Source organism: Pleurodeles waltl, chromosome 3_1 (assembly GCF_031143425.1).
Source record: "Pleurodeles waltl isolate 20211129_DDA chromosome 3_1, aPleWal1.hap1.20221129, whole genome shotgun sequence".
In the NCBI taxonomy this organism is placed as follows: Eukaryota; Metazoa; Chordata; class Amphibia; order Caudata; family Salamandridae; genus Pleurodeles; species Pleurodeles waltl.
The window spans coordinates 1,162,100,956-1,162,245,134 of record NC_090440.1 but is presented as its reverse complement, the minus strand read 5'-3'; positions in this window follow the sequence as shown (position 1 = coordinate 1,162,245,134).

Genomic DNA, 144,179 nt, shown 5'->3' with positions numbered 1-144,179 from the left:
GAGACACCAAACTCCATATTTCTATTTTTTTCTAATTGGAAATTGCACTTAAAAGATGTGTTGAGGTAACCCCAATGTAAGCCTGTGGGAGAGATAGTCCTTGCAATAGTGAAAAATGAATTTAAGAGTTTTTCACTATCTGGACATGGCAAACCTAAAAGTACCTCTCCAGCTTTTTAAATATACTGCACCCTGCCTTTGGGACTAACTAGGGACTACCTTAGGAGTGACTTACATGTAATAAAAAAGAAAGTTTGGGCCTGGTAAGTGGGCACACTAGCTAGTTCAAAATGTTAGTTTTAAAACTGCACACGTGGGCCCTGCAGTTGCAGGTCCTACACATGTTTGGAAGGCTACTGTAGTGGGTGGCACAATCAGTGCAGCAGGCCCACTAGTAGCATTTAATTTTCAGTCACTGTGCACACCTAGTGCACTTTACTAGGGACTTATCAGTAAACCAAATATGCCAATCATGGAGAGACCTAATGTATCACATTTTAGACACAGGGCAAATGCACTTTAACACTACACAGCATTGAGAAAGAGCACAGAGTCCTAAAGCCAGCAAAAACGAAGTTCAGCACACAGTCAAAACAGCAGGTCCAAAAACAAAAATACAGGGGAAACTACATCAAAAGATGCTCGTTCTTACAGGAAGATTAAAATGATCAAACTGCCTTCTGGAGAGGCAGGAGGTGGTCTTTTTTCCACTTTTTGGACATTCTGCTTTTCCAGTGTTCATTTTTCAAGGGAAAAGCAATAGGGTGGGACTGACTGGACTGGCAGGGAAGGGCACACAATCTCCTCTGTAGCAGCCTGAAAATGTCTGCAAGACCCACAGATTTGAGATTACAGTTTTGCAAAGGAAAGAGACCAACGAGACAACCTTACCTTCTAGTGGAACAAGAAAGGAAGGAAATGGGACTATCTTGAGTGGAACTAGGGAGAGCTGAGTCTCTAAATCTTCGTCTGAAGATCCTGAAGGCCTGAATTCTAAAGGGAAAGAAGGCTGGAAAATGGGAGTCGCTTAGCTTTTATCAATTTGCCCTTTCAATGTTTTAACCTGTTTATGCTTGAGTGGGGTAAGTCTGTGTTATAATATTGTACACAAAAAGTGAATGTAACACTGCAAGCGTAGCAATTAATTGATAAACCATTTGAAGGACTAACAAGAATATCTATGTCAGCTACCAGTGCAGTACAATTGCATAAGGTTTTAGTGTGAGTATATTGATTGAAATTCTGTCTTGTAAAGCTTCCTATGCTGCAGTACAATCAGCAGAATACTTCTGGTTAGTGTTCCCTGAAGGATGGGCCAAGCTATCCATGCAGAAAATACTTTTATACTCATGCATGAGTAGTGAATAAGGAATTTATGGAATTGACCATTGATATTATAAGATTCCCTAAGTTCTCAGTGTAGGATCATGTTTAAATTATATATTAGTTGATGTCTACATTGCAGTCCAATACACACAGCAAAGGTGTAGTGCACAATCTTTAGGGATGCCTGCTTTAGTAGCAGCACAGGTAATGTGGAAATAACTGCAATCTTTTTACCCAGCACAAGGATTCCCTCCTTCAAATAGTCAACTGTCCTCCAATGAAAGTTTTATCTGTCTAAGTGAATCTCTTATTTGCAGTGGAGTATAAATGTGATATATATGCTATGGGACTAGTTTAACCCTCACCAGGAGTGGCTCGCTGCAAGGTAAAAGGCGGGGAATTAAGCTAAAATTAGAAATTTTAAAAAAAACTTACCTCGTCACCGTGCGTTGCTCCTATGACCCTTGTCGACTGCAGGCATAGGCTCCCAGACTGCCCTACGGTCAATCCTGACACTGCTCAGGCAGGCTGGGAGCCTGTGCAGGATCTCTCCAGCCCAGAGAAAGCCTACAGTGCATATGTGTTCAGACGGCCCGAGACGGCCGGTCAAACACACATACGCTTTGTGGGGAAGTGCTGAGCACTCCCCCTCACTTCTTGTCACCCCAGTGACCCCAACCTTTTACCAAGCAACGATAATAAATATAATTTATTATTGTTGTTTGGTAAAAGTTTTGCAGCTGTCGCTGCTGGCGGGTGGCAACTCTCCTCTGCCCTCAAGGAGGGGCCGCCACTGACCCTCTCTGTAGCACATATATGAAGTCTGAAGTGCTTGGTACTACACAAACTAGGTTTCATTATCTCTTGTCTGTAGATATTTCATCTTTGATGTCTATTTGTATCTTCTGAAATGTCTGTATGAGCATCGGTATAATTATTTTCAAAGAAGGTGGGTCTCTCATTCCACTGGGAGACCAAAGGGCAAGGAGGACATAGTCGAGGAGGTTAGGTTTATTTTTCTTAACTGTCCCTGTGTCCCTCCTACTATGGCTCTACAAATGGGGCCAAGTACAACCCTTTCACCACTTGATTCATAGATAGCAATGCTGAGCTGTCACAGGGTTCTTAGGGAGAATAGAGTGGTTACACACAGGCTCAGCCCTCAACACCACATTCAGCATCCCAAGAAGAAAAGTGTCCAGCCCGGTGGGTCTCTTGGGAAAAAGACAAGTACTTTATTTTGCACTAAGGCACAATACTACAGATTACAATAATGTACTAGATGCCCGATATTCGGGTGTGAGTTCCATGTGGTTCAAGGTGGGGTCTCAGGCTAGACACCCCCTCCTCTTTCCACCACTTTATCGGTTTGAGGTTCCGGTGGTGTAGCCTCTAGCTCAGGTGCAGTGCTCCATTCCCTCTCTTAGCATATTGTCAGTTATTGGGGATAGATTGTCCGTATAGTCTGTCACCCGTTCCTTCCTCTGGTGACATAGGGATGCAATGGACTTCCAGCGGCTGAATTCACTAAGACTATCTCAGTGTCAACAGGCCTTGCAGGTCTCATAAATCAAGGGTGGGGCTAGGCCAAAATCTAAAAACCATCATACCAGATACTTTCAGTCCGGCATGCAGGGCAAAGGCCTAGACTGTAAACCATGCTGGGAACTTTTCTGTCCCAACAGTGGCCATTACCAATTTATAGAATTGCTCAACATGGGGTAGTTGCACCAATGCAAAATTCTGAAACACCATTAAGGGTTTGTAATTGTCATGACATATTTGAAGGCTGTAGGCTGGCACATTTATGTAGAAATTCTGGAGCAACTCTTTGCCTCAAATGGATAATTCACATCATAAAAACATTATAGCAAGGAAAGCGATCTTTGGTTTCCTAAAATTAATTGCGTATCCATTTTTAGCTGCAATATTCACTATTTTGTCTTCTCTTTCTAAATGATCATGTACGCCATTTGTAATATAACTATCATCAATGTTTGATAATAAGTCAGTATCGTCCAGTGACAGTTCCATTTCTCTCGCAGAGTATAAACTAGAACTGTTTTTATACCTTAATAATATTTTTATGCATGCTGAATAACCCCAAATCTGAACGTTTTCAAGTCTTGTGATTCAGGCACTAAATTAGACCAATGATTCCATTCACCGTGTCTAAAGTTATTTTCTACTTTTCTATGTACTAGCTTCGCCATTAGTACTGTGCCATGAGTGTTTCGCACTGCATAGGTGCAAATTCAAAGTTCTGTGGTCCAGTAGTGGACTGTATGAATTACCTGTTTTACCCACGAAAAATAATGGAGAATTCATAGTTGATAGAATACTATCACTCTCTGAATTTGTAACTCTGTCACATTCACTTGTATATTGTGCTTAGCTGCCTGCCTCAATGGATATTGAGCTTGAACCTTTGGTTCACTGAACAGGGGAATTGCATGTAGTACTGAGCCCATATCCCACAAAATTTTATCCTTATACAATATAAGAGCCTGCTCTAAAGTTCATTTTCATGCATCTTTTTCCTCACATTCCTCAGGTATTAAATAGATCCTTTCCACGGTACATATTGCTAAAAGGGTGGTGGCCAGTCATCCAAAACTACTATAAGCTTTTGATAAATTTGACTAAAACACTTTTAACATGCACAATGTGTGCTCTTCTACCCTTATATATTCTTTCAGGAACATTTGCATGTCCATGGTGTCTCTTTTTGAATATACTAATCAAATTGGGTGGAAGGAGAGAGAAATTAGAGTTCGACCTGTCAACCACCCTTCCCACTGAACGGGATGAATGGCAGACAGGTATAGCAAATTTGTACAAAGGCATGTAAAAAGTGGTATGCTAAGTTGGCATGATAAGAATCATTTGGAGGATTCTCTTTTAAAAGGGAAAAAACCATTTACCAGCTGAATTTGCATGCTTCATCAATGTGTTCTTGCTCCTCATCCCAGATGGAGATTGTGACTAGGATAACCTGCAACCAGTCGGGAGGTCCTTAAAGGATCTTTTGGTCCCTCTATATTTTAGAAACCCTGATATCTAGGGTTTTGTTTGTTGAATAGCGGTTATGTGCGAAATACAAATCTTCAAACTTTATATGTGACATCCTCCCAGTTTACAGGGTGCAGACCGAAAATCACTAGTGTTGTATTAACTTCCAGTGTAGGCTCTGTCATTGATTTTGTGGAAGCTAGTACTTCCTTCCAGTATATAATAATAATTGTGTCATGTTTACAATAGGTGAATAGGAGTTCCTACTTTCCCCACAAGCTCTTCAACATCTGTCTGGTGTGTTCTAAAACATTTTGTGTAGTTTGTTGGTGGTTAAGGACCATTCAGTAATTATTATCATGGCATGTGTCACCGACCTGTTAGTTGCCTCCCTAAAATCTGGTTGTATTACCCAGTGTTGGATTCTGTCACATTCCACCAAGTTCAATAGTGCTTACAATCCTCAATCAATCGTACTAGTCCCTTAAAAAGTATAGCAGATATCATTCTACTGTTGGCATTTCGCCAGAACTGGAAAGATGGCCCTGTGACAGCCGGATGAAAACCCAGATTGTCATGTATAGATATCAGCAGCTAAGGAAACTTGATCTTACATTTGTAATGGACTTTGGGTCAATGGATCTTGGATAACCCATATCAGCACCAATACCTACATTCGCCTTGCCCATATGTGCCCAGTGTTTTTCCAATTCTATCCTGGATCATTCCCGGACAACTCTGAAATGGCTGATCTATAATACTCTGCTGCACTGGGGAATCCTAGACCATCTTTGTCCATCACAGCCTTCTAATATTTACTGGAGACCCTGGGGTTTCCCCTTCCAAATAAAGTCTAAGAGGCTTAAATGGAAATCTTCCAGGGCTCTCTTCCCTATTGTGACTTGGAGGGCCTATATAGAGTATGAAAGCCTAAGTATTTCTAACATTTTATTAACTGTGATGTCATCCAACCAGAAAACATATGTTTTACCATTATGTCATATCTACATTAATGCAGTTAGATAGGCCAGCTTTGTTTACTGCACATGACCCAGGTAGCGACTGGATAAAGATGATGCCCAAATAACTGATTCCTTAATGTGATAGCTTTCTGGAGCCTTCAAGTTCTAATTCACTTTTCATATCTCCTGTGTAAATAATGAAAATAATTTCCCATTTATCTTCATTAATTTTATATACTGATGCTGAGCCATACTCCTCGTGCACCTCCATCAAGAGTGAGATGGATATCAGTGGGTCTTTCACAGATACCAAGATTTAGATTGTGAATCTGGTTATTTTAAGCTTTTAAACCCCAAGGAGTATTACCATGCTGTTTTTTTTGTATGGACTGCCATGATAGGGATCTATCAATAGCACAAAAAGCATGAGAGAAAGGGACACACCTCCGGGGTGCTTATTCGCAATTCACGAGTTCTTGCCATGAAATTGGACCTAAGAATGTTGGCATTCTGTAACCTGCTAGTTACATTTTTACAGAGGCTGTCTTCAAACCAAATTGCTGCATTACTCCCACCAAAAAAGACCAGCTTAATCAGTCAAATGCTTTTTGGACAACCAGCAGCAGCAGTACCAATTTAACCTTTTAATGTTTTGCCAGACTCTGAATATTATGAATGGTCTATCATTCTTGGACACATCTGATTTTCTGTTCCTGAACATTAGGAGCATGGGTGTCTGTTTGCTAGGACTTTCATGTATATTTTCATGTTTACATTGAGGAACATAATTGGTCTGATTGCTGATCATTTTAAGTGATGTTTCCAAGGCTTGGGTTTTACTACTACATGTTCTTCCTTCATCAATGTCATTACTGGAACATTCCCTTTGTGATACAGGCTAGTTTGGTTGCCAATGTTTTATAACATTCTAGGTATTTTGGTATTTCATACTTTTAGGTGCCACATATTTCCCCCTCCTTCCTATGGACTCATGCAACTCCAATAGACTCTCCATTCTTGAGCTGAAGAACATCACTGAATAGAGACTTAAGACATTCTTGAGTGATGCAACCTTCTGCATCCTCCATAATGTTTTGGATTATTTTATTATCTCCATGTACACCATTCTCCAAGTCTTCACACATCAGTTGTAGAGCCTCAACTTGGGTGTTAAGAGCCTCGATCTTTGAATCCAAGCCTGCTGTTGTGTTAGACATTTCTTTCACAGTGTCCTCTATTTCTATCACTCTTGTGTCCAGTTGTTTAACATTTCCACCAACAGATTGTATCTTTTTATTCAGGCTTCTTTTAATTCCCCCCAATCATTCAATCATCCCACTAATTCACTCCACAGCTCTTGTAAGCAGGACCTGAGGTCACCTTTAGTGATCTCTGATTCAGCCTTTTTTGTGATTTTTGCATATGATTCATGTCTCGCATTGTTTTTGTTTGCTTGTGCATGGACCAGTATGAGTCTATTTTCCTCCTCCTGCGATGAAGCTTTCAGTACTGCATGCATTGTTCAGGAGTTTCTGTTAAATAATGTGGTCATGCTTCACAATTTCTCTTTTACTAATGTATAGGTTATCTATGTGGCAGCTGACTTTGTAGGCCTTCTATTCACTCCTAGGTGTGGATTCACCTTTGGGCATAATTTTTCTATTAGCCACGCCTACTCTCACGAAGACACCAAAATAAGACAACTCAGAAAAAACAGTTTAGGAGACAAGGCCGGGATAAAATACGGGAGGTGTTCCGGGCATATTACGAGGGATTGTACTGGGAGAAAGGGCAGGGCTGTGGGGATAGTGGGCAATTGGAGGAGACCCTTCCTTTGAATAAATTAGGTAGTGAGGAACAGGATTTACTGGATGCAGACTAAAGAGGAAAATTTCACCACTCTTAAAAGTCTGGCACCTGAGAAGGCGTTTGGCCCTGCCTGATAAAATTCAGCATTTTTTTCAAGAAACTTGACTTAGACTTGGTCGCTCTTTTCATGACAGTACAAAATGGTGAAGTGGTACCAGAATCATAGTCTTCAGCAAACATAGTGGTCTTTTAAAGACGGGGAAATCTCAGCAGGAGCCAGAGTCTTACAATCCAATTACTTTGATAAACAGTGACACCAAATGATATTACAAGGTGTTGACCTCTAGGCTCAGTCAAAATATAAGTAAGATTGTCTCCCATGGCAACATGGATTATCTCTGGAAGTGGGATCACGGCCCATACCCACTGAGTGAGTACTCTTTTTGACGCAGCAGCTGATTCCGGAGGCCCTATGTCTTTGATATTGCTAGATGCCATCGAAGCATTTGATGGTGTCTCCTGGAGGTATCTGTGGCAGGAAATGAGCCTGGTCAAGACTGGGCAGTGTTTTATTAAGGTGATGCGAGCAGTATATTGTAGGCCCACTGCAAGGGTATAGTTGATGGGTGGTCAGTCTGACCTGATCCAGATCCAGCACAGCACTAGGAAGAGGTGCCCATTTTCTCCACTTCTTTTTGCCCTCTACATCGACCCTCTGTTGAAATTAGAGTCTAATGAATTAATTATCTCTATGCATTTCCAAGGTGGGGACACAAAGGTGCTTGCAAATGCAGATGATGTGGTTATTGTTACGTCAAACCCTGGGAGTGGGGGGCGGCATGGCGAAGACTGAACAGCAGGCAGCAACTTTGGGTAATGTTTTTGATATCTGTTAAACTGAAATAAGACTCAGGTAGTGATTATCAGATATACTCGATTTAAGGGTAATTGAAAGAGCTGTATATCTGGGAGTCACTATTACAGAAGACGTAGACCAAATAAAGGAGGGTGATTTGGAACCTCTGGAGAATAGATCTGTGTTACAAATGGGGTCTAGTTGGCAGTGATTGGCACTCTATCCAAGTAGGGACCCTCCCTTCAGTCAGGGTATAGGGAGCCACACAGTTAAGCTAGCCCCTGCTCACCCTCTTTGTACCTTGGCACAAACATTGAGGCTTATCTCAGGGGCAATGTGGAAAGTATTAGTACACACAGACACACACACAGGGTCATAGGTGGTGCGGGGAGTCAGATCCAGGTGACAAGGACGTTGATGAGATGGCGCTCTGGCCTCACACTGTGGCAGGACTTTGGAGCGCTGTGGCGGCATCGAGTCTGCAGGGTTGATCACTGCACTCAACAGGGACCCCGGCTCCAGTGCAGGCAGCAGTGTGGATTCAGACACTGGTGCCCGTTTCCAAAGTCGCTCTGGAGTTGATGGGCTTGGTTGTTTCTTGGTAGCCCCAGAACTCACTCCCAAGAGCCCAGCAACTGGATTTGGCACCACTTGGCAAGTCAGGACTCTCAGCAGCAGAGCCCAGGTGCTGGCTGATGAAGTATTTGATGTGCCTGAGACTTCTTAACAGGAGGCAAGCTCAGTCTACACCCTTGGAGAATCTTTGTAAGCAGGATGTAGAAAGCAGAGTCCAGTCCTTTTACTCTCAGGGCATAAGTAGCAAGCAGCAGGCCAGCACAACAAAGCAACAGGCAGAGTGGCAGTCCATCCTGTAGCAAAGAGCTCTTCCTCCTGGCAGAATGTCTTCAATCCAGAAGAATTCTAACTATATTTTATCAGACGTTCAGTACTCATACCTATTTCTCTCCTTTGAAGTAGGCGAACTTCAAAGAGAAGTCTTTGTGATGCACAGGACCCTGCCTTTCAGTGTCCTAACCCCAGACATATTAAAAGGAGTTGGAGAGTGCTTTGTGTGATGACAGACACAGCCCTATTCAAGTATAAGTGTCAGCCCCTCTCACCACTCTAGCTCAGCAAGACCCATCAGCCTGGTGGTAGGCCTTCAGGATATGCAGGGCCCACCTCAGCAAATTTTGTGTGACTGTCTAGAGTGAATACACAAACAGCCCAACTGTCATACTGACCCAGACAGGCATTCAGCAGACAGGCAGTGGGACAGAATGGTAAAGCAGGAAAATATCCACTTTCTAAAAGTGGCATTTTTAAACTTACAATTCTGGAACCAACTTCACCAAAAGTTGTATTTTTAAATTATGAGTTCAGAGACCCCATTTCTCTATCTGCTCCCAATGGGAAATTTTACTTAAACAATATTATTTCAAGGCAATCCCCAATTTACCCCATAGGAGAGACAGGCCTTGCAATAGTGAAAACCGAATTTAGCAGTATTTCACTATCAGGGAATGGAAAAAACACCAGTTCATGCCCTACCTTTTAAATACATTGCACCCTGGAGCTACCTTGCTACTACTTTAGGGGTGACTTTCATGTAGTAAAAGGGAACGCTTGGGCCTGGCAAGTTAGGTGACCTTGCCAGGTCGAAATGGCAGTTTAAAAGTGCACACATAGACACTGCAGTGGCAGGCCTGAGACATGTTTCTCACGGTTACTCATGTGGATGGCACAATCAGTGCTGCAGGCCCATTAGTAGCATTTGATTTACAGGCCCTGGACATGCAAGGTGCTCTTTACTAGGGACTTACTAGTAAACCAGATATGCCGATCATCAAGAAACCAATCACTAATACATTTTAAACTGAGAGTATATGCACTTTAGGACTGGTTAACAGTAGTAAAGTGCGCAGAGCCCTAAAGCTAATGCAAACAGGTGAGAAAAAATAGGAGGAAGAAGGCAAAATGCTTGGGGATAACCATGCAAAGAGGGCCAGGTCCAACAATCTGTCTATTGTGGTTCAGTGCAATATCTTCTTGATATTACTTTTGTCCAAAGGTTTATACTTTTTCTGTGCCATCCCACTGAAATTTGAGGGCTGGTTGTTTAAGATATTAGATGAGCTGGTATGTAGATTCATCTGGGCTTATGCCAAGACCAGAATGGCTCTCAAGTGTCTGATATTACCTTGGAAGAGGGGAGGCTGGCCTGTGCTGAATTTTAAATTGTATTACTGGACAGCAGGTCTCAATATATGTGCTCTTTGATAGAGGGTCATAGCAAGGAGTAGCGCACCTATTATATAGTTCCCCCGCTTACGTTTTGTTGATTGGGGAGGATCCTATGGGTGTTTTTGGAGACAAGTCGAACCGAGCTACTTTAAGAAGGTCCGGTTTAAGACACTGCGGGCTGCTGGTAAGATTTGGATTGCTCTCCGGAAGGAATTAGGACTGGGACAACTAAATCATTACACTCCGCTTCGGAGAAACCTGATACTCCAAGAAATATTTAATGATCACTATGTTCAAGGCTGGGACAATCAGGGGCTGAGGACGGTGGGAGACATTTACAGTGTGGATGAGATTATCTAATTTGCAGATCTGTTAGTAATTATGGAAGTTCACAATGAGCTCGCCCCTGGGTCTTGTCAGTTCTTCATCCTTATAGCTATGGCAGCGTTCCGGCTATGGATTGCTTCGATCTGGCTGGATTCTGGTCCTCCGACCTTTTCACAATGGTTGCACCGCTTGCTGGCATTATTTAATCTAGACAGGTTTTTGTATGCCCAGAAGAGCTCAAAAGCCAGGAAGAAAAGTGAACGGATTTGGCCATCGCTACAGGACTTCGTTGATTTGTATACGGCTTCTAAATTGAGGTGGTAGAAACTTGGCTGCTTGTATGGATTCCTCCTCTCAGGTTTTCTTGTTAATATCATAGTCATATTTTTTTTTATTATTATTTTTTTATGAAGCGACTGGTATGGCACCTTATAGATTCTGTGTTATAGATTACGAACCCTTTATGGAGCTATATTAATTGGGGGGGGCAGAGGGGGTTTAGGTCAAGCACGAAATGCACTTTAAGGATTGCATTATTACTGTGTTTTACACTTTTGCTACTCTGTCTCACTGGTGTCTGGGTTATTTGTTGTTTATGGAAATATAAGGTATGGATGCATTTTGGTGATATCATGCTGGAACTCGTGGTTAGAGTTGAATTTATGACATACTTCCCTTCTCTTGTGTTTTTAAAATCAATAAAATATAACTAAAATAAAAAAGAAGACAAGTCTGGAAGGCTTGGAACATCGGTCTATGGATGCTTTAGCTGAGAAGGAGGAAAGGGTCTTCCAGGGCAAAATCAGAGTTAGGCCATTTATATGCCCGATCCTGGAACCTGGTACTTCTGCGGCAGCATTAGAAGCGTCAGTATTAGAACTATGCTGCCTTAAAACCTTCTTGGGTGCATGGTTTCGATTACATTTAGGTAATTCACTGTCCTATCCATTGTATCATTCTTTTTTTCCTCCTCCCCCGCGGGTGTTTTCCTTTCTTTTTAGTTGCCCACTGTACCTCCAGCGAGTGAATTGCTCCCTGAAAGGGGCACAACACCACCATTGTAAATGCAGAGAACAGCTGTGTGACCCGTACCTTTCTCTCTCTCTCTCCCCACTCACCCCCCGCTCATCCGAACACTATTTTCCCAAATTGTGTTCACTGTGCCTGGTTAATAACACAAGCCCTGCTCATCAGCCTGATTAGAGGAGTAATTATTAACGGAGATCCTCTCGCCATTTTCCTCCACCTTGTCAGCGGCATAAACACAACCCAAGTTTTTATCTCCACTCCTGTGGACATTGATAAGGGCAGCAGTTACGGCTGACTAAGTGCACAATGGGAGACAGAGGACAGCGGCGGTTCCTCTGTGGGAGTGGAGTAGCATCCCTCCTGCACATGATTTTCTTACCATTTTATTTTTGATGCTTTCTGCCAGCAACCAGTGTGAAGGCAGGGCCAGTGCATCCCTGCTGCCAAAAACTGGCAGCAGTGACGAGTGCCCACTTCATTTTGAAGTGCGTATGTAGGGTTAGTCGGCTACCTTGCAATGGCCAAACAGAAATGGGCAACTCAAAACTCTCCAACCTGGGAATGTGGGTTGGAGAGAAGGCACAGGCCTACAGTGCCTTTTGGAGCGTTGAGCCAGCCCCCTCGAGCCAATCAATGCACTTTTTTCATCCTGCATAACAGCATGAAAAGAGCGCCTTGATTGGATGGGATGGTTGGCTGTGGGCTTTGTGCCTAGAGGATGTGCTGTAGAAGAACGGGGAAATGCTGCAGAACACTGAGTAAGGTAAGTGTTTTGTTTTAAAATAGTTATATTGGTGTGCATGTTATGTCTTGTTTCTGTGTGTTTTATGCACCTCCAATGTAATTTGCAATCAACCGGCACTGCATGAGGATCCCTTCTTAGATGTGATGGCCTTAAGGCCACCCTTTCCGTGATATGTCCGGTAACACCCAGTGGTGTGCCCTACTTATCATCATGTGCCAGTGTCTCTATTGGGTAACTGCTTTATCAGTGACTCCTTCTTACTTTTCTGCTGTTGCAGTCTTTTGTGATTGGAATAGAAGAAGACCGGCAATTTGATCACTGTGCCACCAACCTGTCAGTGAAACAATGTGGTTATCAGGACCTCGGCCTGTTCCGACTGCTGATCTGCTCAAGTCCAATGCAGTGGTGCACCAGTGTTCCTGATGAAGCAGAAAATGAAGGTTTTACATTTATTAGCGCATAAACGTAGTGTGAAATAATCATGTGTGACTTTAACCGAACTAATAAAGATTGTACGGGGACAAAATGTGCCCTCAGAGTAGTTTGCCAAAATTTATAAGCGTGCTTTATATAACGTGGTGTATTAGAATTGCACTAATCCGACATAATCGTAAACGTGTGCTATGATTTGCTTGTTTGAAATGTTTTAGCTTAGCATTACTTTAGTGCAGGCTTCGGCCTAGTTGCCTGCTCTCACGGTTTAGATGCTCGTATTTTTCCAATGTGCTATTAAACGTGTATTTCTGCTTGAAGCTGTACTTTTCCACTGAGATCGTTCACATGCTTATCTTAAGGTTTCGTGCCAGCCTGGCATATTTTCTCTTTACTCCAAGGTCGATCTGCAGGTGCGGACAATGGAAGCTCTGAAAGTGAGTTAATTGGTATAAAATGTTGCAACTTGCGTACCCATCTCCAAGGATAATGTATGCTTAAGTAAAAGCTTGAGAACTGTTGTTTTTGATTGGACAATTTGAAGCTAACCTATGAACCCTCCAATGGAAGACCCTACTGGATTTGAACTGTTGTCTATAAAAACCAGGTGCACAAGAGGAAAGCAGCCATTTTTTTTTGGACATCGCCCATACCCGCCATTTTGCAGGACATTGCAGCTATTATGGCCCACTTTGCTGCGACGCCATTTTGAAAGAGACTTTGATGCTTTCTCTAATCGAGAGAAAGAGACTTTAATGATTCTTGCCCTAGAGACTTTAACTTTGATCCCTTGCATGAAGTAGTAGTTTTACCTTGCCGCCGTGAGGCAATTGCCCCGTCCACCCCCGCCCCTTTGCCCCGTCCCATGCTGATCGAGAAACGGTACCTGTGAGACGAAGACTTCCTTGAATGCTGATCGTAATTGGTAAATATGAAAAGAAATTGTAAAATTGCATTGTGTTTCCTTTAGGTAACCAACTGCTGATTTTGATAAGAACCCTAGTTAGGAGTTTTTCTAAATTAATGTTGCTAAATTGTTTTTGCATGAAGTCCCACATGCCGATGCTAATTTGAGGTTAGACGAGGATTCCTTATGTCGCACGATGCAATTTGAGATCTTGTTATGCTGACTAAATGTATGCAATTAGTTCGTTACAGATTATAGTTTTAGTGATTTGCATTGCCATTATCGAATGCCTTGTGATTCAAATGCTTCATAGATTGCACTTGTTTCGCCGTTATGGACAGCTATTAATGTTCATATATGTTTATCATTTGGTGCTGAGACACATCTATATTGTGCTAGCTTTGTTAATATAGGGAAATAAAATTCACTAACTTTGAATAAACTGGTGTGGTTATTCCTGGCTGAAAGGTCAGGGTTCGCCGAAATGTATTCTGGATTAATTGTTAAGTGTTATGTTGATCAAGGTATTGCTTATGTTCGTTATTGATTATTGATTTGATTAAATTGACCGATATAGAGTACGGAGAGTCCCACTTAGTCAAAAGATTCATCGGCCTAAAGAGCGTCCAAAGTACCGGTAAATTCCTAGTACGGACCGCTCTATCAGTAGATGGTAGCAGAGGATGGTTTCGTCTTTTGGGACCCTGTACTCTTAGAGTACATGGTGTTGAATTAACGGTTACACATTTTGAGACCCCACACGAGAAGTTGAATTAGATTTTTCTTGGGTAAAACAGATTGACAGAATGATGATGGGCTAGGTCCACCGCAACTTTCCCGGGATCTCGGAGCTTGCGAATGGAGAGAATGGAGGTGTGGAATCGGCGTTGGCGGTACTAGTGATGGTATGGGTGAAGTTAGGGTTTTGCGCTTGCACAGCTTATTGCCGCAGATTGTGTGAGATGGTCGCGAGGAATTTTTTTCTTTTTAGAGGATAGCGGAGGTGCGACTCCGAGGGTGAGAGTAGGGAAGTCGTCGAACTTCATGTGCGTGTGGCGCTTCGTGCAAAAAAAGGTCCACGTGGTTGTTGTTGTTGAGACGGGCCCTGCGAGGTCAAGAGACTCCGGAGTATGTTGTTTTATGTTGTGGTCTGGGCGGTTTAGTAGGTTGATCGGGCGTGGTCAACAAGTCGGTACGTGTGTTAGGGAGTGAAAGAAACTTCGACTTCGGGCTTTGACAAGATTCTAAGTGCACTAGAATAGATCATTGACAAGTTGAGAGTAGGTCTGCGGGTCAGATTTGCTTGCGAACGTGGGGACCGAGAAAGATGGAATAACTGCCGAGGCTAGTGAAAAATCCCTAAGGTCCTGAAGCGATTGTGTTACCTTTCCTGTAGTAAACCGACAGATCTGTTTTATTTTTTTGGTAGCTCGCGATACATGCAAGAAGTTGTTACGAGAGGAGCTGAGTGAAGGAGGACTAGCCGCGAAGCTTTGTCAGCTGCAGTGTGTGTGAGTGTGACGTCACTAGGAGCCGCGCTGGGATAGGTTGATTGCAGAGAAGGGTCGCGCACGGATTGGACGCAGTCCGTGGGGCTCGATTGGAAGGGGAAAGGCAAGCGAAGAGTATTCCGGGAATTAAAGTCACCTATTGATTACAAACTTAGTGAAATAAAAAGGCGAGAAAATGAAATTCTTTAAAGCATTTAGGAGTGCGATGAAGGGGGAGGCTTACATTAAAGCGAGCGTAGGAGAGGAGACGCCGCCCGAAGGCACACCAGCTTACATTGTAATGGAAGAGAAGGGGGTAGCTCCGTGTCTTTGGCTAAAGCAATGGCACAAACTGACAGAGAAACATGGGAGCGTAGCGTTCCCGATACATGGGACATTCAATATAAGGATTCTAGAGAATTTGAGATTCACAATGTACGACATGAAGGTGCCTCGAAAGCCAGCACAGTTTGAGGCTCTAGCAATTTGGGAACTAATGGCCAGACAGCAGCAGCAGAAGAAGTTCGAGACCAGAATGAGAAAGGTAGAAAAGACACTAGCGGACGCTATGTGGGATAATGCACAGAAGGTGTGGAGGTCAGATGTATTGCAGGGGATAAAATTGTTTCCCGCAATTACTAAGGAAGAAGAGGAGACAGGTAAGAAAGCTACCTGTAAGACAGACAGGAAGTGTTCCAAGGATAGAGAGGATGAGGAAAAGTTGAAAAGAGAAGAGGAGTTAGAGGATGAGGAGCTAATAATGCAATTGCTGAACGACCGTCCACCACCTTATGCGGAGAGTGGACAAGGTCCAAGTACCAGTTCTGCCCCTCCGGCACCGGTACAGAACAGTGAAACTCAGAGTTCAGGAGCATCATTGGGATCTAAGGACCCGAGTCTGCCGTTCACCCCGCAGATACCGCAGGTTAGGAGAATATACCCAGATGTGCCCATGTTGAAACCAGCAGAAAATTATCAGCCGCAGATGCCAGGGTACTACAGCAGTGACAACAGTGCAGGAATGATTCTAGAACAAACCGCAAGGGGAGGACAGAGTGGTCACAACCCAACCATGGCACAAGCTGAATCAACTCAGTTTTTGATGCCTCAAAAGCAGATGCAGGGGGGAACAGCACATGCTCAGATGACGGGGAGTCAGATGGGCATGCCGGCAATGATGACCCATGGTGTGGGAATGAACATGCCTCAGAACATGGGAAATGGACAAAACCCAGATGCGATATCACTACCCATTACTGTAGGTCCACCGGTACCTCTGTACAGTCAGCCTAACTTAGGTATGAGCGGTCAGGGATCAATGCTGCAGAACGGGACAGAAAGGAGGTGCATAGAAAACACTCCAGGGATAACTCCGATAGCGGCTCAGCCAACTGGGTCTGGGTCCTTGATGGAGTTTAGTCCCATATGTGCTCAGTCAACACTGGTGAGGTCGAGCCCCCCACTGATAATACCTCTAACATCGAACACTGAAAAGTTGCCGCAACCATCAATGGCAGTCGATGTAAATGCTACACTTATGGGGTTGAATGCGCAACAGCTGACACAGTGGTTCAACAGTCTGAATTCCACACAAAGCTCAGCCAGTGGGAAGGGAGAAGATTATATGAATAGGATGAGGCTGAACATGGAAGCACAAGAATTGGTGGAAGGGACTATGGGTGTGAATAGGTTAGAGTCCTACTCGGAAGAAGAACTGAGGTATCTATGTCCCAGGATTACGAAGGAAGTGAACAAGGTACATAAGAGCTTGCAGGAAATAGCCGACAAAAACGGGGTTGACATAGACAAGACAAAACACTTGAGCAGGAGCTACAGGTTGGATTTTGGGGCCACAGATTTTGAACACATGAGGTCAGCAGGCATGAAGGCGCACCTTAGAGAACTGCTACAGAGTGCACAAGTGTGGAGGTGCTTAGACAAGTGGGAAAGCAGGTGGGTAAAGAGAAAGGAAAAGAGGAGGGACAGTGCTACAGAGCATAATGAGAAACGACCACAGAGCAGCGAGACAGTAACCATGTTACCAATGAGGGAAACAGCAGGGGGAAAATTAATACATGTACCATGGCACAGAAGCGATATTCAGTCTTTTACGGACGATTTTCCCAAACTGAGAGAGAAGCCGATTGAATGGTATCAACAGACTGATAGGTTTGTGAAGCTTGCAAAATGTCTCTGGGAAGACCTGAACACTCTATTTGAGATTGTGGTTCCAGCAGATTTGTGGGAGGATTGCAAAAGAGCGGTAGGTTGGCCGACAAGTGAACCAGAGAGAGACAGGGAGACGGGTGCACCATCACCTATGGTGATGAGCCTGTACTATAAGGTGATTGAGCATTTGAAGACGAAGGTGGCCGCGAAAAATGTGGATTGGCAGAAGATCGATCGAACTGCCCAAGAGGCTAAAGAGTCGATTCATAGTTACTATGAGAGGTTGCTGAAGGCGTTCAAGAACTACAGTGGCACGGAAGCAATAGAGGCGAAGGACATGCTTCATTTTGTGTTTAGATTTGTGGAAGGGCTGAGACCAGAGATAAGTCAGATGATAAAGTCGCATTTGATTTGTTGGCAGTCAAAACCTATTGATGAGGTGTTGAATTATGCGAAATACTGTAGCGACGAAATTGAGGTGAAACAGAAAAAGCTGAAAGAGAAGGTGATGATGATGCAGCTTAAGGCAGCTCAGACAGGTTTGCAAGGTCTGCAAGGGTTGCAAGGGTTCCAACAACAGGTACCACAACCGCAGCCGCAGTTGCAGGGAAACATGGCGTTTCAGTCACAGGCGAGAGGCAGAGGCAGAGGAGGTTTTGTGAATAATGGTCCGGATTTAAACACTGTTGTGACGGGTGTGCAGGCAATGAAGAAGGTGATGCCGTGTCACGTGTGCGGAATTGTCGGTCATTGGAAACGCGAGTGCCCGATGGTGGTGCAGGAAGGTGCAGGTGCAGGTGTTGGTCAGCAAAACAATGATGTCAATGCATTTCAGACAATGAGAGGACCGAAAATGAGAGGTCCAAACCCCAATTTTCAGGCCGTAAATCAGTTGCAGGGATTACAACCTATGCAGCCGCAGCAGATGCAGATGCCTCGTATGCAGATGACGCAAATGCAGCCAATGCAACAGCAGTTACCCATGGTACCTAATCAGCAAATGCAAATACCCTTGGCACCAATGAGTCAGCAGCAAGTGATGGTTCCTCCACAGGTCTCGGGTCAGGTAATGAGTACAAATGGCACCGTACAACAGTTTCCATTACACAGTGAGAGTGGAATAAACAATGTATGGGAGAGTGAAAGTTCAGGAGAAGAAGGAGATTGTGTGCTTGCAGCATCCTTGGAAGTTGATCAAAAGGGTCCGTACGTAGAGGGAAGAGTAATGGGTCATCGTGTCTCATTCCTGGTTGACACGGGAGCCACACGTTCAACAGTTAAGAGCAGCGAAGTACCAAATTTTCCACTCTCAGGGAGTACAGTTCAAGTGGTGGGAGTAGCAAACAGGCACCTGACAAACCTGATTACAGATCCGGTACCAGTCAGCATTGGTAACTATCAAGGGTTACACAAATTTGTGGTATGTGACTCAAGCCCGATAGCACTGTTAGGGAGAGACCTATTGTGTAAGTTGGGTTGTTCGATTATGTGTTCGAACGAGGGAATCAAAATTCAGACGAGCAGTGATGGGGAAGAAGAGGACAGTGTAGAGGGGGATGAGATGGAAACTGTCGATGAAGATTACCCTCTGATTTGTCTGTTCCCAATGATGACTGAAGAAGATATCCCAGCTGAATTACGGGAGACAGTCGGAAAGGAAGTGTGGGATATGACAGGGAAAGAGGTGGGATTGATGAAAGGAGTGGAACCAGTGAAAGTGACTGTAAAGCCCAATGCAATCTTTCCCCAGACCCCACAATACCACATGGCACAAGACACCCTCATGAAAGTTGCCCAACTCATTGACGAATTTGTAAAACAGGGAGTACTGAAAGAAGTGTTAAGCAGTCCATGTAATTCACCAATAATGGGACTAATAAAGACGAGTGGAAAGGTCCGACTCGTGCAGGACTTGAGGAAAATAAATGACATCATAGTCAAATGCTGCCCTGTGGTACCGAATCCAGCTGTGATAATGTTCCAGGTCCCTTGCGATGCCGAGTGGTTCTCAGTCATCGATTTGTCACAAGCATTCTTCTCGGTGCCTCTTCATGAGGACAGCCAATTTCTCTTTTGTTTCAAATTCTTAGACAGAGTGTACAGTTGGTGTTGAATTCCTCAAGGGTTTTCTGAGTCACCGTCGATATTCAATCAGATTCTAAAGAAAGACTTGGAAGCATTAGAATTGCCATTCGAGTCAACTCTAGTACAGTACATTGATGACTTATTGATTGCATCAAAGACAGAAAGTGGCTGCACAGCCGATACCATTGCTCTGTTGAACCATTTGGGAAGGAATGGACATAAGGTGTCTCCTTCCAAATTACAGTTCTGTCAGAAGAAAGTGAAATACTTGGGTCACCAGATAGAGAAAGGGTCACGGAGAATAATGAAGGAAAGAATAACGAGTGTACTTCAAATGAGTCCACCAAAGACAAGGAGGGAGGTGAGGAAGTTTTTGGGAATGGTGGGTTATTGTCGCCAGTGGATTCCCAACTTCTCGACTCTAGCAAAGCCTTTACTGAAGTTGACCCAGAAGGATGCCTTGGATCAAATTGAGCTGAGAGGAGACGAGATGGATGCTTTTGTTGAATTGAAGGAATGCATGTGTAGGGCTCCAGCTTTAGGTATGCCTGATTACACAAAGCCTTTCACATTGTTTTGTCATGAACGTGATGCATGTTCTTTGTCTGTCTTGACCCAAGCCCATGGTGGCGTAAACAGACCAGTAGCATATTTTTCAGCTACTTTGGATCCGGTCGCAGCAGCACTTCCAGGGTGTTTGCGCGCCGCAGCAGCAGTTGGTATCAGCCTCACTCAGAGTGAAGGAATAGTGATGGGACACCCAGTAACAGTCATGGTCCCTCACTCAGTTGAGATACTTTTGACCCGCTCCCGAACGCAGCACATGACTGGAGCAAGACTCACAAGGTATGAAACGATAATTCTGTGCTCACCGAATGTGCAGCTGAAAAGGTGCACTACGCTGAATCCAGCAACCTTGCTTCCTGGAGAAAATGCTGAAGTTGAGAACGCTGAAGACGTCGAGCATGACTGCCTTCAGGTGACTGAATTTTGCACAAAACCTCGACCTGACATTAAGGATACTAAGCTTGATGAAAATGACCAAATTGTTTTTGTTGATGGTTCATGTCTAAGAGATGGGATGGGAATTTTAAAAGCAGGATATGCTGTATGCACTGTAACAGGTGTCTTGGAAGCGGGTTGGCTTCAAGGAGTCTATTCTGCACAAGTAGCAGAACTTGTAGCCCTCACAAGAGCATGTCAACTGTCTGCATTGATGAAAGTTACCATTTACACTGATAGTCAGTACGGGTTTGGGATTGTGCATGACTTTGGACAACTGTGGTCACAGAGAGGTTTCCTGACTTCTTCAGGATCCCCAGTGAAAAATGGGGAAAGGATAAGGGAATTGTTACATGCCATTCAAATGCCAGCCGAAGTTGCAGTGGTAAAGTGTAGTGCTCATACGAAAGGACAAGACTATGTTTCTCTGGGAAATGCATATGCGGATCAAGTCGCAAGATTTTGTGCCTTGAATTGTATATTACTCAGAGATGAATGGAATTCGATAAGTGAACCAGAACTCAAACCAGCTGAAGCATTTGCCTTGAAGGTCGTAGATACAATAGATGAACTAAAAGCATTACAGAATAATGTCAGGGAGGATAAAAGAGATTCCTGGATTAAATCACAATGTATAAAAAGACCAGATGAGTTATGGGTTTCAAATGAGGGAAAATTTGTTTTGCCAAATAGTCTCTTATCACAGCTTGCGCGGTTCTATCATGGGCAAGCTCACCTAGGGAGAGATGCCATGATAAGATTGTTCAAAACTGATTGGTTTAACCCCAGATTTCGTCAAGCTGCAGAAGCAGTTTGCCATCGATGTGTCACTTGCCAGCAGATGAACCCAGGAAAAGGAACAGTTGTGAACGCGAGCCACATTGGCAGAGCCAGTGGACCATTTAGTCGAATGCAGGTGGACTTCATTGAAATGCCTGTGCATGGAGGTCTGAAGTATGTGTTGGTGATTGTGTGCATTTTTAGTCACTGTATTGAGGCATACCCCACGCGTAGAAATGACAGCCTTACAGTTGCAAAGCTATTGTTGAGGGAGTTAATACCACGTTTCGGATTCCCGATCTCTTTAGAATCAGATAGGGGAAGTCACTTCAATAACGAGGTGATAAAGTTACTTTGCGAAGCGCTGAACATTGAGCAAAAACTGCATTGTAGCTATCGCCCTGAAGCCTCAGGACTGGTGGAGCAAATGAATGGTACACTGAAATCAAGAATGGCGAAAATATGTGCATCGACAAATTTGAAATGGCCTGACGCATTGCCCTTGGTGGTAATGTCAATGAGAAACACCCCTGATAGAAAGACTGGATTGTCTCCGCACGAAATTCTCACGGGCAGGGCTATGAGACTTCCTGCAGTTCCCGTAAACGCGCTTTTGAATATTACAGATGATATGGTGTTAGACTACTGCAAGGGTCTAGCTGATGTGGTTCGCTCTTTCTCTCACCAGGTGGAAGCGACCACCTTGCCACCGATCCAAGGTCCAGGACACGCACTGAAAGCAGGTGACTGGGTCGTGGTAAAGAAGCACGTGAGAAAGTCGTGTCTGGAACCCCGTTGGAAAGGCCCTTTCCAAGTGATCCTGACGACAACTACCGCTGTGAAGTGTGCGGGGGTTCCCAACTGGATTCACGCCAGTCACACAAAGAAGGTGTTGTGTCCCACAGATGAGGAAGTTGAAGCGCTGAAACTGCCAGTGCCTGACAAAACAGTGCTGAGTGCTGAGACAGAGCAAAACCGAACTGAAAGCGAACAGGCAGAAACGGGAGAGAGAGAGATATTCTCTGAGGACGAAGAGACCAACTCGCTTGGGGGAGACCAAGGAGAAAGTTCAGACAGCGACAAAGCAGCTGAAGGGGACAAAGAACCTGAAGCAGCTGAAGGTAGCAAAGAGCCTGAAGCAGCTGAAGGTGACAAAGAACCTGAAGCAGCTGAAAGTGATAAAGAGCCTGACGAAAGTAACGGTGACGAAGGGCTCGAAAAAGGTGAAAAAGCAGGAGAGCCTGATCAGAGGAGGGCTTTCCCAGAAGCAGACGATAGAGAAAAAGAAAAGGAGAACGTGATTGATTCCCCAGAAGGAGGGGACAAGGCAGAACAGAACGAAACAGTTCAAGCTTCCACAGAAAAGATCGCAGGTCCATCAAATGGACACGGTGCAAAGAGGAGACTAAGTATATCACCAATAAAAGAAAGGACTAAAGAAAGTTTGAACGACGGAGAAAGGCCAAAAGTGAAAGAGAAAAGAAAGGAAGTGTCTGTTGTGGAACAATCCTCAAGTGAAGGAAAAGACTTGGCCAAAGAGGAAAGTACCAGCGAGGCAGAATCGAAAAGAGAGGCAAAATTGAAAAGGAAAAGGATACCGAACAGAAGGTATTCCGGTCCTGAATGGGCATATGTAGTTCATGACGATTGGACTGACGAGTTTGTATCTCTTAGCCTTGAGAACGAAGAAGAAGAGATACCAATAGAAAAGAAAAGTTTCATGGACTCTGTTGATTGAAAGGGTGATAAATGACATTGCTTGCTACAATCTAACGTGATACAAACAACCAGCTGAGACATTGCTAAACCGGATGAGACACTTGCTGAACTGATGAAAGACTGAGTTATTGCCGAATTGAGACAAATGCTGCTAACCGATAAGTGACTGGCCTCTTGAAGAAAACAGTGTGAACATTGCGCTCGCTCAGCTTTGTAACTGAATTGCTAAATAGTTTCTTTTACAGGTGCTTCCAGCTCTCTGATTCTATACAGATCATGACTGGGTACGCTACACAAAACAGTAGAAATAAATATTGTAAATATGTGTGTATAGGCTTGGTAACTGCATGTGTACTAATAATAATGGCAATAGTGCTTACAATGCATGGAAAGGGTGAGAATGAGAAAATTGATGCTTCTACCTTTGCTCCTGTTACTGTCACTGAACTAACCGCATTAAAAAGATTAGAATTAGATGAGAGGCTCTTGCATGATAAGAAAGAGCTTTCGTACAATGTTTTCTATCGCTTGCTAACAGAATATGTTGAGACTATGGATGCGAAGGATTGTTATGTGTGTACACAGATACCGACATCAGTAAAGGAAGGGGTGACATATCACCACATGCCTCTTACATACGGAATTACATGTAGTATAGTGATGTCTAGGTTTTATGGTCAGACTAACATACAGTATTTTTACTCAAATTATGATGTTACCTTTGCATATGTTCCTATAATAGCGCAGCTAAGTCAGATTGCTAAAGATTGGGATGCTGAAATAATGAGGGAATTTTTCGAGCCAATGCAACCTTTTGAAACGGCTCACGCTCATAGGGAAAACCTTACCTGCTCGCTCTCTGCAATAGAAATAAGCTTTTTAGATCGCACAGATGATAGAAGAGCACAAATGAATGCGAAATTAGAAAAAGAGCTACATAAGAGGACTTCAGTAGATAATTATGATTTTGCCGCAATAAAGACACAAGGGAAAATAGCTTTAGATGCTTGGTATGTAGGGAAATTTTGTATATATCGGGGTGAATCTTATTATGACAATATTTTTGTAGGAGCGAGTGAGTGTAAACATACGTTTATTTTTAAGGCCAAATGGACATTCGTGATGAACGGACTTGACCCTGTCATTCCAGGTGTATATTACATTTGTGGGTATAATGCCTATTATCGTCTTCCAAAGGGATGGTGGGGAAGATGTTATTTGGGTATAGTGTTCCCAAAGGTTTATCAACTGGATGACCTATCGATGATTCAAAAGACATCTGGATCCCATCGTATCCAGAAAAGAGAGACCGCAGCTGCTGTGGTAGGAGATATATTTGGAGCCATGATTCCTTCGTTGGGAGTCGTGTTGAATTCCATCAAAATAAGAAAGTTGGCTACTACAGTGGATAACATGTTGACAAAGTTTTCAGGTGCTATAATCCTGATAGATGCTGAACTTGCAGCGGAAAGAGCTATGACTCTTCAAAATAGGCTTGCTTTAGACATTCTTTTAGCAAAGGATGGCGGCGTTTGCAAAATGCTTGGTGCACGACACTGTTGTACATATATTCCTGACAATAGTGTGAAAATTAAAACTATGCTTGCTAATCTAACAAAAGAGAGTGCAGATTTGAAGGAACTGAAAGAACCAGGAGTGTGGGAGAAGGTTGGAAAAGGACTTGCTTCAGTGGGACATTGGATTGGGTGAATTTGGAATGGAATATTATTGAAAATAATACAAGGAATATTAATAGTACTAATTTGCATATTTGGAATTTGGGGAATAAAAAGGGGAATAATAATGATTATGGAAAGAATTAGAAGAAGGAAGGAAGAGAAAATAATGAAGAGAATGGCAGAAGAATACAAAGCGAAAACTAGGGGAACTAAAAGGAAAAGAGAACTGACAGAATTTTAATGGAATAAAATTTGTGGGCATGATTTGGTGTGATGACAAGTAGTCATCAGAGGAGGGATTGATGAAGCAGAAAATGAAGGTTTTACATTTATTAGCGCATAAACGTAGTGTGAAATAATCATGTGTGACTTTAACCGAACTAATAAAGATTGTACGGGGACAAAATGTGCCCTCAGAGTAGTTTGCCAACATTTATAAGCGTGCTTTATATAACGTGGTGTATTAGAATTGCACTAATCCGACATAATCGTAAACGTGTGCTATGATTTGCTTGTTTGAAATGTTTTAGCTTAGCATTACTTTAGTGCAGGCTTCGGCCTAGTTGCCTGCTCTCACGGTTTAGATGCTCATATTTTTCCAATGTGCTATTAAACGTGTATTTCTGCTTGAAGCTGTACTTTTCCACTGAGATCGTTCACATGCTTATCTTAAGGTTTCGTGCCAGCCTGGCATATTTTCTCTTTACTCCAAGGTCGATCTGCAGGTGCGGACAATGGAAGCTCTGAAAGTGAGTTAATTGGTATAAAATGTTGCAACTTGCGTACCCATCTCCAAGGATAATGTATGCTTAAGTAAAAGCTGGAGAACTGTTGTTTTTGATTGGACAATTTGAAGCTAACCTATGAACCCTCCAATGGAAGACCCTACTGGATTTGAACTGTTGTCTATAAAAACCAGGTGCACGAGAGGAAAGCAGCCATTTTTTTGGACATCGCCCATACCCGCCATTTTGCAGGACATTGCAGCTATTATGGCCCACTTTGCTGCGACGCCATTTTGAAAGAGACTTTGATGCTTTCTCTAATCGAGAGAAAGAGACTTTAATGATTCTTGCCCTAGAGACTTTAACTTTGATCCCTTGCATGAAGTAGTAGTTTTACCTTGCCGCCGTGAGGCAATTGCCCCGTCCACCCCCGCCCCTTTGCCCCGTCCCATGCTGATCGAGAAACGGTACCTGTGAGACGAAGACTTCCTTGAATGCTGATCGTAATTGGTAAATATGAAAATAAATTGTAAAATTGCATTGTGTTTCCTTTAGGTAACCAACTGCTGATTTTGATAAGAACCCTAGTTAGGAGTTTTTCTAAATTAATGTTGCTAAATTGTTTTTGCATGAAGTCCCACATGCCGATGCTAATTTGAGGTTAGACGAGGATTCCTTATGTCGCACGATGCAATTTGAGATCTTGTTATGCTGACTAAATGTATGCAATTAGTTCGTTACAGATTATAGTTTTAGTGATTTGCATTGCCATTATCGAATGCCTTGTGATTCAAATGCTTCATAGATTGCACTTGTTTCGCCGTTATGGACAGCTATTAATGTTCATATATGTTTATCATTTGGTGCTGAGACACATCTATATTGTGCTAGCTTTGTTAATATAGGGAAATAAAATTCACTAACTTTGAATAAACTGGTGTGGTTATTCCTGGCTGAAAGGTCAGGGTTCGCCGAAATGTATTCTGGATTAATTGTTAAGTGTTATGTTGATCAAGGTATTGCTTATGTTCGTTATTGATTATTGATTTGATTAAATTGACCGATATAGAGTACGGAGAGTCCCACTTAGTCAAAAGATTCATCGGCCTAAAGAGCGTCCAAAGTACCGGTAAATTCCTAGTACGGACCGCTCTATCATTCCCACCTCTCACTTTGAGATATCAGGCCTGGTCCCGAGTCCATTGTAGTTCTATTTCATGTGCTGCTGTCAGTGTCTCCTTGTTGTGCTACTTTCCCCACTGGTGTACCACTACAGCATCAGCTGCTGCCCTGGTGCCACTCTTCAGAAGCATGGCGACACCATTTTAGCATTTGCTTAGAGGGTCAGCTTTCATTGCATTGGGGGGCACACTGACTATTAAGAGTTTCTTTTGTTCTGCAGCTCAGTAGCTGAAAGACCCATTGGTGCAATCCTCACCGATTCCCTTGCTAGTAACAAGCTTCCAGTCAGCATTTAGATTTGTTGCTCCATCGTTCACTAGGCTTGATTAGAGCTGCAGCATGCCGACTTAAGGGCTAGCTACTGCATGTTTGTAGTCCAATCCATGCCCCTTGAAGTGCACTTTTGAGTGTAAACTTTCCTCTTTGTTCTGTATAATTCACTCAGTATCTTGTTTCTGTCTCTGCACCTCTACAGCTTTCGCAAGAGCTTACTTGCCACTTCCATGATACTAAGCTTGGCCACTCCTCCCTTCCTCAAAATGACTCTCGTAGCATCTGCTGTTAGAAATTGGGTTGCTGTTTGACTGGGGTGTGAACCTTGGTAAAGCAACAACTACTATCCTAGTCAGGGTAAGGCACAAGCAAACCCCAAATGAACCTCTGCTCAACCCCCTGGTAGCTTGGCACAGAGCAGTCAGTCTTAACTTGAATGCAATGAGTAAATTATTTGTGCATCCCTTCAAACAGTTAAATATTGAAGATACCACAGAAAAAGGACCCCACATCAAGTTAGAAAAATATAACTTGATTTATTAAACACAATCAGACCAAAACGAAAACGATCCAATAATTAGAACTTGAGCTATTAATTTTTAAAGAATAAATTGTAAAACGGCTCTTAGAAGCAATGGGGGTATCTTTGCGTACCAGACTGGGAAAAAGTCAAGAGTTAAGGCTGGCTGCAAAGGAGTGTGGGCTGGCTCGATGGTCCCAGTTGGGCCCTCTAAACCAAAGTACCTTAAATCCTGGTTGAGAAGTGCTGCATGGGTTCCAAACACACAGTAGATGCGATGCATCGGTTCAGCTCAATGCTGCAACAGTGATGCTTTGTTTCCGAAATACGATGAAGCTTCAGTGCAGGTTCTTGCTGCATCAATTTTGAGGCTCCAGGTGCTGGGGCTGGTAATGCGAAGGCTGGTGTCAAGGATGCGTTGTGCAGTCGAAGTGGTGTTTCATTTCTGAGGAGCATAGAGGCTGCGATCTGGAGTTTCAACGTTGTTGGGGCTGCTGGCGGTGGGGATGCGAGGACCCTGCGCTGGGAAAAGCATTGTAGTGGTGGTTCTGAAGGTGATGCACCGGTCCTAAGATGTGTGGTGCAGAGGTGATGCAAGTCAGGTGGCATTGGTTCTGACCCACGCAATAGTGGCGATGTGCTGGTTCTGTTGCAGGCAACAGCATTGACGCATCTTTTCTGCTATTGCAGTAGAGGATACGTCAGTTCTAAGGAGCACAATACCTCAGGCCCTCTTCCAGTGGTCCAGGACTGGAGTGGCACTACTGAGCAGGGCAGACTCACAGTGAGCAGAGTCCATGTGCAGGAGCAGGGTGGTTGGACGTCTTTTATGTCCCTCAGACTTCAGATCAGGAGGCCAGCCAACTAGTCCCTGGAGTCACTCTGAGTTCTAGGGTGGAGAGAAGCAGGTCCAGTCCTTCTCATTTCCAGGCAAGAGGGCAGAAAGAACAGATCATCACAACAAAGCAGGAGCCCCGCAAATGAGCAGTCGAGTGAGTGGCAGACCTTCAGCAGCACAGAAGTCCTTCTTCCTGGCAGAGTAGTCACAGGTTCAGAAGTGTACTGAAGTGGGAGTGCCTGAGGTCCAATGTTTGTAATTTGATGCCCTGGTTCTGGAAGGTGGGAGAAGCTTGTAAACAGTGGCTTTGAATTGCAAGGAACCCCCCCGACCTGGCTCCATTCTGACTGGGGTGACAATACAGGGCAGGTAAGCCCTTTGTCTGTGGACCGGACACAGCCTGTACTGGTGTAGGTAAGGCTGTGCCCAACTCCTCCCTCCCATCCTTCCCAGGATGAACCATTAAGTCACACCTAAACTCCCATTGTGTGTTGCAGTCTCTAAGGAATACACACAAAGTCCAACTGCCAACTACACTGAAGCATTTGACCAGAGAAAGACTGCAGGCACCAAATGGCTAAGGGAAGAAAATGACAACTTAAAATCTGATTTCACCGTAAGTTAGGATTTTAAATTGTGATTTTAGAGACATTAAACAGGAAGGGGTCATCACTTCCCATTTGGAAGTTAGGCTTATAAGATGTAATGAGACAACTCCAATGTTATCCTATGGGAGAGATAGGCCTTGCAATAGTGAAAAATTAATGAAAGAGTTTTTCACTACAAGGACACACAAAACTAAAAAGTACGTCTTACTCTTTGAACACATTGCTCCCTGCCATCTAGACTGTTCAGAGATTACCATAGGGGTGACTTATATGTATTAAAGAGGAAGGTCTGGGCCTGCAAAAGGTTTGTTTTGCCGGGTCGACATGACAGTGTAAATTGCACACATAGGCTCTGCAGTGGTAGGCTTGGTGGATGGCACAATCCTTGCTACAGGCCTACAAGGGCATTTCATTTACAGGCACATGTCCACTTTACTAGGGATATATCAGTAAATTAAATATGCCAGTTGGGGAATGAGCAAATATGACCATGTTTTAAGGATTGAGCACATGCATTTTAGCACTGGTTAGCAGTGGTAAAGTGCTCAGAGTCCTAAGACCAACACCCTGCCTGGCTGCCCAAAGGACTCACCTGACTTCTTTCGGAGAAGGACTGCTGCCTTGCTGTTGCCCTGCTGTCTTGCTGCTCTCTTGCTGTGTTGCAGAAGTGCTCTCCAATGGCTTGGATAGAGCTTGCCTCCTCTTCTCTGAAGTCACAGGACCAAAAAGACTTCTCTCCTGCATCAGAAATCCCTGTGCGGCAAAAATTCAACGCACCGCCTGCCAAAATCAATGTACAGCCTGCTCGCGCTGAAAAATTCACCGCACGCTGAGACCGGAACGACGCACCCTGACGTCGCGACAGAAGATCAACGCAGCGGAAGTGAACGCAGAACGACGACGCCCGGCTTCCTGAGAGGTATCAACGCAGAGCCTGCCATGCAGAAGAAAATTCCACGCATTGCCCACCGGAATCGACGCAGTGCCTGTGACTTCGCTCCTTAAGCCCAGGATTCCACTCAGCGTTCCCAAGGGCGTCCGAAAAATCCGCTACCTGAAGAGAATCCAAGTCTGTGACCCAGAAATCAATGCAACGTCTTCCCCGAGAGGAAAATAATGACACAAGTCCGTGTGTGAAGGGGCGAAACCGATGCACACCTACCCTTTTTCCTTGCACCTCCTCCTCTGTGGTCTCTTGCGAGGATTTTTTAATGCAAATGAGGTACTTTGCCCTGCAAGACACCCTTGTTGTTTTTAGGAGAACTTAAGACACTTGGGCCCTCATTACAACCCTGGCGGTCGGTGATAAAGCGGTGGTAATGCCACCAACAGGCCGGTGGTAAAAAAATTGGGACCATGGCAGAAACCACCAACACAAACAGCCACTTTAACACTCTGACCGCCACACCGGTAGCAACAAACACTGTGGCGATTACAACACGCCCATCTGCCAGCTTTTCTGGGGCGGTAACAACGCCATCAAAAGTACAGTGGAAACAGAACACTGAAGGGAAACGACTCACCTCTCGACACTCAAGGAAGAACCAGGACGCCATGGAGCCCGAACTGCAGGTGTTCCCCATGCTGGTCTACCTTTTCATACACCAGAAGCATGAATGCCGGCAAAGACTACCACGGTGAGTACCGCACCTAGCACACAGGGGAGGTAGGGAGAAAAAAGAGAGTGACAGACACATGCAACACCCCCACCCCCACCCTCACCCCAACACCATACACACAAACATTTGCAACAACATTAAATATACACTCCGTAACCCTCAGGAATAACGTAAGGACAAAAGAAATGGAGTAAAATGAGTGTAATATTAGAAATGTTGAGAAATTCGTTCATAAACAAATAAACAGTATGTACAATATATACAATATATATAAAAGGAGGGACAATGCCCACTCCAAAATGTCCGCCGCACACTGGGCCAAAACACATAGGCCAAGGACACACTTGAGTCCTGCCTCAATACGGAGAGAACACTGCGGGGGCATCAGGTCAAAAACACGCATGCACCCCAGGGGGAGAGGGAATGGGGGGCACCTCAGCCGGAAGATGGTATAACGCCACTGGCCTGGAGGGGGCTCCATGCCCACTACTTGGACCTGGGGGGTGCAAAGCCACAGTCTCTCAAGTGGGTGGTTTGCCAATGCTTGGTCCTGGGGAGTGCAAGGCCACAGTCTCTCAAGTGGGTGGTTTGCCCACTGCTTGGTCCTGGGGAGTGCAATGCCACAGCCTCTCAAGTGGGTGGTTTGCCCACTGCTTGTTCCTGGGGAGTGCAAAGCAACAGTCTCTTAAGTGGGTGGTTTGCCCACTGCTTGGTCCTGGGGAGTGCAAGGCCACAGTCTCTCAAGTGGGTGGTTTGCCCACTGCTTGGTCCTGGGGAGTGCAATGCCACAGCCTCTCAAGTGGGTGGTTTGCCCACTGCTTGCTCCTGGGGAGTGCAAAGCCACAGCCTCTCAAGTGGGTGGTTTGTCCACTGCTTGCCCCTGGGGAGTGCAAAGCCACAGTCTCTTAAGTGGGTGGTTTGCCCACTGCTTGGTCCTGGGAAATGCAAGGCCACAGTCTCTCAAGTGGGTGGTTTGCCCACTGGGTGCTCCTGGGGAGTGCAAAGCCACAGTCTCACAGAACACTGGTTCTGGGGGGGCCTTGTGCCCAGTGTGCTTCATCCTGGAAAGGAGGGGGTGAGTGGATGCCTTCTTCCACCGGTTCTGGAGGAGGCCTTGTGCCCAGTGTGCTTCATCCTGGCAAGGAGGGGGTGAGTGGATGCCTTCTTCCACTGGTTCTGGAGGGGACCCTGTGCCCAGTGTGGTTCATCCTGGCAAGGAGGGGCTGAGTGGATGGCTTCTTTCACGTGTTCTGGAGGGGCCCCTGTGCCCAGTGTGCTTCATCCTGGCAAGGAGGGGCTGAGTGGATGGCTTCTTCCACTGGTTCTGGAGGGGACCCTGTGCCCAGTGTGCTTCATCCTGGATGGTGCAAGGTCACATTCTCTCACCTGTGTGTCACACCGACAGGAGTTGCAGGGTCCAGGATGCACTGCAGCCCATGTAGTCACCACTACACAATGCTCTCTGGTGGTGACGGCTGCTCAGTGGATGCCAGTTGCGCTGCTGGTGGTGGTGCAGGCAGTGGTGGTGGTAGCCTCCAGGTCATCACCTGCAGCCTGGGACGGCTGCCCACTGGGGCTGCTGCTGCTGGCAGTAGTGCTGCTGGCAGCAGTTCAGGTGGTGGTGCTGGCTGCGGTGCAGGTGGCAGTGCTGGCCGCGGTGCAGGTGGTGGTGCTGGCTGCGGTGGTGGTAGCCTCCAGGCCTTCACCTGCAGCCTCGGACAGCTGCCCACTGGGGTTGCTGCTGCTGGCAGTGGTGATGCTGGCCGCAGTTCAGGTGGCAGTGCTGGCTGAGGTGCAGGTAGCGTTTATGCCAGTTGTGATGGTAGCCTCCAGGCCTTCACCTGCAGCCTCGGACGGCTGAAGTGCCATGGCTGGTGTTCTGTGCCCCTTCCTGCCCTTGGCAGAAGGTGGCGTCTCCTTGCTTCTGCCTCCTGGAGTCTTTGTCTTCCCCTTGCTGGCTGGTTATTCCTCCTTACACTTGGTGGCTGGTGTCCTCTTCTTGCCCTTCCCAGGTGGCGGATTCTTCTTGGCTTTGGCCAGGTGGTGCTGGCACACTGGCTGGGCTGACGGGTGCCTCCTTGGAGCTTCTCACAGCTGCAGAAACCACAGTGGCCGTGGACTGGGTGGCTGAGTTCTAGCCATCCTGACCCGAGGTGAAGGACAGGGTGGGGGGAGGGGTAGGGAATAGGTCAATGTTGGTGAGGAAAGGTTTCTTAGGGATACTGGGGTGGGAAGAGGGTGAAGGTTTGGGAGTGGAGGAAGAGAGAGTGGTTGTGGGAGGTATCAGTCTGCTGTGTTTGGGTGTAGGTGCATGGGCTAGATGCTGTTGTGAGGTGGATGGCTGTTGGGTGTGTGTTCTTGTGTTTGTGTACCTTGGGAGGAGGGGTCACAGACACAGTGGGAGAGGGCACAGGGGACATGTGAATGGATATGGGGGTGGTGACTGCCAGTTAGGGGCCTGTAGTGATAGGCGTGCAGGTGATGGAGGTAGGGGATGAGGATGTAGTGCATGCAGGTGTGAATGGAGATGCTACTGGGAGGGAGGTGGACGAGGAGGAGGAGGGGACGCGGTGGAGGCAGTGGATGTTGGTGTGTCTGCATGGGGATGGTGCTTGTGTGACTTCTGTGTGTTGATTTGGGTGATTGCTGGCCTGAAGGTGTGCTTGTGATAGGCTGGGGTTGAGGGGATTGGGACTGGGTAGAGGAAGTTGGAGGGGGAAGGCTGGACACAGGGACAATGGCTGCCAGCAGTGCGGAAGCCAGAGCCTGGAATGCTCTCTGTTGCGCTGCCACGCCAGAGTTAATGCCCTTTGGGTATGCATTTGTTTGTTGCAAATGCCCTGCTACACCCTTGATGGCATTCAGTATGGTTGACTGCCCAACAGAGAGGGATCTCAGGAGGTCAATAGCCTCCTCACTGAGGGCAGCAGGGCTGACTGGGGCAAGGCCTGAGGTGCCTGGGGTGAAGGAGATGCCCACCCTCCTGGATGAGCAGGCATGGGAAACACGCTCAGGGGCTGCTGGGAGGGTGGTGCTGGTACGGGGGTGGCAGCTGTACCTGTTGTTAGGGTGGGCACAGAGGTGTTCACCACCACCAGGGAGCTTCCATCTGCGCCCTCTCCAAACACGTTACTTCTATAGTGCTTGGCACAATCCACCCCGCGGGCCTCTCTAGCACAACGGTCCCGCGGTTCCAATACTGATGGCCCAATTCAACGATCGGGCGGCGTATTAAAGCATTTCACACCGGCACAGCCCCCGAGGGGGTGCGGCCGGATCCAGGGCGTGGTCCCGTAACTAGGACGCCCGATACACCTGATGATTTTTTCTTAATTAGATTCCGCCCGGAGCCCCCCGCCGATTGGCTCTTGGTCCACATATATTCTAGACCAACCATGCAGTCAGTATCAGAGCGGCCTGGCACCGGCATGTAGGTAACCCCCCTTGGTATTCCCTTTGGAGTGGTAAGTGTGGCCCCCTTGGGGGCCATTTTTTTCTATTTTTCCTTTTATTTCCCTGTTTCCCCTCCCTGTAGCAGCCCTTTGTTCCCCTTCTTACCCCTTCTTTTTCTCTTTCTTTCCCCCCTTTTTTTCTTTTTTTCTTTTTTCATTTCTTCTCCCCCTTTTCTTTCCTCTTTTTCTTTTTCCTTTTCCTTCCCTTCCTTCTTTCTTCTTTCTTTTCTCCTTTTTACCCCTTTTTCTCTTTCCCCTCCCTTCCTTCTTCCTTTCCTCTCTTTTCCCACTTGCCTTTCCCCTGGCTTAAGCTTCGTTCTCTTCTATATTTCCCACTCGTGGTTTATATTTCCCACTCGTGGTTTATTTTTCCCTTTAGTCTTGCGCTTTCTTTCTTTATTCTCTTCATTTTATGACCCTTCACCTGTATCCTTCCTAAACACTTTATCTCCCCAGAGTGTGACTACAAGGGAAACCCTCCCCCCCCCGGCACTAGCCAGACCAGAGGTAGATTGCCCCTTACCCTGGGGTAAGTCACACTTGCATGTGTGTGTGAGTGCCTGACACGAATTGTTCACATTGTGCTGTGTGCTTTGCAGTGGTTTGCCACGTTTTTCACCTCTTATATCTTCTGAACTAATAGTGGCGGATCTATTGATGCATTTATTCTTATCTACTACAGGCCTACCCCACTGTGAACTACCCGTTCAGGTAGGCCATATACATTTTTATAAATTTTTCACTTTTTGAGCACCCCACGTACTGTGTGTGCTCCGACCCTGACGAATGCCCCTGACCTACCAGCACTGAGTGAGGGCAGAAACATGTTGGTCATCCACTTTTTCTTTTAGACTCCAAGAGACATTACTCTCCAACGAGCCTTTCCCCTTTAGTTTTAGGTTTACCAGCATGCACCTTCATTAAAATTAGCAGAAGCTATTGGCGACATGCTTGGTAATTTTAGTATTCACCCCTTCTGGATCAATGTAACTATCCAGCCAGTTTAATTTCAGCACTCCCTCGGGTTCTTTTAACCACGAGGTTGAGTCCGCCCAAGTAGTATCATCTTACTTGGGTGGGGCTAGGTGGTCATATGATGAAGCAAGACACTATTATGTGTATGAGACCACCTAGTCCGTAAGGGAAATCCCCCATCCCCCTGTAGGCAACACAGCACCCCTTAGCTTGGACATTTTTCCAGCAATGACTTCCCGACCTGAGGATCTACAGTGACCTTATCAACACCACTGAAAAAAGACTGACCTAGTCTGACCTTCAGTTCCTACTACCCCACACCATTAGTGATGATATAATCTCTATAGGGAGGCGGTGTGGGCTAGCAAACACTCCCATTGCTCTCTTTTTGTGTACATGTAGATGTGGTGGGGGCAGGGATCGGAGGGGGATCCAGAGTGGATGGAGTTCATAGTTGTTTCTGTTCTGGGGCCCATGTGGTAAGTAGGCTGGGGGGGGTGAGGGAGGTCTGTGTTGGATGGGTTGGGGGTGTGAGTGGTGGGTGTGTGTGTTGTGAAACTATTGTGTATGTCTAGGATTTTGCGGTGGAAGTGGTTTGAGAGGGAGTCACACAGGAGTTGTGTGTGTGTGGGGTCTATGTTGCTGGCTTTGGGATTGGAGAGCTCTTTGATGATGGTAAAGAGTTCTTTGCTGTTGTGGGAGTTGCTATCTATGCGTTCCTTGTAGCGTGCTCTTTTGGTGGTGCGTATGAGTTGTTGGTGAGTGCGAATGGTGGTTTTGAGGGTGGAGAAGTTAGTGACTGAGTGTCCCTGTTGCCAGGCTTTCTCAGCTGTGCAGCATTTGCGTTTGGAGTGGAGGAGTTCAGTGGTGAACCATGGGGCATTCTTGATGTTGCGTGTGGTGGTGTTTTTTCTGAGGGGGGCAAGTGTGTCTCCACGGGTGGTTATCCAATTTGTGAGGTTGTGGGCAGCAGTGCTGGGGTCGTCGGTGTGGGTGGGGGGGTTCTGTGCCAGTTGGGAGTTCAGGTGTTCTGAAGGGATCTTGTCCCACAAGCGGTAGGGAATGGTGTGTTGTTGGTGGTGTGAGGGGGGTTTGGCGAAAGAGAAGTGGGCGCAGTGTGGTCGGTCCAGTGGAGTTCGGTGGTATGGGTGTAGGTTATGTGCTGGCTTGAAGATTAGATTGCGTCTAGAATGTGTCCTGCTGAGTGGGTGGGTGCTGTGACCAGTTGTTTGAGTCCGAGGTTGGTGAGGTTGTCTAGAAGGGAAGAGGTGTCGTGGTCTTGGGGGTTCTCCAGGGGAAAGCTGAAATCACCAAGGAGGATGTAGTTTGCGGAGATGAGTGTGTGAGGGCTGATGGTGTTGCCGATGGTGTCGCAGAAGGGGGGGCTTGGCCCTTGGGGTCTGTATATGAGTGTGCCTCTGAGGGTGGTGTTATTGTTTATGTGGGTTTGGAAGTATGTTGTGGTCCAATGAAGACTGTGAGTCAAGGTGAGCGTTGAAAAAGGGTTTATTTCTCAACAAGTCCAGAAGAATAAAGAGCCACCTCCCAAGAGTGTTACAGCCTCTCCAACCGCCTTCCCTGCTCTCCTCATTCTACAATACTCCCCCACGAGGTTCACATTCCATTCCCAGTATTCTATCCATGAGCCCCACATTCCATGTAAATCCCTCGATCCCAACTTTAACTTACTAACACAAATACTATCCCCCCTATTTTTTTTTTTTTTTAAAACAAAGCAAAAAAAAAACAAGTAATTCACCCTAAGAAAACAAACATACTAAAAACAAGGAAAAACCAGGACTAAACGACATTACTGATCAAATCTTAGTTTCCATGGTAAAAAAAAATCCTGCGACGATCTGCGTGGAAAATTCTCCACACGGTTTGAAACAGACTATTGAGTATTCAATCCATGCAAATTCTGAACACGTGTCATGGAACTCTCACTCTTGTAACCATCACGGTCGTTACTCCCACTCGATTCAGAACCCTCAGAAAGTTTTACCACTTTTGACAAATTCCACCACCCACCATCTTCGACCTAATAGCAATCCCACATACTTTCTTCACTCTGACAGGTTTACTGAAACTATCATCACCTTTCCTAACAGACACCTTACTCTTAATTCGCACTAAATCTCCAGGACACACAACATACAACTTGGTTGCCTTTATAGCATCATATCTTTTTTTCATGCGTTCTTGACCAGACCTTACCTTTCCCCACTCAACTACTCTTTACTCTTCACATAATCCCTTAGATTTCAAAGAATTCGCCAACCATGAAGGGAAAAGAACGGTTGTAGCCTTGCGACCCCTTAGAGCTTCAAAAGGAGACACATTGGTTAAAGAATGAGGAGTGGAACGATAAACCCACAACATGGTGCTCACAGCTTCCCTGATGTCATAATTGTTACGTCTAGCCCATTTGATGCAATCACTGACCACCCTATTCATTCTTTCAACTAAACCATTAGTTTGGGGATGAAACAGTGAGCTTTTCAAATGCTTGACACCAGATTGTTTTAAGAAATACTTCATTTCAGAAATAATAAATTGTACTCCATTATCAGAAATAATCGTTTCTGGAAAACCTTCTCTCATAAATATCTCTTTAAGAAAGTTAATAGCATTAGATGCTGATGGAACAGCATAAAAACAAACTTCTGGCCATCGACTGTGATAGTCCATAAGAACGAATGCATATCTTAGATTGTAAGGGAGAAAATTAAATGGTCCAATCATATCTATCCCCACCTTAGACCATGCTCTTACAGGAATCTCAATGGGACGTAAAGGAGGAGTACATGTCTTCAATCCCTTTTCTGCAGAATTACATACCGGGCACCTCTTGACCACAATATCAACTTCTTTGTCCATAGATGGCCACCAATAACTCTCCCTCAGCCTTCTTTTCGTCATTGTCGTACCAAAATGTCCATCATGGTCTAAATTTATAAGACCTGAACGTAAATCATGGGGAGGAACACACCTTTCACCTCTCAACAATACACCATCTTCTAAAGAGATTTCATTCGCTACCTTACAAAAAGGTTACAATGGTAAGGGAACATTCTTCTCCCTCGGCCACCCATTAATCACAAATTCACTAACCTGGGCCAAAATGGGATCTTTCGTAAAGGCTTCCTCCCAGTCAGCTTTGCTATAGGCTTTGGACTGTGGGAGGTCAACAGATGCCACAAAACAATCCTCCCTATCCTCCTCTGAATCAAAATCATCTAGTCCATCCATGGGTAACCTAGAAAGAAAATCCGCTCTCACATTGAGCTTCCCCGGCAAAAACTTGACATCCATGTTATATTGCAATAACTTAGTGGTGAGACGGGCAATACGTGGGGTAGTATAATTGGTTTTATCCCCACCAAGAATGTAAAGTAAAGGTTTATGATCGTCACAATGACAAACTTCCTGCCCCATATATAACTCCTAAACTTCTCACTTGCCCAAAGACAGGCCAACAATTCCTTCTCTATTACAGAACAGTTAACTTCAGCTTCCCTCAAAACTCTAGAAGCATAACTGATTGTGGCTTCACCTTGTTCTGCGTCTTGCACTAGAATCGCACCCAAACCATACTTACTAGCATCAACCATAATCTTACACATTAACGCAGGATTGTAAGGACGTAGAGCCTTAGCACCCGTCATCTCAGATTTTATCAATTCAAATGTATCCTGACAAGTCTTGTCCCAACTGAATTCAACACACTTCTTCAACATGTTGGACAAACATTTCATCTTTGATGCATAATTAGGAATGAATCTAGAATAAAACTCAGACAGTCAAACAAAGGAACGTAACTCAACCTTATTCTTAGGATGAGGACAATGGCGAACGGCATCCACCAAACCAGGTCTTGGTTTGATTCCTTCCGATGAAACAACATGCCCCAGGAATTCTATCTCTTTTTTCCAAAATTCACACTTGTCCTCTTTAACAACCACCCCATTTTCCTCAAAAATATGTAAAACCATCTTAAGCACAGTGTTATGATCAAGTAACTGTTTGGCAAAAATCAGTACGTCATCCTGAAACACTAGTACACCTTCTATATCTTTGAGCAACTGCGACATAATACGTTGGAAAACCGAAGCAGCCGAAGCCAACCCGAAGGGCATACGACGAAATTGGAAAGTACCAAAAGGAGTGTTGAAAGCCGTTAGATGTTTGGACTCATCTTCCAGGACAACCTGGTGGTAAGCCGAAGCCAAGTCAATTTTGGAAAACCAAACCGCGCCACTGAGTTTCTCAAGCAAATCATTAATCCTAGGTAATGGGAAGGAGTCTACCCAAATCTCTTTGTTGAGACTTCTTAAATCAACACATAGCGGATTTCCCCATTGCGTTTGCGAGCGACTACAATGGGAGATAACCATAGACTAGATTCAACCGGCTCAATCACACCAGACACCTGTAATATCTCCAACTCCGATTTAAGATCCTCCCTTAAACTAAATGGGATCACTCTCAACTTGTGTTTTATGGGAACAGCATTGTCCTTGATTTTAATAGAATGCTTAAAACCCTTTTTACATCCTAATTTTTTTTTAAAGACATTTGGAAACATGACATGGAGAGTAGACAGATCCATGTCACAATGGTCCCTAACCACCATTACTTGCTCTTTTCCTGGTCTCAAAACCATACCAAAGAGGCCTTGGTGGAACCAGCCTAAGATATTAAGGCCCTTGAGAGCAACATAGACCTTCCCACGCCCCTTGAACTCCATTACCTCTTCAATAAAGCCTTCCAGCTCAATCCTCCTTCCTTCAGAGGAAACCGGAGCTCTGTCAGGTGAGAACAGTTTCCTAGGACCCCACATCTTCTTAAACAGGTCTAAAGTAATCATGCTAATATGTGCCCCAGAATCCACTAGCAAATGGAGCATTTTACCCCCCACACGAATATCTACATACGGATCCACACATTCTTCAACATCATTGGAAAGAGTTCGTTCATCAGTGACAACTACAATCATGTCACGGAAATCATTCTCCAAACACTGACTAGACACATCACTAGTGTCAACCACAGCGCTAACTTTGACATTCTTATCACTCTTTGTACTCTGACATACTCTAGCAAAGTGACCTGTACGGCCGCATTTGTGACATATTTCATTCTTAGCAGGACAGCCCTTAGAGCCTTTTGAATGTGGTGAATTGCCACATCTGAAACAAATATTACTGCGTTTGAAAAATAGATTATTAGAAGGTTTGAGTTCTTTACGCGAAGAGACGACATTGACACCAACTCTCTCCTCTTCCTTGCGTTGATAGGAAAGTTCCTTAAGAGAAGCTTGAGCAAGTTCAATACTCTTAGCTTGTTTTATGACATCCTCGAGCGAGGGATCTCCCATTGTCAGTAGTCTTTGTTGGATGTGTTTGTCAAAACAATTGCCTATGAATTGATCCCTGATGAGTTGATCACGAAAAGCTCCAAATTGACATTGTGCACACAGTTTACGAAGCACACTGAAAAAATTCATCAATGGACTCACTTTGTAGTTGGATTCTCTTAAAGAATTTGTGTCGTAGCACAACCAGGCTAGGTTGTTTGTCGAATCTCAAGATGAGTTTCTTTACAGTCTCCTGATACTCATCCAAATCTTCTGCTTCTAACGCTTCAATATCAGGAAGATGCTTTAAAGTTTCTCGACCCTCAAATCCCAGTGAATGAAGCAATAAAAACTATTTTCTTTCAGGTCTAAAACGTGATGCACCAATGACTCCTAAATAAGTTTCAAGAGTATCAAACCACCGAGACCATGACACGGGAGGTTCACCGGGTGTTTCCAGAAAAGGAGGAGGAGCAGACACAGATTGCATAATTTTAAATGTTAATAATATGTTTAATAACCTAAGCCAGAAGTAGAAGATCGTAGGATCGTAGGAAATCAGAATTTATGAAACACTATGTATCATCCACACCAGAAATAACCAAGTGATGACGTTGTTTGAAAAGAAGCACCCACACGTTGGCACAGCAACCAGCGTTACAACAACCTAATTTTGTTAAAGAAACCGGTTGTTATGATACGCGTTGGTTGTTAGCGCATGCGCGGCTTGCACGCACATTAGCAAGAGACTTGATACACTCAGTTGTTACGGTCGCCTTTGGTTGCTAATGTATCGGGTGCGCACACGCGTCCTCGTGCCTTAGGGAAAGACGCACTACACAGCTCGCGCTGAAACCAGTAAGCGTGGAAGCAGCGCCTGCGAGTGAAACTGGAGAACGGAACAATAATTTCCTTTTGGCATCAAAACAAGTCTCACCATACAGACGAGGATAAACTTGATGCATGGAGTCGCGTCCGCTTCCCGAAACTGATCCAATACTGGATAAACCAGTGCGCAGGTTCCGAGGTGGCTCACCGCTCGTTGCCAGAATTATGTTGTGGTCCAATGAAGACTGTGAGTCAAGGTGAGCGTTGAAAAAGGGTTTATTTCTCAACAAGTCCAGAAGAATAAAGAGCCACCTCCCAAGAGTGTTACAGCCTCTCCAACCGCCTTCCCTGCTCTCTTCATTCTACAATACTCCCCCACGAGGTTCACATTCCATTCCCAGCATTCTACCCACGAGCCCCACATTCCATGTAAATCCCTCGATCCCAACTTTAACTTACTAACACAACAAAGTGCATGTGTTCTGCGCAGTGAGGGTGTTCTGTGTGTTGATGGTGACCTTAATGGTGTCTTTGTGCAGGATGGCGATGCCACTCCCTGGTTTGTTTAGATGGTCTTTGCGTTGGAGTTTGTTTCCGTCAGGGGTGTCTGTGGCTATGTCATGCTCGGACTAGTGGTTTGGCCAAGTTTCTGTGAGGAAGACGATGTCAGGTGAGTGTGATGTAATAAGGTCCCACAGTTCTATGGTGTGCTTTTGTAGGGATCGGGTGTTGAGGAGTAGGCAGTTGAGATGGTTGTGGGGGGTGTTGTTGTTTTGCGGTGGTGTTGGTGTGAGTGCTTGTGGTGTTGTTGTGGGTTTTGAAGTTGCTGTAGTGGAGTTTGTTGGGGTTGTGGGGTATTTTGAGGAGGGCCCTTGTGGGGTGTGTGGGGGTTGTGCGTGAGTCTGTTGTGTTGATGTTGAGGTGTTTTGTGGGGGGGTGCCGGGGGTGGTGAATGGCGTGTGGGTGTCGGAGGTGTGAGAGGTGGAGTAGGGAAAACGGCAGGCGTAGCAAGTGAAGGGTCCTTGTGTTTGTGTGGGGTTGGTTAGGGTGCATGCGGGGCGTGTTCCTGGGTTGAGGGGGTGGAATGTGTTTGTGGAATAGTGTTGTCTGGGGATGTGGGCTCGGGGGACCAGGGGGACTGGCGCTGGGCACGGTCCGGAAGAGGGCTTGCCTCTGGAGCGCCTCTGGCGCCAGCGGTGCGGCCACACAGCGGCCGCCATTAAGATGGTAGGGTGGGAGGGTGGAGCAGCTGGGAGGAGGGAGGGAGGGCCAATTGGTGTGTGCAGGGGGCAGGGCTGTAGGGGAGGCAGCGGCAGGGGGATCGGAGACCGGCCAGAGCCAGAGAGGGAGCAAATGGGTGGGGAGGGAGAGAGGGAGCGGAGCGAGCGCTGAGAGTGGGGGGGGCAGGGGGGCAGAGAGGCGTAGAGCAGAGGAACGCAGGAGGAATGGGGGGCTATGAAAAAACACGGCAAACGGTAGAATGTGGAGTACAAAAGGCGGCATAGTACAGATTACTAGAAAATACGTACACGGCAACAATAAAAGTATAGAAATGGAAAGACACTGCAGAGTACAGATTACTAGAAAATACGTACACAGCAAAAATAAAAGTATATAAATGGAAAGACACAGCAAAGTACAGATTACTAGAAAATATGTACACAGCAACAGTAAAAGTATAGAAATGGAAAGACACGGCAGAGTACAGATTACTAGAAAATGTGTACACTGCAACAATAAAAGTATAGGAATGGAAAAGCACGGCTAAATACAGACTACAAAAAATACATACACTGTAGCAATAATAGTATAGAAATTGAAAACATAAAAGGGTTACTTACTCGGTAACCGGAGCTGCCTAACACTAGGCACCAGGGATGAGGTGCAGGCGGGTGCCTGCGGGTGGAGGAGGGCCTTAAATTGCTGTCCAGGAGGCAGTTGGATGGGTGAGGGGCACGGGGCAGGCTGGTGGAGCCAAGTGGACTCCTGGCCAGAACCAGGTCAGGGAGTCACACGGGGCTCCACGCAGCGGCCACCATTAAGAGGGTGGGAGGCTGGAGCAGCTGGGAGGAGGGAGAGAGGGCCAATGGGTGTGTGCGGCGGGTGGGGCCGCAGGGGCGGCAGCGGCAGGTGGATCAGAAACCGGCCAGAGCTGGAGAGGGAGAAAACGGGCTGTGAGGGAGAGCGGGAGCGGAGCGAGCGCTGAGAGCGGGGGGGCAGGGGGGCAGAGAGGCATTGAGCAGAGGAACGCAGGAGGAGTGGGGGGCTATGAAAAAACATGGCAAATGGCAGAATGTGGGGTACAAAAGGCGGCAAAGTACAGATTACTAAAAAATGCATACACAGCAACAATAAAAGTATAGAAATGGAAAGACACTGCAGAGTACACATTACTAGAAAATACGTACATGGCAAAAATAAAAGTATAGAAATGGAAAGACAGGGCAAAGTACAGATTACTAGGAAATACATACACGGCAACAGTAAAAGTATAGAAATTGAAAGACAAGGCAGAGTACAGATTACTAGAAAATGCGTACAAGGCAACAATAATAGTATAGAAATGGAAATCACAAAAGGGTTACTTACTCGGTAACAGGAGCTGCCTACCACTAGGCACCAGGGATGAGGCGCAGGCGGGTGCCTGCGGGTGGAGGAGGGCCTCAAACTGCTGTCCAGGAAGCAGTCGGATGGGTGAGGGGAAGGGGGCAGGCTGGTGGAGCCAAGTAGACTCCTGACCAGAACCAGGTCAGGGAGTCACACAGGGCTCCGCGCAGCGGCCGCCATTAAGAGGGTGGGGTGGGAGGGTGGAGCAGCTGGGAGGAGGGAAGGAGGGCAAATGGGTGTGTGCGGGGGCGGGGCCGCAGGGGAGGAAGCGGCAGGGGGATCGGAGACCGGCCGGAGCCAGAGAGGGAGAAAACGGGCAGGGAGGGAGAGGGGGAGTGGAGCGAGCACTGAGAGAGGGGGGGAAGAGAGGTGTAGAGCAGAGGAACGCAGGAGGAGTGGGGGGCTATGAAAAAACACGGCAAACGGCAGAATGTGGAGTACAAAAGGCGACAAAGTACAGATTACTAGAAAATACGTACACGGCAACATTAAAAGTATAGAAATGGAAAGACACAGCAGAGTACAGATTACTAGAAAATACGTACACGGCAACAATAAAAATATAGGAATCGAAAAGCACACCTAAATACAGACTACAAAAAATACGGACATTGCACCAATAATAGTATAGAAATGGAAAACACAAAAGGGTTACTTACTCTGTAACCGGAGCTGCCTACCACTAGGCACCAGGGATGAGACGCAGGCGGGTGCCTGCGGGTGGAGGAGGGCCTCGGACTGCTGTCCAGGTGGCAGTCAGATGGGAGAGGGGCACGGAGGCAGGCTGGTGGAGCCAAGTGGACTCCTGGCCAGAACCAGGTCAGGGAGTCACCTGCATGCAGCACTCTGCCCAGGTCCCCTCAGACCCCCCCACAGGGTCTTACACACACAACAATCCATACATTCATGGGCCACTCATCATGCTCACAGTGTACTCACCTGTTTGTCCGGAGGACCATAGATTAAAGTGTACTGGGGTAGGACCCCATCCACAAGTCTCTCCAACTCCTCGGAATTGAAGGCAGGGGCCCTTTCCCCAGACACTCGAGCCATTGTCGCTTCCTGACACAGGTCACAGCAGCACTTGCAGTGTAGGTCCTCTCCTGTTGAAGGCCAGGTAGCAAGTGAGTGCACAGATGGAAAGTGGCAGTCACGTCCGCGGCGGCGCATATCGTCACCGCCGGCGTATATCGCCATCAGCTACTGGAACCCATAGGGCCCAATGATAACCAATGCGATGGTGCGCGGCAGTTGTCGGCCGCTGACCCCAACGGCACACAACGCTAGAGGAATTACCTAATTTCCACTTGTCTCTTCTCACAGGTCAGGCAGCCGCCATTTCAGGGGGGTCACAGGCCATGGCACCTATCTGCGTCACAGCAGACATTGGCACATCAACTTACTCACGAGTTCACATACTGTTTCTGTAAAGGAAGAAATGCATATTAATATTGACATATGTGTAAATATGACCTTCTGCTCACTGTTGTTCACCCTAGAGTTCAACCGCTGAGGATGAATAGGAGATGAGACATCCCCCGTGTACAGACCCCTGGTGGACCTGGCGACAATGGAGGACAGGCACATTATCCTGACCTACAGACTTGATAGGGCCACAATCCAAGAACTGTGTGCCCAATTGGAGCCAGACTTGATTTCAGCTATCCTCCATCCCACAGGTATCCCCCCTCTAGTGCAGGTCATGTCAGTGCTTCATTTCCTGGCAAGTGGTTCCTTCCAAGAGACAGTGGCCATGGCATCAGGGATGTCTCAGCCAATGTTCTCTAACGTGCTGACCAGAGTGTTGTCTGTCCTGCTGAAACACATGCGCAGTTACATCGTATTACCCCAGGTGGAGGATTTGGCCACAGTAAAGGCTGACTTATATGCACTGGGACATATCCCCAACATCATTGGTGCCATTGATGGTACACATATTGCATTTGTTCCCCCCCCCCCCGGAGAAATGAACAAGTGTTCAGAAATAGGAAAAGCTTTCACTCTCTGAATGTGCAGATGGTGTGTTTGGCAGACCAGTACATCTCCCATGTCAATGCCAGCTATCCTGGCTCTGTGCATGATGCCTTTACCTTGAGGAATAGCAGCATTCCATATGTGATGGCTCAACTCCAGAGGCACCGGGTGTGGCTAATAGGTGAGCCCATGGTCCTCACCCAGTTGATGTAGGTATATGGGTGTGGGTTTGGCCCTAAGGGTGAGTGTGTGGCTAACAGGTATCCCTCGAATGTTTGCAGGTGACTCTGATTACCCCAACAATGAGGCACATAAGCGAACAAGGAGGATCATTGAGAGAACCTTTGGCCTCCTGAAGGCCAGATTCTGGTGCCTCCATCTGACAGGTGGATCCCTTCACTACTCACCTAAGAAGGTGTGCCAGATCATCGTTGCATGTTGCACAACCTGCCCTTGAAATGCCAGGTGCCTTTTCTGCAGGAGGATGAGCCTGGGGATGGTCGTGTGGCAGTGGTGGAGCCTGTGGACAGTGACAAAGAGGAGGCAGAGGACAAACATGTGGACAACAGAAGTACACTAATTCAGCAGTACTCCCAGTAACACACAGGTAAGACACTGTAACTTCACCTTCCATTGCAGTTTTGTGTTTGACATTGAACATGGCAGCCTGATTTCCCTATTTCTATGGCCACTTACTGTACCCTTTGACATCTCCATTTTCCGGTATCTGTGCCCCACTCTGGCTCCTGGTGTGTTTACTGCTGCCCACTTGTTCAGTATTAGGGAAAGATGCGGAAGACATTGTAACGCGAAGGGTTAATTAGCTTGAGTAGTGTAGATGAGTGTAATGCCTGTTGAAACCCCCTCCCAAACATCGTGGAAAAGTTCATGACAAACATTGTGGAAAAGTTCATGATATTATTTTCAAGCTTGTTTGTGTAGAAGACTCTGTCTCAACTTTGAGAACGAGAGTACAGGGAGAAGATGGAATGAAAATAAAGACTGGAGAAGGGCAGAGCAGCCAAGTACTGATAACATAGCTAGAAAATGCCAGAATGAGATAGAATCCAAGCTTCGAGTTATTTAAGCACGGAACTGTGGGTGAGGGATTTGGAAGCTCGCAGATGGAATTGTGGAAGCTGCCATGGCCCAGTGCTGCCTCCCTGTTTGCTCGTGGTGCTTGAGGGGGAGAGAGGTCCAAGCAGGCGGTAGAGGGCTCCCCAGCATGTTGTGGATTAAGTTAAGTTTCCACACACGGATAAAATACCTTTGTTTCTCTGCTCTATTATTATGACTGATTATTTATGCCTTCACTGTGTTTATAACCTGAAGTATTCAGCTCATTTATATTTTGCTTTCTAAACCTATTAGTGAGAGCCTGCTGCAGTAATTGAAACATGCATTTTGGTGTGCAGTAAATCAAAGCTTAAATGAAGTATTCAACTCATTTATATTCTGTTTCCTGAATATCGTAGTGCGATGCATTTTAGTATACGGTTAATCAAAACTTATATCTGTCAATGAATTCTTTGCTTATATATATATAAATAGATGCTTTTCATTGCTATTTTTATTCTACTATTGTTAATGTGCTAAATGCCTACATTTTACCTGCAAATCTAGTAAAGCTAAATTGTATTTATAATTAGCGTCTGGTCCTTCATTGAGCGTCCTTATTGACTTATACCGAACAGGGGTCAACCAGTCACCTGGATAAGACACCACTACAGGTCATACCTATGTAAATATTACTGTACATTTAAAATGAAATGTTTACAGCTTGTTAAACTAATACATATTTCAAACAATTGACAGACTCCATACTTGTAATAGTTCCAAGGGTGTTTATTTCAGTGCTGAAAAGGAAATGGAAATGTGCAATGGGTTGGGGTGATGATGGAGGAAAGTCCAGGATAGAGTTCAGTCTATTTGTATCACAGGTGCATTGTCCAAGTGGTCATAGGAAGTGGAGCAATGGCAGTTCAAGGTGGACAGGGTGACAGAGTGGGACAGAAGGGGGACAATCAGGAGAGTCTTATTTCCTGGCGGAGGTCTTGGCAATGTTCTCTGGCTTCTGCCTGGATCACAGGGACCGTTTGGGGGTGGTTCTCCTTCTGCAGGGGGTGGGGTAGTGTTGGCCTGTTGGTCCTGTGGCGGGGTCTCCTGTCCATTAGCGTCGGCAGAGGTGGAGGGCTGTTCTTCGGTTTGGTTAGTGTCAGGGGCCCGTTGGTGTGCCACTACCTCCTTCATGGATTTGGGCATGTCTGCCAGCACCCCTGCAATGGCAACCAGGGCAGTTTGGATGTGCCCCAGGTCCTCCCTGATCCCAGGTACTGTCCCTCCTGCAGCCGCTGGATCTCCTGCAGCTTGTCAAGTATATGGCCCATGGTCCCCTGGAAATGGTGGTATGCTCCCAGGATGCCTGCAAGTGTCTCATGGAGAGTCGGTTCCCTGGGCCTGTCCTCCCCCTGTCACACAGCAGTCTTCCCAGCTTCCCTGTTGTCCTGTGCCTCTGTCCCCGGAACCGTGTGCCCACTGCCACTGACCCCAGATCCCTGATCATCCTGTGTTTGTGGGGTTGCCTGGGGTCCCTGCAGTGGTGGACACACTGCTGATTGACGTGTTCTGGGGACAGAGGGATGGGCCCGCTGGATGGGTGCTGTGCTTATGTTTCCTGAGGGGGAGGATCTGTAGTGGGTTGGGACTGTGACTGGGTCACCGACTGTCCAGAGGTCCCTGATGGGCCACGTTGGTCATCGTGATCCAGGCATGCAGAGCTGCCGTCATCACTGTGGGCCTCTTCAGGGGAGGACTGGATGTAGCTGGCACCTCCTCTCTGGTGACGTTGAGTGGGGATCCTGTGGGGATGTAAATGCAGTGTTATTGTATCTGCGTGTGCCATCTTGTGCATGGATACGTTTCCCTCTATGGTTGTTATTAGCTAGGCAGCTTTGGCTTGTGTGAGTTGTGCTTGGTTTTGCTAAGTGCTTGTCACCAGTATGCATGCTGTGGTGATGGGTGTCCATGCAGGTCTGTGATGGGGGCCCATGCATTGTTGTTGCATGTAGGGCTTGGTATTGGGATGGGTGGGTTTTGATGGTGGAGTATATGTGAGGTGGTGGGCTGATGGGGGTGAGGGTAGGGGTTGTTGTTTGTGATGGCATGCAGTTAGGGTGGGGTATAAAGTAGTAAAGATTTGACTTTCCAGAATCCAGTCCTCCTCCTACTCCTGCGAGGCCCTCAGGATGCATGATTGCCAAGACTTGCTTCTCCCATGTTGTGGGGGAGGAGGTGGGGGTCCACCGCCAGCCCTCTGTACAGCTACCTGGTGTCTTGCTACCACAGAACACACCTTCCCCCGTAGGTCGTTTCACCTCTTCCTGATGTCATTCCTTGTTCTTGGGTGCTGTCCCACGGCTTTGACCCTGTCCACGACTCTCTGCCATAGCTCCATCTTACTTGCAATAGATGTCTGCTGTACCTGTGATCTGAATAGCTGTGGCTCTACCCGGATGATTTCCTCCACCATGACCTTTAGCTCCACCTCAGAGAATCTGGAGTGTTGTTGTGATGCCATGGGTGTAGCGTGAGTGGTGTGCGTGAGGGTATGTGGGGTGATGTGTTGGGGTGTGAGCTGTGAGGTGCGTGGATGGGTGTATGGGTGATGGTGTTTTGTGGCTCAGATTCAGTGGGTGCTCCTGGCTTGTCTCACTCACTTGCCAAAATATTTGGGTCATAAAGGGTTGTGTGTGTGTGGGTTTTATAGTGTTATGGGTGTGTGTGGTGTGTGTATGTGTGTCAGGTGTGTGTAGTTTGAATTGTCCAATGTGGTGCTGTTTTGTTAGTTTGTGTGTATTTTGAGCGCAGCAGTATGTACTTCCAATGGTTTACTGTGGTTGAATGTCCGCCACGGTGGTTCGTGGGTCATGATGCCGTGGGCGTATTTCTGTTGGCATAACGGTGTGGGTTTTGGTACCGCCAATTTATCACTGACCTTTGGGCTGCCGCACTTGTGTGAGTGTCTGTATAGTGGCGGACTTCTATGTGTGGGTCATAATACCCATAGTGGTATACCGCCGCGGTCACAGTATTTTGGCGGCAGTCAGCATGGCAGTAAGCGGCACTTACCGCTAATGTTGCAATGAGGGCCTTTATGTCACTTTCAGTGATATCCCTACTTTTGCTTATTTCATCTTTAATGGTTTTGACCTGCATTTATCCAGATAAATAAACACTGTGTGGTGTATTTTTGTGGTGCTATATTGTGTTATTTTATGATTTATTGCACAAATACTTTACACATTGCTTCTAAATTAAGCCTGACCTCTCAGTGCCAAGCTATCAGAGGGTGGACACAGGATAATTTGGATTGTGTGTGACTTACCCTGACTAGAGTGAGGGTCCTTACTTGGACAGGAGGTAACCTGACTGCCAACCAAAGACCTAATTTCTAACAATAACGTGCAGAGCAGTCTTCAGTATAATGGTACCAATTGGGCTTGTTTAATATTTTACTGTGCCTCAATGTACAACTGCCTCCAAACTCCTGTTTTGAGGACATAAAGGGGGTCATTCTAAGTTTGGCGGGCGGCAGTCACCGCCCGCCAAACTTACACCGCCAAATGACCGCTCCGCGGTCAAAAGACCGCAGGGGCCATTCAGACTTTCCTGCTGGGCCGGCGGGCGCCCGCCAAGGGAGCGCCCGCCGGCCCAGCGGGAAAGGCCCTGCAACACAGAAGCCGGCTCCGAATGGAGCCGGCGGTGTTGCAGGGGTGCGACGGGTGCAGTTGCACCCGTCGCGATTTTCACTGCCTGCTATGCAGACAGTGAAAATCATGCTGGGGCCCTGTTAGGGGGCCCCTGCACTACCCATGCCAGCGGCATGGGCAGTGCAGGAGCCCCCAGGGGCCCCAGGACACCCGTTCCCGCCATCCTGTTTCTGGCGGTGAAAACCACCTGCTGGCGGGAAGGGGGTCGGAATCCCCATGGCGGCTCTGCTTGCAGCGCCGCCATGGAGGATTCTCCCAGCCGGGGCTAATTCGGCAGAAAACCGCCGGACCCGGCTGGGCGACCGCGGCTTTACAGCCGCGGTCGGAATACCACATGAAGCACCGCCAGCCTGTTGGCGGTGCTTCGGTGGACAGCCACCCTGGCGGTCTATGACCGCCAGGGTTGGAATGAGGGCCAAAGTCTGTATTTTCTGGTCACCTTTTTGCTTCTTTTCAATTTTAGGAGCTTAATCTCTCTGGATGCTCTCAACCCCAGCCTTGTGCTTGAGTTGTTATATAGTGCACAAGTACCTCCGGTACCTCGACCTACGGAGGTATGTATTTCTGAAATACTTGTGGCCATCTTGTGCTCTGCTTGATTGGGGAACACAACAGCAAGACGTTGGAGTATGACCATATTAGCCCCGCCCCACTTTAAATGTTGCTAAGAAAATCAAATAAGCTGCAGCAATATTTCCTAACAGTGTTCTGGCCAAGTCAATTGGAAGAGTGACTCTTTGTTCACTCAGTTTGTTTCAGAACCTCCGGTAACAGAAGGTGCTCCAAGTGAAATACTTTATACACTAGCAAATATCCTTCTCCATTTAGAATACTCCTCAGTGGGTGGTAGCGTGCCCACAGGAAGCCACATAACCAATATTCTATGTGTCCCCGGGCATTGATTTATAGTAGACTGCTTCTAATTTATTCGTTTTCTGAACAACCCAGAAGGACATGTCATCACACTTAAGGGGTCCCTTACACATTACAGAATTTATAGTCTGCGAGTTTGGTGCAGGAGCGCAATGTTAAACCACTGGTAAATTCACATTTGTGCCCAGTGTCTGTAAGATGCACTAAGTCATCAGTATACCATCACTTTTTCTACCTACAAATGTCTCAATTAAACTGTTTTTAAATTCTGTGGATATGAATGTTATGTTTATTACCATATCATAGGTCACGTCGGTGCTGGATGACTTAATGGTCACATTCTAACTACACGTGGTAGCTAACAAAGGCATTAATTCGTACATTCTCCATAAGTCATAGGAATCTCCAAATCTCTCATATGGTGAATTTTTTTTTAGCAATTTTAGCTTGCAGGCGTTTGCTAAAATACCCAGAATCCATTTCAAATTGTGCAAATCCTACCCATGAGTAACATATTCAAACAGTTAAACTTGAGTGATCCTAAGAACAAATATATTTTCACCCTCAGGAGTTAGGTAATTAGTAATTGGAGCCCATATGTCAATCCTTATTTTTGCATGCCCATCTGCCATTTTACAACAGGTTCAAATTAAGATTTGAAGCTCAACGAAATAACGCGAAATCATTTGAATAGTTATGCTCAACAAATCCTTCAGTAAAACAGGAGATTTCTTTCTGATCTTATTTCTGCCAGTGCTACTCAGACGTCGCCATAATGATACACACTCTTGTTTGTGGTCCCCGGGGAACTCAGGGGCACATTTATACTCTGTTTGCACCGGACTTGCGTCATTTTGTTTTTATGCAAATCCGGTGCAAACTTAACTCCATATTTATATTTTGGCACTAGACATGTCTCGTGCCAAAATATTGGAGTTAAAGTCATGTTTTCCCTGCGGAAAACTACCTTGCATCAATGAGATGCAAGGTAGGCGTTCCCAGGGAACAAATGACTCTAAGGCCCAGTCAAAAATCATGTACGGGAGGGCCTAATTAATGATGCTGAGCTTGCTTCGCGCCATTATTTAATGCCTGGGTCAGGGCAGGCGTTAGGTGACCTGTGTGCCTATTTTCATGGTGAAACACCATGGAATAAGCCCACAGCTGCCCTCCCCAGGCCCCAGAGACAACCCCACCCACTCCAAGGGACAGCGGAGGATGGGGGACCCCATCCCAGGTAAGTGTAGTTACATATCAGTTTTTTTTTAAGTGCCATAGGGGGCCTAACTTGGGCCCCTCTACATGGCACTGTGCCCAGTGGCCATGCACGGGGCACTTAAGCCCCCTGTGCATGGCCATTTGCCGGGGGGACATGACTCCTGTCTTTACTTAGACAGGAGTCATGTCCATGAAGGTTGAGCGACTAACAATGGCAGTAGTCAGGTTAGAGTCATTATTTTGACTCTCTCCTGGCTAGCTCCATTCTTTCATGCACAACCTCCAGTTTTCCCTAAGCCTCCCCTACCCGGTTAGCATCATGTATTTTGATGCTAGCCAGGCCTTAGCACCGGCTTGCGCCATTCCTTAAATATGGCACCCGGCTGACGTCCTAGAATGGCAGGTTTGCGTCAAAAAGTATAAATCAGGCCCTCAGTTTATTAGAGCAAAGTGGTCAGAGCCATGCAGCTTTTTATTCCCAAACACACGCAGTAGATTTTCGTTGGCCTTAGGGCAAGAGCAAGTATCCAAATGTACCATTCAGAGCCAGGGAAAATGGCCAGGTAGTGTCCCAGAATCACCACTTAACTTGTCCAGAGAATGGTTGCATGAGGAGCTTAACAATAATACCCATCAGAGACACATGGGGCCAGATGTACAAGGCCCTAGCGCCTCTAAGAGCCACACTAGCATAGTTTTTTACGCTAATGTGGAGTTAAGGAGACCATTCTCCGCCGTCATATTTACAAAGTGGCTCAATGCTAGCATTGTACCACTTTGTAACCCCTTGCGCCACATTATACCTGCACGGGTATAATGTTAATAAGGTGGAGGCATTCCCATGCAAGGAGGCCGCAAAAACCAGTGCAGTGAAATGTACAAGATTTCACTGCAACATTTCTTCCATGATTTTTAAAGCGTGCTTGGGCAGGCATTAAAGTGACGGACCCATAGTAGCCTACGGGCCTCCCTAGTGCTTTGCTATGCTAACACCTTGATTTATGGCGCTAATCTGGCAAAGCGCCACAATAGCATCATTTGTGGAACCAAGCGACATAGTATGCCATATTGTAAATACAGCGCAAGCATGGTGTCGCTAGGTGGGGCAGGGGCGGTGCATGAAACGTAGCGCATTGGGACCGATGCACCAATTCCTTGTAGATCTGGCTCATGGTTTTTTAAGTAGGTTCCTTGATCCTTTCTCTCAAGAAAGCACACACAGGATATCATAAACATTGTTTTTTTTAAGGGTTTATTTTAAGCCAATCTAATGCAAATCGTGCGATTACAGCAGATATTATTCTGAAGTACATCTTGATGATACAGTAGCACACATATGTCAGTTAAGTAAATGTTGATCCTCCAAGAAAGTTTCAGTTCTCTGGCCATCACAATAATTCTGAATCTGGTTTGCATAATCGTTTCCAAAGGTGTAGCTATCACAGTACATCACATGCAGTAACACTAAGGCCAAGAGGCCTTATGGCACACTGTACTTGATCCATGTTTATCTGAACCAGAGTGTAGCGAGACACATTTTCAATGTATTTTTGTTGGAGCCACGATATTATGATACTGCCTTCGATATTAGTACCACTGAACTTCACTCATTTTTCTGCAGGTGGTATTAAAAAAATGTTGCAAAGTTTTTTTCTTGACAGCGCGTCATGCAGTTCTTGTTTGAACTTTGCTATTTTTGTGAGATTGAAAAAGATTTTCACAGTATCAAAGAAAACAAATAGCAATAGAAAACCTGCAGTAAACTACAAGTAGCTTTACAAGACAAAAAAGTCTTACATACTAGTATTTTGTGCAATTCCATTCTCTCACAAAATTGCACCAAAGGCATTTCGCATGACAATTCTGTCACAAAACATATTCTTTCAAGGAAGGTCTCTTGCAAAACACATTTTACAGGAAATGTCTCCCAGAAACTAAGTTAGATGATTTTGGAAAACGTAACAAACTTTGCAAACTGCTTGAAGTATGACAATTTTTAACATCACCCCCAGAGAGGGCAAAATTAACACCTCAGCCCCTCCTAACAATTGTATTACTCGTCTGGGTTTTGATACATTTGAGATCAAGTATCTGCTTTAGTGATCTGATGATCAGACATGAAATGCATAAAACTCAGCAAAGTAACTGAAGCTTCCTAATTGTTTCATAAGATTTCTTTTCAGTCATTCCAGATCAGTCTGAATTTAATTCCTGTTCGGTATGTGAGAGAGAATGTCTATAGTTAGGGCAACCCTTTTACTATTTGTTAAATATATTCAACCAGTTCCAAAGAAAATATAAAAATGGCATACAGGTGGGTTAATTAGCAAACTACTGAAAAGCAGCTGCTGTGGCACAAAACCCAAATGGCATAGCAAAATATCCGTAGTATCCGAAACGGAGTTTCATCTCCCACTTCTATGTGATTGGGCTATTTATTCTTATGACATCTAATTTAACTTAAAAAGCTGTCTTATTCACATATTTAACAAGTTCCTGTTTTGAATGAAATAGTTGCCTGCTCTATCATTTCTAAAATGTTATTTAATTGTAAAATATCCCAATTCAGCAGAATTATATATTTCCAAGTGGAAACAATGGGTGCTCCAGCTGTGGATGTCAAGAACATTGCATTTTTCTAATCAGTATTATTTTTTCATTTTAAATGACTTGGAGGTCCTATTTAGATGTTGATTGGAGGGAATAGTCCGTCACAAATCTGACGGATATCCCATCCACCGTATTACGATCTGAATAGTATAGATTGGGATCGTAATACGGCGGACTGGATATCCATCACGTTTGTGATGGAGTATTCCCCTCTGCCAAGGTCTAAATCAGTCCCTTTCTTACTTTTCACAAGACATTGCCTAGATCTTTGAGGACTAAAGCTGTCTAATTGAAGATTAGCTTCGTAATTTTGGAATTGGTGGCATATAATACCTTTCCAGAAATTCTGAGACTGAAGTATTCCCTAGATGTTCATTAATCGGATCAGTCTTCCTTGCGTTAATACCATAAGACAGCTGCGCATGACTACAGTAGGGTAAAAAGATAAACAAATTCTGAACACTTGTCAACTGAATTTTATTGTAATAGTCCGCTAATTTCAGATTTCTGATAACGAATAGAGTGACTCTAAAAACGTGAGATATGGCGAGCTGAATCAACATTATATATAAATGTCTCTTGATGATGACCAGCACAAGTCATCAGCTTTGAATTACTCTGATGTGTAAAGAACCGAAAACCAGATCAAACCTTTCAATACACTGCAATAGTCCAGCTTGAACTTTTTTGGACACAGAAAACTTTCAGGAGCAGAACATTTTGCTTCTGTGAAAATGCTTGTTGTGCCACAATCAATAACGCCATCCCATTGCAGTTTTAGTGGTACAAGTGTTGGGCAGATGGTGCTTTGAAAGCACTGCAAGAAAGAAGAAAGAATGAGGTGAACAGCTCTTTAGATGCTATCCTATCTCAGGTGAGCCTTGTCTGTTACTGAAGGAATCTAATATTGGGTCACACCTTAATTACTTGGCTCCCTTCACTTCTATGGAGATAATGCACTTACATGGGGCATCTTTTCCGTTCTTTCTCTGATTTAGTAAGGGACATTGTCTCATAGTTGCATGGTTTCAGACAATGGGACTAGAGAGACTATTTTTTAATAGGTAAAATGTAAATATAAGTTTAAATCTTTGTGTTTCTCATATCCTTCCCCAACCACCATATCTGTTGAATTTGCAGTCTTAAGCCAATTGGCCTTTCATGATCAGCAGAGGAGAAGAAACTTGAGCAATTATTACCTTAATATCCTTTCCCGGCCCCCCATAGACTGTGGTAACTTCAGCGTCTTCACTGTATCCGATTTTAGAAGCATATTTTTTAAAATAGATTGTGCAGAGCAACAGATTTGTCAGATCTTTGTCAAATGTGCCTAAACCCTTGGTGTGCTAACGGTTTAATAGGAAATAGGACTAAGAGTAATATGAATTAAACATCTGTTTTAATCATATTGAATACTTTTTAAGTTTTCTAAAATAGTGAGGTTGTATTTAGTAAGTGGTGCGGCCAGGGCTAATCATTTTCGCCCTAAATTAATCAAAGGAGATTCTATTTTTGCCTCATGAGATTTGCAGAAATTATATTGTGCATTCGTAATGTGGCAAGGTATGTGTGAAAAAGTTTGATGTTGGAACTGTGCCTTCTGAACAGGGTAGCCGAGGTTCAGTGAGGACAGCAAGGGTGGGAGCTATAGTTAAGGTACTACATAAGCTTGGGATTTTCGGGTCTTTTGATTATGTGCAGTGGTGACTACTACACTTACAGTGGCCATAACTCTCTTTACCATTATTTTTCCTGAATATATATTTCAAAGAAAACTAAAGGTCAAGGTGAGTTAATGTTGATGGAGTGTAATAGGGGTTGCAGCATAAAACGTAAGAGTCAATGAAATTCTCAAGTTATGATACTAACGAGTGTTTTGTTTCCCTTGGATAATCATTGCATTTACATTTTGCCCCAGTCATGCACTGGAGCGTGTGAGGTTCGAATATTTCCCCGGGTTTGCTCAGTGACATTGGGGGTATGAAGAGGCCCCTATGCACATGCCATAACCACGGGTGGCGGGCACAGTATTCAGCCTCTACCTCGGTATGCTTACGGGTGAGGGATTGTATAAATGTGTCTTTCTCATCTCGCCGTGAAGTGAGAAGGGCTGATAACACAGCAATGGAGCACTTCTGCCCTGCGAGCATTTGGAGACATCGGTGGGACATCTTTGATCGACCCCCGCACTTCTTTAATGTCAGTAAAATGAGTAAGAGGGGCTGTGGCAGCTTTTAACTGTCTCGCTGGCCAATCGTCATTTGTGGACAGTGCAGGAAAGCAGCGCCTACTTTGCACAGCGCCCCCTCCGCATTCATTTTGGTAGGGTAAAGGAGGGTAAGGGTACTCGCTGATGCCCGACTGTCCTTCTCATAGGGCAATAGTTTGTTAGTCTTGATCTGTTTTTTAACTTACCCATGGGCAAGTGAGGTGTTGAAATGTTCCCACATTTAGGCACAAAGCAGGAGAAATAATCAGCACCCCCACTCCCGAGAAAGGTACGAGAAAAGGAAGAACATTCCAACTCGCTGGTGAACAAGCTAAAGGTTGAGTGCAAACTACATCCTGACAGTTGGACATGATAGGAGATGTTTATTATTCCAGGGTAGCTGTGAGCCTCCTTTCACCTGGCCAATGAAAGGCAAAGTGGAGCATTACAAATCGTACCTGTCTCTTAGGACAAGAGAGGAAGTCTGAAACTAATGTGTGATTCTGACATTGTTACGCCAGAATTTTGGAGACCTGATTAACTCCGTTTTCCATGCAGGAAGTACGGTTATCTACGGTTTTACACCTTCATTTATTTGTTGATGGATACATGGAAGGCAGACTGTTCTCACGGAGAATACCTCTCTTGAATGAAAGTTCAGGCCCTAGGTAGTAGAGGCTACGACCATCGCTTTTGAAGAACTAAGACAATACTTTGGGCCTTATTTATGAAAAGTTTCGCTGCACGCAGGCCCCATAACGCCACTTGTGTGCTCAACTATCAAAGATCCAGCGCACCATGGCTGTAGTTAGGGGAACTAGTGTCAACATTTTTTATGCTAGTTCTGAGCCCTGCAGTATTAGCGTAAAAAATGTTGACGCTAATAATGCAAAGCGCATTGAGGACCATTGTACACAATTTGTGTGTCTCCTATTAATGCCGTCTCTAAGCAGGCATTAAAAGTGCAGAAAATAATTACGCAAAGAAATCTCTTAGATTTAGTTGTGCCATTTTTTTCGGCCCCCCTAACAGGGGAACACCCTCTTTGCATACATTATGGCTGGTGCAGGCATAATGTAGCGCAAAGAGTTGCAAAGTGACACGATGCATGCATTGCACCACTTTGTAAACATGGCGCAGCGTTTTGGGCCTTCTAACGCCACATTAACGTAAAATAAGGACGCTAATGTGTTATTAGCATGGCGCTGGGGGCTCTTAAATCAGCACCATTATTTTTAAACTGAAGTCTAAATGTTCATACCCAAGTTTTTCGTATTCACATCAGATGCTTTCTAAGTATGCTTACGATTTGGGAGGGAGTATTTTCAATATAATGGTCCATCTAAAAGAGCCTTTGTGAAAGAATTTTTTTACTTTCAATGGAAACAGTCATATCCCTCAATATTACTGGATGTTGGATCTGCTGTAAAATTCCACAGCTTACAGCGCAACTTCCATGAAATGGTCTTCTATAAAGCGAAAGGCAATTATATACTTTGCACGTGTTCCAACAGGCAAACAAACTATATTGTCACCCTCTTTAATGTGAAGCAGCTGCTGAATGGTTGAAAGGGCTATGGGAGAGCGCTCGCTTATTTTCTGAACCTTAACAATTTAAAAAAGAAAATATAAATTAAAATAGACTGGCTGCTGCACAATAGCCTACTGATTCACCCTAGTGAATTGTTGGTATCTCATGATCTCTGTGCGAGTTTCTACTTGTCTTTAGCTGAAAGAGTCCCCAAATACAATTGTGTGTTCTACCCTTTGGCTTCAAGTACGTTGCATGTGCTTTCACAAAAATCTTAACAACCAGGGTGAAGAATCTTATCTTCTGTCTCTATATAGACATCTGCTAGCTTCTTGCTGCTGCCTAGCGTTAGTGACAACAAACATGGAACCAGTGATGAACATATTTCAGCAGCATTGCTTACTGAAAGGGCATTATTCCATGCATTTCATGTACACATCCAGGGCACAAGTCGTGGGTAAACAAGTATACCCACTCTTTTTACAAGGTGGGTGCCCTGTTCTCTACCAAGAGCTTGGGCCCCACAGAAATATGATAAACTTGTCCTGGTATAATTTTCAGACACAGGGTCTCATTCAGCAGCACCAGCATGTTCTCTGCTTTCCTCCAGGCAGCAACATGCAGGCGGGGAGGGGACTTATCAGATTCCAGATGGGCCCATAACAAAGGCCCAAGTTAAGCGGCCATCAGGCCTCTTTCTTGGAGTATCCTGGCTGGCAGCTCACCTAATGCAATAGAGGGGAAACACAGACTCACAGCTTATCACTTCACAGGCACTTAATAGAGGCATGTTTTTGACTTTGTTCAGTCCCTGTAAATAAGGGATATGCATGCACTGTAAGAATGTCAGATGTGCTAGTCTGTCCCAGTATTTACACAAATAACAATTTAAATACCACAATTTTGTTTTATTTATTTTATTGCGCTACTCTTCCCAATCCAGGGTGTCAAAGAGCTTTCATCACACATACACATTATACACTGACAATAAATCATATGTGTGTAAATCAAGGTACAGGATGTGTTACATAAGATAGTGAAGGTTACAAGGTGTAGTAGCAACATGTCCTTCATAGCTCACTGTGCTATATTATAAGGATTACAATTTATGAACTGCATGTAGCCAAAGGATTTCTGTTTTAAAAGCAGTAATCCACTTACTTAACCCATCTGAAGTTCGCAATTTAGCAATTTGTAAAAAAATAGCTAAATTGGCAGTTTTGTAAAAAGCCTGAGCTTTTCAGAAAACTGCCTGCAAAATTCAAAGAATTGACCAATGGACCAAATAAAAGAGCGGGTCAGCAGGCAGGCAAGGTGTTTGTTTACTCTCCTGCCTACTGCTGCATCGCATCCTTCTGCCTGGAGGCATCTGGAGTGAGCCTGTAGCTGAAGATAGAAGATCAGAAGGAGACAGAAAGGAAGAGAGAAGTCGGAATGGAAGAAAGAAGACAGGAAAATAAAAAGAGAAGACTGCTGCTGCTTGGACCTGGACACCAAAGAGCAGGTAAGCTTTTTCCTGGCCCATCAACATGCAGTTTCTCTGCTCCTTCTTCCCTGCCCTCAGCACTCCAGCCATCCATGTACTGAAAGCAGATGGTGTGACTGTTGAGGGTTGGTGTGGGGATTACAATGTAGTGGTCCCTGGGGGTAACTCATGTTTTTCAGTTTTTTTACAAAGAATAAAGAACTCAGGCCCGCTGCCTGTGGGCATGCGCCGGGTCCCACAGGGGGCAATTTTTTTGGGGGGAGAAATAATTTTGGCCCGCCTCCCGTGGGCTTGTGGCAGGTCCCACTTGGTACAATGTTCTTTTTAAAAAAGAGAGAATTCTGGCCTGTCACCCATACCCATATGGAGGACCCTCTGTGAGCAATATATTTTTTTTCAAAAATGAAATAATTTGGGCCTGCAAGTCTGTGGGTGTGCTGCAGGTCCCACTGGGGACACTGTTTTTTTTGTTGTTTTTTTTAAAGGGAAGAATTCGGTCCCGCCTCCTCTGGGTATGCGATGGGACCCACTGGGAGCAATACACCATGGTGGTTGAGGCCTTTTACTCCTGACGTCCTGTTGCCTGACTTACTTTGGATCCTGAGCAACTGGTCCAACTACCGTTCTGGACTTGACTCCCAATGGTAGCTGTGGACAAGCAGTCAAAGTCTCCCACGGGGAGGAAGGGTAGGTACAGGTAAATGAACATGACTCATAACTGAAAGTGCACACAGTCATAACAATAAATCAATGTCCAATACTTACTTTTATATAAAAAAATATGTATTTTATTTCTAACTCTACATATTAAAAGGAATAACAACATTTCTGATCAATAACATAATCCCCTTGAGGGCTCTAGTAGTTGTCAGGCAAATGTCTCACCCACCCTCTCCCTTATAGCATGGTCGGGGTTATTCCCCATTCACTGGTGACCGCATCCATGGAATGCTCACTAATAGGCCGAGCTCAATAGTTTCCCTTTGACTCTTTATGAAATAGTCAAAATTGGGCCCCAAAGGCTCCATTCTAATGTAACCTGCTCCGGCAAGATGTGAGAGTTCAGCTGTGCAGTGAGTGAGCTTGCCACGGACACTCACAAGTCCTGATCCTGTTCAATACATGCGCCAACACCCGGCAGTTGCAGGTTCTCTCCCTTGCTGCTGGCTTGTCAAAGTGCTGACAGTTTGTCCTAGCGATTGGAGCTGCTCTCACTCCCCAAAGATTAGGTAAGTCACTCTTCCCCTTACGGGGTGGGGAGATTTGATCCTCATGCTCCTGACTGGTGCCCTGCACAGTTGCGATGTCTCAGGAGGAGGCTTCCTTCACTGTCCTCAGGGAAGTTAGGTGCAGTCCTTGGTGTGAGTCTTGACCTGCCGGTCACAGGTAATGACCCATCTTCTGGCAGTAAGGGGTTGCTGTGGTACTCCCAGCTGAAGCAGATTCTTCTGGTACACTCACCACCACCACAGCAACTTCTCCTAGTATTGGGGTTTCTGATTAAGGTAGTAACAAGTATTGAGGCTCTGGCAACAAATAGTTCAGTGGTGACCGCTGCTGGCATATGGGGGGGGGTGAACACATGAGGCAGTGCAGGCATGGCACTTGGCACACGATGATTGTGACACGGCTCCGGTCAAAGGGCCCTCTCATGGCATATAGGTGTCATCAGATCACTTCTGTACATGGGAAATTACCCAATTGTTGCACAGCTGTTCCCTCACACCTCCCTTAGGGAGTCATCTCAGAAGGCCTCCTCACTTTAGCCTGCTCATTCCAATGCTTGCCTCTTTCTCACAGGGTACACTGGTCTTGGCAAGCAGGCAGGATCTTATGCTAGAGCCTCCAGGACAGGTGTTCTTAGTTTGCCTGGGTGATGCCCCCTTTCCCAGCAAGGAAATTAGTAGGCCTTTGTCCCCAGTCCTGGCTCCAGGCAGAAGCATTGCAGAGCTTCCCCTTTTCATACAGCCTGTCTGGCTGCTTGCCGGATGACAAATTGGGGTCTCAATCTCCCTGCATTATAGTCCTTTTCCAGACACCAAATGTGATTTAGGGACTTTCAAGTTTTATGTTGGTGTTCTGCTTCTTTTGAAGTGTACATTCTTCTTTCCTCTTTAAATGTTATCTCTCACAAAAGGAAAGACTCCAAACAAAGTTCAGGGGAGTGATCAGAGTTCACACCTTGATGTCAGCTAGAGTGATATGTACATCAAAGGGCAAATCCTAAGCTTCCAGCCCAACTTTTTATGATTTTTTATCAGCCTCATCTCCTTCTTTGGATGTGTCCAAGCCCCTTCCTTGTGATATTCAACTGAAACGAAGAGCAACCTTTTGAAGTGTAGAGGGGGAGTCTCTTTTTCGTTGCTCCAGTATGTTTCCCACCAAGCTCACAGGAATGCAGCAATACACAAAACCAGTCATGGCTCGTGGTGTTAAAGGGGGCGGCATGCGCGGGGGAGCAAGGTGGTGGGGGAGGGGGCAAAAATATTAATAACATTGAAAAAAAATATATGAATATCATTTAAAAAAATAATAAACTTCCCTGAAAGCCGTGCAACGCCCTGTTCCTCTGCTGGCTGCAAGAAGACACAGGCTTCCGGCCTGCCCTGAGGCCAATCCTGACTCTCCTCAGGGCAGCGTCAGGATTGGCTGGGATCACCCACCCAGGGCGCTCCCAGGCAGACTGGGAGCCTGTGCAGGTTCTCTCTAGCCCAGCAACTGTTTTGCTGGGCTGGAGAGATCCCTGTGCGCATGTGTGTTTGGCCGGCCCGAGATGGCCGGCCACACACACATGCACTCTGAGGTGAGTGCACAGTGCACTCCCCTCGGCTGGTCACCCCCAATGCCCCGCCCCTTTCCCTAAACAGAGTTTATTATCCTTTCCTTGTGAAAGGATTTGCAGCGGTTGCTGCTGGCAGGGGGGCGACGCTCCTCCGCCCTCATGGAGGAGCCACGCCAGCAGAAAACTGCCTGGGGTTCTTCCTCTACTCCTCATGTCTGTACCAGGCAGGCCTGGGCTTCAATCAGTATACATCAAAGCACACTTACTCTCCAGTATTGTTACCTCCACACACTGTGCCTCTACAGACACACACGCAATTATCCCACACATTCAGTCAGCGCACTCTGTTCAGTACTGTAGCTATATGTCTCACTTAAGTGATATAGGGTAAATAGCACCTCTTCAGTTCTACTGATCTCTACACGGTATGCTGCAACCACTGCGCTCATGCTGTTTAACTCTTGGTGAAGGCAGTAGCCTTTCAGTCCAACAAGACCACAATCCATGATACAGGTCTGATGTCATGGCACACAAACATGATCCATGGTTGCCTATCACAAAAAAAGCAGCATTGGGATCCAGGCAACAGTTCAGTTGGGCACTAAAGGCAGGGGTGCACATTCTTTACCATGCAGAGGATTTTTCCATCCCAACAAACACATAAACTGAAGACGAAACATATACACTGTAGGAGATGGGGCTATTTCTAGCTCCTAGAACACAGAAGCAGGTAGTAGAAACAGATATGCTGGTAGTAAGAGAGAAAGCTGTGATTTATCAGTGCTACACATACACAGACTTTAGACATGTGTACACCATCAAAGGACTCTCTTACTCACCATAAATGTATATATAGATTGACAACACAGGAGGATGAGCGTAACCATTTCAGCATATGCTCAGGCAGGACATAAAGCTCTTACTAACCAAAAAAGCACATGCACTGAGTGTGTAGTGACATCTAATAATCTGAGATCCACTCTACAATGACCACTCTGGTGTCTCTAGTAAACGAGATCCCTGGACTTTATCTCCTAAATGTAAAAATAAAAAACGTCTACGATTACAGCAAGCATGGGGGGATAGAGGATTGAAACAGAGACCTGGACATCTGAGCTGAAAATAGACTGATGTATAAGTGTGGTATGATACAGAAATGCACGCATTATACTATGTTCAATGGTGGCCCATGTAGAATAAATCCCTGCCACAGTTTCAAAATAGTAAATGTGAACTATTTCCAGTTAGATTGATTGTTTATTAACTTATATTAAGTAATTATTTTTTTAGTGTATGTGGCACGAGTCTGGTCCTTGTGGACAAGCTTTGGACATCCCGCTATGAATGAGCCCTGACTTTCTGAACTTAGGGCCCGATTTACAATATTTTGGCACAGGGCAGTGTCGCAAGCCTTCTTGTTGCACTGTCCTGCGTAATAACAAAAGGGCAGGAATGTGCGGTATCTACAAGATACAGTACATTCCTGTCCTTTTCCCTTGAGCTGGGGCCAATGCAGGCACCCTTGCTGCATGGTGCAAGGGTGCCTGTGATGCGGGGATGATTGTTTTTGTGCAGGAAGGGGCACCTTTACGCACAAAAACAATCCGAAGAGGAGTATGCAGCAAACATAGAAAGAAGTAAAAATGGGAAGAAATAAAGATATTTCTCCCCGTTGAGTCACTTCTACACAATCCCTGGGGTGGCATAGGTTTTTGACACCTTCCCAGGTTTTCAAAACCTTGCAAATCTGTGAATGCATCAAAATCCATGGTTATTGCTTGGGAACACACACACAACACCATTGAAAACATCTTCACAACGCAAAGTAAAGCAGCGCAGTGAGTTGCGCTGTGTTGCCCTACTCCATTTCTACAAAGCTATATTAAGCCACGCAAAGTGGCTTTGCGTGGCCTTGTAGATATGGGTCAGTAGCCTGTGTCACCAATGCATCACAAAAAGTGACTCATTGGCGGCACAGGCCTCTTCTAAATTTGAGACCTAATACACAGAGGTGTCCCAAAACAACAGCCCACTTCACAATATATTACATGGATGACGAGGTAATAGTGTTCAAGTGGGTTTACGCTTTTGGTTTACAACTCAATTTTCCACAGCCGCAATAGAGACTTTTTCTTTGCTACAACCAATTCATAGAAATGGGAACCTCAAACAATGCCGCATGAATAGATTTATTGATTGCAATTATTTCACGAAAAATGTTTCGATGTTGCCTTTCATTGGCACAAGCTGAAACCTATGTGCCCTACAATGGAATTAGAACGGTGTCCCAAATGTTAATTGACTGAACAGCACAAAAACAATTACAGGAAATCGATAAACATGAAAAGGTCAGTTCTGTTGTGAACAGGCTTCTGAGTCTGTGAAGAAGCCTCTGGGCAGATAGGCTTGAAAGAAAATGTGGATTTTTAATATCTTATTTGAACATAAGAAATTGAAAAGATAAGAGTATAGGCTAGTGTTATTTTGCATGCAGTAATGGTCATCTATATTATCAGCGCCCTCAGCTCCAAAACTAGTAGTAAGGCACCCTAGGATGTTCGGCAGCAGTCTATCTCCATCAGACCTATTCTGCCAGAGTTCCTTTCTTAACATCAGGGGCATTCATTGCAGCTTCAGGAGGTCTGAACCATACCAGACTTTTAGGGTAACTTCTCTCAGTGTAAGTAAGATCTATTTTGCTACGTCAATTTGTATAATGTGGATACCCTCAAAATCTGGCATGGTTCCATCCCCAATATCTTTCGTTGTCACCCATGCTGTATATTGTTCGTACAGGGGTCTATAACATTGCTTCATGAGGGCCAAAATCATGCCACATTTCAAGTTTATTCATATGAGATAAATATACACGCAATCACATTAATTGAAAACCATTTACTCAGAGGACAGCAAGCCTGAAAATCTGGCATGAATGTAAACATCCGGGATTATCACAATACCACTCTACAAGTACAGCCCCAATGTATAGGGTGGATAACTGCGACATAAGTAGAGCTGTTATTGGTGCAAAATAATACTAGAGCTGAGGTCTTTTTGTAGGACTCCCCAATTCAGTAAGGCGTAAATGGGTCTGTTTACATTTTGCACTATCGAAAAATGCAACATATATTTTTTCACAATTATTGGCAATTGAGTAGAAACAAATGAAATCTGAATTCTAAAAACGATTTTTGCTCTGATGCAAAAAAAGGAAGATATGTAGAAACTATTGCAAGGACGCATGAAATGTAACTCTGGTGGTAGAATGCACGCTTTTGAAAATGTGATTACGAAGAGTGGCCGCCAATGTTCACAAAGTGTACGTACTAGAGAATTAATGTTGTGAAAAGTTGAATATATGTTTGACTAATGTAGTAATACATCATATTAGGGGTATGCATTATGCTTTAGCTTTATTAATTGTAGGCCTTAACTTGGCGAAGGTCTTGGCCCACTTGCCGGGCCTCATGTTAAAGCTGTATTTCTTAAACGTTGAATAAATGGCAGTCCTGGAGAGTTAAACTGTGATTTCCATTTTGCCTTGTTTAAATGTGCTCATAACTAATGGTTCTAATGAGAACCGATTGCTAGAAGAAGCTGTTCTTGCTAATGTAACATTTGGTGTGTAATGTGTGTGAGACTGACTTTCCCAGGAGGAGAAGAATGGAGACACTGACTGGAGTGGAAGCTGCAACCATATTGTTATCTGACAAGCCAGATGATGAGGACATTGCAAGACAAACCAATCAATGACATGTGAATTGAGTAATGGTAGAATTCATAGATTTGGAATTTTAGTTTTATTGGACAAAGTGTGAACATGGCATTAACTGACCAATAGGGATTTGGGAAGTGGTTTTACTAGTTTTGATTTAACAACACTTCACTGAGAGAAGACAGATTCATTGCCCATTTTCTTGCTGACCGAAAGGTCACTATTTTCTTGTGTGTCTTGACAAAGAGACTTGCTTAACTTTATTGCTTAAAGACTTTGATGCTGAATCCTGATGTTTTGCTGATCGACTGATGTCCTGAGTATGAAGACTGACTCTGCTTGCAGATCCACATTGAGGATAGGTATTATGAATTAGACTGTTGATTATTATGTATATTTGCTTTTCATTTCAAGGTACCAACTGCACTCTTTTAATAGAGCCATAGTTAGATGTTTTTCCAAATTTGTGTTATTAAATTGTTTGCATGAAGTCCAACATGTTGATGCTAATCGGATGTTAGTTAAGGATTCTCACTAATGAAATTGTGCTAAGGGAGAATAATGCTTGATGAATTTCTCTGCTGAATTTGAATGTATGTAATCACTTTGACACAGTTGACTTTGTTATCAATTTGCACTGTAACCTTAGAATGTGTTGTAGTTCAAGCTTTGATTAGATTACATTTCTTCCGTCATTTTGGACAGCCAGTATTGTTTCTGCATGTGTTTCATTTGATTTTTGAGATTAATCTACATGACCTAGCATTGTTAATATAGGGAAATAAATATTGTAACTTATACTAAAAGGTGTGTTTATTCATGACTGAAAGGTCATGGTGCGTGATAATTACTGACTCTAATGATTATTAATGTTATTGATTGTTGCGGATTATTGATATTGTGTATTGGTTATTGATTATGTACTGCAGCTATGGTAAGAACATCTTAATTGCAAGTCAAAAGATTAATCGACCTATTCACGTCCCCTTGTAAGTTTACTCATTAAGTCCAGATACGCTAACACATGTTTACCTCCAAACTCGGAAAGAGGAAACTGAAAACTGAGCAGTTCCGCTGAGGTTTGAACATGTGTGTGTGGTGGGGGGGGGCAAACCAGAACATTTCGGGAGATGCATTAGCCCACTGAGTTATTGTATCAGACTGATTCATAAACTGCTTATAAATTATTTCTTTGTTCAATACATTTTTAACACAGAAAGAAACCTGACAAGAGCCATTCTTTCAAGCAGCACACTGATTTCATCTTGAATATAGTTTCATATTCCATATAATAAAAATTTCACAGGTGCATACATTCCATTTCTTGTTATATAAAAAGAGAAGCCTTGGATTGAATTAATTTTGACCAATGGCTTTGCTGTTTGGAAAAATCTTTATGTGATGTGCACTGTAGAAAATCTTATTTGTTTTTTTCCAGATTACAAAACATAATTGCAAAGCATGATCACGCAAGTGATACTGATTAATTCAGATTGAACAAACTGTTGTACAAATGCATTTAATTTGATAAAAATTAAAAATAAATATTGTGTTTTTTACAACCAATTTTTTACATGCCTTGCAAAGAAGTTCAGTGTTATTGCAAATGTTGTATTGGTAGTTCAATAGACAGACAAATTAATTCACAATTTAAAAGAAACGTCCTACTGAGAAAATAAATTCTCATACAAGAGAAGTTTAATTCTCTTTCAACCCAATTCACAATGAATACCTTAAAAGCCCCAAAATCTTTATTCTTAAACAGAAGCTTCCTAAATTTGAAGTGAATAATTTTTTTTGTTTTGTTTATAATGTTAGCATTATTAGGGAATAAAATACACATCACAGTTAATACAATATTGCGAGGAATTTACTCTGCAAATTGTTTGATTTGAAGTATACCGGATATTTGTCTATGAACATTGAAACAAAAGTAATATGAAATTTAAAGTGGCACCCAAAATATCACAAACAAAACAACACATTCATAACAAGAACTTAATAGATAAGACGTTGGAGCAGTTGTTATGTACTGGTGAGCAAAATAAAAGCAAATTTAAAACATTTATATAATTATGTTATTTGTACAACTATAAGCATTTTTTCCAAACAGCAGTATTAGATGTTGATATAGAATGTGTATGATGGATTTTTCAAAAACATGCACTGTGGGTATGTTTTGGATCTAGTCCTCACAATTCTTTTTTCCACACAATTTCTTTTTTTTTCATAACCAACTTTTTAAAATTAAAAAAAAATCATGATATCACGTATGTTAGACTTGGCATCCTTGTCGTGGTTTCCCTTACGTTTTTACCTCTGTCTCCCAGGTTGTTGATGTGTACTGGACTCTGTTTTTGCTGTTTTTGATACTCTGGGCACTTTACTACTGCTACCCAGTGCTAAAGTGCAAGTGCTCCTATGTAAAATGTATGTGTAATTGGCTTTCCATGATTGGCATATTTGATTTACTAGTAAGTCCCTAGTACAGTGCACTAGAGTGCCCAGGGACTCTAAATCAAATGATACTAGTGGGCCTGAAGCAATGGTTGTGCCACCCACCCACATGAGTAGCCTGTACACATGGCTCAGAACTGCCAGTGCATGTCTGTGTGTGCAGCTTTAAACCGCCAATTCGACATGGCAAGTGTACCCACTTGCCAGGCCTAAACATTCCCTTTTTATACATGTAAGGGATCCCTAAGGTAGACTCTAGGTAGTCCCATGGGCAGGGTGCAGTGTATGTTTAAGGTAGGACATATACTGATGTGTCATTTGTTCCAGCCTATTATCCGCAGGGCAGCACACCATATCTGAAGCACCACCTGAATGTGCTCATGGAGACACTGGGGCAGTGTTCCTCTATACTGTATGTGCATCATGCTTTCAAGCCCTAATTTGGGTTAATTTGAGTCTGTAGGCAGGGTTTCCCCAGCCTTTCGTGAGTCAACCATTAGAAACCAGGAGGTGGTATGCCCAGTAATGCTGCCATACATCTGCCATGTCCATCCCTCCTTTGTAGAATGGTTACGAGTATGCACTGAAAGATATACCCTGGGGTCTTCCTGCTCAAGGAAGGAGCGAATGTGGGAGATAAGGGTTTGGAACCACCGCACCGGTTTCAGGGATGGATAGTTTTGAAGGACATACCGGAAAGGCGGTAGGGTGATCATTTTGAACAGGGCTATTTTGTCCAAGAAGTGGAGAGGAGCTAAGTCCAAACCGTAAAATCTTGTTTCATGTGGGTTTCCAGAAGTACCATGTTGAGAGACCAGGAGAGTTCTGGCAAGATTGAAATATGAATGCCAATATTCTTAAAGCTTGGTGTTGCTGTGCACTGGGGTCTGGGACCCCTGATAAGGGCAGCAGGAGAAACTTGGTCCAGTTGGCGTGGAGACCTGATTTGCCTCGGTACAAGGAGAGGATGTTCTTTATCCTAGGCCCCGACTTAGTGGGGTTACCAACATATAGGAAATCATAATTTGCATATAAGGAGATGTGGTCTTCCTCACCTGTAGGCCATCTCCAGCCTGACTATTGGGTGTCACATTGTAAAAGGAGGGCCAGCGGTTACACAGCTAGGGGGAAAAGCAGAGGAGATATCAGACAGCCCTGTCTGTTGCCCAGGCAGATTGGAAATGCTTTCAATAGTGTTCCATTCATCGAAACCTGCGCTTCTGGGGAGGAATAGAGGAGGGTGATGAATTTGCTGAATCTGGGCCCAAAGTCCATACATGTTAGCACAGCTTCTTAGAAGGACCACTAGAGAGAGTTGAAAGCTTTTTCAAAGTCGACCAGATGCAGTGCATAAGCGGATTTCAGTTCTGACTTACAGGCGAGCGCAAGGTGGAAGTGCCTAATACAGTGTCTGGTACTTCAACCACCTATAAAGCTGAATTGGTCAGGATGTTTCAGGATGATAATTACCTGTGAGAGTTGTTTGGCCAGGGCTTTAGCACATATTTTCAATTCAGCACTGATGGCGAAATTGACCAATAGTAGGGACAGCGGTCAGGTGGGCACCTAGTTTTATGAATGCCCACTTTGGTTGCTAGGTCCAGTCCTTTGCGAAAGATCCATATGGACACTGCCTCTAATTACATATCGAGTAGTCTGGGCATGAGCAATCCCAAGAGTTTGTATAGCATTCAATTTCTACACATCCGTGCCAGAGTATTACAGACGTTTAATTCAGATGTGGCATCCCAGTCTCTTCAAGTGTAAATGGGGTGTCAAGATCAAGTCATTGTGAACCAAAGAGGGAGGGGAGAGGGCTATTGGGTGAAATAGTATTATGTGACCCATGAAGGGGCTGTGGGCAGGGCATGTACAGGGATTGTTAATACATGGCAAATCAGTCGGTAATGGCTGGAGTTGTAGTATGTAATACATCCATGTGGTCTCGTACCTCGGGGATTACTCTCAATGCTAAATTGCCAGTGGCCAGCCAGTATACTAATTTGCCTTACTTGTCCCTGTGTTTGTTAGTGCATTGCGTGGAGGCCCATCAGGCCTGCCTACCTTCCTCCATTGCAAGTTGTTGAAGAGAGATCTTATCAAGTTCCAGTGGTCAAAGTAGGTGAGTCAGAGGGTGCATACGCATTGTCTTTCAAGCCGCACTATCTGAACTTTAAGATCAGCCACTCAGGATTGTTTTTGTTTTTCAGCTCATCAGACATCTAATTGTGGCCCTGCCTGGTGCCCAAATGGTACTGGCTGATGCTATGGAACGCTGGTAGATTTCTAAGTAAGCACAAATTTCTGTCCCTAGATTATTCGTGTATTGGGGATTAGATAAACGTCAGGCATTAAGATTCCAGGTTGGCTGGAGTATGCTCTCGAGAGATCCAAGATTCATCATAAGAGGAGAATGATCCGGGATACCTCAGTAAAGAATATCTATGGCAGTGCTATATAGTGCACCTGCTGCCGGCATGAGAAGGAGATCAGTTCGGGAGAAGGTCCCATGTGCCGTGGAGGTGTGTGTGAATTTCCATCCCCGCGGGATGCCATACTCTCCATTTGTCTCATAAGCCTAGAGAGGACATCAAGGAGGAGAGAGATGCAGATTGTTGTTGATGGTGAGCTGTGGTGGGAGCGCTGGAGTCTAGCTTAGGGTCCGGGATGACAATAAAGTCACCCCCTACAACAGTAGTACATAGGGAAGAGACCAACATGAGCTGTCTACAGGCATCACGCAGTCTGCAGAGCCTGGCAATTGACATACAGGGTAGGGAGGTTGTAGTGAGCTTCCTCTACTGTACCCTCCAGCCGTAGGTATCTGCCCAAAGGGTCCAAGGGCCAGATGTAGGTAGGTATAAAATTGCGACTTGCAATTTGCAAGTCATAGCGACTCGCAAACTGCAACTCGCAATACGAAATGCAGAAAGGTGTCTCAGACACCTTCTGCGACTCGCTATGGGGTCGCAAAGACCCACCTCATGAATATTAATGAGGTGGGTCGCAGTTTGCGACCCCATAGCGAGTCAATGTACTCACAGGGATGGTGGCCTGCTGGAGCCAGCAGACCACCATGTCTGTGACTGCTTTTAAATAAAGCAGTTTTTTTTTTTCTTTTTGCAGCCCGTTTTCCTTAAAGGAAAACGAGTTGCAAAAAGAAAAACTTCCGAAACCATTTGGTTTCGTTTTTTTCAGAGTAGGCGGTGGTCCATAGGACCACTGCCTGCTCTGAAAAAAGTTTTTTGTTGGCATTCACAAAGGGGAAGGGGTCCCATAGGGACCCCTTCCCTTTTGCGAATGGGTTACCATCCACTTCAAGTGGATGGTAACTGCGAGTTGGTTTGTGACCACATTCGCGGTCACAAACCATCTCAGCATGGCGATGCGGTCGCAAATAGGAAGGGAACACCCCTTCCTATTTGCGAGTCGCAGCCTCAAATTGTGAGTCGGTACCGACTCGCAATTTGCGGTTGTGCATCGCGTTTGGCCTTTTGCGCGTCGCAAACTGCGTTTTTCACAGTTTGAGAGGAGCAAAAGGCTTCCTACATCTGGCGCTAAGAGTGTAGATGTGAGTACAAAGGGGAAGGGTCTGGGTAGCAGTATTGCAACTCCCCTCAAGCTTCTGGGCTCCATCTATAGCAACCCAGGAAGGAACATCTTGTGTCCAGCAGACGGGTTTCTTGCAGCATGAGGACCCAGGGAAGCCGGCTCTTGGTGTAATGCAAGACTGCATCCCTGTTAATACAGTCCAGCAAGCTGTTAACATTCCAGGTGAGTTTAGTATTGTGAAGTTAGGCATGGCAAGCAGGGAGAATTATGCTTAAGTGCGGGCATTGTGGGATTTCCCACGAGGTGCTGGGCATGTTGTTGAAGTGTGGTGGGTGAGGCAGTCATGACATGTGAAAGCAGGGTGCCATGTGTGTGGCTCTGGAGTATGAACTAAACAGGAACCATAAAACAAACCCAAAACCCAGGAACGCATTTCCCCTACACCACCCCAAATCCCCTCCCCCATACTTCCATCCCAGAAACATATGTCACCCACCAGTACCCTAGAACTAAACAATTACAGTCAACGTACGTTATGTGGTTTGCAAAGAATAAGAAATTCTGATAAGTGAGAGCAGCAGCCCCTGCATGGCTCAGTCTCCCCAGACCTGCTAGTGTGTGTGTGTGTTGCACAATATTTGGTAACCCAGGGCTCAACTTCACAATCTCATCATTGACTGGGCCCTTCAGCTTGTCACCCTGGGTTCTCACTACTGTCAAAACCATTGTTTTAAAGAGACAGAAAGTTTTATCTCCCCTGACATGTGCTGCCTTAAAACAAGATTCTTTGAAGCAACTTCCTATAGAATATCAGGATTTTTTAGATGTCTTTGACGAGCAAAAAGCTATGGAATGACCTCCCCATAGAGAATATGATTGCTGCATTGATGTAATTCTGGTCACAGCAGTCCCTTGTAGTCATGTCTATACCTCTCTAAACTCGAAATAAAACTGCTACAGAAATACTTAGGTGAGCCTATAGCCCTAGAATTAATTCATTACTTCATCTCCCCTGCATCACCATCGCTCTTCTTCATCCCAAAGAAGAATAAAGTGATTGGGAAGAATAGATATCCTTTGCCTCTAATCCCAGTCTTGCTTGACCAGGTGTGGAAGTCCACTGTGTACACTACAATGGACCTGCATTGTGCATACCATCTTATTGACATAAAAGAGGGTGACAAGTGGAAAACGACCAATCGAACCAAGTTCAGACTATTTGAATACGAAGTCCTCCCATTTGTGTTATGTAATGCCCCCATGGTGTTCCAGTACTTTCTAAATGAAGTTCTGTGAGATCTATTGGATGTTTGGATGGTTGTATGCATTGACAACATCCTCATTCATTCACAAAACATGACAAAGCAGATAGGTCATGTCAGGGAAGTACTACAAAGACCCCAAGAACATGCCTTTTATAACTAAATTGGAAAAATGTTCATTTCATACTTAATCTGCTGAATTCCTGTGATACATCTTGTTTACAGAAGAGGTAACCATAGATAGAAAGAAGCTTTGGACAATGTTAATCTGGCCAGCACCAACCACAGTTAAGGAGGTGCAAAGTTTCATGGGTTTTTCAAACGTTTACAGATGGTTTATCACCCATTTTTCTGATATTGTAAGTCCAGTTAGGCTTTTAAGAAAGAGGGTACCCTTTGTGTGGTCCCAGGAAGCCAATGATGCCTTCAACCTACTTAAGGAAAGATTCTCCATGGCCCGCTACTCAGACATCTATAGCCCATGCAGCCTTACTTTATAGAGGCAGAAATCTCTCAGGTAGCAGTTGGAGGTATGCGGTAGCAACACAATAGCACAACTAGGTACATGCATACAGCTGCCTTTAAAAAAAAAAATATTGCCAGCAGAGCAGAACTATCACAATTGCAAAATGAGAACTATTGGTGATCAAATTATGTTTCCAAGAGTGGTGGCAACATTTACTAGGCACTCAACACATCATTACTGTATACACTGATAATAAGAATCTATAATTCCTAAGGCCATTAAAAGCATTGACATCTAGACAAGTAAGGTGGTTATTGTTTTTCAGTGAATACAATGTCCCCTATCAACTAGGCACACAACAGACCAAAGCAGATGTGCTATGTAGGTGGGGTTACACATGTCAGGACTCTCAGGTACAGATACCACAACACAATATAGCTCCAGAACATATCACATGACTTTGTGCTTTGTGAAGAAGAACCATCCCTAAACAGAGTTAGACAGAGCATGAGCGAGGAAGACATAGCCTTATGGATATCTGCAAAGGATAATTATACACATAACAATTTTCCCTACCATGGAACCACCTTTTATGTCCCCACAGAAGAACTGAGACAAGAAGCATTAACCTGGTGTCAGGATACCGCACTAGCTGGACATTCTAGAATTCACAAAACTCTAGCTAGCTGTCAACAATGGTTTTAATGGCCAACAATGTCCAAAGATGTGTCTGATTTCGTCCAGACCCACCCTATATGTTCACAAAAAGAAGGCATCTCATTCTGCCCCCGCATATCACTTACAAACCTTGGGACACTATTAGTATTTACTTTATCACAGACTTACCCAACTTCAATGGCTATAATACTATTTGGGTAGTAGTAGATTTCTTTTCAGCAATGTCACAATTCATCACCCTTACACAGAGTCTCACTGCCAAGACTTTCTCTATGTTATTTGTCCAATGCGTTATGTGGTTACATTGTCTTCCCTTCATCATAATTTCGGACAGATGCCTGCAATATATTTCCCCATTTTGGTGCAGTCTTTGGTCATTGATGGTCATTGACGTTAGACTCATTTCTGCCTATCACCCACAAACCTATTGGCAGATTGAAAGGGTGAATCAGAAATTGAAACAGACACTGCAATGTCTTCTAACTTCTACTCCACAAGGGTGGGAATCCTTGTTAGCATTTTCTGAATTTGCGTACAATAACTCACAACATTCTGACACTGGGGATCCCCCTTTTAATGTGGAACAGGCACACATCCACATATGTTGGCAGAAAATGTAGTCAGAACTTCTGAAGAGGTACCTTCCACACAGTCCTTTGTACATCTGTCTAACTAACAACAACAGGCGTTAACACACTTACATCAGGCTAAAGGGGTTATGGAGAAATGTGCTAACAGACACCGACAACAAAAAACAGCCTATAAAATTGGAGACCAGGTTTGGTTGGCCACAAAAAACCTGTGACGACAGGGTCCATGTAAATTACAACCAAAATATGTAGGTCTCTTTCCAATAGAATGGATCAATAACCCAGCATCCGTGAGATTAATGCTGCCAGAAGATTTACCCATTCAACCAATATTTCATGTATCCCTGCTAAAACCCTAAGATGCATAAACCAATCCCACTTCACATACACCACCTATAAAACAGGATGGCCAGTTTGAATTTGAGGTACAGAGAATCCTAGACTCAAAACATGTTAATGGTCATTTGTTTTATTTAATTGATTGGAAAGGCTATGGTCCTAAAGAACAGTGGTGGGGAACCACACCAGCAATGGTCATGCCCTCCACCTGGTCCGTTCCTTACATGCTTATCACCCAGACAAACCACATCCTGTAGGTCGTTCCTTGCAGCGGGGAACTGTCATAGCCCCCTCTTCCACCCTCTGTACAATGGATCTGACGCACAGGGCTCATGTTGTATTTCTCCTGTGGTACTTCATGGCCTCCTGCAACATCAGGATAAACACCCCTCAGGCCCCATGGTCCCACTACACTTAACCACTTGGCAGGCCCCTTCTCAGACCATTAAAACATTCTGGTACAATTGTTCAATTTTTCAGTTTGCATACTTGCAAGGATTAGATATGTGTTTCCTGTTTATTGCTTCCAACTGCCATGGCCTATTGAGTCCACCTGCTAATGTTAATTGATGCCACCTGTGTCTCTTCAGTGGTTCCAACTGCCATGACCTATTGACTCCACCTGCTAATGTTAATTGATTCTACCTGCTTGTATTAAAGGTCAAAACCATCAGGCTAACATGTGTTTATTCCCAAGGCCCATTTGAACCTTCCTGTCTCCCATGAGAGCCATAAGCCTTTCCGGAGTCAGTCACACCCATAGAGTTTTTAAACCACACCCGCTTCTCGAGTTGGTGCTTGGCTTAGTTCCTAACCTGAGCAAGCATCATCCCTGCACTCACCTCCTGAATCGATCAGATTCCTTCAGCTCAGCACTCTAGCCTTCCTCAGCCCAGGCCTCCCTGCAGCTCCTGTGATCCTAACACCATCCACTCTTCTGTTGTCTTTGCTTCCATTGTGGCAATTCCTCTCCCTCTTTTGGTCCCTGCTCTACAGCTATAAAGACTTCCTCAGGATTTTAGTTTTAAGTAGGAGAGACAAGGTTAAGTACTTGATCACAGGTAAGTGTGCACTAATCCTTAGGTTAAGCGTAAGACTATCTATAAGACTTAGGGCCTGATTACAACTTTGGAGGAGGTGTTAATCCGTCCCAAAAGTGACGGTAAAGTGACGGATATACCACCAGCCGTATTACGAGTCCATTATATCCTATGGAACTCGTAATATGGCTGGTGGTATATCCGTCACTTTACCGTCACTTTTGGGACGGATTAACACCTCCTCCAAAGTTGTAATCAGGCCCTGAGTTCTGAATGGAGAATGCTTACTTTCTGGAAATCAGACACTACCTTTGTTTCAATGGCGTTAGGGCTCTGAACTCCTTTACAAAGAGGGCACTCCAGACTTGAATTATATCAGAACTGAATTCTGCCCACGAGCAATTCTTGGCAAACTGTCGCAATAAGAATGAGAGAGGACTTATTGGAGTGCACTATATATGTACGCAAAGTTGTGTGAGAACTGAATGTAAAATGATTCTTAATACTGCTAGAAGCTCCAGCCTTACATTTTGATTTGTAGCTGCTCTCATGCAGTACTTGTGGTTAAGCCTGTAAGTGTATACTGTAATATTGTGAGTAACTACATAATCTTTGTATGCTTGTTTGCAAGTGGATTTCAGTCACAAAACATTGAAACTTAAGACACCGGTTCAGTATTTGTAAGGGATCATGACAACACACCCCTTCTAGATGCAGAATTAGGATCCATTTGGAATCCTTTTCTGGGACCTAAAATGAGATAAGTAGATAGTAAAATGCACTTTGAAGGTCATAAATGTTGACTCAGAGTATGCAATTGTTAAACTGCTTAGTACTTCTGTCCCCGCATTTCAGAGAGTATAATTTGTTTAACAAAAGGACACCAAAATGACAAAAATTCAATAAGGTGTTCTGGAGTTATGACTTTTGAAATGTTTAAGTAAAAATAGTGCCAAGAAGCACAAAGTGCCAATAATAGTCAATGTTAGTGGTAGAACAGGGCTTAGACACAAGTTGTCGCTGAATGTGAGGGACCACAGGTCAGATATACCAACCAGTTTAGTCCAGGTAAAAGATTTTCCTTCTTAGTTATGTCCTTTAAGATTCCCAATCCACCACAAGGGAAACACTTCTTAAGCTCCCTGGACCTCAAGGAAGGCACGTAGAGGCGCACAGGGTGGTAGATAGAGGACACAGCAGTGTCCTGTCCTAGTCAGCTGGGCGGCTGTTGGAAAAGGCCTTTTGCAGTTTGTGGCCTCCTTGTACCTATAACCGGAGGTGAGCCAACGTGACACTTGGCATCATTTCTGGGGTCCTGGGTTCAATGCAGCCAGGTCTAGATTTATTCTTTCACACAGCAAGATAGTCCTTCTTCTGAACCTTCTCAGGTTCAGGAGTGTTCTGATTTCAGGTTCTGAGGGCTCCACAATTATACCAAGTGCCAGCCTCCCTGTGGGAGACAAGACCTTTGTCTACCCCCTCAACCAGTTCTTGTCAGTTCTCCAACTTCCAAGTGTTTGCCATCAGCCTAGCTAGTAAAACAAAGGCAGGGGCATAATGTGTGTCAGGTTCCTTTGTGTGTGGTGCGGCAGATCCCAGGCTCTTTGTCCACTGTCTGGCTCCAGTATACTTCTGCCAGTGGGGAAGCCATCAACCAGTCTGAGGCAAGTGGCCACTCACAGGAAGCCTTCAGGAACTGTAAGCAGGGCAATGCAAGCTTTTTGGCATTTCCAAAATAATAATTTTAAATTCAACATTACTATAAAGGAAGATTTTATTATATAATTTAAATAAGGTAAGTCATTGTTAGTCTATGGGTGAGCCAGCCTTGCAAAGTGAAAAATGGCCCTGTATGTATTTGCTTGTTAGGGCATGTACAACTTTAAACATAGATGTCCTACTTTGTAAATACCATGCACCATATCCTATGGGGATTTAGGGCTTACCTCTGAAGTGACATAAGTACTAAAAAAGGAAGGTTTGGGCCTGGCAAAAGGTTAATTTGCCTGGGGAAGTGGTACATTTAAACTGCACTACAGGCTGCAATGACAGGCCTGAGACATGTCTTATAGTGTTACTTTAGTGGTTGGCACGGGTGCCTAAGCACGCTAATAGCATTCAAATGACAGACCCTGGGTTCAGATGGTACCATTTACTATTGAATAAATTAAATTAAACGTGCAAGTCATGCATTCTGTGGTATGACAAGCCTGTGAATGAGAAATTAAAGTTTAGATTCTGAAATGCCGTTCTTTGCACACCTGCAATACACAATAGTCTGCCTAAAACGTTTGCGAGCTGGACAATTTCTGAATAAAAGATATCGGATTTGGGCTGTTATCCCAATTCTCCCATTGTGCCCCAGCAGTGTCTATGTATTCCCAAACCATGCTTTCCACTGTTTGGGAAAATCTCTCATTGTTAAAATTCACAACTATCAATACCTTGACAGTCTTCTTGCAACATATTCTTCAACCGAAATAAGAAAGGTCACAAGGTAGTTTCAAGATTACATCAAATCCAACAATCTGTTACATGACAGACTATCAGGCTTTGCACCCAGAAGGGGTACTGAAAACTGCTAACTTAGACATCTGGGAAGATCTTTTCTCTTGAGAAAAGACAATCTGGAAATGTCATCTCTTTTAGTTGCCCATGACACAGTAAACCACAGGATCCTGCTCTATTGATAAGAAAATAGGGCCTACATATGGAAGTGCATTTCAGTGGTGAAACCTGGTACCCTCAGGTCGATGCCAACAAATCAAAAAGGGATCATCATCTTCAACCACTAAACCCTTTAGCTGCGGGTCCTCAAAGAGCACTTTCCTTATCACCATTACTGTTTAACACCTACAATGGGCACCTAACACAGATCCTCTAGCAATATCAAGTTTAGGTCTGAATACATGCGGGTGACATTTCATTTAGATCCACCTCTGATTAGGTAATCTCTCAAACCAAATGACAACTATGGCAACATGCTTCATCTGGTGGTGACATATCTCAGACTGAATGAAGAACATCTACTTCCACCTAACTGGTTCAAAAACTGAAATCCTCATAACTCATCAGGACCACGACAAACAACTTATAATTCAAATGGCCAAGGGAGCAGGGCCACCTCAACTTTAAATCAGTAATAAACCTTGTGATCTGGTTCGGCAAATACCTTTTCTTCAAACACCAAATCTCATCAGTTGTGAAAAAAAATGTACTAACCAACACCTCATGATGATAAGAATGGTTGCCCTTCTTCTGAAAGACACTGTATCAAACTTACCAGGGCATCGATTACTTCACACCTTGGCTTTCACAACAAAGTCTATCTAAGAGCACATGAAAATGACCAACAAGAGCTTCTGTGGATGCACAATGAAGGCGCCACAATGTCCCTCGGTCTAAAGACATCTTAGAACCATGCACCTGCCATAAAAAACCTTCACTGGTTCCCGGTAGCACAAAGGATCAAATTCAAATTCCTTAGCAAAGTCTTCTAATGTTAGGAGGGATTAGGCCCAAAATATCAACAAAACCTAACTTTGAACTACAGATTTGGATCCTCAGATCAAGCAATGCAAATTGGAATATTCAACACAATTTAACACCAAAAGTCCCACGGACAGCACTCAATAAAAACCCCTGCTGTTGATCTGTGGAACTTGTTGACATCAACCGACTGTGATGTCCTCAAAACAAAAACCTGAAAACCAGCCTCTTCAAAGAGTACTGCCCTACTTGTTAGTAGTCTAGATACCATCCTTCTCTCTAACTAGAGAACAGGGCCACTTTAAGGTTTTCTCTTAGTCAGAAGATGATCCAATCTCTTCTAAGATCCAACGATGCTATCAGTCACAATCCACTAGCTGACACCTCGTCAGAAGACCATTTGACAGTGGGAGCTTTAGCACTACAAAATAGCAAAATGTCACAAATCAGCGCTTTCCAGATCTATGAACTAGATACAAACTCCAATATTAAATTACACTCAAACCTACAAAAGTGAAAAATTATACAAATATGTTCTGTATTCTCCATAAGTTCAGCAAGGTCAGATATTTCACATGCACCCTTTTTGCCATTTTGCTAAGATCTTATACTCAAATAAAAATAATGTAAACGAGTAATTCAAATAAACAGAAACAAAAAAACCTAAAACATTTCAAGCAATGAGGACCCCTCTCTGTATTAGTATGTGACATCCATGTAGGGCTACACCAGTCCGTCGCTTGGTCATTCTTTAGACCGAGTTAAGTGTCCCAGATCCAACTAGAAATCAAGACAAAAAATTTGAATTCAGTGACACAAGGGGCTAATTTGATAAATAAGATAGTAAAAGAACGATAAAAACGATAAAAACTTTAAATGGAAAAAAAATTATAGGATTTCTGCGTGTGTCATTTTCAACTTCCTAGCAAGTTCTGTCATTTTTAATATCTACTCCAACAATAATTCAGCAATCATTCAGCCAGGTTTGTACGAATGATACAGAATTCGGAACTCTATCATGTTCTCCGGGTAAGAAGCAATATTACTGCAGAAGCTGATGCTCAATGTTTTTCACCAGTGAGGACCGTATTTACTCTGGTATCTCTTCCTCAGACTATATATCTCACTTCATAAGCGCTATAACAGTCTTCCAGAGAAAGCATGAATCTGATTTAAAGCCTTTATCTCACGTTCAAAATTAAGCATAAACAGACCAACCGCTCGGAAAAGTAAGAGGAATGCTCATAGCTAAAGACGTGCCTGTGAGAGACCACAGACGTGCAGACACTGACTGACAAAATACACTGACAGGGTGAGGAAGGCACTTTAATATATGCCATGTTAACTGCCCGTTGTTTAGAGTGATTGTATCGCTGCACTTTTTCACTTTCTGGTTGGTTCCAGGGTGGAGCCTACCTGCCTTGTCTCATTGATGACCGTCTGCTTCCTGCATGTCTTGTTTGATCAATTGCGAGCAGAAACATGTAAGAGTGGTTGGAAGAATGAGTGAGTAATGAGCAGACAAGATGGAATGAGTCTGAGGAGGAAAAATGCAGCCACACTTACCTTGCATAAATACCACTCGGTTACACCTCTCGTGGAATAATTAGTCATAGGGTAAGTATTTCATAGTGTCTGCAGGCCGGGGTTTGGCTTCTTAGTGGTTTGAGAGCTGAGCTTATGGGTATTACAAGTGTGCTTTAGTAAGACGATTACTTGAAGATTTCCTATTTCTTAGTCATCTGGAGCAGTCACTGTGAGTAGGATGCAGATGCTCGTCGAGGTGACCTCCCTTCTGAGATGTATGAGAAATCTATAAAACGCCACACATCTTAAAGCCCTACATAATGGAGTTGAAGCATTCCTTACTGGCGGCAAGGTGGTAAGGAGTTAGTTGCTTTTCAAAGATAAGGGCTAATGGAAGCCTAGGGGTCTTATTTAAATTTTGGCGGATGAGTTGCTCAGTTACAAACATGTCAATTACAAATATATAATATCCTGTGGCACTAGCAGTATGACGGATATCCATCACTTTTTAATGTATTATATCTCATTTAACAAACTTTAAATAAGGTCCAGTCTCATATCCTCTGAAGTTATTTGTGGCTTTCAAAGAGGCCTGTCTGATGCAACATCTAAGGTGCTGACTTCCCTCAGTGTATGTGCTTTGCCTCCAGCTAATTAATACTACTGTCCCAATGACACACCAGTAGTCTTCATTATTCCAAGTTCTGATCTTTTTTATCACAGTCCTTAAATACATGAAACGAGTCCTCGCTGTGGGATAGAAAACCCTTTATAAACACATTCCGCATGTCAGTGCTTCAAGACAATGATGGACTAGTAGCTAAGGATTTGTTGTAAAACAGGTTCATGTCAGCCCCATATTGAACAGAGTGAAAATGAGGAGGGAGTTCAACCGTGTCCAGAAAAATATTGGGTTGGGTGGGTGGCAATTTTATTAGTAACACAAGAACATTTTGTGCATTTTCTAAGGGCTGTCAGTCAGATAGATGATCTTTCGTTCATCCACCCCTAAGAGCAGCTCCCTGTCCTCAGCCTGCTAGGGCTTTCCATGTGTCTTGGATGGGCAGACTGGCCCTGCTGCATTATGAACATTAGAATGCAAGGCTTTCACTTGTCTGATGAGTATTTGATCCATGCTCTAAATCTACCCAACACAATTAGTTGTCCAATGGTCCTAGAGAAACCGCAGCGCTCCCAAGCAGTACATAATATTAAAGTCATCCAGATGAATTTGGTTGTAGTAAGATCTATTTATTGTGGCAAGATTAACATGGTTCCACAATCACAGCCAACACGTGCTTCCTCACACTCGTGACTTTTTGAAGGCTGTAAAAATTTATAGAAACATGTATGACAAACCTTGTACACAAATGTAGGAGGATGATAGCACAATGTCCCCAAATACAGATAAAAAAGCCCCTACATGTAAAGAAGGAAGTCAAATGATCAAAAAGCATGCAATTAATTTGTGACGGAATGTAAGACCAGTGAAAGTTCAGATGCAACATTTTTATTAGTTTTTTTGATTCAGAGAAGAAGCATGTCAAAAGCGCAAATATGTGATCTGACCCACCATCTATCCAGTGATAAGACATACAAGAGAAGACTCAATCAGCCCAAACCAAAGTGGATGGAGTTAATCAACTATAATGATCCGTATAGGTGCAGATAGTTGCTAAAATAATCAGAGCGAGATATTCTCAGAAACCGCACTAGAGAGTCACGGATGAAAGTGAGGAAAGCTCAGTACCTAGCTAAATATGAGACGTAAATATCACGAAAGCAGCATCGAGCCCATACAGAAGACCACTTCCAATGTCTAAAACAACACAATATAACCACAAAGTCAAAATCAGAAAAAAAGTAATAAAAAGGAGAGCTGCAGTGAGAGGTATGTGTAGATGGGCAAAAAACTACTCACCTCACTGATAATAAATGTGACAAAAGAGTAAGTAAGAAACCGGTCACTACGTCATGTAACAAAAGAAAGTAACAGTCCATAGTAAACCAACGACCATGATAAGTCAGAACCTGTGGGGAGGGAGAAGAAGAAAAGAAACTAAGGCATGAAAAATAAAAATAACCATGATTAAGTAATAACTAATACGAAATGAGAAAAAGACCTAGTGGTAATAATGAGGAGAAAGGAGATGTGGTGTAAAATTGCAAAATACATCAACCAATATGGAGTGGGAGTATGTGTAAGAATGTGTGGAGAACACAGAAATGTAATACAAAGCAATAATGTCCAGAAGTCCTCAATGCTCATATAGAAACATAATAAGACAGGAAGAGGACTGATGCCCCCTAACGGAATGGTCACTGCCAAAGAGCTGTAACCGGGTGTTCCAAAATTCATAAAAGTCTCCTGAATGTAACTCGGGCCCCCTTACTTGGTAAAGTCTTTGTGTATGTGGCTAGGAATAGAAATCAGTGCACAGCCGAACAATAAGCAGTAAGAAATCACATAGTGCTTTGAGTGGACATGTGTATAACCCCTGGGAAATGATATGTGTTGGCAGTAACTGAAATGCTTTAAACATAACTGCTAAAACTACACAAAAAACAAAGAGTAAATGAACCAAACCAAAGGGGGGTGAATTCCGAATACATAACAGACTAGGGCCCTCATTATGAACGCGGTGGTAAAAACTGAACCGCCGGCGGTAAAAAACGCCAACAGATGTGCGGTCTGGGTCACCAAATAATGAACCAACTGAAACACAGGCATCGTGAAAGCCACTCACCGCCAGCAGAGGAGTGCCGACGGAAAGGCTCTACCCACCCATCAAATAATGAAGCACTATACTGCTGTCAGTTCCAGGGCAGGAACCACTGCCACCCAAAGCCATGCGGAAACTAACCAAATATAACGAAACACTCAACGGAGGCTCACACAACACGCTGAAGCAGGCATGGATAGATAGCTGCAGATCATGCCAGCCCTGCTCTTTGCCATATACCTCCACGACCGAGACCGCTGACGAAGACGACAACGGTAAGTACCTGCAACCTACGAAACAAGGCAAGAAAGGGCGCAGTTACATACCCACCCACTCCACCCACCCTGCAATGCTCCACAACCCTTCACAGCAGCACAAGCCATACACCCCACAGCAAGAGGTACTTACCCGACACAAGGCAAATCCAACCTGTCCAAAGTACATACATGTGCCCCACAACCAATGAAACGAGAGACCACGGATCCAGGGGGTGCCTCTAACAACACAGGCCACACATTAACCTTTATTATGCTCACTGAGCAACCGAAGTGGATATAAGGCCAATGGCCAGTCCGTCTGAATACAACTCCGATGGGCCACAATGGCCCCAACCTGACTCCCACAAGTGCTACGGTACTCCACCTCATAGGGGCAACAATGGGCATGCAGGCACCTGAGGGAACAGGGGCAGGGGGTGGTGGGGGTGGGGATTCACGACGAGGGTGGGGCTTAGATTTTCATTCGGAAGGTGGAGGGGGTTTGGGTTTGGCCTTGGGAGGTGGGGGAGTGTGCTTGGACTGGGTGGAGGCAGATGGAACAGGCTCAGCACAGGGCTTCTTCCTCTCTGGGGAAGGGGCACGGGAATGTGAAGGACGGACAGGGGTGGGCTGTGACGTGGAAGGAGTGGACAGGGCAAAGAGGTGTGCACGTTTAGGGACGAGGCGGGGTGGGCCAGTGGGTTGGGATAGGTCAGCACAGGAGTGGAAAAGTTTCTTTGACGCAATTGGGTTGGACCTGGAGGGAGGCGTGGGAGTGGAGGTAGAGAGAGTGGTCGTAAGTGGTGTAGGTGTGCGTGATGTGGGTGCAGGTGACTGGACAGTATGCTGAGGTGTGTTGGATGTGTGATGGGTGGGTGTTTTGGTGCATTTGAGTGTCTTGGGAGGAGGGGGGGTGGACACAGTGGGACAAGACAGACTGCCATTGTGATTGTATGTTGTCTGGGTGTCTGCCAGTCTGGTGAGTGTGCTGCATGTGTCAACTAAAGTAGCTGTTGTGAGTGCAGGAATAGGCTCAGCAACAGTGAATGAAGGTGCAGTGCCTGGGGGTGTGCATGTAGAGTGGACAGACAGGGAGGCGGAAGAGGTGGGCACACTGGGGGAAGTGGATCTGGTTGTGTGTGCATGTGTATGTTGGATGTGTGTATGCTTGTGGTGGGAGGTGTGGTGCTTGTGTTTTGAAGTGTGCTTTTTGTGTGTTGAGGTGTGTGCCTGCATGTCAGAATGTGTGCTTTGGACTGATGAAGGGAGTGGGGTGCTGGAAGGGGTAGAGGGGGTTGGAGGGGAGACGGAATGACCAGGTATACTGGCTGCCGTCCACGAGGAGGCCAGAGCCTGAAAAGATCTCTGTAGGCCAGACACTGCGCCGTGAATGCCATCCAGATGGGCATTGGTCTGCTGCATCTCTGATTTTTTTTCATAAACCTGTTTATCGACATTTTATCATTACATTGCTTCATGTTTTGATACTAGTTTCATTGTAACATAGTATGATGTGCAGTGTTTACAACATTAAGTATTAGTTGGTAAATTGGTAATACAATGATGCAGCATATTGTACAGCATACACTTACAGTTGTTCAACTATTTATCTTGTTCGCTGTGCTACCTGCGGTTTTTATCCAGTGTTGTTTTTATTGTTTAGTGTGCTTTACTATTATTAATCTGTTCCGTGGGTGCAGCCTGAGAGGTCAATAGTATATTTAGCGTCCGTCAGCCAGCGCGTCGCTTGACAGCGCTCGCAGGCGTAACATTGTTTCCATCACAAATGTTCAACTGAGGTGTCTTTGTTAAGGAGGCAGATATTATGAATTTTATATAAACTAACCTTTGAATAAAGAAAGAAAAACCATGGTAACATTTGCTGGTAACAGACACCTGTACAATTTTTTTGCATGTGATTGTTTCCCAGTCGGGGTGGGGATCGCACTACAACAAATCGGTTTGCCGGTGGAAGGGCTGGGCCAGGTGTCAGGTCAAGTGAAAGCTGTCTTCTCGCCTCCCAGTGCCATAGCATATCTAGCCAATTTTCACACTCAATCCCCCCACACAGTGCATTTTCTCGTCAACAGATACTCGTTTTTGCTAGTCTAATCCTTCTTCTACTGGGTACACTCCCATGTTCCGCAGCTGCAGTAATAGCCCCTCCCAGCAGGTGGATAGCGGGAACTGTCGCAGCCCCAGGACCTCCTCCCGCTTCAGTGCTGTGCCCTCCGCCCCCGCCCACACCTCAAGAGAGCGCCTCCAGGCCTGTACCGGCGGAGGATCTGGTAATTTCCACCCGTGGGTCACTAATCGCTTTGCCACAATGAGCCCTAAGTCTGTAAAGCGCACCTCCGTTCTGCGCTGCTTGCTTCTGGATAATAGTCCCAGAATGCATGCCTCCCATGTGAAGGGTATTCGTTGTGTTATGCAGTCAGATAAATTGTCAATTTCCAACCTCCAGTAGGAGCCCAAGCTAGGACAGGACCACACCATGTGTAACAAATCTGCTCCAATCTCGCGGCATCGGGGACAGGCCGCGTCTCCGCTGGCGAAGTATCTGTTCATGCGGGCTGTCATAAGGTAGGCTCTATAGTACAGAATTGAGAATTGCCAGGTACGTTAAGATGTCCTGAAAGAGCAGACCTCCATCACGCTATCGCAATCGAATCGCCAGTGTCCGCTTCCCATGCCACGCGTAGCGTTTCGCTCTCAAGGGTGGTTTGGGCTATCAGGGCATCAGCAAGCCAGCTAATCAGATGATGACCCCGACCCACCACCTGCAGGTACTGAATCAGTAAGTGAGTAGGAGGAGCCACCGAGATGTCTCCCCACCCAGATCCCAGAGCCCTCACCAAGAAGCAGTATAATAGAAACTGGTCAGGCAGCAATCCCATCTCCTGGAGCCTAGCAAACGGGAGCAGCTGGGCTTCTTCCTAGAGATCACCCAGTGTGTACAACTCTATTTCATGTGCGTAACTCAGAGTCGGACGTGTCCGATAGCGCCAGGGCCGGCGCAAAGGGGATCACCGATTCCGTCAGGCGGAGTGATCTGCGTAAACATTTGTGGGCCACTCTAAGAAACAGATGCCGCTGGGTCTGTGCATGTGTGAGCGGGTGAAATAAGTGCTGTATCTGCTGGAGCGACCATGGTCCTCTCTCCGACGCTGTGTCTGCGAGTTGAGCGTCCGCCAGCCACTTGGATATCAACTGAAGCTGGGCCGCCAGGTAGTAGTGTTCCAGATTAGGCACCGCTAGCCCACCCTTGTCAGGTGGTAGGTACAGCTTTTTTAGGGAAACTCTACAATGACCGCCATTCCGGATGAATTCCCTCAGTCCCGTCTCCAGTGTCCTGAAGAAGCTGGGGGGAACGTAGTGCGGAAGGTTAGAAAAAAAATACAAGAGTCGTGGCAGAACCACCATTTTTAGGAGTGCTATCCTGCCTGCTACTGACAGCGGTAATGTCCTCCAAAACACCATTTGAGACTTGACTGAGGACACCGCTCTTGCAAGGTTGCCCTCAAATATATCCTCCTCGCGGTGGTAGACTCGGATACCTAAATATCTGAACGTGCATGGTTGCCACGGAACAGGGCTCCCGGTCAGATTTAGTCCTGGATCTGAAAGTCCTGAGTCAAATGGAAAGAGGCACGACTTAGACCAATTGACCCTGAGGCCGTATATCGACGCAAAATGTTGTAGAAGCGAGCCAGCCCCCGGTGGGATCTGCGTGACATCTCTAAAGTATAGAAGGAGGTCGTCAGCATACAGCGATACTATGTGTAGACCATCCCCTAGAGGGATTTCCCAGTCAATCCGCTTTCTGCGCAGGGCCGCCGCTAGAGGTTCCATAGCAAGTGAGAATAACAACTGTGAGAGTGGGCAACACTGTCTCATACCCCTGCGCACCCGGATCGGCTCCGATATCTCGGATCCCAGCCTCACCCGGACTAGCGGTCTGGTGTATAGTAGTTTAACTAGACGAGTAAAGGATGGTCCCATACCAAACTGATGTAACACTCTGAAAAAGTAGGGCCACTCCAGGGAGTCGAAGGCCTTTTCCAGATCCAGAACAAGGCAGCCCGCTCGCGGCCAATCATGCCTCGCATATTGCATGACTTGGAATAACCTTCTGAGATTGTGGGAGGTGTCTCTAGCCGGGACAAACCCGTTTTGGTCGGGATGTATTAGACCCGGCACGCTCGGCGCAAGGCGCGTCGCCAGTAACAGAGCGACACAGATTACACTGAGCTCCCAGACAGTGCCCCCGGATGAAAACCTTGAATGCATCCCACTCTATCAAACCCGAAGAGGCCGTGCTGTAGTTTTGGTCAAATAATTCTGGGATTATAGCACTCAATGACGCTCTGAAAGCAGCGTCTTCCAGCAGCTCCGGCCTCAGTCTCCAAGTGGGGACAGCTGGAAGGGGGGATCCCCAGAATAGGCGCACAATCAGCAGGTTATGGTCCGAGTGTGTGTGCCCCAGATAATCCGAGTTCACTACTACTGGGGCGAAACTCGCAGTACAAAGCATTCTGTCTAGGCACACGTGCAGGGAGTGTGGGGCAGAGTAGAAGGAGTAGACCCTGTCCACCCTGTGTCGCTGCCGCCATACGTCCACCAATTGCCACTGCTGGGTTCAGTTTACCAGACTGCGCGAGGCAGTTACCACCGGTGATGTGGGCAGTGGGGGGAACGAGCGGTCCAATTCCACGTTGAGCACGCTGTTAAAGTCCCCCCCCAGCAGCCACGGGAGGCCACTCCAGCCCGCCAGGTGCTGAGACAGATTATGTAGAAAGGCAGTTTGGTCTGTGTTTGGGGCATATATAGAGCCTAATACAACCGTACGACCCGCCAGCCTTCCCTTAACGAGCACAAATCTACCCTGTGGGTCCACGACCTGCTCCTCCGCTGCAAAGGGAGTACCAGCTCTAATCCAAATTAGTGTACCTCTGGCGTATGCCGAGTGACACGTCGCATACAATTGGCCTCTCCAGCGCTGGCGCAGCCGGGGGATCTCCGGGCCCATCAGGTATGTCTCCTGTAAAAACGCCAAATGGATTGAATGTCTTTTGAGGTAGGAATAAATAGCATATCGCCACCTGGGGGTGTGAATGCCTCTTTCATTCCAGGTAATTGCTGTGTATGTGGCCATACCATAGGCAATGAGTCCTCTCTCAATTCTTCCCGCCCCGCCACTCTGCGTAGCGCCACACCATCATTCTTCCATTCCCAACTAACAGTCAGGGGTTCAATAGGTGTCCACCAGCAAAAACATAACTAATGCCATCAGAGCAGATAGACAACAGGTGACCGCCCAAACACAACAACAAAAACAGTAACATGCAATCGCACATCCATACATTATGTGTCTCCACTGGTAGGAGCGTGGGGGTAGGCCAAACCCGCAGAGGAGCAGTTCAACCACAAGCCATTTTATCTGGCTGTAGCAGATAACAGAGAGAATTAGAGGGGAACATAAGGGAAGTCTTGCATTCTCCAGTCGCAAGGAAGCGCAGCGAGCGAGGTAGGGCACCGCGCCATCTAGTGCACACATAGCCACATGGAGTCCGACGCTTGCATTCAACAATCAGGTCCGCTGCTTGCTCATCTCTCAGGCCACACCTACTCAGGTATCGTTAGTTGGGCAGTTCCTACGGTGTATAGTCTCTCGACATTGTTTGAGGATCCTTTAAAAGAGTTCATCTGCGGGTGCTGGCGTCACAGGGGGCTCCCCGATGAGGCCCGGTTCCGATAGGTGGTCCGGTGTGAGAGGACGGTCATTGGCCGGCTGCGAGAGTTCTGTGTCTGATCCCGAGACCAGGGGGGTGCACTTATCGCTGCAGCAGTGTGGATCGCTTCCCTTCTCTCCTGAATTAGCTGTTCCAGGTCTGGAGCGCATTTCGTTGGTCCAGTGTGAATTGTATTTCTTCTTCGGTCCCGTCTGGTTCGACTGCGCTTGGCTCGGGGTGTCGACCCGGTTCTTTAAGGTGCGCCACCAGTGGACAGCCCCGATGACTCAAGCCATTCCCATGCTGCCTCAGGTGTGGGGAAGAAGTGCTTTTTGTTTTCCGCTACAACTCGTAGTCTGGTGGGAAATAGCAAAGAGTAAGTTAGGCCTAGGGATCGTAGCTTATGCTTCAGAGGCAGGTAGGAGGCCCGATCCCTTTGCACCACTAAGGTATAGTCCGGGAATAGCTAGATCTGCAAGTCGTCCAATCGGGGAGGCGGGCCGGCCCTCACTGTTCGTAGTATAATGTCTCTGTCTGCATAGTGGGGGAGGCGAATGATAAATGGGGGCGGGCACTCCCCGGCGGTCTCGACTGTGCCGGAATTTAGTGGGCACGTTCCAAAGAGAAGAAGGGGGTTAGCTCACCCTCTGGTACCAGCCCCCGCAGCCAGCTCTCCGAGTAGGCCACCGGATCCCGGCCCTTGGAACCTTCCGGAAAGTTCACTACACAAATGTTGTTTCTTCTGGAGCGGCCCTCTGCGTTTTCCACTCGGCGCTCCAGCTCCGTCACCCTGGCCTGTATGTCTTCCCTTCCTGTTTTCAGCTGGGCGGTCGCAGGTGTTAGTTCATTTACTTTGGCCTCGATCTCGCTGGTTTTGTCCGTCAGCTTGCGGTGGTCCGCATGTAGCAGTACAAGGTCACTCGCCACCTTGTCTATCTTGGCTTCCAAAGACGTGTGGGCACGCTCCAGTGAGTCTCCAATGCGTTCTACTGCAGCAAGCACTGCATCTAGTTTTTGGCTGTCTTGGATTATCGAGTCCTGTGGTTTCCCGGTTCCAGCACCAGAGCGCAAGCGCCCTGTTCCGGCCATGTTCCAGGTCTCAGGGGGCTTTTGTCCAGCCCCAGATCGTCGCTCACCACCTTATCAGCCACCGCGTGTGCTCCGCGCTTCAATTCGGTTTCAGTTGGAGCAATGGGGGGCAAGCGGGCAGCTCACCACCAGGGTCACGCAGCCCGACGGCAGGCAACACCACCGGTAGTCACCCCCAGTTCCGCGTTGTGGATCTCACCTGCAGCCAGTCCAGTAGAGGATTACACCTAGCGCCGTCTCTCACGTAGCGTTCCACGTGTTTCTGACCATTAGTTGGCTCTGTAATCTTCAGTGCGGCCCTCGCTCGCTTAGGTACCCAAGATGATCGGAGAGGGGGCGGGCCCGCTTGTCCGGGGGTGGTAGGTCACCTCCCCGCAACAGCACGAGCAGCCCGGCCAAGCGGCTCCCCTCCTCCAGTCTCCTGCCACTCACTTCTGTCTTTGGGGTCCTATGTGGCTGCCACGGGTTCCCAGTAGTTCGGCAGGGTTCAGCGCTGATGCAGGCGCAGGTCCGTTAACTCCTGCAGGCCGAGCGGGGGCCCAGAGCATCTCCGCCCACGGCTCCATCACTGCTCCTCAACGCAGAATCTTGGTTATCGGGGGCGTCCCTCCCCTCTCCATTGCCGCAGTCAGAAGTGGGGGAAGAGACCGCTCGGGCCCCACTGGTTCCCCAGAGGGACCGCGGGATCACCCGGGCCCACCACCAGTCCCAGAATAGGACCCGTGCGGGCCTCACCCTCACCTCGTTGCCTTGCCGCTGGGGGGGGCTGCCCCTCCTCCCAGGCCGCGGTCGCCGATAAGTGGGGGGGACCAGGGACGCCTCGGCTCAGGCGCACGGCTCCAGCCGCATCGTCCGCTCTTCCTCTCACGGCCGCACCGCCTCGCGGCCCATCCCACAGGTCTGTCTCGCATGGCCGCGGCGCACCTCCGCCGCCGCAGGCCGCCGAGAGTCTGTTCGCGGCACAAGTGAGCCCCGGCGTCTTCCAGGCTCCAACCCGGCTGGTCGGGGAGCGATGTGTCTCCCCGGTCCCCTCTGGTGATGTCGGAGGAGCCGAATGAGGTGCAGAGCTCTAGCAGCTCGCGTCCGCCATGCTTGGTGGTTTGGCCACGCCCCATCTGGTCTGCTGCATCTCTGATGCTAGCCCCTGGATGGCATTGATGATGGTTGTCTGCCCAACAGAGATGGTTCTCAGGAGGTCAATAGCCTCTTCCGTGCGGGCAGCAGGTCTGACTGGGGAAGAGGTGCCTGGGGCTAAGGAGATGCCCACCCTTCTGGGCGAGCGGGCACGGGCAACTCAGTGGGGAGCAAATGGGAGGGCGGTGATGGTATGGGGTGGTGCAAGATGACACAGTAGGTGTGGGCCCACTAGGGTATGCCACTGCCAGGGAGCTCCCATCGGAGGAGGTATCAGAGTCACTACCTCCAGTGGTAGTTGCCTCCCCCGTGGTACTCCCCTCACCCTCCAACCCACTGGTCCCCTGGGCATCGGACGACTCTGCTTCCGAGGATCTGGGGCCGCTGCATCCCCACTTGCTGGTGCCTCAGCTCCCTCGCCAGATGATGCTGATGTACACAGACAACACAAGAGAACAGGGATGGGGAGACAAAACAGGAGAGACACTTGTAAATAGCTGAATGGAGGAACAATAGTGGTTCACACATAAACCCACCCAGAAGGCCCTCCAACAAGCAACACCTACTGCTATGCCCATGGCTATGCCCCTGACTAGTGCCCAGAACCCTGCTCTACAGCCATTCCCCCAAAAACTTTCCCCATTGGGAGTACTTCCCCAGCTGGGCCTCGCAGATCTTTCGCGCCCAGCACTGCAGGTCCTCCCACCTCTTCCTGCAGTGCGTGCTCTGCCAGTTGTAGACCCCCAGGGTCCTCACCTCCTTGGCGATGGCATGCCAAAGTCCCCTCTTCTGGTGGGCGCTTACCTAAAAGGGACACACAGAAATGTAACACAGAGGCCAGGCACTGGCCAATCATATACAGCTGGCTATACGTCCACTATGGAACGGACAGTACCAACCGACTAACAGCACAAACACACGTAGCATGTCATGAACCCTGGTCCATACAGTGTCAGAGGTGCACACATGTATGCAGCCAACACCAACCATTGCACACATCCATGGCCCCCAATCTTAATACTCACCTGTTCCTCTGGCCATCCGTAGAGCTTGGCGTCCAGGGGCAGGACCCCGTCTACGAGCCTCTCCAATTCCTTTTAGGTGAAAGCCAGGGCCCTTTCCCCTGCAACACGTTCCACTTCCATGACCAGAGGCAGGACACAGCAGTATACTAAGTGGAGTATCTGCTTGCACGAGATCAGGAAGTCAAGTGAAGTTGTGGTGACAACTTTGCGTACGCAGCGTGGCGGTGTGCACCGTCCCCACCGGCAGCGATCATGATACGCTAGGATTCCACATTGACATCCATGTCAACCAATGAATTTGTGCACAGCGGTAAACACCGCCTTATGCTGTTACGTCAACTGCTAGTGGTATGAGGTCACTTCCACAACTATGTTTCTGGATTACATGGACAGACATTTTAGCTAAAACTACGCATTTATAAAACTCCCATCTGCACAATGCAGGCCTTATTGTTCCCCAAACACCCATAGGCATGTGACAATTAACATTACCTCACCTGACCAACCCTGATCTATCATTGTGGTCAAGTTGCTGTTATGTCACACACACTATGCATTAGTGTTGACGACAATCATGCCAGCAGTGCTGAATGGCTAGCAATGTGTGCTGATGTATGTGTGTTCCTCACACGTGTTTTCAACTCCTTCTAGGTCCAGACCCTTGTGACGAGGAAGGGCCCCATTGGTGTACAGACCACTTGTGGATTTGCGGACCAAGGTGGAGCGTCACATCATTATCAATTACAGACTCACTCGTGCAACTATTTTTGAAATTTGTACATTACTGGATCCTGCACTGACTCCGGCAAATCGTAATCAGCATGCCATCCCTACTGAAGTGCAAGTGCTCTTTGCACTCCATTTCCTGGCCATGGGCTCATCTTAAGTGACAGTGGGCTTGGGTGTAGGATTTCACAGCCAATGTTTAGCATTATGCTGTCAAGATTCCTGAATGCATTTGTACGACACCTGCAGGCCTACGTGAGGTTTCCCCAAAGTGCTAACCTCCATGCCATCAAGTTGGTCTTCTATGCCTTTGCCAACATACCACATGTGATAGGTGCCATCGATGGCACCCACATAGCTATCATCCCCCAAGAGTCAGTGAACAGGTGTACAGAAACAGGAAGAACTTTCAATCCATGAACATTCAATTGGTGTGTACTGCAGACCAGTACATCACACATGTGAATGCCATGTTCCCTGGTTCAGTCCATGATTAATTTGTGCTGAGGAACAGTAGTGTGCCACACAAGGTGGAACAACTACAAGAGGACAGAGGGTGGATCATAGGTAGCTGTTTCTGTCACTTATTGCCACCTAGCAGACAGCTAGGCTGTCTCCCTCTGAGGCTTGTCATTTAAAGTTGTGTTGTGCACCTTTTTCTAGGTGATTCTGGCTATCCCAACTTGCGTTGGCTCCTGACACCGGTGAGGAATCCTGGAACAGATGCAGAGAGGAATTACAATGAGGCCCATGGATGAACTAAGAGGGTGATAGAGCGCACATTAGGTCTCCTGAAGGCTAGATTTCATTGTCTACATATCTCTGGCAGTTCCCTGGCCCATGGGCCTGAAAAGGTGTGTAGAATAGTGGTGCCCTGCTGCATGCTGCACAACATGGCTGTGAGAAATTCTATCCCCCTCTTGGAGGAGGAGGGTGCTATATATCCAGGCCGGCTGCCTCAGAGAGGGGATGAGAGTGACGGTGATGATGAGGAAGGGGAAGATGTAAATTCCAGGACCCAACTGATACAACTCTACTTCCAGTAATTATGTGTGACAATTGGATGGGATTGGTGTCTGTGCATCATACTGTTAGTATGCCTTATCATTTAAGGGGGTGTTGGGTCAATACTAATTGCCACTGTGACCAGGTCTGCATAGGACAGGTTACAATTTAGTCTATTATTTCAACACATATTTAGGCACAACAACATGTAATGCGTGTGGTGCTTTTCATGCTACTCAGATACAAATAAAGGAGTTATCAACTAGTTGCATCCATATTTCACTTTGTTCAAATTTAATGACAGGGGACATTGTAACAGGTGAAAATGTGTTTTATTTGGTGCAGGGATAAAATCGTGCAGATTACAGTGATGGGTGTGGGCTAATGGTGGTTATCCAAAATGGCAACATGGTGGCAGCATTGTTGGCAGTATTGGTAGGTCCATCCATGCTTACATGAGTTTGTATAATTTGTAGCACTGTTTGGTGGTTGATTGAGTGGGACACTTGGTGGACAGTTTTTTGCAGAGTCACTTCTTAGAGGGGGCATTGTTCTTGGCAGGTGTTCTAGTGCCACATCTTGGCCTGAGGGTCTGTTTGGGTGACTGTTGTTGGCCTGTAGGGTTTGAGATGGATGTCCCCTGTGTGTCCTCAGAGGGTAGTACATGTGAAGTTGCTGCTGATGCTCTTGTTGTTTGGTCTGTATCCTGTGCTGTAGTGGAGGCTTCCTGTTCTGTGTGGGCCTCAGGCTGTGTTTGGACAAGCTGCAGCAGTGCACCTGCTTTGCTGGCCATTGTGGCATTGTGCAGTTTCCACTGCTCCACGGCCTCTTGGTGGTGTGCTTGCTGCATCCTCTGACTCTGCTCCAAGGTGGATACTATCTGGGCCAATCTGTCCTGGGTATGGTGGTAGGCTCCCAGGACCTCCGAAATCACATCCTGGGCTGCAGCATCCATCCTGTGGCCTCTCCCCTGGGCTACTGATGCCCTCCCACTGGGGCTAGCCCCCGGTGCCTGTGTCCCCTGCACAGGTCTGGCAGTACCACTTGTACTTGGGACCATTGTCTTCCTGCCTGTTGGTAGGGGTGACTGTGGCCTCTGTACTTGTGTTCCACCAGTCTGTGGCCTTGATACACAGGTGTGTGGAAGGGTTGCCCTGGGCTGATGTTATTGGCTGGGTGGTAGGAGTGTCAGTGGTATCCTGGGCGGGGCTGCTGGATGGTGACAGTCCAGGACTGTGTGAGGGGCCAGGCTGATCGTCAATGTCCAGGGTTCTATCCCCAGTGTCCTGTGAGGTGCCTCTGACCCTGTGGGGCACTGCCACTACTTGTCTTGTCTGTCAGGGTGGCATGGGCGGTGGTGCCTCTTGGGGGAAATGGACATGTCTGTTACATTAGCATGGTCGGATGGGGTGTAGAGGCCTGCTTGGGTTTGTGCAGTTTACACACTTTGGGGCCACGCAGGATGCTTTGGTGAGGTTAGCATTGCTTTTAGCTTAGGTTGTGGAGGTGTATTGTGGGTGTTGTAGGCCATTGTGTTTCCTTGCAGGGGTGGGTGGCTGTGCACAGGGGGAGGGATGTGGGCCTGTTAGTGGGTTTGTGGGCATGCAGCGGGAGAGGATTAAGTGCTTGTGGGCTGGGTGGGGTAGTGTTCCTGGTCGGTGTTGGAGGGGTGGGGTGGTGCACGCATTACAGGTGTGATTGATATGGGGTAATTGTAAACGACTTACCCGAGTCCATTCCTCCAGTGAGTCCAGTGAGGCCCTCAGGGTGCAGGATGGCCAGCATCTTTTCCTCCCAGTCAATGTAGTCGGGTGGTGTTGGTGGAGATCCTCCCCCAGTCTTCTGGACTGCAATGTGGTGCCTAGATTCCATGGCCCTGACCTTCCCCCGCAGGTCGTTCCATCTCTTGCGGATGTCGTCCCTGGTACGTGGATGGTGTCCCACTGCATTGACCCTGTTGACTATTGTCTGCCATAGCTCCATCTTCCTGGTGATGGGTGTGTGCTGCACCTGTGCCCTGAATAGTTGTGGCTCGACCTTCAGGATCTCATCCACCATGGTCCTTAGATCCCTTTCTGTGAAGCATGGGTGTTTGGGGGCTGCCATGGTGAGGGTTGTGAAGGGTGTCTTGTGTGGATCTTGGTGAGGGTGCTCTTGTGTGGTTGGGTGTAAGTATCGTGGAATGTGGTGTTCGGTGTCTGATTCTGGTGTTCTCTGTCTTAGTTGGCCTACTTTCGTTGCAAAGGATTGTGGGGTGTGTCTGTGAGTGTTTTATAGTGTTGTGGATGAGTGTCAGGTGTGGGGTTTTCTAACTTCTCCAATGTGTGCACTTCTTACTGTTGGGTCCACTTGCCGCCTGTGGCGGTCTGCACCGCCAATGGTTGTTCGGCTTCCACTGACCGCCGCGGTGATTTGTGCATCATTATTTGGAGGGTCGGGTGTTGGTGTGCTCGGCAGTGGTGGAGTGGGAGGTCCAGCATTTCCGCCGACAAGGTCTTGGCGGTGACTGGTGGAAGGGTGATTTTTGTCGGATTCAGATTTTTTATTCATTATATGGCGGGTTTCTGGTCACCACCAATGGCGGTCTTCTGTTCGCTGTAGCCACGTTCATAATGAGGGCCTAGGTGACCCCAACAATGCATGTAAAAGACAAAAGAACAAGCACCTAAACTAAAAATTATTTGATGTATCCGCAAAGCAACTAGTGGCTTCCAGAGAATGTGTGGACGCCACACGGATCGGTTAAATGCCTCATAACAACAAAAAATAGATAAAACTAGCACCGAAGTGTATGCCGAAATGCATGGCAGCCAGCTTGAAGCGTGTTCCAAAGTGAAACATGCCACAAGAGAAAGAAAAAATTCCTCTCTGAGCGAAATAACAAAAGGGCAGTACTAGCACCAAAATGAAAGCCAAATAGTGTGGCGGCCATCTAGGAATATGTCCTAATGCTCATAATGCCCCAGAGAGAGGGGAATCCCTTTGAGAGCGAAACAACACGGTTGCACAGACGATTCAAAAGGAGTTAAAAGGAGGGTAAAATTGCTCACCAAAAAAGTTTGATTTTTTAAACATGTGACGTGGCGGCCATCTTGGAATGTGTCCCAATGCTCAAAATGCACCAAGAGAGAGGGGAATCCCTCTTAGAGTGAAACAACATGGTAATACAGACAATATAAGAGGAGGGAAAAATTGCTCAACCCAAAATAACAAAAGCAGTCGTTGATTTTTTAAAACATGTCATATGATAAAAGACATGCACATGTGCTGTGTGGCACAAAAGTATTGTACATAAAGAGAGAATTAGATGGAGAAAATAAACTCAAGCGAGAATAGCTTGTGGTGGCCTACAAGACCCATGTTAACAATCAGAATATGACCAAGAAATAAAAGGGCACAATGGCTAGTCAGAGAATTCCAATGAGAATTGCTCCATGGAATAGGAGATCTCAAGACATAGAAAACATGTGAAGTGCCCTCCAAGTCATGCAAATGTAAGTAACAAGCATAGAGTATGATAGTAAAACAGGGCGAAACATGGTAGGAAGACCCAAGGGATTTGAGGCTCCAACATAGTAAATATGTAGTGATCCAATATTGCAAACAGATCCCAGTAAAACACTGGTGCCATACAACGTACTGATGGATCAGAATGGATACATAGAAACAAGAACCAGGCTGTTCTTAATCAAAGTGAATGTTGTAAAACATCAAAATATTGAAAAGGTAGTGCTAAGCAGAGTATGTTTCAATACCATCATAGCTATATCAACTCGCAAATTAAGCCATGTATTACACCAACCATACGAGAGCTTGATCAATGTTGAAACATATAGAGCGGCAATACTGAACACAGTGTGTGTTGCATTTGCAACCTAGTAAACGCTTTACATATTATTACATACATTAAACAAATCATGTGTAATGTTCTCACAGGAACACATACAACTCCCTATCTATGTTAAGGCCTGGTTCCACCGCACATAGTTTAATGATCCATTTAGCTTCACATTTTTTAAGTTTGGCAACCATGTCACCTTCTCTCACATCATTAGTGATACGTGTAATTCCATGGAATCTAATACCAATCACCTCTGATCTTGCATGTCCAGAGTTGTAGTGGGTTTCCAGGGGGTAGTTGGGATTTTTATTTCTGTATATGATACACATATGCAGAGTTATAAGAGAACTCCACCAGCTTGTCCATGGCAAATTGGCAAACATTTCAACATGTACATTTATAGAAACTTGTGGGTTTGGGGGTGACCAATTGCTGTGCTGGTCACATGCATTGGAGTCAATGTAGATAGGACAGAGCCTATTCATTAGGGTTATCCTATGACTATAAGTGATTTGAGGTCTACTACTAACAAATTTGTGTAATGTCTTGTCTAATGGGAGCAAGTGCCAATACCATTTTAAGATGTGATGTATCGCAGAGCTCTGTGTATTATATCTAGTAATCAGGGTCATACACCTATCCCTAGACCACTTGCAAATCATATGGGTCAACAGGGAGTCCTGTGAAGTATTCCTAATCCTAGTTTTAGGTTTGGCTAAAACCAGATCCAATTACCCCCTTTGTTGAAAACGTTGTTCTGCTACAGCCAACTCCTGTGCAAACTCTAGGTCATTACTGCAGTTATGTTGTACTCTAGTCATTTCTCCTGGTGGTATAACATTGATCTGAATGGACAGATGTGCACTATGTGCTGTAGATTTTCTATATAACCTAGACATCATTTTGGAACCATCATTGTAAAGAGTGAGATCAAGAAACTCAAATTGTTTCTCGTTAATGTGTTGGATGAATCGTATGTTGTATTCATTACAGTTGAGGTGGTTAACAACAACTCAAACCTCTTCGTACCCCCCCATCCAAATTATGAAAATGTCATCAATGTATCTGCCCCAATACAAGATGTGGTCTGATAACTCATGAGGGCAGGATGACCATAAGTGGTGCTTTGCGAAATGACCCATGTAGAGATTGGCATATGGTGAGAATTTGGCTTCCATGGCTATACCTTGTATGTGCTTTCTGTCATGTAATAATACATTGTTTTCCAAGACCAGTCTGGTAAGTTCAATCAACATCTCTGTGTGTTCGAACAAAGTGGCATCCCTTGTGGAAAGAGTGGAGGCCAGAACAGACATGTCCATTTCCAATGGAATGCAGATGTACAGATAATTAACATTAAGTGTGGCAAAGCAACAGTCGGTTGTCCAGTCTATCACCTCCAATTAGCACAATAAGTGCTTAGTGTCACTGATGTAGGATGGTAAATGTTATACTAATGGTTGCAGATATACATCAATGAATTCAGAAATGTTTTCATTAGGTGAGCCTATGCCCGAGATGATGGGCCTTCCTGGTGGAAAAGAACCTGGTTTGTGTACTTTAGGTAAGAAATAGATGCATGGTGCATGTGGTGTGGTGTTTAGCATGTATCTATACTCCAAGTCCGTAATGATGCACAAGTCTCGCCAATATTTAAATTTTTCCCTAGAGATAATGGTGATAGAGCTAAGAGGATTAGCGTTGAGCTTAACGTATGCTTGGCTATCAGCTAGTTGTCTGTTAATCTCAGTGATGTAATCAGTATGATTCATGACCACCACATTACCTCCCTTGTCAGACTTCCGAATGACCAAATCAGTGTTCTCGCTAAGTTCTATTAGGGCTCTAAGCTCACTACTGTTCAAGTTAGACACCATGATTTTGTTTTCAGGGATGTGTTTGTCCGCTAATTTGTAGAGATCTTTGGTGATGGCCTTGTAAAATACATCAATTAAGTTATCTGCTGGAAGTGCGGCATGAAAGTGGACTTGGGTTTTAGGCCACTGTCTAAAGTTAAATTAGGAGTGATAATGAGACCTGTTAATAAATCTTCCATGGAAAGTGAGTCCATCTGTTTGAGGAACATCAGTAAGTGAATGTCCTGGATGTCTCTAATGGTTCTCTTGCTGGCAGGTACAGATGATAAAGGATGAATTGTGTGTGCAGGATGTTCCTCAAAGTGTTTTTTGAGTTTCAAATGTGACCTCAAGTAGTGACTGGCTTCTTACTTACCCTTTAGTCACATTTATTATCAGTGAGGTGAGTAGTTTTTTGCCCATCTGCACATACCTCTCACTGCGGCATTCCCTTTTTGATCTTTTTTCCGATTTTGACTTTGTTGTTATATTGTGTTGTGTTAGACATTGGAATTGCTCTTACCTATGGGCTCGATGCTTCTTTCGTGATATTTATGTCTCTTACTTAGCTTGGTACTGAGTTTTCCTTTCTTTCTTCCTTGAGCCTCTGGTTCGGTTTGTGAGGCTATCGCGCTTGGATTATTTTAGCAACTATCTGCACCTATACAGATCATTATAGTTGATTAACTCCATCCACTTTGGTTTGGGCTGATTGAGTCTACTCTTGCATGTCTTATTCACTGGGTAGACGATGGGTCGGACCACATATGTGCACTTTTGGCCTGCTTATTCTCTGAATTTAAAAAAAAGAAGAAAAAAAACGTTTGCATCTAAACTTTCACTGGCCTTATTTTCTGTCACAAACTAATTGCATGTTTTTTTGATCACTTGACTTCCTTTGCGTGTAGGGGTGTTTTTATTTGTATTTGGGGACATTATGCTATCATCCTCCTACATTTGTGTACAAGGTTTGTTATAGATATTTCTATATATTTTACAGCCTTGAAAAAGTCACAAGCATGGTGAAACATGTCATGGCTGTGATTGTGGAACCATGTTCATCTTGCCACATTGACGTCCATAGAACAAAAAATAGAGCTTACTACAACCAAACTCATCTGGATGACTTTGTTATTATGGACTGCTTGGGAGAGCTGCAGTATTTCTAGGATCATATGTTTGGTGTCACCTTGTGGGCACCTATGTATGTTTTAGGGTAGTAAAGCATACACTACTGACAGGACTGCACTTCACTTTATTTGGACTGTTCCTGACTCTCAATATAAGTGTTTAGTACTTTGGATTAACTACAGGAAGTGCACCCATTAGACCACTACTACCCACATTCTTTTGTGTACAATTAGTTGTCCAACTCTCTTTTTATTGGCCGAGAAAGAAGCTGAACAAAATAAATACACAAGTTGTACAATTAGTTGGGCAACAGGCATAAAGAAGACACACTTATGCCCTTGGCATTACTACTACCAAGCAGCAAACACCCAGTATTTTTATCTCTCGGCTGTGATACAGCACTCACTGTTGCCCACCGGGCAACTGCCTCCAGGGGGCTTCCCTACCTCCTCTTACATAATTCAAAATCATGAGTATCTTGGTCAAAACAGTTGCGATAATGAATCTCTGAAAGGTGGGTGACCTTGAGGATATCTGCCCTGAAATGGACAGTGCTTAATATATGCCAGTGGAATCCGATGCTGGGCACTAGAACTTAAATGTCAACACCAGGGTTTGTGACAGTCTGCCACAAGGTGGTGCTGTTTGGCTATTTTATAGATGACCACAACAACAGTTAATTAATAATTCAATATACCTTAAAAATGACTATTACCTGCCGCCCATGCCATTCATATGGCTTTGGGGACTTGGAATGGTCCTAATTGTCACAATTGTAGGAGTGTGATACTAGTAGCTGTGTTATTACTATCTTTGGCAGCATGGCAGGGGCAATGTTGTGTAAGTAGCAGTGGTCGCCTGATGAGAGCCCTGGTGCTTATTTTTGTTTACAAACTTAGCTCTAGAAATGGGACCAAAATCCTTGAGACTCAGAATGTAGACATGAGTTTCATGGAATACTGAAAGTATTCCATACTTTCAAAGACAGTCTGTATCTGAGCAACTGTCTATTCTCTTGAGGAATCCCCAAAAGCGAATGGGAATTTAAGCCCTTTTATCAATGGCTGGTTGAAGCCCCTTCCCCTTAAGTAGGTAAAGGAGATAGATAATATATCTCCAAAATGCCAAAAATGATGTTATATAGACGTTCAGTCACATTTATTCAGCCCCTGCACTGCTCTAAATTTCAAACGCAGACTGCCAATATGCCAAGAACCAAACTGAACTTTTTTCATTCTGGTTAATTTTAAAAACATTTATTTGAATGCCAATGCCCGAAAAAGGCAGCAAAAATGCAGAAGAATTTGCCACTCATTTTATAATATTTTATAATAGATAATACACCAATCATTTTGCTATAATTAGCCCATAATTTTGCCATTGAATATAGATCACAATATACATCAGTCATCACTCACAAAATCACAATCAACAAATATATCACCACTCGTTGGTGGAATAGTTACTTAGTAGTTACCTCTTCCAATCCAAGCACAGTGGTTGTACAAAATGTCTCCAGTTTGATGGAATCCCCATATTGGAATAAGGCATTGGCAATGTCAGTTTTTTAATCAATGATATTCTAGGGCAGCCTTGCAAAGTGTTGTAAAAATATAGGATTAGGAATGGCATGTGAAGGAGGCAGGCATCATCTCCAACACCCTGAATGGTATATGGGGACTTCTTCACTGCACACGGGTCCAACTCCTACCCGGACTTATATGTGACTGCCGAATCAATGGTGGGGCAGCATAAATCGGACAGAAACATAATATTGCACTAGCATACTTTTCTTTTTTTTTGCAAAGAAAGAAAGAGCAAAATACGCTGAAGGAGAAATAATTACACAGTTCTATGGTGACACTAACATACTCAATCAGGGAAGTAGAGTTTGTTCTCAAACTCTGGTGGTTCACCCAGAAGTTGTTCACCTAGCACACTTGATTCTGACCATTCATCCTCTTCCTCCTCCTGTGGTGTTTTGTGAATGGTGTAATGAGCTGGTATAAATGCTGGTTTATTCTGATCATGGTCAATCTCTCCATGTTTTGAGGCAAGAGACTGGTCCTTCTCACTGCAACAACTGCACCAGCTGCACTGAACGTCACACGTTCGGAAGACATGCTGGCTACAGGACAAGCCAGAAACTTTATTGCCAGCCTGCTGAGCTCTGGACATTACCACATCTTGCCATATGAATACACCAGTGAGGTTTGGTTCACATACACCTTTTTTGGGTCATCCAAATACTCCTGGAACATCCTCTGAATGGTCATTAGTGCTGCCACATGCTCTACATCTTTTTCCTTCACCTCTGCACTAAACCTAAGACCTACCACTTGAAACCAAGTTAATGCAGAGGTTGGGTCGGATTCTTCTGTAGCTGTTGTCACTAGTTTTCTTGTTGGTAGGGTTGGCAGATGTAAGACAAGACTGCCCTCTCTGGAAGTTGATGGCGGCAACCCAGAACTGCAGAGTGGGACTCTAAGTTTCAGCAGTTCTTCTTCCATTTCTCCAGCTTGCTCAACAATCTACCTCTTGTATTGTGAAACGTCCCCTTCAGAAAAAGGAATGATAGCAGATTTTTTCTTTTGTAGGGTTGATCAAGTAGGCTGGCACGGATGTACTCTTTGGACAAGTTGATGTAATTTTGCAGCACTGCATTACAAGTCAAGCAATAGCTTAGGCTATTAACCAAGGCATGCGCTTCTGGGTTTTTGTTCGCACCCCCAAATGCAAACCTTTCAGACACCTTCTTTAGCTGCTCCTGTTGCAGATTTAATAACGGGACAGCTTGGCCCATTGTACTGTCCTCCTTGCTAAATTCCTGCGTAAAAACCTCAAAAGGGAGAAGCATCTGTGTGAGGCATTTGACTAGGCCCCATTTGTCCTAATTCATGGTCACAGCTTTCCCATTAGCATCAGTTCCTCTTTGAATGACATATCATTGATCTGTTTGTACTGCTCAAACAGACTTTGCAACATATAATAGGTTGAGTCCTGGTGTGTTGGCACCTCCTGTATCAGGACTTTCAGTGGGACTCTGTTATCAGGCTGAATAATCCGCAACTGTTTCTGGGCTTTGAAAGAATGGCTGAAATGAGTGCAGATGTGTCTGCAGGTGGTCAGTATGTTGCTGACTATGTCTTCTTTTTTAAGAAAGTCTTGCACAACCAGGTTAATGCAGGCCTTGACTATGCTACTGCCATTGTCCATGGCAACAAATCCAACTCGAAGACCTCTGGGTTGCAGCCATTCAGACACCTTGCTTATTAATTCAGTACACTCAATGTACATCATGGTGCAGTCACTGTATGCTGTGGTGTCTCCATCTGACTCTGAGTCTTCCTGTGCCATTGTGAGGTTTCTGAGATGGGTGATTCTGGTGCATTGCTGGGGACAGGGCTTTTTGCATGAGGATGTCAACCTCTTCTTCCTCACCTTCCACCGTGATTTGACCAATTGTAGCTGATGTTTAATGGCTCTCCTCACCTTCACCACTGCAACCACTTTGATCCTTTGTTTAAGGTGTTACCCCCACAGGATTGCATGATGGTTTTTCTTATAGATCATCTGGCCTCCAGTACCATAATGTGAACTTGGCTTACCTCAATGAACACTCACGTGGCAAATGGAGCATATGGAAATGTTCTCCTGTTTGCTAATTGTAAAAAAGTCCAAAACTGGGGAGGAGTACTTTCTTATTGGCCCACTGCCAATGTCTGAAGAAGAAGTGGATGTAGGTGGGTGTGTCAATTGCCTTTCCGCAGTGCATACTTCTACTGAGGTACAGGTTGGTGCAGGTTTCTGTAGGGTCCTTTCAAATATGGGAGATGGCGGTGCTGCCTGTGCCACATCCTTCGGAGGAGGTTGGATAATAATGTCGGACCCCTCTGTACCAGCTTCCACAATGACTGGCTCATCATCATCCTCCTCCTCATCATCATCTCCTTCCATGATTCTAAGGTTTTCTGGAGCTTTTCTTTTCCCTTGCCTCTCCAGGTATTTCTCAGACTCTTCCGGGGTCCCCTCCATGGCCCAAATATCGACATCAGAAGTGGTGCTTGGAAAACATGATAGAGTAGTACCCTTCTTTTTTCTTGCTGGAAATCTGGGAGCCATTGATTTAAAAAAAAAAGAGGTTCCTGCTCAGCAGGAAGCTTGACCTCCTGTTCTGCTCCAACTTCAGAGATCTGGCTGCGGCTGCTGACCACTTTGCTCTGTTTCCTGAAATGATTGGGTACAACTTTGCAAAAGGGACAAATCCAATTTAACATCACTGCTCATCTGCATCACCATGATTGCAGTGGCTGCCTCACTGACAGGCATGGTCTTGGGTTAGGGTGGTGCTGTTGATGTGGGAGTGCTGCTCCCAGAGTCCTCCCCAGAGGCCGGTGCGGCAGGCACATGTCTCCTGAAAAATGTTTAGGTTTTCATGCCCCTGGCAGAAAGCTGCTTCTTCTCACTACTCACTTTCTTGGGAGCAACTTTCTTTGGGGCAATCTTAAGCTCTAGGTTGGCAGTAGCACTAAGATGCACATACAAAAGAGTTTGTGCCTGTCGAACGAAGTAACTGCAAGGCCTTCTCTTTACCAGTACTGCGGGTGATGTGGTGTCTTCTCTTGTGCACCTAAAAACAACCAAGCAAGAAAAACATGTAGTTAGTGAAACATGGCATTGTTGCAGGTTGAACATGGTACAGAGGAATGCAATCCTAGTGTGGTTGTTTACTTATGTAATATACCTATTAATTCAAAATGTAATCAAACTATTTAATCAACTTTGTAAAGGCAAACTACATCACCACACCATGAAAGAAATTGCAGTTCAAATCAGACAAAGGAAACACCTGGGGAAGTCAGAGAGAGGTGTATAGGTAAATGGAATAATCCTTTAAATAGCCTATGGCAGCAAGGTGGTCCAGGGGAAATGGAGGAATCATTAACAAAATGAATTATGCTGTTGATTTGTGCTCCACAGCCAGGGTGTCCTGGATGAAATGGAATTACACCTAAGAAACTGAATGCTTTAGTGTAGGTGTAAGTCTTTGGTGGATGGATGGAGGAATGAATCGGATGGATGTGCATTGATGGATCAAGGCAAAAGGCAGAATTAAATAAAAAGAATAAAAATAAAAATAAAACATATTAAAATATATATATTTACAAATTAAAATAAAAGGACATTTTAAAAAGTTTAAAAAAAAAAAAGGTAAACAAAATAAAAAAGAATGAAAAAAATACAAAGTAAAAAAGTAAAATAAAAATGAAATAAAAACAATGAACTAAAAATGGCCTAAAAATGTTCGATTAAAAATTAAAATAGAATTTTTTTTAAATAGAAACAAAAAACAAATGATCAATAATTAACTATGTTTGTATGTAAGCCTAGGTCAAAGATCCACTGGATGCACACACAAAATGACTGCCAGCCAGCAACGTGGTCAAACAACAAGGAGCAAGGAGGAGGCATGGAGAACAAAGAACACATACACGTCTATAGCAAGGGACCCTGGCTAGGAGGACAAAGTTGCTGCCAGCCAGCCCCCTGGTCAAACAACAACAACAAGGATCAAGGAGGCATGGCAAATAAAGACCACATGCAAGCTTATGGCAAGGGACACTGGCTAGATGGACAAAATGGCTGCCAGCCAGCCACATGGTCAAACAACAACAAGAAGAAGCAAGGAGGCATGGCAAACAAAGAACACATGCAAACTATGCACAGTGGCTGCATGCACAAAATGCCTCCCAACCACATGGTCATTGTCAAACAACTAAGGAGGCATGAAGAACAAAGAAAAAATGCAAGCCTATGGCAAGGGACACTGGCTGGAAGGACCAAATGTCTGCCAGCCATCCACATTGTCAAACAACAACAACAGGGAGCAAGAAGGCATGGCAAATAAAGAACACATGCAAGTCTATGGCAAAGGGACACTGGCTGCATGCACAAAGTGTCTGCCAGCCACATGATCCAACAACAATAACAAGGAGCAGGGAGGCCAAAGAACACATGCAAGCCTATGGCAAAAGGGCACTGGCTGCATGCACAAAATGGCTATCAGCCACAGGGTCAAACAATAACAACAAGGAGAAAGGAGAACAAAGAAGAACACATGCAAGAATATAGCAAAGGGACACTGGCTGTTTGCACAAAATAGCTGCCAGTGACATGGTCATAGAGCATCTTCTTATGCCATCAAATATTATTACCACACAATAGATACAATTTTTGCCAAAAAAATGAAATGCAAACAATAACCAACATTTTAAATGTAATCCAATGCCATCCCTGCCTAAAAAGAAATTTTGAAAACATACTACTGAAAAATGCATTTCATACACTGATGACTACTAGTACTAGGCCTACGTGCTAAATGACTCTTTGGAAATCTAGGTTGCATACTAAAATATTATTGTAAATGTTACAAACATGTAGAAAAGGTACTGAGCTGTGCAGCAATTCTCCTTTACAAAAAGTGAAAAATCAATGAAATGCCAAATAAATAATAACTAGGCCCACACAACACTATAACATTTTAAAGTCAAATATCGAATTAAAGTACAAAGAAATACTAGTGCGCGTCCAAGCAAACAAACACAGCACCCTTACACAATAGTTTTTAAACTTACTTGTGTGATTCAACAAAAACAAAGTCCTTATTCAAAGGTATACACAGGAGACAAAGAGGGTGATCCTTCTACCTTGAAATCCAAGTGAAAATTGAACAGGAGATGGACAAAGCACTAGGAGGAGCCTTCTGGACAGAAACAGGAAGTTGGACTCTCTGACACTTCTTTCCTGTTTGAAAAAAAAGGCTTCTAAATCTGAAAAACAAATTGCAGGATCCATTGGTGAAGAAATTCTAGTTAAAGAATTCTCTTTTTGACTGGATTTAGTGACTCAGGAGTAGAATATCTACTTCAGAAGTGAGTTCCCACTCACAAATGGTCCTGTTATGGCTGCAGGTGCCACTGGAAGCAAAGTGAGAGAACACGAATTCTCGCACACACTCACTAGCGGCCCAGGAGTATTGACACGCTTGTGAAAGAGCATCAAAGTCCAATCTCACAAGCACGAACAAACTCTGTTCTGCATCGGAGTGTGGAATTTGGGAACTCTGCACTACGCTGCGTAGCGCAAAGTGCCCAAATTCCGCAAACTCTGCCAGTGGAGCAGATTTCTACGCCTAGGCCTAGTAGTTTTGGTCACCCTTGTCTTGACCCAGTGGTCTGCATTCTTCTCCAACTCTAGAGGAGAAATGGGATATAGGTCCACTAGGTACTAATATAGTTTCTCCTTGTAACTGAACAGTTACTTAAAAGATGCTCTTTCACAATTAAATTGTAAAGCCCATCAAAATCTTGAACCTTCTGACCTTCTAACCAGCCACTTAGCATTTTAACTGAGAAATCCACAAAATCTACTCAGGACAGACTCTGGGGTTTTCGAGTCTCCCTGAATTTCATTCTGTACTTCTTAGTGGTAAGTCCAGAACCCTCAATCAGGGTAGCCTTCATGAGTTCATAGGACTTAGCATCTGCCTCATTAAATATTAGGAGTCTATCCCTGCATTTACCTGAGAACAGTTCCCACAATAAAGAGCCCCAATGTTGCCTATGTATTTCCCTGACTATGCAGACTCTCTCATGGGCAAAAAAACAATTGGTTATATCATCACCTTCTGTGTAAGAGGGGACAACTCCTTTGGGTTGTTTTAGAATAAAAGATTTCTCTTTCTCCCTATTTATTTGTATGCTGTCACCAGAGATGGGTCCTAGGCCAACCCTCTTCTTTTAACTTCTATTTCCAAGAGTTGGGCTTCTAAAACCAACCTTTTGGTCAATCTAGCCAGGGCCACATCCTCCTCTGAGTGGGCTCCCACTTCTGAAACCGAGGAGCCTGCATCCTCTTCCTCAGCTTCATTTGAGTTTTCCTGGTGTTCTGTTTCTGAGGTTTCACCTTCACCCACTGAGTGGGCAGTCTCATATTCTGCCAAATTCAGCCTCCTAATGGTTTGTGTGGTAGCATGAACACCAGTGTGAATTGTGTATCCCTTGCAAAGAGACCTTAGTATGGGGTACTTCATTTAAATCTAAGTGGTCAGGTTGAGTCCCTGAGTCTGGCTCTCTGCATCAGACAATTTTCTCCCTTAAGTTGAGGCCTTTTTAACTTTTGGAAAAAACGTTTGCAAACTTTTAGAACTTTATAGACCTAACTATAGTGAGGACTTTTGGGACTTTTATCTCTTAATTACTCTTTTAAGGACCTAACTAGGGCCCTAGCATATAATTTTACTTTTTCAAAAAATAGTCCAATTGCAAAAAACAACAAGGTTAAAGACAATTCTTAGAGTTATTCATGTGATCACTTAGTGACAAAGTGGTATAAGCAAATGCAAAGTCTTGTATCCCACCTCTGATCCACTAAATTTAGGAGGCTGTGTTTCTATATAGTGTATAAAAATGATGTGCACTGTGTAGAGAATCCAAGCAACCCCCCCTTGGTATTCGGAGGTAAAAATCAGACTACCTATTGCTCTGTTTCTGTGGCAGTGTGGCCGAGCAGTTACGCTTGTCTTGGAACTGTGCTACTCATTTATAGTCACAGTATCAAGATATGTGGACACACACTGGGAAGAATAACTCAATACCAATTTCCAAATATACTTCTGAATTTTATAAACATTTTAAGACCAAGATCATCAAAATTGGGTAAGTACTTTTTTGGTTATGATTTTTCAAAGTTTAGAAACTTTTCTGTTTCTGTACATATTCACACACCATAGGAATCAATGGGAAACACTTTTAAAATACATATAAAATCAGCCAATGTTCTTATGAAAGTCACCTTCTATTTTTAGGTTGAAGTTGTCGAGATGTCCTGTGGGCCAGGAAGGGAAGTTTGGGTGGTTCCTGGTTTTGGCGTGAACAGCAGATGAATGTCTTAGAGATGGCAGAAAGGAAAAGGAGACCACTTGGAAACACACTGCACAGATGGACTTAAAGGTAAGTCTGGTGATTTCCCTTGGATTGTAGAGGTTCCAAGGGGTTGGTGACCCCTAGAGCACACCTGGTTTGTTGATGCAGGGGCCAGGGAGGACGGGTGCAGCGTGTATTGGCCAAGCAAGGGATGTGCATCCTAGGGTCCTTGGAGCCAGGAGTAGGTCACTTGGAGGATAGATTGCAGGTCAGCAGGGCCACTGCGGGGTGGTTCTTGGGCGTCCTGAAGCCCCTTGAATGGTGCTTGCTTCTGGTTCTTTTGGAGTCCGGAGTGGACTTTGCTTCTGGGTGTCTGATGTTGGGGGTCCAGTACCCTGGGTATTGCTACTTCTTGGGCTTTGAAATACTGAATTCCACCAAACTTGTCACACTGGTAGCCTTTGTCCATTGGATCCATCAGTCAGCGGCTGGTCAGTAAGCTTGACTTCACTGGTTAATTGCCTATTGGGGCAGGGAGGGATGCCTTCACTCAGGGGGAGGTTCTGTATGATTTTCAGAAGGCTGGAGGTCCTCTGGGGTTTCTTGGAGTCCTTCAGTGTCAAGGTGAACCCTCAGTGGCGATCGTCGTGTCCTGGGTGCAAAAGGAAGGGTATGGTGTGTTTTTCTTTTTGCAGTAGGGCTTCTGTTCTCGTGTCTTAGGTCTTCTTTGTCACCGGTCTTCTTGTGTCCATCAAATCTGATCTGTAGGTTCAGGGAGGCCAACTAGATTATGAATTTAGTGTGCATTAGGAAGAGTACCTGGCAGTGGCCAATGGGTGACCTGAACCAACCCTCCAAATGAACTGCTCCCTGCTTCAAGGACCCTAAGATACACCACTTCAGCCTCTGCTCCCACTTGAACTGGGAACTACTCTGACTTCTCTGGCTGGCCCACAGGACATCTCAAAGTCCTCAACCTAAAAACAGAAGGTGACACTTGTGAGAACACTGTCTGATTTTATATGCATTTTTAAAGTTTTTCCCATTGATTCCTATGGGGCATAATTACACACAGAAAAAGAACATTTTCTAAACTTTGAAAAATCATAACTAAAGAAGTACTTACCATAAATTGATGATCTTGGTCTGGAAAATTCTATAAAAATCTGAAGTGTTTCTGTAAATTGGTCTAGAGTTATTTTTCCGAGTGTGTGTTCACATTATTGGTACTGTGAAATGCTTAGCACATCTCCAAGATAGGCCTAACTGCTTGCCCGCCCACACTACCACAAAAAGGTATTAGGCAGTCTGCTTTTTACCGCTGGATACCAAGTTGGGGTTGCATGGATTCTGTCACAGTGCACATCTTTTTTGTACACTACATAGACAGACAGCCTCCTACAGTCGCCTTGACACGTAATTCAGAAACCACTAGAGATTCGCGGGCCCTGTGTGATTTGTAACAACACTTAAAAACATATATAGACTGTATAAAATCGATGTTTGAGGTAGGTAATTTACTAAAATGACAAAAAACTTATATTGTAAAAAGCAAATATAGCTCACAGTGTTGTTTTGATACACATTACGGGTTTCACAGTAACCACAACGTCACCACAACGTCATCATGTATCACATGTGACACAGGAACAAATATATTTTATTGGTTAGAATACCTGTGAATCATTTCTAGACTAAGTACATTCAAAGTTTTTTACTACTTGGGTGTGGCTGTGAAGAATCACACGAATCACACCAAGAGTGAGAGTTAGAGGGTGTTTTTTTGTTTGCTGTTTTGCTGCAGTATTGAATATGGCTTCTGAAGAGAATACACAAGACCAGCTCAGAGAAACCTCTTCAGATTAAGAGGAGATAGTGGCAAAAAGGAAGGAATCCACTGTAAGGACGTTCTTTAGTATTTCATCTGGAGAAAAGAAGGTGGTGGCCAAGCTTGTCAAATGTTCCTTTCGTGAAAAACAGCTGTAGTGAGGGACAGGTAAAAAATATAGCCATGGAACCATCAGTTTGTTGAAGCAGTTAAAGACAATCCATCCTTGTCACCTTGCAAAAGCGCAACTACAAGAAGACGCACCACATGCATGAAGATCCGCTGTGGCAAAGGTGGTGCCTGGTGAGCAATTACCACCTAGTGGCACCACACATCTGCCGCTAACATCACTCAGATCAGCAAGGTTGGAACATTTTGCACGGAGTGTAGAACAGTTCTAACAATAGGAGAGCAGTCCATTCCTACATTAAAACAGGTTGCAGGAAGCCATAAATGCTAACGTTTTTTGTTTTTTTTAAATGAGGCACCAGTTTAGTGCATTTTGCTGCATGAGTTTTTGTATTTTCTGTTCTTGTTAAAAACAAATTAAAAACACCAAAAAGCACAATGTTAGAAAAAGCCAAAAAAACAATCAAGTTAAAAAAAAACAAAAAAATTGTTAGTACCACTTTTTTTGGTTTATAGAAGATAAATTATTTGTTATATGTTTGTTTGTGAATGTTAGAATATCTGTAGCTATGTGTCTAAATGCATGGTAGTTTGATTAGGTACTTAGTAGGAGTATGAGTGAATGTGTGAGTGGCTGTATGAGTGTCTGAGTGGGTGGCTGTGTGAGTGGCTGTATAAGTGAGTGACTGGGTATGTGAGCGGCTGTGTGAGTGGCTGTATGAGTGAGTAAGTGTGTCAGTGGTTGTATGGGTGTGTGTATGGCACTGTGAGCAGCTGTATGAGTGATTGAGTAAGTGTTTGAGTGGCTGTATTGGTGAGTAAGTGGGTGTGTGAGTGGCTGCATGGGTAAGTGAGTGACTGAGTAGCTGTATGGGAGAGTGAGTGGCTGCATGAGTAGCTGCATGGGTGAGTGACAGGCGGTGTGAGTTACTGTATGAGTGAGTGAGTGGCTTTGTGAGTGGCTCAATGGGTGAGTGGGTGTGTGTGTGGCTCTTTGGGAGAATGATTGAGTATATGAGTGGCTGTGTGAGTGAGTGAGTAAGTGTGTGAGAGGCTGCATAGGAGAGTGTGTGGGTGTGTGAGTGGCTGTATCAGTGAGTGAGTGGGTATGTCAGCGGCTCTATGAGTGAGTGAGTTGCTGTTTAAGTGGCTGTATGAGTGTATGAGTGAATGAGTGGATGTGTGAATGGCTATATGAGTGAATGAGTGGCAGCATTAGGGGCTGCATTCCCTGAGGGAGTGGCAGTGTGAGTAGCTATATGGGTCAGTGAGTGGCTGTGTCAGTTTCAGTATCAGTAAGTGAGTGGCTGTGTGAGTGAGTGACTGGGTGTTTCAGTGGGTGTATATGTGAGTGAGGTGCTGTGTCAGTGGCAGTATCTGTGAGTGAGCAGCTGTGTGAGTGGATGTATGAGTGAGTGAGTGGGTGTGTCAGTGGCTGTATGGGTGAGTGAGAGGGTGTGTGAATGGTTGTATGGGTGAGCGAGTGGGTGTGTAAGTGGCTGTATGGGTGAGTAATTGGGTGTGTGAGTGGCTGTAAAGGTGAGTGAGTGGGAGTGTGAATGTCTGTATGGGTGATTCAGTGGGTGTGTGAGTGGTTGCATGAGTGAGCACGTGGGTGTGTCATTGGCTGTACGGGTGTGTGTTTGACTGTGTGTGTCACTGTATAACTGAATGAGGGAGAGTGTGAGTGGCTGTATTGGTGAGTGGGTATGAGTGCCTGTATGAGTGGCTGCATGGGTGAGTGAGTGGCTGCATGGTGGCTGTATGGGTAAGTTGCTGGCTGTGTGAGCTGCTATATGAGTGAGTGAGTAAGAGAGTGAGTGGGTGTGTCAGTGATTGTATGGTTGATTGAGTGGCTGAATGGATGACTATATGAGTGTGTGAGTGGCTGTATGGCTTAGTGTGTGGGTCTGTGAGTGGGTATATGAGTGAGTGAGTGGGTGTGTGGGTGAGTGAGTGTCTTTATGGGTAAGTGACTGTCTGCATGACTGGCTGTATGGATGATGGAGTGGCTGTATGAGTGAGTCAGTGGCTGTGTGAGTGACTGTATGGGTGAGTGACTGGCTATGTCAGTGGCTGTATCCGTGAGTGAGTGGATATGTCAGTGATTGTATGAGTGAGTGAGTGGGTGTGTCAGTGCCTCTATGGATAAGTGAGTGTCTGTATCAGTGAATATATGTGTTAGTGGCTGTATAAGTGAGTGTGAAGGTTTGTCAGTGGCTGTACGGGTACGTGAGTGGCTAAGTGAATGAGTGAGTGGGTGTGTGAGTGGATGTATGGGTGTGTGATGCAGTGTGTGAGTGGCTGTATTAGTGAGTGAGTGTCTGTGTGAGTAGCTGTATGTGTGAATGAGTGGCTGTTTGAGTGGCTGTATTAGTGAGTGAGTGGCTGTGTGAGTGGGCATGGGAGTGAGTGGGAACGTCAGAGGATGTGTGGGTGAGTGGGTGGCTATGTGAGCGGTTGTTTGAGGGTGTGAGTGGGCACGTCATTGACTGTATGCTTGAGTGACTGTGTGAGTGGCTGTATGCATGAGTGAGTTGGTATGTGAGAGACTGTATGGGAGAGTGAATGTGTGGGTGTTTGAATGGCTGTATAAGTAGGTGTGTGAGTGGCTGTATCGGCAAGTCAATGGCTATGTGAGTTGCTCTATGGGTAAGTGAGTGACGGTCAGTGGCTGTGTGGGTGAGTGACTGCATAAGTGAGTGAATGGGTATGTGAGGGGCTGTATGGGTGAGTGAGGAGGTGTGTGAATAGCTGTATGGGTGAGCAAGTGGGTGTGTGAGTGACTGTATGGGTGAGTGAGTGGGAGTGTGCATGGCTATATGGGTGAGTGACTGTATGAGTTAGTGGGTGTGTCATTGGCTGTATGGGTGAGTGTTTGACTGTGTGAGTCGCTGTATGACTGAGTGAGGGAGAGTGCGAGTGGCTGTATTGCGAGTGAGTGGGTCTGAGTGTCTGCATAGGTAAGTGAGTGCCTGCATGAGTGGCTGTATGGGTGAGTAAGTGGCTGCATGGGTAAGTGGGTGGCTGTGTGAGTTGCTGTATGAGTGAGTGAGTAAGGGAGTGAGTGGGTGTGTGAGTGATTGTATGGGCGATTGAGTGGCTGACTGAATGACTGTATGAGTGAGGTAGTTGGTGTGTGAGTGGCTATATGGCTTAATGTGTGGGTCTGTGATTGGCTTTATGGGTGAGTGATTGGGTGTTTGAGTGGCTGTAAGGGTGAGTTATTGGGTGTGTGAGTGGCTGTATGAGTGAGTGAGTGGGCATGTGAGTGGCTGTATTAGTGAGTGAGGGGTGTGTGAGTGTCTTTGTGGGTTAGTGGGTGCCTGCATGAGTGGCTGTATGGGTGATTGAATGGCTGCATGAGTGGCTGTATTGGTGAGTCAGTGGCTGTGTGAGTGGCTGTATGGGTGAGTGAGTGGCTTTGTCATTGGCTGTATGAGTGAATGAATGGATGTGTGAGTGACTGTATGAGTGAGTGAGTGGGTGTGTCAGTGGCTGTATGGGCGAGTGAGAGGCTGTGTCATTGGCTGTATCAGTGAGTAGCTGTGTGAGTGAGAAGGAGTGCCAGTAGTTTTATAGGTGGGTGAGTGGCTATATGAAAGAGTGAGTAGGTGTCTGAGTGGATGTATGGGTGTGCGATGCAGTGTGTGAGTGGGTGTCTGTGTGAATAGCTGTATGGGTGAGTGAGTTGCTTTTTGAGTGGCTGTATCAGTGAGTGAGTGGCTGAGTGAGTGACTGTGTGAGTCGCTGCATGAGGGAGTGAGTGGGCATGTTAGTGGCTGTATGGGTGAGTGGGTGGCTGTGTGAGTGGTTGTATGAGGGTGTGAGTGGGTGTGTCAGTGGCTGTATGGGTGAGTGAGTAGCTGTGTGCATTGCTGTGTGAGTGAGTAAGCATGTCAGAGACTGTATGGGTGAGTGACTGACTGTGTGAGTGGCTGTATGCATGAGTGAGTTGGTATGTGAGAGGCTGTATGGGAGAGTGAAGGAGTGGGTGTGTGAATGGCTGTATGGGAGAGTAAGTATGTGTGTGAGTGGCTGTATGGGTGAGTGAGTGGCTTTGTCATTGGCTGTATGAGTGAATGAATGGATGTGTGAGTGACTGTATGAGTGAGTGAGTGGGTGTGTCAGTGGCTGTATGGGCGAGTGAGAGGCTGTGTCATTGGCTGTATCAGTGAGTAGCTGTGTGAGTGAGAAGGTGTGCCAGTAATTTTATAGGTGGGTGAGTGGCTATATGAAAGAGTGAGTAGGTGTCTGAGTGGATGTATGGGTGTGCGATGCAGTGTGTGAGTGGCTGTATAAGTGAGTGAGTGTCTGTGTGAATAGCTGTATGGGTGAGTGAGTTGCTTTTTGAGTGGCTGTATCAGTGAGTGAGTGGCTATGTGAGTGAGTGGCTGTGTGAGTGGCTGCATGAGGGAGTGAGTGGGCATGTTAGTGGCTGTATGGGTGAGTGGGTGGCTGTGTGAGTGGTTGTATGAGGGTGTGAGTGGGTGTGTCAGTGGCTGTATGGGTGAGTGAGTAGCTGTGTGCATTGCTGTGTGAGTGAGTAAGCATGTCAGTGACTGTATGGGGGAGTGACTGACTGTGTGAGTGGCTGTATGCATGAGTGAGTTGGTATGTGAGAGGCTGTATGGGAGAGTGAAGGAGTGGGTGTGTGAATGGCTGTATGGGAGAGTAAGTATGAGTGTGAGTGGCTGTATGGGTGAGTGAGTGACTGTCAGTGGCTTATGGGTGAGTGGCTGTAAAAGTGAGTGAGTTGGTATGTGAAGAACTGTTTGGGTGATTGAGTGGGTGTGTTAATGGCTTTATGGGTGAGAAGGTGGGTGTGTCATTGGCTGTATGGGTGAGTGTTTGCGTGAGTCACTGTATGACTGAGTGAGGGAGAGTTTGAGAGGTTGTATTGAGTGAGTTTCTATGAGTGGCTGTATGGGTGAGTGAGTGCCTGCATGAGTGGCTGTATGGGTGAGTTAGTGGCTAAACTGGTGGATGTGTGGGTGTGTGACTGGCTGTGTGAGTTGCTGTATGAGTGAGTGAGTGAATGAGTAAGTGAGTGGGTGTGTCAGTGATTGCATGGATGATTGAGTGGCAGCATGAATTGCTTTATGAGTGAATTAGTGGGTGTGTGAGTGGCTATTTGGCTGAGTGTGTGGGTCTGTGGGTGGCTCTGTGGATGAGTGATTGGGTGTGTGAGTTGATGTAAGTGTGAGGGATTGGTGTGTAAGTGGCTGTATGAATGAGTCAGTGGGTGTGTGAGTGGCTGTATTGGTGATTGAGTGAGTGTGTGAGTATCCTTATGGGTAAATGACTGCCTGCATGACAGGCTGTATGGGTGATTGAGTGGCTGTATTGGTGAGTCAATGGCGGTGTTAGTGGCTGTTTGGGTGAGAGGGTGGCTTTGTCAGTGACTGTATCAGTAAAAGAATGGATGTGTGAGTGACTGTATGCGTGAGTCGGTGTGTCTGTGGTTCTATGGATAAGTGAGTGGCTGTGTGAGTGTGTGAGTGGCTGTTTAAGTAAGTGAATTGGTGTGTCAGTGGCTGCATGGGTGAGTAAGTGGCTATATGAATAAGTGAGTGCGTGTGTGAGTGGATGTATGGGTGTGTGACAGGGTGTGTTTTGGCTTGTATGAGGGTTTGAGTGGGTATGTCAAAGGCTAAATGGGTGAGTGAGTGGCTATATGAATGAATGAGTGGGTGTGTGAGTGGATGTATGGGTGTGTGACAGGGTGTGTTTTGAATAGTGTGAGGTGTGAGTGGGTGTGTCAGTGGCTGTATGGGTGAGTGAGTAGCTGTGTGAGTTGCTGTATGAGTACGTGGATGGATCAGTGACTGTATGGATAAGTGTGTGACTGTGTGAGTTGCTCTATGCATGAGTGAGTTGATATGTGAGTTGGTGTATGGGTGAGTGAGTGGGTGTGTGAATGGCTGTATGGGTGAGTGATTGGGTGTGTGAGTGGTTGTTTGGGTGAGTGAGGGGGTGTGTGAGTGGTTGTATGGGTCAGTGAGTGGGTGTGACATTGGCTGTATAGGTGAGTGTTTGATTGTGTGAATAGCTGTATGAGTGAGTGAGTGGGTGTGCCAGATCTCTTCCCCAAAAGCGTTCTGATGCATTGGCACAATTGGCAAACCTTTAGCTGCCACTATGAGTCCCTAGTAAATAGTACTTAAGGACTCAATCCATGGGGTACTAAGGGTAGGCCCCTGAGGGCAGTAGCACAGATTGTGCCACTATCAGGAACAGTGCATCCAGATGCACCCAGCACTACTATTGAAGGCTAAGAGTCCTATTGCAATCCTAAAAAGCAAAATCAACATTGCATACAGCCTGTGTGCCCTGTCCACTATATACTTCATGCAGTATAGGTAAGTCACCCCTCTGGTAGGCCTTCCAGCCCTAAAACAGGGTGCACTATACTGTATGTGTGAGCATAGATGCATGACCAATATGCCCTTACTGTGTCCTTGCCAAACCTGGGACATAGTAAGTGAACAGAGAGCCTTTTTACATGCATGTGCTAGACACTACTTGGTACGAGTTTCACAGATACATGATGGCTACTATGAACTGTGGGTTGTTTGGTATCAAACAACTCAGAATGATAAATCCAAACTGGCAAAAGCATTGAATTTGTCCCAAAATTTACCCAAAGGGTCGCCTTAGCGCTACCCCTTTCAAAAGCTGACTATCCTGGCCTGGTTGCTGGCCGGTCACAACCAGCCTGACACCACCAGACAAGATTCTGGAACCCAGAGGTGAGAGCTCCTGCTCCCTGAGTCCCAGAACAAAGCCCTTCCTGGGTGAAGGTGTCACAGAAATGTGCACTGCCCTGCTAGTGAGATTCAAAGGGCTTACCGCATTTGAAACTCGACCCCAAGCCTGCTGCTAGAAGCAGGTGGGCACTCCCATTGAAAACCCCCACTTTTGGCGGGAGCAACAATGGGAAAACACACAAAGAACAGGAGGAGTGCTCAGCCCCAGCATGCACCAACCCTAAGGTATTGCATGTGAGGTGACCCCTCCATTGCATTTTCCTCCAGGAAAATAGCCTACTATGCAAGATCACAGGAAGTGGTCACTTAGTGGGTGTAGCACCCTAAGATAGCCACCCTAAGGTAGCTGACCCGTTGGTCACTAGTAGGAACGCCCCTAAATGCCCACTAAATACACTATTTATTGGGCACCCCTAGATCAGAGATTCAGATTCCAAGAACCCAAGAAGATCAGCAACAAAAAAGGCCCAAGATTTGAGAAATGAAGTCCTGCTGTACCAAGAAAAAGGCACCAAGCCCTTCCTGCATCACCTAGGATTCGACAAACACCGCTGCAGGGTAGCTCAGACATCGGATGCGAAAAACCCCCAGAGGACCTATACATTTCTAAAAATCTCCCACCAGAGTGAAGGCATCATTCTCCTGCAACAAAGACCAGTGAAGTCCAGTTCACTGATGACTGCTGACCAAGGAACCGGACACCAGAGCTGAACCAAATTACACCCGACAGACCAAGAGGACAACACCTACTAGTGTACCAAGATTGGTGGCACCGTGACCTCCAGTAGCCGAACAGTGCAATAGCACCAGGTACTGGTCACTCAACATCAGAAACCTAGAAGGATAGTCTAATCTGGACTGAAAAAGGACCAGAAGGAACCCCTAGTTGAGGGACTTCAGAAAGCCCCAGGACCTCCCACCAGAGTGCACCTGCTGACCTGCAAGCGACCCTCAACACGACCTACCTCCCGTTTCCAAGGGCACCTTTGCCTACAGCTCCTGACTCACCAATTTGCTCTGCACCTGGCCACCCTGTGCCCAGCACCGCAAATCCAGCTGTGCCCTAAGGGTCCCTCACCCCTTGCAACCTCAAAATTCCAAGGGGACCTAAGGGACTCACCTTGAAGTCCAACTGTGCAGTGCTTTTAACAGGTGGTCCCCCGCAGTGGCCTTGTACCAGCTTCAACAACTTTCAGCAGCTGCTCCTGCCAAAACCAGGAGCCACCTGAACTTCTCCAGCTGGTCCATAGGGTTCACTGACAACCTCAACCAATCTACGCAAGGAGACATTGGTAAATGCAATGCCTGATTTTATATGCCTTTTTAAAGTATTTTCTCTATTGATTCCTATAGTGTGTAATTACGCCTGGAACTGAGACATTTTCTAGAATTTGAAAATTCATAACTTAAAAAGTCCTTACCCAATTTTGCTGATCTTGGTCTAAAACTTTTTTATAAAAATCTGAAGTATTTTTGTAAAATGATCTCAATTACTCTTTTGAGTGTGTGACTTGCTTTATTGATACTGTTAGTACAACAAATACTTTGCACTTCTCCAAGATTAGCATAATTGCTCGACCAAACTACCATGAACAATATAGTATTAGTTAGTCTAGTTCTTACCTCTGTAAACCAAAGTGTGGTTGCCCATGTCATCTACACGGTGTACCTGGTTTTGCACGCCACTTAGAGGGCTAGCCTCCTAGAGTGTGTGAGAGGCTGCATTGGCGAGTAAGTAGGTGTGTGAGTGGCTGTATCGGTAACTGAGTGTCTGCATGAGTGGCTGTATGGGTGAGTGAGTGGCTGCATGATTGACGGTATGGTTGAGTGACTGGCCTCGTGAGCTGCTGTATGAGTGAGTGAGTGGGTGTGTCAGTGGTTGGATGGTTGTCTGAGTGGCTGTGTGAGTGGCTGTATGAGTGAGTTAGTCAGTGTGTAGTTGACTGGGTAAGTGAGTGGGTGTGTGAATGGTGTATTGGATATTGTGTGGGTCTTTGAATGGATCCATGGGTAAGTGGGTGGGTGCATGAGTGGCTGTATGGGTGAGTGAGTGGGTGTATGAGTTGCTGTATGAGTGATGGAGTGGGGGTTTAATTGGCTGTATTGGTGAGTGAGTAGTTGTGTCAGTGGCTGCATGGGTATGTGAGTGCCTGCACAAGTGGCTGTTTGGTTGAATGAGTGGCTGCATGATTGGCTGTACGGGTGAGTGACTGGCGACGTGAGTTGCTGTATGAGTGAGTGAATGGATGTGTCAGTGGTTGCATGGGTGATTAAGTGGCTGTGTGGATGGCTGTATAACTGAGTTAGTCAGTGTGTAAGTGGCTGTATGGGTGAGCGGGTGGGTGTATGAATGCCTGTATTGGATATTGTGTGAGTCTGTGAGTGGCTGTATAGGTGAGTGGTTGAGTGCATGAGTGGCTTTATGGGTGAGTCATTGGATGTGTGGGGGCTCTATGACTGAGTGCCTGCATGATTGGCTTAAGGGGTGAGTGAGTGGCTGCATGAGTGACTGTATCAGTGAGTGAATGGCTGTGAGATTGGCTATGGGTGAGTGAGTAGTCTGTGTCAGTGGCTGTATCGGTGAGTGGCTGTGTGAGTGGCTGTAGGAGTGAGTGAGTGGCTGTGTGAATGGCTGTATGGGTGAATTTGTGGCTGTATCAATGAGTGAGTGGTTGTGTGAGTAGCTGTACGAGTGAGTGAGTAAGTGTGTTAATAGCTGCATGGATGAGAGAGTGGCTGTTTGAGTGGCTGTATGAGTGTGTGAGTAGGTGTGTCAGTGGCTGTTTGGGTGAGTGAGTAACTGTGTGAGTGGATGCATGAGTGAGTGGGTGTGCCAGTGGCTGTATGAAAGAGTGAGTGGCTGTGTCAGTGGCTGTATCAGTGAGTGAGTAGCTGTGTGAGTGGCTGTATGAGTGAATGATTGGGTGTGTGTGGATGTATGAGTGAGTGACTGCATGAGTGACTGTATCCGTGATTAAGTGGCTATGTGAGTAGCTGTATAGGTGAGTCACTGTGTCAGTGAGTGAGTGGCTGTCAGTGGCAGTATCAGTGAGTTGCTGTATGAGTGAGTGAATTGGTGTGTCAGTGGCTGTATGAGTCAGTGAGTGGAAGTATAAGTGAGTGTTAGTGGCTGTATGGGTGAGTGTGTGGATGTTTCAGTGCGTAAGTGACTGTGTGAGTAGCTGTGTGAGTCAGTGGGTGTGTCCATGGCTGTATAGGTGAGTGAGTGCCTGCATGAGTGATTGTATAGGTGAGTGATTGGCTGTATGAGTGCTTGTATCGGTGAGTGATTGTCTGCGTGAGTTGCGGTATGAGTGAGTGACTGGGTGTGGGGATGGCTGTATGTGTGAGTGGCTGCATAATTGGCTTAATGGGCTGTATCGATGAGTGAATAGCTGTGTGAGAGGTTGTATGGGTGAGTGAGTGGCTGTGTCAGAGGCTGTATCAGTGAGTGGCTGTGTGAGTGGCTGCATTAGTGAGCGAGAGGGGGTGTCAGTGGCTGTATAGATTAATGATTGGCTGTGTCAGTGGCTGTATAAGTGAGTGTCTGGGTATGTCAGTGGCTTTATGGGTGAGTGAATTGCTTTGTGAGTGGCTGTATGAGTGAGTGAGTGTGTGTGTTAGTGGCTGTATGCGTGAGTGCCTGCATCAGAGGCAGCATCGGTGAATGAGAGGCTGTTTGGGTATATGCATCAGTGAGTGAGTGGCTCTATGTGTGAATGAGTGACTGTGTGAGTGGCTGTATGGTGAGTGAGTCACTGGGTCAGTGACTGTAATGGTGAATGAGTGGCTGTATGGGTGAGTCAGTGTTTGAGTGACTGTATGGGTAGGTGACTGCCTGCATGAGTGGCTGTAAGGGTGAGTCAGTGGCTGCATGTGTGGCTGTATCATTGAGTGAGTGGCTGTGTGAGTGGCTGTATGGGTGAGGGAGTGTGTGTTTGAGTGGCTGTATGGGTAGGTGATTGCCTTTATGAGTGGCTGTATGGGTTAGTGAGTGTCCGCAGGATCGGCTGTATCGATGAGTGAGTGGATGTATGAATGGCTGCATGGGGAGTGAGTTGCTGCATGAGTTGCTTTATAAGTAAGTGAGTGGCTGTGTGAGTGACTGTATGGGTGAGTGAGTCTCAGTGTCAGTGTCAGTGTTGGTGTGTTCCTGGGTGTATCAGTCAGTGTATGAGTGTGTGCCTGCATGTGTCAGTGTCTGCATTAGTGTGCATTTGGGTGTCTCAGTGTCTCTATCGGTGTGTGCCTGGGTGTGTGAGACACTGAATCAATTTGTGACTTGGTCAGTCAGTGGCTGCATTGGTGTGTGCATGGGTATGTTGGTGCCTGTAACAGTGTGTGTGTGTGCCTGTGAGAAAGGGCCTCTTTTATCATGGTAGCCCCCCACTTTTTGCCTGGAAAATGATGTGGTTTCAAACTGTAAGTGCCTTGGGGCCCTGGAAAATAGGTTCCAAGGGCCAGATCTCGTTCCCCAAAACTGTACTATGTTTGGCACTTCAGCCACCTTTGTAACTTACTAGTAAATGCTGCCCCTGGTACCTAGGGCATGGGTACTGAAGAGGGCCCCCAGAGTTGCAGCACCAATTGTGCCACTCTGAGGCCCCACACCAGTCTCATGCAGTCTGCCATTTCAAGTGTACGTCAGGGGGAATATAGCACTCACACAGAGTGCCATGCACGCTAATAATGCATGCAATATAGGTAAGTCACCCCTCTGGCAGGCCTTACAGCCCTAAGGCAGGCTGCACTATAATGCATGTGAAGGCATATGTGTGCAAGAACAAATATGCCTCTACTGTGTCTATGCTAAACCTTAAGACATAGTAAGTGTACTGGGGAGCTATAGCAAATGCATGTGCTGGACACTGGTCATTACAAGTTCCCCAGCTACACGATAGGCTCTCTGAACCTGAGTTGTTTGGTATCAAACAACTCAGGATAATAAACCCACACTAATGCCAGTGTTGGATTTATTATCAAATGTACCCAGAGGGCATCTTAGAAATGTCCCCTACAAAAACGAACTTACTTGGCATGGTTGCTGACTGGTCCTGACCAGCCTGCCACCACAAGAGAGGATTCTGGACTCCTGGGGTGAGAGCCTTTTGCTCTCAGTAGCGAGAACACAAAGACTTTCCTTGGTGGATGTGTTACCCCACCTTCCCCAGGCAGGCACTCTGCACCAGTGGTCAACTTCTAAGGCTTTACTCCCTTTGAAATCTGACCCCTGCCTCTGCTGCTAGCAGCAGATGGCTGCACAAAGGTTTTTCTCCCACTTTTGGTGGGGAAACCAGCAGGAAACCAAGCAAGAGTAGGAGGAGTGGCCATCCCCAGCCTGCACCACCACTCAGGTGTGGCAGGTGGGGTGACCACTCCATTTCATTTTCCTCCATCTTGGATGGCAAGAAGATAGCCAGTTAGGGTAGGGAAGTGACCCCTTCCCACAGGAAGTGGTTCCTTAGTGAGGTTAGCCACCCTAAGGTAGGTGGCCCATTGGCCACTACCAGGTACTCCTCTCTAAATCCCCTAAATGCAGTATTTATTGGGCATCCCTAGACTAACAGATCAGATTTGATGGACACAAGAAGACCAGGAACAAAGAAGACCTGTAGCACGAGAACAGAAGTCCGGCTGCACGAAGAAAAAGGTGCCAAACCCTGCCTGCTGCTCCTAGGACTCGACAATCACTGCTGAAGTGTCGCCTAAAAACCAGAAGGACTCTACAAACCCAGAGAGGACCTCTAGCCTTCTAAAAGTTGCCTCCCTCAGAGTGAAGGTATCACTCTCCTGCACCCTGCAAGCAAGGAGATCCAGTTCACTGCTTAGTGGCTAACCAATGAACCAGACCACACAGCCAGACTGAATTCCATATAAAGACTTCAGAGACAAGACTTACCAGTGTGCCACATTTGGTGGCCCAGGGACTTTCAGGGCCTAAGACATACTAATACCCTGGTACTGGACCCCCAACATCGGACACCCAGAAGTAAAGTTCACTCTGACTCCAAAAAGAACAGAAGCAAGCACCAGTCAAGGGACTTCAGGACACCCAAGAACCAGGCCCCATAATGGCCCTGCTGACCTTCAAATCACCCTCCAATTGACCCTCTCCTAGCTCCAAGGACTCTGCTTGGCTAACCAATATGCACTGCACCTCACATCCCTCACCCCTGCATTGACAAACCAGCTGTGCTATAGTGGTCCCCTACCCCTTGTAACCTCTACCATCCAAAGGGACCCACCAGACTTACGGTTAAGTCCATGTGCCCAGTGTGTTTCGAAAGGGTGCCCTTCCCCATCGTCACCAGCTCCAGGAATTTCAGCTGCTGCTCCCACTTGAACCAGGAACCATCTGAGCTTCTACGGCTGATGTACAGGACAGCTCGACAACCTCGACCTAAAAATAGAAGGTGACACTTGTGAGAACATTGACTGATTCTATATGCTTTTTAAGACTTTTCCCATTAATTCCTACGGTGCTTATTTAAGCACAAAAACTGGAAATTTCCTAAACTTGGAAAAATCATAACTAAAGAAGTACTTACTGTAAATGAATGATCTAGGTCTTAAAAATTTTAAAGTATTTTTGTAAATTGGTTTCGAGTAATTCTTCTGAGTGTGTGTCCACATTTAATGATACTGTGAGTACAGCAAATGCTTAGCACATTTCTAAGATAAGCCTACTTGCTCACCCACACTACTAACAGAGCAATAGGTGGTCTGCTTTTTACCTCTGGATACCAAGTTGAGGTTGCTTGAACTCACTACACAGTGCATGTCATTTTCGTACACTATATAGAGAGCGAGCCTCCTACAGTGCCTGGTGTTTGAGAGGCTGTATCAGTGTGTGTCTGGGTATGTCCTTGAGTGTATTGGTGTGTATGCCTGGGTATATTGTAGATTGGATTGGTATGCTCCTGGGTTTATCAGAGCATGCATCTGTGTGTGCCGCGGTGTGTGAGAGGTTGTATCGGTATGAACGTGGGTACGTCAGTGCATGTATCTGTGTGTGCCTGGGTGTGTTAGAGGCTGTATTGGTCTGTGCCTGTGTATGTCAGTGTGTCTATCAGTGTGTGTGTTCGGGTGTTTTAGAGGCTGTATCAGCATGTATCTGGGTATGTCAGTGCTTGTATCCGTGTGTGTGCCTGAGTGCGTGAGAGGCTGCATCAGTCTGCATGAGTGTTTACTCTGAGAATGTAGTGCTATAGAGTGAGACTGTCAGAACCAATTTGTTCAATATAATACTCCAACAGATGATGCAATTGATCTGTATAAAAATAAAAAATAAAACAAATGTGAGATAGATATACAAATGATAAAACTAGATAATATAGTTACAATGCTAATAATGCATAACTTCATAAAATGAACAAATTACTATACCTTTTTTATGGTGTAATAGTATGTTACATTAAATCTAAGCATTTAATTTTCCCTTTTTATTTGTTCTATTGTTATAGATCATAACTGATGTACTGTATAAAGAATCATCATTGGACAGTGAGGAAAAATCAATCTTATAGATTGTAGAAGAATAAACAGAACTGCACACTAGGGGCCTGATTTAGAATTTGGCAGATGGGTTCACTCTTTTACAAACGTGATGGATATCTCGTCCACCGTATTAAGATCCTATTATATCTTATGGGAATCGTAATATGGCAGATGGGACATCCATCACGTTTGTGACGGAGTAATCCATCCACCAACTCTAAATCAGGCCTTATGTCACTTTAAATAAGCAACAATGTGCATAGCAATCACTACAATCCTTCAAATGATTGTTTTAGCTATATTTGCTGCACTAATCTAAAGTAGCGTTTGTATGACAGAACCACGCATGGCAGTACCACGCATGGCTTAACAACCCAGTCAGCAACACGATTGTGTCTTTACCACGCATGCCTTCACAACAAATTTTGTTGTAAAAGCATGCTTAGTAAAGGTATATGTGGTAACACCATGCATGGTTGTGTGATACAGCCCCCTCGCCCACGCCCTAAACCCTAAAACCTACTCTGTCCTAAAAACTACCCATACCTCCGACCCTGCCCTAAACCCTAAAAGCTGCCTTCCCCTGTCCTAAAGCCTACCCCTCTGTGCCCTAAAAACTACCTCGACCCCCACCTCTATCCTAAACCCTAAAACCTACCCTGTCCTTAAAATTACCCCACCCTGTCCTAAAAACTACTCCAATCCCCACCATCAACCCTAAAACCTACCTTGCCCTGTCCTAAAAACTGCACCAACCCCCACCCTAAACCCTAAGAGCTACTCTGCCCCATCTTAAAACCTACCCCGCCCTGTCATAAAAACTACCCTGACCCCGGACCACGCCCTAAACTCTTAAAATCTGCCCGTCCTAAAAACTACCCCACCCTTTCCTAAAAACTACACAATACCTGCCCTCAACCCTAAAGCCTACCGTGTTATAAAATCTAACCCACCCTGTCCTAAAATCTACCCTTACCCCCACCTTCTCCACCCTTAACTCTAAAACCTACCCTGCCCTAAAAATTACCCTGTCCTCCGCCCCACACCCACCATAAACCCTACCCCACCCAGTCCTAAAAACTACTCTCACCCCCTGACCCAGCCCTAAACCCTAAAACCTACCTTATCCTAAAAACGACCCCACCCTGTCCCAAAAATGACCCCAAAGCCCTGCCCTGAACCCTAAAAGCTACCCCACCCAGTCCTATAAACTTCTCTGACCGCCGGTCCTGAACTCTAAAACGTACCCTGTCCTACACATAACCCCACCCTGTCCTAAAAACTACCCCGCCGCCCCACCCCACCCTGAAACCTAAACCCTACCCGGCCCTATCCTAAAAACTACCCCAGCCCCCCCACCCCTGCCCTAAAACCTACCTGGTCCTAAAAACTACCCTACCCTGTCCTAAAAACTACCCAACCCCACACTCTCAATCCTAAAACCTACCCTGCCCTAAAAACTACCCTGACCCCCACCCTAAATCCTACAACCTACCCCACCCTGTCCTAAAAGCTACCTTGTCCTGTCCTAAAAACTATGCCAACTCCATCCCTGCCCTGAATCCTAAAAACTACCCCAGCATGTCCTGAAAACTACCCCGACCCCCTGCCCACACCCTGAGCCCTAAAACCTACACCACCCTGTACTAAAAACTACCCAGACCCCCTGCCCCCACCCTGAACTCTAAAGCCTATCCCACCCTGTCCTTAAAAATCCCCAACCCCACTTACTCGGTCGCCACGTTCCTCTCTTGGCTGTTCCTGCTGCGTGCTTAACCACGCATATTCATGGTGACTTAGCCATGCATTTGCGTGGTTCAGGCACATGCGTGGTTTAGGCAAGCGTGGTAACGCTTGTGTGGCTATGCTACGCATTGCTCTGGCCGTATAGAAAGGGCCATTTCCCTAAAGTAACATATGCTATGAATTACTCTTTCAGCATTAGAAGTGCTACAGTACTACTGATAGATATAAGACACGGAATGCATGGAAAGCATTATAAAGATATTATCCTTGGTAGGCCATAGAATGTCATAAATACTGACAATGCACCAATTACAACTACACTATTTAACTTTTACAATTGTAATCCTCCTTGAAACTTGGTAGCTTCTAAAGCAATGTTTGTTGGATTTTGAGGTAGCTCTTATTACATTGTGTCCATCCAATTCCATGTTTTAAATAGATAGTATGGTGCCCAGTTGTAAAACTAACTCCTTTATTAAAGATGATATGCATATTGGTTTATGTTTTACAGTAATAGATATTTGTCTTGCTTTAAAGTTTGAAGTTTGTTTTTTCAATTTACTGCCATGTGCTGTGCAACGTTGTAGTATTAACTCCACACCAGCATGTCGAAAGCTTTGAAAAGACACTACCCCTGGTAGGCCGTATGATGTCATAATTATTGATAATACATCTATTACAACACTATTTCACTTTTTCAATTTTAATTCTCCTTAGAACTTAGGTTCAAGAAACAAAAGAAAATAATTTAGTAGGTTATAAGTCAATCTTTGCTTGAATTTAGGATTATTGTCATTGCATCCTGTCCATCCAGTTTTACTTTTTAAATAGACAGTATAGTGTCCAGATATAACACTAACTCCTAAATGAAATATTATAGCAATAGTTGTAGATGTTTTTTCAGTAATAGATATATGCCCTGCTTTAAAGTTGTAATCTTCATTTCAAATTTAGTGCCATTGTCTCTGCTTTGTTGTAGCAGTACAATAAAACCCTTGTCACTTACATAAAGTTGACCTAAGACCTGATCGACAACACTGACAGATATTGTTTTGTGAGGCTTGTTTAAAAAATCTGTTAAAACCCACAGTTGTGCAAGCTGGTAGTATTAGATACATAAATCGCTCTAAATCTATTGCTGTACTTCATGTAAATGAGCAATATTCACAGTCATGGTTTCATGAGTAACTAAGTCCAAATAACTCCTTAGCAGGTACTTCCTCTTCTTCTAAAACACCAAACATCCCCATAAAACATTCCAGTGCATACTACAAGGTCTTGAATGTGTGATGCACAATGTGTTTTAGTTCTGTCACTACACACACACATTGTAACAAAGCAAATGGTGCGGAATACAATGTCTTCTGTTGTTTCTATTCAACTGCACAAAGAACATGAGGTAATGTAAATAGCACGTTGAGAACATCATTATAATTTTTTTTCCTTAACAACCTCCTTGATTTCCTTTGTTACCTTCTTTTCAACAACATGACTACAATCCCTTGAAAGTTTTCTCTTTTGGACAGATGGTGCATTTTTTTTTATAAACTAGATACTGTCCTAAATGAGAACCATAAACACTTATTAATCAGTTGTATTCTTTCACACAACTTGCATTGGCATTTACTTTGCTATCGCCAAATTCAGTGAGATACAAACCGGACAATGTCCTAACTTGAGATAAGGTTATGACATACCTTCCTTAAACACTGTCTCACCAATATTAATAAGTGCTGCACCTACACATAAACCTTGAGATTTATGAATAGTCATAGTGTATGCTAGAGAAACTGGAAACAGCTTCCATCAGACATATAAGTCTATCACTAGCAAAAACCACGTGCAATGGACCTTGGATTCTGCTTTACGCCATCAATTAGATTACATTTTATTACTAGATATTCCACCTCATTTCTATTGGGAAAGCAAATGAAATCAATCACTTTACCCAGAGTACCATTAACAAATCCTTCCGCAACATTTACATTTCAACACAAAATTACTCTACAGTTCTTGTAAACACTTAAACATTTCTCTAATCCGGCAATTCTAGAAACAGCTGTTTCCAATGATTCCAGTTTCGTTTGCTGCTTTTCAGTTAGGATTACAGTCACACCATGGTATTCCATTTTGTCTATTGCTGTAAGATACAAAATGTCTTCTTTTTCCAATTCCAGCAATTCTTTGTTGAAATAGCAGTGTAGGCATTAGGCACACAATTGATTTTCCTTCTTGAATGAAAGCGAACATAAGCTCTGCTGCTGTCTTCTTCGTAGGATATAGTTTTGTAAGGAGCCGACTTGCTAGTAGACTTTTCCTCTCTTTTGAGAGAACACCTACTATAATGTCCATCAAAAAAATTGGATATTCAGTGTTAAATGGCAGTTGCATATTCCTTAGTAGTCCTTTATATTGAAAGTTTAACCAAATGTTCACATTTTCAATAATTCCCAAAGAATTCTGAGTTTCTTCATGAGCAATGTTTTGAACACAGGCTGTCCTTTAACCGAATACCTCCAAATACCACATCGTAGTCTGTTCTCAGAATCTTTTGCAGTCTCAAGTGGACAAAGGCAAACATTAATTTTGAGACCATGCTCACCTCATCTATGATCATATGTTTTTACTTTTTCAGTACTCTTGAGACTTCATGACAAGCTTCACCTGTAACTTTTGATACTGCAGTCTGTTGTCATGTTTCACAGGCAGCATGTGAAGTTGATGTAAAGTAATTCCTTTAATATTGTGTGCAGCTACTCCAGTCAGTGGCGTTACTACACATGACAAATTATACTCTGTAGACTTCTGTAGGAAAGCTGTGAGATCTTGTATTATAAATATTTTACCAGTGCCAGCTAGACCACTAACATACAACAGTATAGGCTTAAAAAATGTGCACGTACACTCTTTCTTTTCATGGAGGAATCCATGCTCAACTTTGTTTTTCAACCTCCATATATATTTCTTTTTGCTCGTCATTTAGTTGTCCAACTAACTCTTCCAAATCAATACGTTCCTGTCTTGTTTGTTGCAGTGCAGTCTCCACCTCATTCATTGCAATGCCATCTGTATTTTCAATGATTGGCTGTCCAAAAGGATCTTGATTTGAAGGACCTGAACTTTGTCTGCTTTGTGAACTCTCCTTAGCTATCTCAGTATCAATTGTTTCTTCCTATTCAATCTCATCATTTAACATTTTCAAATAGTTAGGAAAAACTGAACACTCAATAGTATCATTTGCAGCATTAAAAGAGTCTTAGTAGCAGTCAAACTCTCTGACTAACTCAGATTCAGAATGCCAAGGCTTAAACAGTGGAAGAAGTGCCAAATAGAAAACTCTTTTTACAAGAGTTTGGCAATTACATTTTCTATGGTTAATTAGACTGCCTTTACCATGTCTTACCAAATAACCATCACAATCAAATACTGAAAATTTGCTTTCATCTATAAATTGTCAGTGACATTGTTTCTATATCTGTAGTTTTGAAGTATTTAATAAAGAAATACATTTTCAAGATGTGGACTGCTTTTTCGATAGTAAGGACCAGATTTACAAGGCTGAAGCGCCTCTTAACATCACACTAGCGTAATTTTTTAATGCTAATATGGCGCTAATGGGGCCATTCTCCTTTGTCATATTCACAAAGTGGCCCAATGCTTGCATTGTGCAACTTTGTACCCCTTCCGCCACATTATGCCTGCACAAGGCATAATGTATGCAAGGGGGGCATTCCCTCACAGTGAGGTCCGCAAAAATGGTGCAGTGAAATTTACAACATTTCACTGTGCCGTTTTTTGTATCATTTTAAATGCCTGCTTAGAGCAGGTGTTAAAATGAAGCACTTATTACATTCAATGGGTCTCCCTTTACTTTGCAGGATTAGTGCCACACTTTATGGCACTAATCCTGCAAAGTACCACAATAGCATTATAAATTCTGATGCTATTGTCCCAACGTGCACCATGGCGCACTGTATTGTAAATACAGAGCACACATGGTCTTGTTAGGGGACACAGGGGGGCACAAGAAAAATGGCCCATCACAGCTGATGTGCCACATTCGTGTAAATCTGGCCCTCAGTGTCCAACATGTTTGTCTTCACAATGTCAGCATATTCTGACTCAAACTCTGCAAGGGATTGAATTTCTGGAAGTGATTTCAACACTTGATTGCATGTGCATGCTAGGCTTAGACTCAGCTGAACAATTACTCCTGACTTTGAGTATATACTAGCTGGACTCAACCAGACACAGCATTCATAGGATCCAATTTCTCTGTGTGAAACCATCTTCAAAGTGAAGCTGTGCAATTTCTTTGTTAAAGAGTTTTCAGCAGAAATTTCCTCCCACATACCTTTCGTGACCATCTTCTCAGATTTTGTTATTTATGAAGTTACATAACGAACAATAGTTATGGAGTGGCTGCCACAAATTGAATGTCAATGTTAACATTCCACATTTTTAGAATGACAGAATTGTAGTCATTAATATATTTGGAAGATTCTGTTATTCTTCGGTTGTGTGTGTTTTGGGTTATTTTTGTGTAAGTGCATGTCTCTCTGCAGATACAAAACTGTTCACTCTTCCTTTTGAAATAACAGGTTTTGGAAATCTAAAACAAAATTTTGTGTAAATGTTTCCTTTTGCTCAGGATTTGCGCCAACATTTTAGCCCTTTTCCACACTATAGTTTGGAATGATACATGTATCATACGATTCTATGAAAGAAAGTATAGACTCATCTGTGTCTGTTGCAAATGTTGGTGCATCTTTTATTTACAACAACATATGAATATGAGGAGCACCTCATGCTTGGTATTCTTTACGCCTAAAGAAATCTGTCCCTTCTCGAAGAGGTCCATTTTCTTTGTTGTAGATGAAGGAAATCATGGCTTGAAACCTAGGGTTAAAATACCTACAAACATTTGCAGGATCCAAAGAGAAATGTTTCCCTGGTGTCTTCAAATTGATGCCCTTAATATTAGAGTTTTCTTCTCTTAAAAAGTCATCCCATGCATAGTCTGCACAACTCATGGTCACAAACAAGTTGGTACACCTAAATTGTGTAACATACACTTCAGCTCACCATGATGATGATACCAACATGTATTTGTCCAATGTTGGCATCCATCAAAATTATTAAATTACATTCCATCTTCTCATCTTTTCCATGTATTTTGTCAAGAAAGTCTTTTGCAGATATATTTTGATGATTAATTTCTGTTTTAAGAACATGATTAACAGCATATGATAGTGCAGGCAAATCACTTTCAAATTACAGATAAAATATATATGGAATACTTTGTCTAAATCTGGGGGCTTCGCAATATAATCTTGTTGATATGTACTCAGCTGCTGGTATTTGCAGGGGACAGTCATCATATCGTCATCCTAGTCCAGTTGGAAACAGTTGAGGAAAACAGCGAGCCTCTAAACTTTGGAGCTCTTTTAACTTGTTTCATCTGATATAGGTCTATGGCATCCTCCATAATCCCTATTGAATGGAGTTGATAGATGCTGTAGTGCTCATATGTATATGGTTTTATGCACTTTTTAAATTGTCCAGTTGTAGGCAAAATGTCTTCCTCCATACACGCTTCATGAATAAGAACATCTACATCTTTGTAGTACACATTATTCTGTTTGAGATACAATGTTGCTTTCTTTACCTTATTCACATCCACTAGTTACTGCCAAATTATTTGTTCTTTGAGGGCACAACATTGACTAGAACAAGGGGCTCATGTACACCTCTTTCTACATCCACAGTTTGAATATTGCATTTAAAGCTAAAGGTAAGTATACAACTCTACTTTTAAGGCCTTTCTGTAGCTCTGTTGGTGGTAGTTTCCAAATCTTTGGTTCCATACAAACTATTGCTTGAAAAGGATGTATAGATTGTATCAGTATTGTTTCAAAAACTAAACATTTAGATGTTGAAGTTCCTCTGGTTTTTGAACCCGCTCTAATGTATTATGCATTGCTCTGGCAGACATCTTGTTGTCCTTTAATTTATCATTGCAATACTTACAGATAATTTGGCATTCAGACAAATCACAACGTTCTTCCACAAACAAGTATACTGCAAATTCTAACCACTTATCTCTATTTTCTGGTTCAGTTTTTATTAACACATCAACTTTTCTGGTGTGGCCTTTGTAGTGGGTGTGCTGACAACAAACACAAACATAGCTTGGTTTCTCTGTGGCAACTGCATTAATTTTTGCTATTGCTCAAGGAAAGTTATCAGTACTGATATCTGTGTTCTCTTTCTCTATATCTGAAGAAACCAACCTGCCATTGTGTGTGCAGTCCTCTTCAGGACCAGAGAAATGTAACTGAATATCTTCACAAACATTTTGAGCCTCAGAGACTGTGCCATACAATATGGCTTTGTTGATTTCTCCTAAACACAATGCAGGATTTTTTCCGAAGTAGAGTCTTCTAACTAAATTTTGCATTGTTAAATGATGCAGTCAACATGAGAAAATGATGAAAGGTGTCTGTGCACACTTTCTCAGGTCAAACATGCCAATGAGTACCCTTGTACATTAGTGTATTTCCTCACTTTGCGTGGATCTAAACCGTGCACGATTGCAATTTATGTTCCACACTTTTACATGGAAATTCGAATAGAAAAGTTCTTAACACATCAATTGATTCCTATTGATCACTACAAATACTACTGTAGTCCCATATATACACAAGGGCATGTCTATGCCTTCTTTGTACCTCTTTAGCTGTCTCTCCTCTTTATTTCTAGGAACCATCTCCTCTTTTAGAATGGGAGTACCATATTTTACCTCATAGCATCAACCAATTGTTTCACTGCATGCACTAATCTGTTATCTTGTGAATAGCTTTCTTCTTAAAAGAAAGCTTTGGTGCTAGAAGTATGTTTTCCATTTTTCTTTGAAAACTTTGCAAATAATATTTTAATTAATATCCTTTTTCTTTTGACTTTTTCTGTTCATACACAACACTTTCATATCCAGTGTTCTCATCCTGTTCCATATCAAGATGAATAGTTTTCACTTAAGGGTAAATGTTTTGTCAACCACACTTTTGATATGCTACTCTTGCTTCAATGCTGTCCTTTTTCTCTTACTCTCCCTCATATTTCATAGTAAATTCTGTATTGCGCTACTTCTAATCATTCTCCCGTGTATTTCAATTGTTTCTGCCTTGTTATCAAACTAGCTTTTTTCTTGCAATTGTTCTTACTTCCAGTACGACTTACTCCTTCTCCATTGTCACTAGATTGTAAAGCTGGCTTTTAATTTGAAACGTTTCCCATATTTTTAATTTTCCTATATAAAGTGTTAGCAAAACCCTTAGTTCTCTTACCGGCAGCTCTTATTTTTTCTGAGTACATTAACCACATCTTGTGCTTTTTATTTTCAGTTTCAAGTAGATGATTGCGCTTCCTCTGTTTTTTGCTGTTTTCTAACTTTCTTGGCATTATAAATGTTCTTTAAACATAAAACTCTGAAAAGCAAACATGTAACATTGTATTAAATGTACTTCATTATATACTTTAGGCAAATCAATACATATATAAAAGTTTAACTGATTTCATAGCAGGATTTCTAATTATAATTACAACTTAAGAATATTGAGAGCTCTAATAAAAACAATGGAGAAGCAGTAGCCTACATAAACTGGTATAGGCCGGCTGCGCTCAACATTTCAATGTCTTAATTCACTGCCTCTCCCTTTGACTTTCCCCTGCCTCTCAAAATATATGATGTGGGCAAGAGAAAGCTAATTGTAGAGGCTATGGTGTGGCATACACCATAGCCTTCCCCCTCCCTCCTCCCATAGCCCAAAAAATCACTTTGCAGTCAGAAGAAGTGAGGGGGAATGCTGCTCACCTCCCGGATCTCCAAGTACAGTTATTTAACAATGTTTTTGTAAATGCATTCCTGAGTTTCTAGCTCACTTCATACCTGTATCACTACTCCATACATATGTTTTTTTTTCTGCTAATGAAACTGTGTATAGCAGTCACTGTCCTACTATGTATCAGCAAGTGACTCACTACATAACTAAATATGTCCCTATCTAAGACCCTGTGTAAGTTTCTCACTATACATTTAAACAATAGTCTGCTGAGCCTGCTTCGTTACAATACTGATCAGTACAATGTTAGGGTCTGTGCTTCATCTCAGGGTTACTATATAAATCTCCCGCCATCCACTCTACCTTTTAACTTTTGAAGGTGTTTAAAATCAGTAACATTCAAAAGTGTAGTAAAAATCATCTTTTTTTCAGTACCAACATAAACTTCTCAATAACGATGCACTTTAAAAATACACATATTTTTCTCAGTCATATGAGCGCCTCTACACTGGGTAAATTGTAGTATGATTACTTTGGTACATAATCCTGTATGACTAGCTAATTGGAAATCTAAGTGTCTCATTCACTATGTCACTGATGGGCTTTTTTATAAGGAACTTGCACTCTTGCTGCATCCATTTTTTTGATGCAGCGGCAGTGCATTCTTAGCTCCATATTTACAAAGTGATGCTATAGGCCTCTAGTGTGACTATTCCCTTCCGTGCATCAATATTTCCTAGCACCAGATCCGGCTGCATCAGAAATTGGCAATGACAAGCAAGGTAGGCATTCCCTCTTTAAAAAAAACTCAGAATTGACACAGCCATTTTTACAAGGAATTCGAAAAATGATGTTCCCTTGGCAATTGTCGTGTAGCACCACCATCACCTTCACCATCACCACTACTATCACCACCACCTGCACCACGGAGGCAGCGGAGGAGATGGGAGCACATATATGAACAGCGTACCCCACTAATTGGACTCAGGGAGGAAGAGGTAGCTACCCATTGCAGTCTGAGGAGGGAGTCCATAGTACAGCTGCAACATGTGATAGAACCAAGACTCCAGGCAGGACAGGATTACCAACAACACTCCACAGACAAAGCTCATGGCTGTACTTCAAATTCTGGCCTTGGGGTCCTTCCAGAGAACAGCAGCCGACTGGCTGGAATCTCTCAACCATCATTCTCCTCATTCCTACCCTCTGAACTGGATGCCATCATCTATCTGACACCCCACTATATCCTCTTCCCCAACACCTAGCAACTGCAGCAGATCAAACCAGAATTTTATGCCATTGCTGGGGTCCCACATGTGCTGGGTACCATGGACTGCACACATGTCCAATTGGTTCCTCCTGCAGAAACTGCCCATCTCTACCACAGCAGGAAACACACCCATCCCATCAATGTCAAGGCCATTATCGACCATTGTGGGCTATTTACAAATGTGCTAGCAAAATATCCCGGCAGTGTGCATGATGCATACATATTCCAGCACTCAATCATAAACAAGCAATTCTAGGATGGACAATATGGAAATGGCTTACTAGTAGGTGAGAAAAGCTCATGTACCTAACAGACCCACTAACAAATAGAAATGGGTGACACAGTACACATCTCAGTGTCTGCCAAGACGGATAGGAACTTCGGTATGAGGGCTATTCCACATACATGCCCCATGCATCATGTTATATATGCAATGTAAATTCTCCAGCCATACATGTGAATACATCTAAACCCAGTTTTTTCAGATGTTGCATGGTGTAAAGGCACAGAACAATGCCTGGCAAGTAGGAATTATGTCTACCATCACTGTATGCAAGGGAGGTGTTCCATGTCCATTGTGGGGGTGTCCCCATACGACTTCCACAGTCCATCAGGTGTGTCACACCAGGAACTGCAAGATGACAAACCATGGCTCATAGGCAGGTGATGTGTAACTGTCCAAATAAATAGTAATCATCAAACGCACTCTCATGTCCTATGTGTGCTGTGTAATGTGGTACACATCCATCACTCACCATGCCTCTGAAGCAGTAGTCTTGGCTGGAAGGTGCCCCCACACACACACAAATAAAACCCTGCATGCAATGAAGAACTCCTACAACCCCAGATGTAAGTGTGAATATGTCCCTGCCAGGCAACTTGTCTGCAAGTCTATTGGGAAGGAATTTTAAAGTGCAGGATGCCCCAAATATTGTGTACTAATTTCCTTTCTCAGAGACATCATGCAGTGCATGAAGTTGTGTAGCTGGAAGGCAAAGGACCACTTCCAAATCTTCAGGATCCATGTGCGGTGTGCACATATTGGGTACAATGCTGTCACACATGTACACAATGTTCCCCCACCATGACATGCACTCATGGATCTGGCAATGGCAGTTGTGACACCATGTCACTCATTTGGTGTATGTAACTGCATACTGTGTGGATGGTATTACGTCAACTGCCCTGGATAGTATTGTAAACTCAAAAGACTGTGCCAATGTAATGTAGGCCACCATCGACATCTGTGGATGATCATGGACCCATGCATGTGCCTATGTAAGCCATGTCTGTATGTTACCACCTACGTAGGGAGGAAGTCCAAGAAACAAATGTCATCCACATTCCGTCCATTTACACATGTAGTGTGAGCACATACCATCAAGTGGACAAACCCACTTAGTCCCCCAATTGCAGATGTTATATAACTCCTCCGTGAAAGAAAGCAAACTCCTGTCCACCACCAAGGAAGCATTAGTGAGCTCTCTCCTAAATCCCGGAAAGGCATTCACAGATCTTACTTCACATAGACCATTGTCAATTCTAAACACAGAGTACAACATACTGAGTAAAATACTAGCCTGTTGAGTACTCCCTCTGCTGCCACAACTGATCAGAACAGCTTTGTCCCGTGATGCAGCACCTCCTTAAATATTTGTTGACTTTTTGGTGTAATGGAGCAGTTTGGGATCATTATCTGTATGCCTGATCTTTAGATGTCCGCCAGGCCTTTGATACTCTGGGGCGAGACTTCATGTTGGCGGCATTAGCCCGTTTTGAAATTCCTCCAACCTTCATTGAATGGGTTAACCTGTTATAATTATTATCCATGGCCAGCGCTCGGACAGGCCACCACATTTCGAGGGCATATCAATTGTTGCACGGAACAGGACAAGGCCGTCTATTATTTCCACTCTTATTAATACTAGCAATAGAACCCCTAAAGCAGTACATGCAACGAGACTCTAAAGAGTGGGGAACTCCCATGCATTGTACGCTTCATTCAATCTCATTATACACTAGTGACATAGGCCCTCATTACAACATTGGCGGGCGGCAACCGCCGCCCACCAAGTTGTAACCGCCGTGCAGCCGCCAATGCGGCTGCACTCCTGTGGTGGCCATTTCGACATCCCCTCTGGGCCGGCGGGCGGTAACCGAGTTTCCACCCGCCGGCCCAGCGGGGATGTTGGCCCCAACATGGAAGCCAGCTCCAAATGGAGCCGGCGGTGTTGCGGCAGTGCGACGGGTGCAGTTGCACCCATCGTGCTTTTCACTGTCTGCTATGCAGACAGTGAAAAGCTTCATAGGGCTGTGCCAGAGGGCCCCTGCACTCGCCATGCCTAAGGCATGGGCAGTGCAGGGGACCCCAGGGGCCCTGCAACTCCCCTTTCCGCCAGCCTTTTCATGGCAGTTCCTACCGCCATGAAAAGGGTGGCAGGAGGGGGACTCGTAATCCCCTCGGCAGCGCTGCCCTGGAGAATTAAATCTTCCGGGACCAATGTGGCGGAAAACTGCTGGTCCTGGTGGTGCAAATTGCACCGCCATCCTGTTGGTGGTGCAATCGACAAAACAGCCCTGGCGGTTTTTGACTGCCAGGGTTGTAATGAGGCCCATAATACTATATTTCAAATACCTTTGAAGAGATTTGGGAGACATTGTGAGGGCACCAACCACCTTTGTATGACTTTGCCTGTCTCCTGATAAATGTGGACAAATTGCGTGTGTTCCCTTTCATGTCAGTAACAGTGGGCTCTATCCTGCGGCTTGGAGACATGTCTGTACAGGTCACTCCACATACATTTTCGCTATCTAAGTGTCAATATTTACAGTGAAAATGAGAATATCCTTGAAGGCAAACTTTTATGAACTTTGCATTCCCTTAGAGAGTAAATTGCTGCCTTCTGGGTTGCATTGACCTTGTTCATAGCCGGCCATCTCTCCATTGCAAAAATGGTAATGTTACAGCAGCTCTTATACTATTCACTGATCTTCTTGTGGTGGACCCTGCATGGGTGTCCAGGCTACTGAACACAACGTTGGTGGGACTTACCTGGGGACCACGTTGCCGCAGGATTAGTCCTGCCAAATAGAAGCTTCCCGCAGGTGTTGGAGTAATGGGGGCTCCAGATTCAAATCTTATTGTCTGGTGGGACAACTGCAGTGGCTAGCCTATTGGTTGGCTGGACTCAATCTGATATAGATAGGATATACTACAGCAAAAGTGAGGCAGGGCCAACTACAGAAACTAATTTGCCCTGGTCTAACACTGCCACTGGCCACACTGCTTCTTTTGCGAGAGGCTGTTGCCTACTGGAGACTAGTGGTGAGATATACAGCTCCTGTTCTGATGTATACACCGAACATCTCCCTTCTTGGTCTTCCCACTCCTTCAGGTACCCTGAAGGCATGGCGGTCGAGCGTCCGGGAACAGAATGGGGAACTGATGATCGGCTCACTCTTACATGATGGAACCCTTATGTTGATTTTATTCAGTGCCTCCATGAGACCTTGTTTTTTGCTCACTCTTGTTTACTTCTTTATGTCTGTCAACATTGGTCCCTTCGTGGGACTGAGCCACCCACTCACAAATTATTACAAGCATTACACACTATGGGACATGGTAGACACCTTGTACGTTGACTTTACTGCAAAGCCAGGTTGCACCTTAGGATCTCCCTTGTCCCCCTCAAACTTAAATAGGAAATGAACTTTATCTGTGAATACTTCAGACAAGGACTGGGTCCACATACTAGAATACCCCAGAAATGTATCTTGCAGCATGAAGTTTAAGCACCTACAATTCACAATTTTACATAGGGCATACTTAATACCCCACAGGCTTAGTGTCACCTTTCCCACATCTCCTCAATATGTCCTAGATGTAAAGCCTTAGATGCTGATCTCCTACATATGCTATAGTCCTGCCCTGCAATATACTCATACTGGACGGGACGGGCATAGCAACAATTAAGTTGACCGACCCTGGCCTTGACCAGTGGAATACGCCTGTGCAATGTCTGCTGGGTCTGCATCCTAGACCCAGGGGCTACCTGACCACAGTAAGAATTGCTAATCTAGCCTTATCGTTGGTTAAACGAGTCATGACACAACACCGGAAGTCCCCTAGGGCCGCTAAGGTTGAATATTGGTGAGCAGATGTGGAATGCTGGGGACAGGTTGGAAGCAAGACAATCTGTAGAGAAGTATACAGAGGATTATGCAAAAAGCTCCTCTCGCTCAAATGGGATGCTAGACTGGAAAGATTTAAATTAAGGCACTAGGAATGCCTCTGACGAAATAGATTCACCGTACACCCCAAGCACCTCGGAATATTAGCGATCCCCCTGAAGGCCCACACCTCCCGATACATACCCCACACTCAACAAACACACACTGCACCTGATCCCACGAACAATAACGGTACCTACCGTACACCAGGTGACACATACAGTTCGAAGGGGGAAGGATTGGGGTTAGTGTGCACAATACTTAGATGATGCTTTGATGTGCCACCTTGTGTCGTGTCTAATATATCTGCATTTATTGTGATAATATGCTAATATAAGCATGCTGCTGGAGGTACAGTGCATCAATACTGGATTGCACTATTGTACTTTACTGAAAATGCAATAGTTTGTGTAAAAAAATAAAAAACCATTGAGTGGACTAGAGCAGCGGCAAATAGCCACCACCACATTCTACTGCATTAACAGGACAGTCGCAATGTAGATTTGTATGATGTATCCGCTCCTGCACTGCATTTGACATCACATAGATTGATTGAAGGGTCCCCTGTAAATGTCAGTACACCAATTTGAGTGACTCATCACCAATATAAGTGATAGAAGTGCAAAGACAATACCACTACACATAACCCACATGGGCAGGAATGTACCCAATTAAGTTATCCTAAACATTGACATTGTCTCTTTTTTCCAATTTCAGCTGATCAAGGCTATAGGATACAGCAGTGGGTAATCTATCACTAAAGAATGTGTGACAGTGTTTTCACATCATAATAAATAAGTAAAACCATCATGTGTCTTTGTGTTTCTGTCAGAGTGCCAGAAAACAACAACTCACCCACATCTTGGAAACTATACGTAGGCCACAACAGTTGTTGTTTAGGTCTGAACGCTGTCATCATCCTCAAAGTGCCAGTTACAATGCACTGATCTTTGTAAAGTGTTGTGTGTAATATGTGCATTGCCCATTGAACAATCATGTTGTACTCAAAACACACATATCAGCAAAATATGTGTCCAAACATGATAAATTCAGATGACAAATTTAAATGTCAATGTGATGCTTTAGGCCCAAATGTGATGCATTTGTATGAAAAGTGACCTAATCTCTGTAATCCTGTTGCTTGAGTAAAAGAATAATGATGCTTTGGGCCCAAATGTGATGCTTTTGTATGAAAATAGTAGTCATAAACTGATATGATAGATCAGTGTAAGAGATTTGACTCATCAATGTCAAACTGACCATTCTTACTGGTGACATACCACCACATTCATGGCATTC